This window comes from Coregonus lavaretus (genome assembly GCF_964263955.1).
Source record: "Coregonus lavaretus genome assembly, chromosome: 21".
NCBI classification, from domain to species: Eukaryota; Metazoa; Chordata; class Actinopteri; order Salmoniformes; family Salmonidae; genus Coregonus; species Coregonus lavaretus.
In genome coordinates this window covers 28,246,371-28,357,348 of record NC_140008.1, presented here as the reverse complement: position 1 = coordinate 28,357,348, position 110,978 = coordinate 28,246,371, and the positions used below count along the sequence as shown (strand labels likewise).

Here is a 110,978-nt window from a genome sequence, read left to right as displayed (position 1 = left end):
CGGCTTGCAAGCAACCCCCTTTTTCCTCCAAACATAACGATGGTCATTATGGCCAAACAGTTCTATTTTTGTTTCATCAGACCAGAGGACATTTCTCCAAAATGTATGATCTTTGTCCCCATGTGCAGTTGCAAACCGTAGTCTGGCTTTTTTATGGCGGTTTTGGAGCAGTGGCTTCTTCCTTGCTGAATGGCCTTTCAGGTTATCTCTAGGAGACAGAACACGTCTCCTTCCTGAGCGGTATGACGGCTGCGTGGTCCCATCGTGTTTATACTTGCGTACTATTGTTTGTACAGATGAACGTGGTACCTTCAGGCGTTTGGAAATTGCTCCCAAGGATGAACCAGACTTGTGGAGGTCTACTATTTTTTTCTGAGGTCTTGGCTGATTTCTTTTGATTTTCCCATGATGTCAAGCAAAGAGGCACTGAGTTTGAAGGTAGGCCTTGAAATACATCCACAGGTACACCTCCAATTGACTCAAATGATGTCAATTAACCTATCAGAAGCTTCGAAAGCCATGACATCATTATCTGGAATTTTCCAAGCTGTTTAAAGGCACAGTCAACTTAGTGTATGTAAACTTCTGACCCACTGGAATTGTGATACAGTGAATTATAAGTGAAATAATCTGTCTGTAAACAATTGTTGGAAAAATGACTTGTGTCATGCACAAAGTAGATGTCCTAACCGACTTGCCAAAACTATAGTTTGTTAACAAGAAATTTGTGGAGTGGTTGAAAAACGAGTTTTAATGACTCCAACCTAAGTGTATGTGAACTTCTGACTTCAACTGTATATATACACTAGATGACCATTGTAAAACATTGTTTGGAACCTATAGAAATGAATGTATTAATGTGTACATTTGTTTTTGCCACGTTTATTCTATTACAGACACCTTAATGCATACCTTTGTTTTTTTTAATCCTTAAAGTATACTTTTTTAGAACATTATAATGTTACTGTCCACACTACAACAACAAAAATACTTAAATACATGTAATTTTGTCCTTGAAACCTTTCATTCAAACACTGTAGAATTCCATTCATTCATACAGAGGACTGCTTCTTCTGGGAAGTGCCAATATGGCCGACCGGTGGCTTCAAAGCCTCTCATTAGCAAAAACATAGCATCAGTAATCCAGTGTTTATATACATTATTGAACCCTACCCTCAACTACAACCCTAACCCTAATCTTGGTCTAACCGTAACTTTGGCCTATAGTACTTTTATCCTACTTTTCTCTTTGGACCCATAAGATACTGGATGTTGGCTCCGCCTGCCTCTACCTTTGACCCAAGGTCCAGAAGCCCAGCTCAATGTAACCACTGGGGACCAGTGGAAAAACAATGGTCAAACACAGCTGGAGGGTTTTAATCATTTGAAAGTTCTTCAGGATTTATTTGCTGTCCTCAGTGACTTGGTTCCAGCAGAGGAGCGGGTAAATCACATGCTGACATTTGACCCCTGTCTTATGAGTTACGCCCTCAGATGGAAAAACACAGAAGATGTTGTAAGAAAATACAAAGCACATCTCCCCACTCACAAGAAAAACTGTTGAGCAACATTTGGTGTTGCTTGTAGTTTTTAGGTGTTGACTGAAGGAGACAGTTTGTGTGCTGTGGGTGTATGTGTCTGTGTGTGTGTGTGTGTGTGTGTGTGTGTGTGTGTGACACAAGGCTTAATTTGTATTCAGATCATCATCCTGAACATCAGGACCTCATTTTCCTCCTTCACACTCCTGTGGTCTAATGACGCCTGCCAACATAGACACATGTTCTGCTCTCTTCCTCACAACACACACACACACACACACACACACACACACACACACACACACACACACACACGCACACTTTCTCTTTCTATTCAACCAACTCAGATAAATGTACTCTATTTCTTGCTTGCATACACTCACATGAATATTATGCTCCAGAGTCTGAGACCAATCCATAAACAATTTATAACTCTTGGTCACACCTTACACATATTTACACTGCCTCCCTCACACATACACTACCGTTCAAAAGTTTGGGGTCACTTAGAAATTTCCTTGTTTTCCATGAAAACATACATGAAATTAGTTTGAATAGGAAATATAGCAAAATGCAAAGGAAATGTAGTCATTGACAAGGTTAGAAATAATGATTTTTAATAGAAATAATAATTGTGTCCTTCAAACTTTGCTTTCGTCAAAGAATCCTCCATTTGCAGCAATTACAGCCTTGCAGACCATTGGCATTCTAGTTGTCAATTTGTTGAAGTAATCTGAAGACATTTCACCCCATGCTTCCTGAAGCACCTCCCACAAGTTGGATTGGCTTGATGGGCACTTCTTACGTACCATACGGTCAAGCTGCTCCCACAACAACTCAATAGGGTTGAGATCCGGTGACTGTGCTGGCCACTTCATTATAAACAGAGTACCAGCTGACTGCTTCTTCCCTAAATAGTTATTGCATAGTTTGGAGCTGTGCTTTGGGTCATTGTCCTGTTGTAGGAGGAAATTGGCTCCAATCAAGTGCCGTCCACAGGGTATGGCATGGCGTTGCAAAATGGAGTGATAGCCTTCCTTCTTCAAGATCCCTTTTACCCTGTACAAATCTCCCACTTTACCACCACCAAAGCACCCCCAGACCATCACATTGCCTCCACCATGCTTGACAGATGGCATCAAGCACTCCTCCAGCATCTTTTCATTTGGTCTGCGTCTCACAAATGTTATTCTTTATGATCCGAACACCTCAAACACTTTTTTCCAATCTTCCTCTGTCCAGTGTCTGTGTTCTTTTGCCCATCTTTTCTTTTTATTGGCCAGTCTGAGATATGCCTCTTCACTGTTGCGGGTGTTTTGCGGGTACTATTTAATGAAGCTGCCAGTTGAGGACCTGTGAGGCGTCTGTTTCTCAAACTAGACACTCTAATGTATTTGTCCTCTTGCTCAGTTGTGCACCGGGGCCTCCCACTCCTCTTTCTATTCTGGTTAGAGCCAGTTTGCGCTGTTCTGTGAAGGGAGTAGTACACAGCGTTGTACGAGATCTTCAGTTTCTTGGCAATTTCTCGCATGGAATAGCCTTCATTTCTCAGAACAAGAATAGACTGACAAGTTTCAGAAGAAAGTTATTTGTTTCTGGCCATTTTGAGCCTGTAATCGAACCCACAATTGCTGATGCTCCAGATACTCAACTAGTCTCAATGTCACGCCCTGACTCTGAGGACTTGTATTTGTTGAGTCAGGCTGTGTATTTTCTGTGTTGTGTTTGCTATGTTGTTTTCTATGTTTCAGATCTAGTATGTGTAGGGTTTTAAAATGATAAACACAACGTGCCATTGGAACACAGGACTGATGGTTGCTGATAATGGGCCTCTGTACGCCTATGTAGATATTCCATTAAAAATCAGCCGTTTCCAGCTACAATAGCCATTTACAACATTAACGATGTCTACACTGTATTTCTGATCAATTGGATGTTATTTTAATGGACAAAAAAATTGCTATTCTTTCGAAAACAAGGTTATTTCTAAGTGACCCCAAACTTTTGAACGGTATACACATACATACATATACATATCCTTGAAAAAAAATGTTTTTCCCTTTATTACTTTCCAACCCCACCACCCCTTCCCTAATTGGAGTAAACTAGTGAACAACAATGCTTAGGCCTCTACTTCCAGCTTATACATAATATATAGAGTCAATTTTACAATAATTCTATTTAGTTTGTTTTTACTCCTGAACTTCCTCTACCCTCAACCTCTCTGGTCATTTTCATGATGTCCGTCCGGTTTGCTTCTATATGCCATGTCTTTCTAACTGTGCTCTTTCACAAAAGCTCTCAACCTATAACCTATAAACTTATTGTGGACACAGTATGCTTTATATTAGTTATCTTGTTGTTATTAGTCCCATCCTTCAGCTCCATTCAACACCTCCCATCTATCTCTTAACACCATCCATATTGGATTTCTATTTGCCATATATTTTTCAACTGTACTGTGATGTTTCACAAAAGTTCTGAACCCTTCTATTCTCATTGTTTCTACAGATTGTAAATTGAAAATAAACATTTTTGCTAAAAGTATTATTATATTATTGATCGATTGACTATGACTTTTCAGATCACACAGTAGTGCTATCTGCAGGGTTAGCTCCAGGTAGATATTGCAATCCTTCAGCCATTCCTGGACCTGTGACCAAAAACAAGCTACAAATGGACAGTACCAAAACAAATTATCTAATGATTCTGTCTCTTCACAGCAAAATCTGCAGAGCTGGGAAGATTGTATCCCCCATATAAATAACATTCTATTGGTAGCAAGAATTTTGTATAATAATTTTAATTGAAAAATTCTAAGTTTTGAATCCGGCGTCGTTTTGCGTATCAGTTCATAAACACTATGCCATGGAATCGGTACGTCAAAAATCTCTTCCCAACTATTTTGCAATCTATATGGGATGGCTGTCAATCCTTTGGTCCTTAAATGAAACTGAGATACCTTTTTATTTATCACAGTTTTCCTTAACCAATTATGTTCTTTAATGTAGGGCCGACAGACAAGTTTCCCCCTTCCACTTTCCTCTTCCATCTTTGCGGTAATGCTGCAATTATTTGGTTGTAATTTTGGGTAGAGCAGACATTTCCATATGTTTTTGTTAGCTGCATGTGCGACATAACTCCACCAGTCCTACCTATGATATAATTTACAAAGATTATACCTTTTTTAAACATTTTTTCAAAAAATAATAGTATATTTCAGTTTAACCACAATATTTGTTGCATTATTTGTTCTGTCATTTCTGGAGGATTAAATTGAAATCGCAACCAACTTTCTATGGCTTGTTTTAGAAATAGTGATATTTGGGAGAAGATTTCCTTTTCAAATAACTGAAAGTGAGAGGTTGTAATCTGAATAAAGGGAAAAAGGCCATTATTGAACATGGGGTGAGACAATCTTACTAATTTTCTAGAGAACCAGTTCGGATTGAAGTATAACTTTTGTATGACTGAAGCTTTTAGTGATATGTCTAATGCTTTAATATTTAGTAATTTCTGTCCTCCGAATTCATATTCATTATATAAATAGGCCCATTTAATTTTGTCTGGCTTGCCGTTCCAAATAAAGTGGAATATTTTTTTCTAATATAATTTAAAAAACTGTTCGCTAGGCGTAGGCAAGACCGTAAGCAAATAGGTAAACTGGGATAATACTAAAGAGTTAATCAGGGTGATTTTTCCACAACTAGACAGGTATTTACCTTTCCATGGTAGCAAGATCTTATCTATTCTTGCTAACTTTCTATTAAAATGTATTGGAGTGGGATCATTTATTTCATTTGGGATATGTATTCCGAGTATATCCACATCACCATCAGACCATTTTATTGGTAAAGCACATGGTAATGTAAATTTTTTATTTTTTAGTGATCCGATACGTAATATAGTACATTTATCATAATTTAGTTGTAATCCAGAGAGGTTAGAAAATGTATCTAGATCCTCTATGAGGCTGTGGAGGGATTAAAGTTGTAGTCCCCTGTAGCTCAGTTGGTAGAGCATGGCGCTTGCAACGCCAGGGTTGTGGGTTTGTTTCCCATGGGGGGCCAGTATGAAAATGTATGCACTCACTAACTGTAAGTCGCTCTGGATAAGAGCGTCTGTAAAAATGTGGATTTAAAATAAAACATGAATCATCAGCGTACAATGACACCTTTGTTTTTAAGCCCTGTATTTCTAATCCCTTGATATTATTGTTGGATCTGATTTTAATAGCTAACATTTCGATGGCCATAATAAATAGATATACCGATAGTGGACAACCTTGTTTTACTCCTCTTGACAGTTTAACACTTTCAGAGAAATAGCCATTTACTATTTTACACCTAGGGTTACTATACATGATTTTAACCCATTTTATAAGAGATTCTCCAAAATTGAAATGCTCCAGGCATTTATATATAAACTCCAGTCGTACTTTATCAAATGCCTTTTCAAAGTCTGCTATGAATAGCAGGCCTGGTTTCCCAGATTTTCCATAGTGTTCTATTGTTTCCAGTACTTGCCTTATATTATCTCCAATGTATCGTCCATGTAAAAAACCTGTCTGATTAGAATTAATAATGTCCGACAATACCATTTTAATTCTATGCGCTATACATTTTGCTAGAATTTTTGCATCACAACACTGAAGTGTAAGGGGCCTCCAATTTTTTGAATGGACTGGATAAGCAAGGCTTATTGATTAGGCAGACACCTCTGTAATCTGTTACAGTACCCGATACCATTAGGGACAGTTCGAAATGTAATGGGTTGACAGCTGGTCCAACATCAAGGTATCCTAAAAAAATAAAGCACCTCCCCTCCCCAATTTTACAAATATTTTCACATATTTCACTCCCCTTGTACTTAAAAAAAATGTGCAGACCCTCCCCCTCATAGAATTAACTGTAAATAATGTTTATGACCACAAATAACAATAGCTGTAGCGACCCTGTGTTTAGAAACATGGACACGACTTTGCCACTTCAGCATGCTTTTGTGGCACAGTCAATGACACGCAGGGCTACGGCCAGAAGGTTGAGGGTTCGCCGACCACCACGGACGAGCTCACTCTCCCTGCCTGTTTCATTAGGCCTACACTACAAGAGCCGGCTGCAAGACAATGATCAGCTAGGGGGAAATCAGATTTTCAACATTTTGATGCTGTATTTATAATTTCCACCAACAGGTTTCTGTGCCACAGCACCACACAACCAATTAACAATGCATACCAACTTCGGGTGCTTCAATATCATGGTTTGTGCTTTCAACACCACAATAAATACACTATGTCAATCTAGACAAAGATAAAATACATCCCTCCCTACCCTGTAGGCCTACCCAGTATTGAAGGCTTGGCTTGACAATCTCCGAATGTCATTAAACCCCCTAAGATCGATGTCCGCGCCAGCCTGGAAATCTAAATAGCATAATAATAAGAAATCCCATAAAAATCTGTCCGTTTAAGCTAGAGATGCGTCTCAATCCACTGCATCCGCCTATGTAACACTTCCGCATCTCAAGTGAAAGGTGACAGAGCTAGAGCGGGGTTTGTCAGACCATGAGACATCCCGAAAATAGGTCTTCTCACAAAATGATCTGTAGCGTCGGTTTGACCTATAAACTATTATGACCTCTCTATGGAAAGACTCACGAACACGGTGGTGTCTCCGTTTTGCTCTACGACCCCCACAAGCATCTTGGGATTCGTCTGATGTCTCTCACGAACAAGTACATGTCAGTTGTTTTGCTCTAGGACACCCGCAGGCCTCACAAGACTCAACTAAATGTCCCCCGGTACCAGTTGAAAACATTAATGGAAGTATATATGGAAAAAATATATAATTTAGTGAAAAAAATAAGGGGTTAAATACATGTACACATTTCTTTTTTTATGTTTCCTGGTCCTTCTTATATCTCGCAGATATAAGACAGACACCTCAGAACAAACTTCCTTTTGATTTTGTTCCATGTAGTGAATCTGTTATTCAATGTGTTTGTAAGGGCTAATACTTTTTTTATATATTTTTTCATACTTAAATAGATCTTAAAATTCAAAATCAAATAGCAAAATGATCCTTGGTATGACCTTCTTAAAACAATTCCATATAGCTCTATTTCCATTGATCAAATGGCCGCTGCACAGTTTGGATTGATTGATTTAATTCGTCAGTAAAATAAAATCATATATATACACAGTACAAATATTTTTTTTAATGACCGGGATTGCACAATAAAGTCGAGGACTTATTTCAATTTTGACATAAATACATATATCATTACATAGATACAAACATATTACAGACACATTACAGAGATACAGACAAAAAAAGGTTATACTGTTCACACATTAGCCAGCTTTTGGCATTATTTTTAACCTAATGAGTCCCATCATCACGCTGGTGTGATTTAGGACTTCTAACCTCTTTTAAACATTGTGTGTTTAAGCTACAGACGTCTAATTTCTTCTGCATCCGTTGGTACCAACCAGTAGCAGAGTTGTGGACTCGAGTCACATGACTTGGACTCGAGTCTGACTCGAGTCACAAATTTGATGACTTGAGACTGGACTTGATAGAAAATGCAATAACTTGAGACTTGACTTGGACTTGGAGCCTCAAGACTCGGGACTCGACTTTGACTTGAGACTGATGACTTGAAATTATCTGGCCAGGTTTTGTAATGTTTTGTCACTCATTTTGTGGCACAGAGTCTACGTGGATTACTCTACACGTGTGTCTGTGTCCTATGTCTCTGTCATTCTGAATTAATACTAGTATTTTTTCTACAGATAGCTAGCCTAGCTGCTTAAAATGCTCAACCTCCAGATGAGTATGAGGAGTTTAAGTACAATTCTTACAAGCTGGTCTGTAGCTTATTCTTTAGATGTTTGGGGCTGCTGGTGGACCATGATGTGTAGGCATAATCAAAGTGACACTGGACTAGCACACTTGCCAGAATCTTTAAGGTGTCTATAGCTAGGTTTCCATCCAATTGGCAACAGACTTTCATGCGAATATTCAAAAATCTGCATAAAAATAATATGTGCATTTTCCCATCAGAGTTGTGTTTCCATCAAATTCACTTGTTGCGGATAAAAGTCTGTGCATAAATACGTAGTGCATATAAAAATTACTTTTTGTGGTTAAATCCCCATGTACCGAATAAAAAATACAAGTTCAATGGGTTTCCATTGCATTTTCAACTCTAGACCTACTCATGGTTTTGTCACAAAAAAAATGGTGTCGCTATAGCGTATCTGCCCTCTCTCTTTGCTCTAGCCATCAGCTTGCATATACAGTGTGGGTATGACCCCTAAAATGCAGATACCGCAGTCTGCCTTTGTATGACCTTAATAAACAACTTTATGGGTAATGCAACGGCAAAGTGCAGTATCTACAATCAAATTGTGTTTATCCAACTTTCTTGTTCTTTTTCTGTTTGATGGAAACAGTTTTGAGAGTTCTAACTACATTCCAACTGTATTTAATGGTTTGATGTAGCTATGTTTTCATGTTTTGAAAGTTGTATTCTAGTAACTCTCAAGCATTTTTTCACCATAAGGTAATGACTATTTATCACGAAGAATGTTTATACTTGAAATATTTGACTTTGTGCAGTATCTACAATCTAAATGTGTTTATCCAACTTGATTTGACTTAGGGGTCGGGTCATAGGTCAAATCAGTGGTCATGGTTGATATGCATAAGAAATTACTTCATAATAAGACAATACATCAGTGCATTATAACCATCTTATCTACCTACAACATATTTGGCTGAACAGCAAATAAACTTTAAAGCCATTTTTCTCAGTTTCAGTGTTTGCATAGTTACTGCTCTTTGCCTTTGTATGGTAGAGCGGGTAACTGCAGTCAGAACACAGTGGGACAAAGTCAAAGTGCAGTAACTTCAGTTACTGCTGTTTGCCTTGGTTTTTATTGGATTTTGTAGTTACTGCAAATTTCACACTTCATTTTCTCTGAAACGGAACATCATTGAACCGGGACACATTGTCACAAGATAAAACAGATACTGCAAATCTGATTTCAGTCTTAACTCAATTTTTATTAAAAGTGTAGTTACTGCATTTTGCCTTTGTAGGGCAGTATATTGATATAGTAAAAGCTAGCATGCAAAAAGCGTAGTGTATAAGGGAAGTACCAAAACACCTTGATATAGGGGAGGCAGGAGAGTGGGAGGGAAAAGAGCAGCCAATTGAGCCAAGTCAGATTAAAGCAAGCAATGGAAAAACACACATTCTCTTTATCTCAATATCCAACTGTTTGTCTCTGTACCCCCCATCGAGCCACCTAACCATCTCTGTCCACCAGAGTCATGCTCACAAATTGGAATAACTAATCTCCATGGCAACCTATCATCTAGAGGAAGCGTCAGTGCACCAGAGACCTCACAGAGCCCCTTTCAGCTCCTTTCAACATTTTCCAGCTCAGCATCATCACACACAAAAAGACAGGAGCTGAGGCTACTGCATGACTCACCTACCTCACAGAGCAGCACTGTGGAGTTTATTGCACTCTGGGAACAGCACAGCCACAGCAAGGAGCTTTAAGCCATGCATTGTTATATAGACTCTATATGCAGTGTTTGGCTGTTGGGGCTTTGTGTTTGACCTCAATTAAAGTGAAAACTTGGCTTTATTTTGTGACAAGGACCTTGTTTCCCAGAGCCTTCGCAGCGTTAAGATCATCGTTAAAACCTTCAAGCGATGCATCTTTAGTAGCCAAGCTGTTTCCCAGAGCCTTCGTTAGTAACGTGGATCTTAAAAAAAAGATATTGGCTAAATATAGAATGAAGATGTTTAGGCTGTCTGACTGTGACTGCCGATAACTTCAGAACCAAGTTGACTAGAAATACAAAGTTGCTAAAGTATTTGCAATTGTTACAAACAAGTGAAGGATAAAATGATGCTTCAAATGAAAACCGAGATGACTGCATTAAAAGATACATCGGCATACATGGGCCTAGCTATATAGGCTAATTCAACCATATTGAAATCAATTTCATGTTATATTTTGTGACTAGGCTACTGTCTGTAATTTTGCCTCAATGTGTTTCATGATGTGTGACATGTTTGCAATGATGTGCCCAATCTTTGATTTAGTGCATTATTATTGGGTAAGAATAGGCCAATAAGCTGCCTCAATAGCCTATTAGCAGCCATAGGTGGTAATATCTCTCTAGGAGATGATCCGTCATCAGTATTGTGGAATAATTCTAATGTTAAGGTAAGATTTGAATGGGGAAAGCTGATCCGGGAGCAGCGTTGCTTTTCTTTCAATCCTATCAGAAAGTCTGAGTCGATATTCAAGTAATAATAAGGAATTCCCCTCGACCACGCCCACAAATTAGGGAAAATAAATATTATTTCCTATTGGGTGGACAGTTACAGCTACCTAGTTAGCGTTGCTGCTACAGAAGAACTGGGCTGTTTGCAAGTTCAGCTGAAGGCAACATTTAAGTTTTCAGAATACCAGTATGCATCCAGAGTGTTTGAGGAGAAAGGATTAGCCCAGGGAAAAATGGCATCCCTTGAGAGGGCAAGAACAAGATGTACAGTTGAAGTCGGACGTTTACATACACTTAGGTTGGAGTCATTAAAACTTGTTTTTCAACCACTCCACAAATGTCTTGTTAACAAACTATAGTTTTGGCAAGTCGATTAGGACATCTACTTTGTGCATGACACAAGTCATTTTTCCAACAATTATTTACAGACAGATTATTTCACTTATAATTCACTGTATCACAATTCCAGTGGGTCAGAAGTTTACATACACTAAGTTGACTGTGCCTTTAAACAGCTTGGAAAATTCCAGAAAATGATATCATGGCTTTAGAAGCTTCTGATAGGCTAATTGACATCATTTGAGTCCATTGGAGGTGTACCTGTGGATGTATTTCAAGGCCTACCTTCAAACTCAGTGCCTATTTGCTTGACATCATGGGAAAATCAAAAGAAATCAGTCAAGACCTCAGAAAAAAATGTGCAGACCTCCACAAGTCTGTTTCATCCTTGGGAACAATTTCCAAATGCCTGAAGGTACCACGTTCATCTGTACAAACAATAGTACGCAAGTATAAACACCATGGGACCACGCAGCCGTCATACCGCTCAGGAAGGAGACGCGTTCTGTCTCCTAGAGATGAACGTACTTTGGTGCAAATCAATCCCAGAACAACAGCAAGGGACCTTGTGAAGATGCTGGAGGAAACAGGTACAAAAGTATCTATATCCACAGTAAAACGAGTCCTATATCGACATAACCTGAAAGGCCGCTCAGCAAGGAAGAAGCCACTGCTCCAAAACCACCATAAAAAAGCCAGACTACGGTTTGCAACTCCACATGGGGACAAAGATCGTACTTTTTGGAGAAATGTCCTCTGGTCTGATGAAACAAAAATAGAACTGTCTGGCCATAATGACCATTGTTATGTTTGGAGGAAAAATGGGGTTGCTTGCAAGCCGAAGAACACCATCCCAACCGTGAAGCACGGGGGTGGAAGCATCATGCTGTGGGGGTGCTTTGCTGCAGGAGGGTATGGTGAACTTCACAAAATAGATGGCATCATGAGGAAGGAAAATGATGTGTATATATTGAAGCAACATCTCAAGACATCAGTCAGGAAGATAAAGCTTGGTCGCAAATGGGTCTTCCAAATGGACATTAACCCCAAGCATACTTCCAAAGTTGTGGCAAAATGGCTTAAGGACAACAAAGTCAAGGTATTGGAGTGGCCATCAGAAAGCCCTGACCTCAATCCTATTGAAAATTTGTGGGCAGAACTGAAAAAGCGTGTGCGAGCAAGGAGGCCTACAAACCTGACTCAGTTACACCAGCTCTGTCAGGAGGAATGGGCCAAAATTCACCCAACCTATTGTGGGAAGCTTGTGGAAGGCTACCCAAAACGTTTGACCCAAGTTAAACAATTTAAAGGCAATGCTACCAAATACTAATTGAGTGTATGTAAACTTCTGACCCACTGGGAATGTGATGAAAGAAATAAAAGCTGAAATAAATAATTCTCTCTACTATTATTCTGACATTTCACATTCTTAAAATAAAGTGGTGATCCTAACTGACCTAAGACAGTGCATTTTTACTAGGATTAAAAGTCAGGAATTGTGAAAAACTGAGTTTAAATGTATTTGGCTAAGGTGTACAGTGGGGGAAAAAAGTATTTAGTCAGCCACCAATTGTGCAAGTTCTCCCACTTAAAAAGATGAGAGAGGCCTGTAATTTTCATCATAGGTACACGTCAACTATGACAGACAAATTGAGATTTTTTTTCCCAGAAAATCACATTGTAGGATTTTTAATGAATTTATTTGCAAATTATGGTGGAAAATAAGTATTTGGTCACCTACAAACAAGCAAGATTTCTGGCTCTCACAGACCTGTAACTTCTTCTTTAAGAGGCTCCTCTGTCCTCCACTCGTTACCTGTATTAATGGCACCTGTTTGAACTTGTTATCAGTATAAAAGACAACTGTCCACAACCTGAAACAGTCACACTCCAAACTCCACTATGGCCAAGACCAAAGAGCTGTCAAAGGACACCAGAAACCAAATTGTAGACCTGCACCAGGCTGGGAAGACTGAATCTGCAATAGGTAAGCAGCTTGGTTTGAAGAAATCAACTGTGGGAGCAATTATTAGGAAATGGAAGACATACAAGACCACTGATAATCTCCCTCGATCTGGGGCTCCACGCAAAATCTCACCCCGTGGGGTCAAAATGATCACAAGAACGGTGAGCAAAAATCCCAGAACCACATGGGGGGACCAACTCGTCGTGTTTGGAGGACAAAGAATGCTGAGTTGCATCCAAAGAACACCATACCTACTGTGAAGCATGGGGGTGGAAACATCATGCTTTGGGGCTGTTTTTCTGCAAAGGGACCAGGACGACTGATCCGGGTAAAGGAAAGAATGAATGGGGCCATGTATCGTGAGATTTTGAGTGAAAACCTCCTTCCATCAGCAAGGGCATTGAAGATGAAACGTGGCTGGGTCTTTCAGCATGACAATGATCCCAAACACACCGCCCGGGCAACGAAGGAGTGGCTTCGTAAGAAGCATTTCAAGGTCCTGGAGTGGCCTAGCCAGTCTCCAGATCTCAACCCCATAGAAAATCTTTGGAGGGAGTTGAAAGTCCGTGTTGCCCAGCGACAGCCCCAAAACATCACTGCTCTAGAGGAGATCTGCATGGAGGAATGGGCCAAAATACCAGCAACAGTGTGTGAAAACCTTGTGAAGACTTACAGAAAATGTTTGACCTGTGTCATTGCCAACAAAGGGTATATAACAAAGTATTGAGAAACTTTTGTTATTGACCAAATACTTATTTTCCACCATAATTTGCAAATAAATTCATTAAAAATCCTACAATGTGATTTTCTGGAAAAAAATGTCAAATTTTGTCTGTCATAATTGATGTGTACCTATGATGAAAATTACAGGCCTCTCTCATCTTTTTAAGTGGGAGAACTTGCACAATTGGTGGCTGACTAAATACTTTTTTTCCCCACTGTATTTAAACTTCCGACCTCAACTGTATGTCAGGAGAAGTGCAGTATAATCATAAGGAGACGTATACTTGGAATACGGAGGAGGAATGGAGGGAAAAAGAGAGGCAGAGGAGGTCAAAGAGAGAGAGGGAGGAAGAGAGTGAGCTTGAATCGGTTAAAAATGGCGGAAAAAAGGGAGATGTTTGTTAAAGAAGAATGGCAGAAAGTGTAAGCAGAGTGAGCATTACGCCGGATTGAAGACAGGAGGAGAAATGGAAGTGAGTGAGGGCGAAGTTCTCAGAGTTCTCAAGTTCTCAGAGTCCGAGTGTCAGGATAAAACGAGTCTGTGATGGTAGGAGTGAAATTTTTTGAAAAAGTGGACCCTTGCCTTTCGGCTGATCCATATGTGGTTTCAGGGTGGGTGAAAACAGAGTTGGGTGCTGTGGAATCGGTGATAATTGTTTGTATTTCTGCTGGTGAGAGGGAACAGGCGCTCCACGTTAAACGAATGGGGACAAGAGATGTTAATTGTTTTGCTCTCAAGAAAAGGGCTCCATTGAAGGGAGTGACTACTGGGGTAGCGGTAAATGTGAAAGTTGACCAACTGAAGGGGAAGATTCCCGGTGTTTGTGATGCTTGTCGTTTGGTGTGACGCAGACAGGGTGGCGTGAGTAGTGAAACAGAAGAGTCATTTTTATGTTGAGTCTTTGCCCGACAAAGTGATGTTAGGGTGTACAGTGCATTCGGAAAGTATTCAGACCCCTTTACTTTTCCCACATTTTGTTATGTTACAGCCTTATTCAAAAATAGATTAAATTAATTCCTTTCCACACACAATACCCCATAATGACAAAGCGAAAACAGGTTTTTTGAAATGTTACATTTACATTAGTATTCTTTTACTCAGTACATTGTTGAAGCACCTTTGGCAGCGATTACAGCCTTGAGTCTTCTTGGGTATGATGCTACAAGCTTGGCACACCTGTATTTGGGGAGTTTCTCCCATTCTTCTCTCCAGATCCTCTCAAGCTCTGTCAGGTTGGATGGGGAGCGTCGCTGCACAGCTATTTTCAGGTCTCTCCAGAGATGTTAGATCGGAATCAAGTCTGGGCTTTGGCTGGGCCACTCAAGGACATTCAGAGACTTGTTCCGAAGTCACTCCTGCGTTGTCTTGGCTGTGTGCTTAGGGTCGTTGGCAGCTGCAGAGAGGTATTTGGGTGTACGAGACTTGACGTCAGAAGAGTTACAGGGTGTGTTGAGTGGTGGTGTCCCGTCCTTTCAGGCTGTTGGCCTGAGGTAGGACTAGATAGATTTAAATAGTGTAGGGTGGTGGGTTTTTAGTGAGTGTAGGGTTAGATGGTAGGGTATTTGTTGATTTCTTCGAAATTTTATTTTTTATTAAAGTATAAGGGAGGTATGCTCCAGTCTAGTAGGTTGTGGTAATGCAACATTTATTGGATTCCAACCGCCGTTAAACCTCATCGAAGAAGATTCTTTCCCATTGACCCCCAGTGTAAAAGAGCCAGCTTAGTTGATTTTAAGTTATACAGAAATAACAAAACATGCCGAAAAGCTGTGGTGTTGTTCAATGTACATTTAACCAGGTCAAAGATAACGACCTATGGTTTGCAATGCTCCCACAAAGGGAAATAGAGCCTGCGAGGAGAGCCCTGTGACTTCAGGCTATTCAGTGTGGGAAAGTGGGAAATGTGGGGACATTAAATCACAAGTAAGACATTTAACTTGTTTAGTACAGTCCGTTTGTAATGCCGCTCACTACTTGTAACTGTAAGAATAGTCTGTTTGTTTGTGTTATTCTTGGCTAGCTTAATGTTCCGGTTGGTAGCTAGCTAGCACTCACATGGCTGCTAGCACCGTCATGAAAAGGGGCATGAGGGAAACTCTACAATATTACGTTTTTCTAAGTAGTGAGAACACTCAGGAGCAAGCAATGTTGAAAAGTAATCATTAGACATGTTGTACTTTGCTTAAATGTAGTTTTGTAATTGGCAAAAACAAGCAGACAAAAATGTAATTGCGTTTGAAAAAGGCCAAGTATTTGCTGTGAGACAATGGGTTAACCTAGGTAACCACAGGTTGTTTTCCTCACAGGTGGCCGGTGCTGTGACGTTCTAATACCGACTGGGTCTATCGACACATGGTCTGATGCACTTAGCGAATGTTCTCTTTATGTGCTTGTTTGGGAAACACTTAAAAAGTTGGCTCGTAAATAACAATGCATCTGGTGCGATCATCGTAATGCTTAGGCCTAAGTTGTGAAACGAGGCCCTGATCTCTATGTTATGTACACACACAGTTAATATACAGTACCAGTCAAAAGTTTGGACACACCTACTCATTCAAGGGTTTTTATTTTATTTTTACATTGTAGAATAATAGTGAAGACATCAAAACTATGAAATAACACATATGGAGTAACCAAAAAAGTGTTAAACAAATCAAAATATATTTTATATTTGAGATTCTTCAAAGTAGCCACCCTTTGCCTTGATGACAGCTTTGCACTCTTGGCATTCTCTCAACCCACTTCATGAGACAGTCACCTGTAATGCATTTCAATTAACAGGCGTGCCTTGTTAAAAGTTAATTTGTGGAATTTATTTCCTTCCTAAAGCGTTTGAGCCAATCAGTTGTTTTGTGACATGGTAGGGGTGGTATACAGAAGATAGCCCTATTTGGCAAAAGACCAAGTCCATATTATGGCAAGAACAGCTCAAATAAGCAAAGAGAAACGACAGTCCATCACATGAAGGTCAGTCAATGCGGAACATTTCAAGAATTTTGAAAGGTTCTTTAAGTGCAGTCGCAAAAACCATCAAGCGCTATGATGAAACTGGCTCTCATGAGGACCGCCACAGGAAAGGAAGACCCAGAGTTACCTCTGCTGCAGAGGATAAGTTCATTAGAGTTACCAACCTCAGAAATTGCAGGCCAAATAAATGCTTCACAGAGTTAAAGTAACAGACACATCTCAACATCAACTGTTCAGAGGAGACTGTGTGAATCAGGCCTTCATGGTCGAATTGCTGCAAAGAAACCACTACTAAAGGACACCAATAAGAAGAGACTTGCTTGGGCCAAGAAACACGAGCAATGGACATTAGACCGGTGGAAATCTGTCCTTTGGTCTGATGAGTCCAAATTTGAGATTTTTGGTTCCAACCGCCGTGTCTTTGTGAGACGCAGAGTAGGTGAACGATGATCTCCACATGTGTGGTTCCCACCATGAAGCATGGAGGTGTGATGGTGCTTTGCTGGTGCCACTGTCTGTGATTTATTTAGAATTCAAGGCACACTTAACCAGCATGGCTGCTACAGCAATACGCCATCCCATCTGGTTTGCGCTTAGTGGGACTATCATTTGTTTTCAACAGGACAATGACCCAAAACACACCTCCAGGCTGTGTAAGGGCTATTTGAACAATGAGTGATGGAGTGCTGCATCAGATGACCTGGCCTCCACAATCACCCGACCTCAACCCAATGGAGATGGTTTAGGATGAGTTGGACTGCAGAGTGAAGGAAAAGCAGCCAACAAGTGCTCAGCATATGTGGGAACTCCTTCAAGACTGTCGGAAAAGCATTCCTCATGAAGCTGGTTGAGAGAATGCCAAGAGTGTGCAAAGCTGTAATCAAGGCAAAGGGTGGCTATTTGAAGAATCTCAAATATAAAATATATTTTGGTTTAACACGTTTTTGGTTACTACATGATTCCATATGTGTTATTTCATAGTTTAGATGTCTTCACTATTATTCTACAATGTAAATTTTTTTTACTAATAAAGAAAAACCCTTGAATGAGTAGGTGTGTCCAAACTTGAGACTGGTACTGTAGGGCTATACACAAAGACTCAGACAGACCAATTGGCGTTTTGCAAACATACTGTAGCCTGGGTTGCTGGGGAGAAAGGCAGAAGTGGGACCCTTCATATCGCGCCAATAGGGTTAACCCACTTGGTGGGAATTGTAACATGGCTCATATAGCGAGGACCGCTACACCACCCCCTCTGAACAGGAAGGCACGCCCCTGTGCTTTGACTAATCTCAGCCCCCCTCACAAGTCCCGGTCTGTGCGTTCCGATGGCCCAACGGCCGCCATCCTACTTCTGACATCAATGTAGTGAATGGAAGGAGAGGGAAGCGAACCCAGGTGTGAAAGGCAAACACCCTACGCATCACGCCAATAAGGTAAACCCACTTGGTGGGGATTGTAACATGTCTCATATAATGAGGATTGCTACAAAACATATACACAAAATCTTAAGCAGATCCTGCAGAGGGATGAGAATAGAGCCAGGAAGAGAGGTGACATGCTGTCATGTCTTCAGTCCCTCATGTCTGTGGTAATGTTTTCAGACAGCTCTACACTGGCAGGAAGAGAGCAGAAAACGCAAGGTCACACACACACAGAAATGAAGAGGACTAACAAAACCATGGAAACCATTAGCTTTTATTGTTAGTCATTTTTACAAAATGTGCTATTCCCTCTGATACTTAAGAATGTTTTGAGTGGATGCCAATTTCACCATGATCAGACTAACTATATAAAAATTACTATAACCCCCCCAAAATAATAGTCAGTCACCTTAGCATAACAATAATCTGTTTAGTTTAATAAAACAGACTTTAGTGCTACCTTGTGTTCCAACAAGGCATGAGATTACAGTAAAAACATGTTCACAGGAACACCGAAGCTAACTGCTTAGGTTGTTCTTGACAGTCAGAGAATGTAATGATTTGATCATTCAACTATAGATATGAAAATCAATATGACTAAAATGACTATGATACAGATGTAAGATCTTAATTTGATCACCTTGTTGCAGGAGAACTTTGCTGCAATGCAGGACATAAAAAATGTGCAGTGTATTTGAGGTTTGAAAAGTCCAATTACAAAAAATTTATCAGCCCCTACAAAAATGTCCACTAATTATAATCCACAAAACTGTCTCAAATGAAGATCCTACACCTGTATATACTGATGGTACAGTGGTTTTAAATGTATGAGGTGTGTGTATAATGTATTTTTTTTAAAGGCTCATCAGTAACAGAAAGCACTCCAAATGCAAAACCCAGTTCAGCATTAGAGGTGAGATGGAGATGGTGAACGCCAAGACAGTGGAACATTAGGTTAATTCTACATAGAAAAATTGAGAAGCAAACAGGTCTGAACAGTGTTTCGTACCACTTTATAGAGCCTCTACTCCCAACTCAAAAGTTATCATTTCAAAACCACATACACTACAACATATCCAGCAGTCACACACAGTGGTCCCCATTACGGTCTGACACAAACACCTACTTAAACATGCTTTGAATATATTCCCCTCAGGTCTGACACGAAATCTCCAAAATGCAGCACCATCTGGTATTTAAAATGTCCTCAGTCTTTAAATGTTTTAATTTGACCCTCCAACTCCCTTCACACTGGAGTCGATACCCAGTTGCTAAGCGCAAACTAAGAGAAAACCTCTTGTTGGGGTGGATTAGTGCCTACAGGTCCAAACGGTCATTTAGACACAGTGGCCTCAGCTGTTGATATTGCACAACAGCATCTGATAGAAGATGCTGTAGCAGGAGGAAAACCGAGGACACTAGCCTCTTGGTGTGCTATAGTGAAGGGAGCCCACAAACAATACAACAGCCACTTACTGTCTATCATTGACTAATATAATCCAATTTAGACTTTTCTCCACTGCCCAAAAATATGAGATTGGATCAAATCAAATGGTTCTTTGTGTGGTGCCTGATGTTTCTTAGTGCTGTCAATCTCATTACAATGACTGAAGGCCTATGGAGGAGGATGAGGGGGAGAAAGTGGGACTGGATTCTTTTGAAATCAAAAGTAGCTGAGAATAAGTAGGAGCCAGGGCTCTGTGAGGTTTCACATCCTTCAAACCCAATCAATCGCACCTCGCTCTCTCTTTTGTGCTTTGAAACAAACAGAAAACTGCTACCAAAACTAATCTAACCAGCCACACAAATCATATTCAAGTCTACAGAACACTTATCACACACATTGTATAGACACACTGTACAGCTAAACCCGACAAAACCCAATAATCAACGTTGTCCAAGTCATTGACTGGTATTAAAAAACCTCCACTCGCAACTTCAAGGAGAAATACACTAGCTTGTATTGGGGGAGTGATATCAATGATATGTTACATTAGGAAAACAGTCTGTGATTTATAAGTAAGCAGTGTTTTGTCTTGTAGCGACAAGACATGTTAGGAATTAATTAATCATTGAAATTAGAGTTGAGAGCCCGTGAAGGTCATACATAGATCAGGGCTGTCAGATGTCTTGCTGCATCTCCATGCTGTCGGAGGCACGGTCCAGAGCATCTGGTGTCAAATAGATCCATGTGAATAGAAATATCAATATATTATTCAAATGTAACTATCAAGAGTTGTATGATATGGTTACTGTATTGTATGTGATTGTGTCTTTTGTTCACTTGAGATCTTGAGCTCCAGTATATCCGATACGGTTAGTCTACTATTAGGGGAGTGGGGGAGCAGCTACGATGTTCAAAAAGTACACATAGAATAATATACAGTAAGTAACATTTGATTGCAACATCTATGGAGTGTTTCAGTTTTAACATATACAAAAAGGCAAGACCAAAACAAAATCCCTCTCCCAGTACCTAATAATGTAAATCAACAGCAGACGCTGGCTTTCCTAACGTTATGGGAACGTTTGGAAAACCTCACCAGGCATCAGATCATCAACGGTATAATAATTCCACCAAGATGTCTCTCTCGCTCGCCAATAAGGGGTCCTGGAGCCAGAGGAGAACCCATTTGGGACACAAAGGGGCCAAGGGATACAGAAGGAGGTTGTGCAAATTCCATTGTTGGAGAGAGGTCCAGGGCCAAATTGGATGTCAAATGAATAGATGGGTATTTGCAACCAGAGGGTATGGAGCTAATGCCATCCAGCTGATACCTTCCAGTCAATAGAAGAATAGGTTCAAGGGATGAGATTGGAATTGGGCCCACCTCTACCCCTTTTCTTGATACACTGCATGTGCTGATGATGATATCACTGATTCTCCTCCCATCTGCTGTATTCTTTACGTTTGCGCTCAACAGCCAATCAGTGGAGACACCATGCAGTATTAACATACAGCACGGCAGCCAATGAGAGACAAGCACAAAGTGATGTAGGAAACATGTCATAAGGCAGGTGCCAATTAAAACCCTAAACAACGAAAGGCCAAGCTAATATTTTCCAGAAAAAAACAACAAAATAAGTTACAATTTGTCATATTTCCATCTATTAACAGTTCATATTATTTGTTTTCTGACTCTCTGATCTTTGTTTCTTTATATACACTAAAGTGAGGAACAGTACAAGGCACACATTTAACGTTTTGAATTGTTACAGATATAAATAACTGACAAAAAGAAAATCAACATGAGTCGTGTGCGCTCCTCCAGCTCTGTCCACTGTGCTTTCAACTGAAAGTCATCTCCTCTTCCTCTGCAGCTCTGTTTCAACTATTTCATCATTCTTCTCCTTGGTGCTTTGAGGACCACTTTGAATGTTGTGTATGTATCCATCTCATCCTGTCCCTAGCAACTTGATCTGGTTGGCTCGCAGCTTGGCCCCAAAACAAGGCAACAACAAAGTTAGATGTGGTTCCATTGATGGTTAGTTCATGGTATGGTCAGGTCACGGTCGTTCTACTGTAGTCCAGTGTGAGTCAGACGGTCAGTCAGATGCTGTCTACGAAGCTGCCAGGGAACAGTCCGGTCCTGCCGTTCCTCTGGAGTGTTCCTTTGAACCAGCCGTCCTCCCTCTTCCTGTGGACAAACACTATGTCTCCCTCCTTGAGCTCCAGCTCTGCCTCACTCTGAGGGGGGTAGGACACCACCGCTCTGTACCTGGGGGGGATGATCAGAGAGGATACTATACTGACACACACTTAGCAGAAGCACAGGAGGTCAGAGACGCTACACACACCACACATCCAGCAGAATCACAACATCAGACAGACCTTTTTAATAATATGTCACTGTCCTACGATATAAGAAATACTGTACCTCTCGCATAGGATTGGCCGAGCGTCGTGCTGCTGTGAGATGAGGGAGGAGCATGCCTGGCGAGGGGGCGGGGCGATGGGGGCACAGCCATCCAGTGGGCTGCTCTTACGGTGTGTTAACTCTGGGGCTGAGGAAGAGGAGGATGAAGAGGAGGCAGTGGCTGCAGTAGACTCAGGCTCCACAGGGCAGGGGACTGCACGGCCATGGTTACCCACGACAACGCCAGCAGAGGAGAGGGAAGGGGTGGTGTCGGGGCCCATGGCCCCCTGGAAGACCTCCCCCGTAGCAGCCTGCTCTGCCTCCAGGGTGGGGGAGGAGGGGGGAGAGGGGCGAGACTTCTTCTTGTTAGACGACAACAGCTTCAGAAGACCTTTCTTTTCCCTCTGCAGAACGACAGAATGAAACAGAGGAAAAAAGTAAATCATGTTGCTACTACCATGCACTGATAACAGTGTAGGCTGGATATAGACTGTCTTACAGGAACTAATTGTGTGGACAGTAAAATCTGCATAAACATAATCCATTGTCTTGGTCATTAGGTTGTTGGCTGCCTTAGAGCTTAGGGCCTGATGAGATAATTTGCTCCAGACTAATCACTGTTGTGTAATGATGTCTTCAGGGCTGCAGCCAGCAGAGTTTCTCTCACTCTCTAACTCAATTCCCATGGCTCGCCCGTGAAACAGACGGAGCGCTGTGTGTGAATTTGTTGCTTAAGATAAACTGGAAGGTACCCTGTGTTCAACAAAAAACTGAGCGCCTGGTATTCAAAACAATCTGAGGTAAACAAGGGCGCCAGACACTCCGGGCAAATGTGAACTATTTCACCAATCCACTGTAGCCGTGTTGCACATCAGCCAAATATGCTAGGCATGATAGAAGAAGGTACAGTGAGGGAAAAAGTATTTGATCCCCTGCTGATTTTGTACGTTTGCCCACTGACAAAGACATGATCAGTCTATAATTTTAATGGTAGGTTTATTTGAACAGTGAGAGACAGAATAACAACAACAAAATCCAGAAAAACGCGTGTCAAAAATGTTATAAATTGATTAGCATTTTAATGAGGGAAATAAGTATTTGACCCCCTCTCAATCAGAAAGATTTCTGCTCCTAATCTCAGCTTGTTACCTGTATAAAAGACACCTGTCCACAGAAGCAATCAATCAATCAGATTCCAAACTCTCCACCATGGCCAAGACCAAAGAGCTCTCCAAGGATGTCAGGGACAAGATTGTAGACCTACACAAGGCTGGAATGTGCTACAAGACCATCGCCAAGCAGCTTGGTGAGAAGGTGACAACAGTTGGTGCGATTATTCGCAAATGGAAGAAACACAAAAGAACTGTCATCTCCCTCGGCCTGGGGCTCCATGCAAGATCTCACCTTGTGGAGTTGCAATGATCATGAGAACGGTGAGGAATCAGCCCAGAACTACACGGGAGGATCTTGTCAATGATCTCAAGGCAGCTGGGACCATAGAAAACAATTGGTTACACACTACGCCGTGAAGGACTGAAATCCTGCAGCGCCCGCAAGGTCCCCCTGCTCAAGAAAGCACATATACAGGCCCGTCTGAAGTTTGCCAATGAACATCTGAATGATTCAGAGGAGAACTGGGTGAAAGTGTTGTGGTCAGATGAGACCAAAATCGAGCTCTTTGGTATCAACTCAACTCGCTGTGTTTGGAGGAGGAATGTTGCCTATGACCCCAAGGACACCATCCCCACCGTCAAACATGGAGGTGGAAACATTATGCTTTGGGGTGTTTTTCTGCTAAGGGGACAGGACAACTTCACCGCATCAAAGGGACGATGGACGGGGCCATGTACCGTCAAATCTTGGGTGAGAACCTCCTTCCCTCAGCCAGGGCATTGAAAATGGGTCGTGGATGGGTATTCCAGCATGACAATGACCCAAAACACACGGCCAAGGCAACAAAGGAGTGGCTCAAGAAGAAGCACATTAAGGTCCTGGAGTGGCCTAGCCAGTCTCCAGACCTTAATCCCATAGAAAATCTGTGGAGGGAGCTGAAGGTTCGAGTTGCCAAACGTCAGCCTCGAAACCTTAATGACTTGGAGAAGATCTGCAAAGAGGAGTGGAACAAAATCCCTCCTGAGATGTGTGCAAACCTGGTGGCCAACTCAAGAAACGTCTGACCTCTGTGAGAGGTTTTGCCACCAAGTACTAAGTCATGTTTTGCAGAGGGGTCAAATACTTATTTCCCTCATTAAAATACAAATCAGTTTATAACATTTTTGACATGAGTTTTTCTGAATTTTTTTGTTGTTATTCTATCTCTCACTGTTCAAATAAACCTACCATTAAAATTATAGACTGATCATGTCTTTGTCAGTGGGCAAACGTACAAAATCAGCAGGGGATCAAATACTTTTTTCCCTCACTGTATATACAAATGTGAGAAATAGGTGAGAGATATGCTAACATTGCAGATAGCAATACTGATGGCTAAGGTGTGGGGATGTAACGATTCACCGATATGCATCGGTCCCCAGTTCAAATGTCTAAGATATGAAAAATGTATGCACTCACTAACTGTAAGTCGCTCTGGATAAGAGCGTCTGCTAAATGACTAAAATGTAAAAATGAGTGCATCGGTCCGCGGGAGCCCAAACCGTGAGTAGCTTCGCGCGCTGACCAAGAGGTAGGCCTATTCCTGATCTGGCACATCAGCAGTCAAATGTTTGTAAAATATTAGGGCGACCAACAGCCTATCGACCAAACAATCGACAAGTCGACTAAATGGGGTTGAAAGCGTTCAACAGGGAGGCTGGCTACAAAGCAGTTGGCTGGATGTCCTTTGGGTGGTGGACCATTCTTGATACACACAGGACACTGTTGAGCTTGACAAACCCAGCAGCGTTGCAGTTCTTGACACAAACCGGTGCTCCTGGCACTTACTACTATACCCCGGTCAAAGGCACTTCAATCTTTTGTCTTGACCATTCACCCTCTGAATGGCACACTTACATTTGGCACACATACATTTAAGAAATGGAACACTAGTCACTTTAATATATATCTTGCATTATTCATCTCATATGTATATACTGTATTCTATAATTTTCTACTGTATCTTAGTCCATGCCGCTCTGTCATTGCTCGTCCATATATGTATATATTCTTAATTCCATTCCTTACTTAGATTTGTGTGTATTGGGTATATGTTGTGAAATTGTTAGATTTTACTTGTTAGATATTACTGCACTGTCGGAGCTAGAAGCACAAGCATTTCGCTACACCCGCAATAACATCTGCTAAACACGTGTATGTGACAAATAACATTTGATTTGATACAAAATCCATGGATTTAACTAGTGACATCAATAAGAGATCATAGCTTTCACCTGGATTCCCCTGGTCAGTCTGTCATGGAAAGAGCAGGTGTTCTGAATGTTTTGTACACTCAGTGTATATAGTCATTTTTAGATATACACGGTAATGTTGATAATTTCATAACGAGTACAGCAATTACTTTTGTTACCCACATTGCATGGTCGAAGCGGGAGAAGAGAAGCTCACTCCATCAAAACTTCCATTCAACATATACATAATTGATGTATACACACAGAAGTCAGCGCAGACAGATCCAGCTCAGACAGATCCAGCTCAGACAGATCCAGCTCAGACAGATCCAGCTCAGACAGATCCAGCTCAGACAGATCCAGCTCAGACAGATCCAGCTCAGACAGATCCAGCTCATGAGCTCTATAAGCAGCAGATTGTAATTAAGAATGGACAATTAATGTGTTTAAGCAGCAAATGTTAGTGCATCGAATTGTATAACATCGAACCGAATCGCATCGTTTCAAACTTAAACCTATCGTTCCTGTATCGTATCGGAGCCCATACATCTAGATACATATCGAATCGTCCTGAAAGGGATAGATGCACATCCCTACTAGGGTGCTATCATGAACGCCCACCTTGCCATCCTTGTCCAGCCGACAGGCGAGGGAGGAGTTAGCTGATGTGGAGCTGCCGTTGCCGGGGGTGACAGGCATGGTGAGGACTGCCACTGGTCGCAGGGCATCGCCATCCAGGGACGTGGCACTGACGTTGGGCGGGGTGAGGGAGGTGGCGGCACATCCCAGTGCCACCCCAGCGCGAACACAGCCCTGGGCAGGGTTGGAGGAGGAGGAGGAGCAGGTCTGGGACTGACACACTGCCAGGTAGGCTACAGATGTCTGGGACTGGATGGGTGTCACAGCAGCCGTGGGCCGGTCCTGACTGTGGCATGCAGCTGGGGGCAGAGGAGGCACAGGGTTAGACCATACACACATACCATATACCCATTTCATCATTTCACAACCCATTTTTGATATTCACAAATCACATACATTATCCCACACTGGCTACATAGAATGTATCCTTGCACCCTTCCATTTCCCCCAGGGGATCCTACCTGTCCTGACAGCGTTGCGTGCCTGGTTAACAGTCATCTGGGACGTCATGTGCATGAGCACCTTGGCCTGTCCCGTTGCCACGTGAGCAGTAGTCACCATGGCAGCGGGGAAAGGGCTGGAGAGGGCGGGGCCCGGACAGATGGTGAGGGCCTTGTTGAAGTCAGGCCCTGGAACGACGGCCCCCAGAGGAGTGGAGGAGGGGCTGACGATGGTGACCCCTCGCCCAGCCTGGGTGCACAGAGCCAGGGGCAATTTGGGCTGGGTGCTGCCTGAAACCGTCCTAATGGGACAAACAGAGAGGAGAGGTTAGGGCTGGGAGCCTTATGGGAGCTGCATATGCAGAGATAATCAGTGTGTGAGTGTGTGTGTGCGCACGTATACTATAGTGACAGACCTGCTGACGGGGCTCATGTAATTGCCAGGGAACACTCCTATCTTGCCAGTGTGCATGGAGGTGCCTTTGAACCATCCATCCTGACAGCGCTCCAGCACCAGGAACATCTCTCCCTTCCTCAACTCCAACTCATCCTCCTTACGGGGGGTGTAGGGAAACAGGGCCACGTAACTAGAGGGGGAGGCGAGAGAGACGGGAAACATCAAACACATGCATGGTCACACACACGGGGACAGTCCAATTACCCTCAGGAGGAAATGACTCAATCAAAGATGTGTTGTGTATTTAGAACATCTTGTCTGTCACAAGCTAAATTGACCCCCCTTCCACAGTCTACAGAATGTTCATCAACATCTCCTCTCCCTCTCTGAAACCCTTACAGGATGACAGAGACGGACAGTCCCTTCTGGACTGGTCTTCCTACAGCACATTCAGAGAAAGCTGCACTATTCTCCTATAGAGGAATGCTATGGTTACGTTCTGGATGACACAGCTATGTGGGTCAGGGCTCCACTGAGGTGCTGTAAAGGGAGTGGGAAAGGCACGTCTCCAGGAACCTCACAGGGGAAGAGGCTTTAAAGAACCACTGCTGACAGACAGCATAGACACTTTCACTGGTGTCAGGGGAGGGGGAAATGAAGAAAAATGTCGAGACACACACAGACAGAAACACGCTTTGGGGAGGTGGGCCGTATCTAATTCCTATCAGGTGTCTGGAGTCTCAGAGGAGTAATGAAGTGAGGGGTCAGGGGTCAAAGGTGACAGGCAGGGTCTCTGATAGGACTCAAGAGACTCTGTCCCCCACAGGTGTTGCCCTTTCATCCGTCACTGGTGCTCTGGGTCAACCTCTGGTGCTCCACACTGACAGCTGAGGGGTTATTCAGAGGCTTGGAGAACTCCCAGAACCCACCCAGAAGGACCCATGCCCTAGCCATGTGTGGAACCTGCTGTTTCACTGCATGTTCTTTCTGGTTTAGTGTGCTTGTACTTAATACGTGGAAGAGTGTTACATGCATCTGTGTGTGTGTACTCACACTGTGGGTCTCTGTCGCCCACTCTGGTCGCTGGTGCCGTGGGAGGGTCTTTGACTGGCAGCCAATGAGGAGGCTGCTCCCACTGCTGAGGATTGTGGTGGAGGTGGTGGGGGAGGAGGAAGAGGATCCTGTCAATGAAAACAACAAACATCAACAACGACAGTCTGAAACAAAGATTAGACAGCATATTAGAACAGTTCACAGTAAGCTTGAATCGAATCTCACATACAAAATCATATTTATTTAGAACCGAAAGAAAGACCAGAACCACAAATAAACAATTCACTGCCTTAAGTGCAACATGACAGTGTTACGTTAATGCAATGACACATGAACCATACCCCTGGCCTTTTAACCAATGACTGACTAGGCGTTACATAATGAGAGAAACTGGTCAGTGAAAGAGGGATATCATTTACTCTCTGTTCAATGAGGGAGAGTATCGCTTGGCACAGAGGTTTGGTCTTGTCCCCAACTTCCCCCTAGAACTGGGAAGGAATCTCCAGCGTGCTTGTTTGTTTGTTGCTATAGAAACGACACTGGGGCCTGGTGAATCCATTGCTGTGTTTAATGAGGACCATATGAAAGTAAAAACATTTCTTTAAACGTTATATAGTTCAGCCCACAGGCCCGCTCTGAGCGGATTCCTCTGGGCTCTCTTGTCTTGTTCTGCCTCTTTAACGGGACAGAAACCAGACCAAAACAACTCCATTACACAATCATACACACAGACACGTTGGTGTACTGGGAAAGGGGTTTGTTTTCTACTAAACATGTACAGTGCCTTCAGAAAGTATTCATACCCATTGACTTATTCCACATTTTGTTGTGTTACAGCCTGAATTCAAAATATATTTTTTTCTCTCACCCACCTACACACAATATCCTACAATGACAAAGTGAAAACATGTTTTTAGAAATATTTGCCAATTTATTGAAAATGAAATACAGAACCATCTAATTGACATAATTATTCAGACCCCTTTCCTATGACACTCCAAATTGAGCTCATGTGCATCAAATTTCATTTGATCATCCTTGAGATGTTGTTACAACTTGATTGGAGTCCACCTGTGGCCAATTCAATTGTTTGGACATGATTTAGAAAGAAACACACCTGTCTATATAAGGTCCCACAGTTGACAGTGCATGTCAGAGCAGAAACCATACAATGAAGTCCAAGGAACTGTCTGTAGATCTCTGAGATATAATTGTGATGAGGCATATACCTGGGGAAGGGTATAACCATTTCTAGAGTGTTGAAAGTTTCCAAGAGCACAGTGCTCTCCATCACTGGGAAATTATGAAAATATGGAACTACCCAGACTCTGCCTAGAGCTGGCCGTCCGACCAAACTGAGCTACCGGGCAAGAAGGACCTTGTTCAGGGAGGTGACCAAGAACCCAATGACCACTGACAGAACTACAGAGTTCCTTGGCTGAGATGGGAGAACCTGCCAGAAGGACAACAGTCTCTACAGCACTTTACCAATCTGGGCTTTATGGGAGAGTTGCCAGATGGAAGCCACTCCTGAGAAAAAGGCACATGACAGCACACCTGGAATTTGCAAAAAAGGCACGTGAAAGATTCTGTGTTCTGATGAGACAAAAATTGAACTATTTGGCCTGAATGCAAAACGCTATGTCTGGAGAAAACCAGGCACAGCTCATCACCCGTCTAACACCATCCCTACCATGAATCATGGTGGTGGCAGCATCATGCTATGGGGATGTTTTTCAGCTGCAGTGACTGGTAAGAATAGAGGGAACAATGAACAGAGCCAAATACAGGCAAATCCTTGATGAGAACCTGCTTCAGAGTGCAAACGACCTTAGACTGGGGCGAAGATTTGTTCCAACAGGACAACGACCCCAAGCATACAGCCAAAGCAACGCTGGAATGGCTTCAGAACAAGAATGTGAAAGTCCTCGCCAAGCCAAAGCCCAGATTTGAATCCCATTGAAAATCTGTGGAAAGACTTGAAGAATGCGGTTCACCGCCACTTCCCATCTAACTTAACAGAGCTTGAGAAAATCTGCAAGGAAGAATGGGAGAAAATCCCCAAATCCAGATGTGCAAAGCTGATACAGACATACCCAAGACGACTCAATGCTGCAATCGCCGCCAAAGGTGATAAAGTATTGATTTGAGTGTGAATACTTATGTAAATTAGATAATTCTTTATTTCATTTTCAACAAATTTGCAAACATTTCTAAAAACATGTTTTCACTGTCATTATGGGGTATTGTGTGTAGATAGGTGAGATTTTTATTTATTTAATCCATTTTGAATTCAGGCTGTAACAAAATGTGGAATAAGTCAAGTGGTATGAATACTTTCTAAAGGCACTGTATCTGCAGAGCAAGATATGTGTCTCAGCTTGACATTAACAGGCCTGAGGAGCAGACAGACATAACTACCATGTAGCAATGGGGGAGGGAGGAGGGGGTGGCACAGCACTCAGAAGGGCCTACATGCTAGTGTATATGAGAGAGAGAGAGAGAGAGAGAGAGAGAGAGAGAGAGAGAGAGAGAGAGAGAGAGAGAGAGAGAGAGAGAGAGAGAGAGAGAGAGAGAGAGAGAGAGAGAGAGAGAGAGAGAGAGACAGAGAGAGACAGAGAGAGACAGAGAGAGACAGAGAGAGAGTGTGTGTTGGTGCGCTGCTGACGCTGGAGCGGAGATAATTAGATTGCCTGCAGGCCAGAGAAATCATCTGTACAGAAACATCATGTAGAGTTCCCCATTGAAGCAGAGAGCTCAACCTTTATGTACACATTCTCAGCAGTACCACATACCAACACAGCCACACACCCTTCCACACACTTAGCTGAACACGCCATGGCAGCAGATGCCCATATGCTACTGTATGCAGGTTCAGTTTTAAGAGGAACCTGATGTAAGTGAAGTGCCATGGGCTAATTTAAAATCTTTTAAAACCAGTATTAGAGGTCCAGTAGTGTAGTTGCAGTTGAAAAGAGAACTCCACCTACCACAGGGATGGATGCGTAGCTTGTCTCCGGGGGAAACGTGAAGACAGTTGCCGTAGTAACAGGACTGCTGGGGGGAGGGGTCACTATGAGTCCAGTTGTACAGATGTGTACCTGTTGAGGATGGACACAAAGTCAGACAACTTACTCAACCAATACCACCACTACTCCCCTACAATATAATAGCATTACACACACACACACACAACACAGAACTATGTGCTAGAACAACTATGGCATTTCAACGATAGTTGCAACCCTCCATCTGAGGAGACAGATGTCTTTGTCCATTTGTGCCAGTCTGTCTCCTCGCATCCAGTCTCACATGGGCAGAAGACTCATGTTTGAACTAACTAAGTTATTTCATCTCTAAACAGGGCTGGGGAGTAACAGATTACATGTAATCCGATTACAAAAAAACTGTACCCAGTTACGTTACCAGCACAAATATTGTAATCAGATTAGAGATACTTTTGAAAAACTAGATGATTACTTTTTCAATTCAGAAAGGATGTTTGCGAGAAAACAATACATTAATGACACCTTTCTGTTTTCTCAAGGACATTCAACTCATTCAACTCAGCATTGAAAAAAGGAGCAAGTTTTAAGTTTGTTCCACCTGAGCGAGTCCAACCACAAGTCAGAGACCACTATGATGACACACCAAATGCGTTTGATGGATCCTTTTTGTCTTCTTCTAATGCCTCTTAAGGGGAAAGTAATCCAAAATTAACAGAAAATAGTCAGATTATGTTACTGAGTTTGGGTAATCCAAAAGTTACATTACTGATTATAATTTTGGACAGGTAACTAGTAACTGGAATGCATTACATTCAGAAAGTAACCTACCCAACCCAGTTTCTAAAACATGTCACACATGGCCTTAAAATGTCACATTAAAATGGAAATGTCGCCTTCACAGCAGCGGTGGACCCAATTGGCTAAGTCAAGCTGTGCAGGTGTCCTGATGACACGCTTGGCTGGGTGAGGTCATATGACTGTCAAGAACAAGTTTTCATTGGCCGGGTGAAGACGGATGACTGCGGAGGCCCCTTGCTGAGAGAAAGTGAACCACAGTGATTCACGTGTTGTGTGACACCGACTCACAGGGCTGTTGGACACACAATGTCTTCTTGTAACCTTTCCTCCCCACCACGCCATGCATGACTGCCCCAGACAAAGCAGAGCAGCCTCAAGGTAAATCATTACAGAGGACCCATACCAAACTCAACCAACTGTACAATTCAGTAGCCACGAGTGTAGCAGGGGAAGGTGCAATCAGGCAAGATGGCCACGAAAAAATCTGAACTCATTGTGAGGGGCTGCAGTGGCTCGCGGGTCTGCGTACCCACATCCATACCCACACATGGAGTACTGTACTAGGCTATATCTGGGTTGTGCATTTAGCTATATGTGTATAAACCACATGGAACATATGTGAGTGTATGTGTACAGCACTGGCACATCAATTACAACGGAAATGACAGTGTTCCATTTTACAACATATTAAAGTGTAGCAGTTCTGTTTTTATACACTGCAGGCTCCTTTATATATCTAGTTAACAGTCTCTTCATTTCTCTTCCCTCTGACTGAAATAAAAGCAGTGGACAGAGGGCGTGTTCATTCCCATACACTCCCTCCCTCTGGCCCCCCAAGCTACTCCTGCTTCCCTTTGTTGTTCTTCTGTCTGCTTTGAAGGAGGAAGAGAAGAAGAGCGAGAGAAGCGAGGTGAGAGACTGAGCCACACAGATTCCACCTGGGGTCTCTCTCCATCTTCTTTGTATGGGTTTTTATTAAACATATTCATCTATAAATCAAACCCATCATGAGTTCTATCGCTCCTGTTTCAAAGAGCAGACTCACCTCCCAGGTGGGAATGGAGGTTTTATAATACTGAGCGTGCCTGGTTCATAATGAGGGCAGATAAAGCCAAGTCTGAAGAGTTGATGAGACATGATTCTCCCCTCCCCTCCCTGTGTGGCCAAGGCTTTAATGAGAGCTGGATCATCCCAAAATGAAAGGTATGTGGATGCACAAAAATACTCTGACAGTTCCTGTAGAATGCCAGCAGTTGGAGAAAGGATTTGTGAGGCTGCTGTTTCCCAGGAGAAGCTGTGGGTAAAGCATGTCAGTGTGTCTGAAATGTGTTGCAGCCCAGCGCCCAGGGGAGTGAGACAGCGAGAAGACACTCAATGGTACACTCTATTCTCCAACTCAAAATATAACCAAGAAGAGAATCACTCCTCCAAAATAAATGCCACATTTCTGACTGCTGCAACAGTCAGAAAGAGCCGGGGACTACGAGGGAGAGACCACTCTGAATGCTGTCAAACGACTGAGACGATAAAGCCATGTTGGTTTAATACGTAAACACATTTCAGAGAGAAAATACTCCTTTTGAAATACACTACATGACCAAAAGTATGTGGACACCTGCTCGTCGAACATCTAATTCAAAAATCATGGGCATTAATATGGAGTTGGTCCCCCCTTTGCAGCTATAACAGCCTCCACTCTTCTGGGAAGGCTTTCCACTAGATGTTAGAACATTGCTGAGGGGAATTGCTTCCATTCAGCCACAAGAGCATTAGTGAGGTTGGGCACTGATGTTGGGTGATTAGGCCTGGCTCGCAGTCGGCATTCCAATTCATCCCAAAGGTGTTTGATAGGGTTGAGGTCAGGGCTCTGTGCAGGCCAGTCAAGTTCTTCCACACCGATCTCGACAAACCATTTCTGGATGGACCTCGCTCTCTGCACGGGGCTGTTGCCACAAAGTTGGAAGCACAGAATCGTCTCGAATGTCATTGTATACTGTAGTGTTAAGATTTCCTTTCACCGGAACTAAGGGGCCTAGCCCAGACCATTATTCCTCCTCCACCAAACTTTACAGTTGGCACTATGCATTGGGGCAGGTAGCATTCTCCTGGCATCCGCCAAACCCAGATTTGTCCATCGACTGCCAGATGGTGAAGCGTGATTCATCACTCCAATGAACACTGCTCCAGAGTCCAATGGCGGCGAGCTTTAAACCACTCCAGCCGACGCTTGGTATTGCGCATGGTGATCTTAGGCTTGTGTGCGGCTGCTCGGCCATGGAAACCCATTTCATGAAGCTCCCGACGAACAGTTCTTGTGCTGACGTTGTTTCTAGAGGCAGTTTGGAACTCGGTAGTGAGTGTTGCAACCGAGGACAGACGATTTGTACACTCTACGCGCTTCAGCACTCGGCGGTCCCGTTCTGTGAACTTGTGTGGCCTATCATTTCTTGGCTGAACCGTTGTTGCTCCTAGACGTTTCCACTTACATTTGTACATTTTACATTTTAGTCATTTCACAACAACAGCACTTACAGTTGACCAGGGCAGCTCGAGCAGGGCAGACATTTGACAAACTGACTTGTTGGAAAGGTGGCATCCTATGACGGTGCCACATTGAAAGTCACTGAGCTCTTCAGTAAGGCCATTCTACTGCCAGTGTTTGTCTATGGAGATTGCATGGCTGTGTGCTCAATTTTATACACCTGTCAGCAATGGGTGTGGCTGAAATAGCCGAATCCACTAATATGAAGGGGTGTCCATATACTTTTGTATATATAGTGTACTTCAAACCAAAATAACACAAATGAAATTAAGTCAACATATGACCTTCATGTAAAGAAAGAGAGTGAATGCTCATTGGCAATGTTAGTATAAAAGTCCCTACTCTGTATACCAGGCTGGCTGTGGTGAGGCTGTTGTAGTCTCAATGCTCCTCTACGCTGTTCTCTTATCAACTGGAGAGAAAATGAAAAAAGCTAAGCAACCTACTGAAGGTTCTGTCAGCCCCCCGTCAGTCACAGAACGCTTCAGCCTGCCTGAGACGCTAACTAATCATCTGTCTGTCTCTGTCTGTCAATGTTATAGTCTATGTGTCTGTCTGCCTGCTAAACTGTCCATCTGTCTGCCTGCTAAACTGTCTGTCTGCCTGTCTGTCAAGCCCCCCCCCCTCCTCTCTCTAAAGAGCCTGACAACCACAGAGCAGCTGTGAGTGGTTGCCATTCCGAGGTTGCTGTGGAAACCTCGGGGGCTAAGCAGGAGTCTTTTTTGCGGGCGAGTGGAGACACGCAGCCGTAATTTCAAACACTTGGACGGAGCCTTGGCCTGTTCGGAATGACGGGGGAGAAGTGTGGATAATTGGACGGAGCCTTGGCCTGTTCGGAATGACGGGGGAGAAGTGTGGATAATTGGACGGAGCCTTGGCCTGTTCGGAATGACGGGGGAGAAGTGTGGATAATTGGACGGAGCCTTGGCCTGTTCGGAATGACGGGGGAGAAGTGTGGATAATTGGACGGAGCCTTGGCCTGTTCGGAATGACGGGGGAGAAGTGTGGATAATTGGACGGAGCCTTGGCTTGTTCGGAATGACGGGGGAGAAGTGTGGATAATTGGACGGAGCCTTGGCCTGTTCGGAATGACGGGGGAGAAGTGTGGATAATTGGACGGAGCCTTGGCCTGTTCGGAATGACGGGGGAGAAGTGTGGATAATTGGACGGAGCCTTGGCCTGTTCGGAATGACGGGGGAGAAGTGTGGATAATTGGACGGAGCCTTGGCCTGTTCGGAATGACGGGGGAGAAGTGTGGATAATTGGACGGAGCCTTGGCCTGTTCGGAATGACGGGGGAGAAGTGTGGATAATTGGACGGAGCCTTGGCCTGTTCGGAATGACGGGGGAGAAGTGTGGATAATTGGACGGAGCCTTGGCTTGTTCGGAATGACGGGGGAGAAGTGTGGATAATTGGACGGAGCCTTGGCCTGTTCGGAATGACGGGGGAGAAGTGTGGATAATTGGACGGAGCCTTGGCCTGTTCGGAATGACGGGGGAGAAGTGTGGATAATTGGACGGAGCCTTGGCCTGTTCGGAATGACGGGGGAGAAGTGTGGATAATTGGACGGAGCCTTGGCCTGTTCGGAATGACGGGGGAGAAGTGTGGATAATTGGACGGAGCCTTGGCCTGTTCGGAATGACGGGGGAGAAGTGTGGATAATTGGACGGAGCCTTGGCTTGTTCGGAATGACGGGGGAGAAGTGTGGATAATTGGACGGAGCCTTGGCCTGTTCGGAATGACGGGGGAGAAGTGTGGATAATTGGACGGAGCCTTGGCCTGTTCGGAATGACGGGGGAGAAGTGTGGATAATTGGACGGAGCCTTGGCCTGTTCGGAATGACGGGGGAGAAGTGTGGATAATTGGACGGAGCCTTGGCCTGTTCGGAATGACAGGGGAGAAGTGTGGATAATTGGACGGAGCCTTGGCCTGTTCGGAATGACAGGGGAGAAGTGTGGATAATTGGACAGAGCGCCCTGGCCTGTTCGGAATGACGGGGGAGAAGTGTGGATAATTGCTGACATAAGGAGAGTGGGAGCCTATCACAGAAAAAAACATCTGATGAAAACAAGAGCGTGGAATCTGCTTGTTGCTTTGTGCTTGTTGCATGAGCGTCTCCAGTGCACATTGTTTCCCTCTGTTCCTCACTCATTAACAAGCCCAGATGGACAGTGTGGAGCCGACATGGACAGGAGGAGGCAGGACACACACTGACAGAGAGGAGTACAGCCACATCCAAGTCCATCATCACCATGAAATCAATGGCAGTGATTATACACTTGTCCATAGTACAGACTCCCAGCCATAGACAGATGAGCTGCTATGCTGGCCAACATGCTGGTTTTTACAATTCGGGTTTAAGGGGGTTATGCTCAGAACAAATTTCTGCAGTAAATTGTGGAGGAATTAATTACTAGGGACAATAGACTTTGGGATCTGGGTCAATTAAGTCCATTCATCATATATACAAGAGTGCTTCAGACATACTGTTTTCTCCATTTAGTGGCTGCCTCATTGAATACAAGGCCCCTAACCAAACAGTACAAAGACACTGGAGAAGAGGGAACGCAGCAGCTCCCTCTTCTTACCCCCTCCCCTCCCTCTCTCTCGCTCTCTCCCCCCCTCCTATCTCACCTGTGAGGGTGCACTGCAGGACAGTCCTCCGCTGATCTCGCCGATGCGTGCGGCTGCCGTGGGGTTGGAGGAGCTGATGAGGACCGGCCCACTGATCTCCATGGAGTGTCTCTGGGGGGGCGGGGCCAGACAGGGCTTGTGGGACATGGTGAGGGAGGTGAACGAGTGGCGCTTCTTACTGTTCTTCTTCTCCCCGGCCCGGTGGGGGCCACCGTTACTCTGGGGGCCCGACGAGGCCCCCTCGCCAGAGTCCCCACTGGAGTCCCCAGGCTTGTCTAACTCAATCAGCAGACGGGCTGCAGAGTTAAACTACAGGAGGAGAGAGGGAACAGGGGGAGAGAATGGATATAGGGAAGGGAAGGCGGGAAAAGGAGAGGGGAGGGGAGGACATGGGAGGGGAGGAAAGAAGGATGTGGTGGGGTAGATAGGAGAGAGTTGGTAATATGATAATGAAAGCTGTCACTCTTCATAATGAAACTAGTTGTAGAAAAAACCACCCTGTGCCGTTATCTGATGGGAGAAAGCAGTGTGCTGAGAACGCTGCCAGTGCCAGGGGGTTGAGAGAGGACCTTGGGCTCAGGGGGAGTGTAGGGTTTTCAGGCAGCCAGCGAGCAGAGGAGACCGTAGGCTTTCACAGCCTCTTTCATGTGAGGCAGGAATCAAAGGGGGAACACTAAACAGGGTTTAGCTAATCACAGGGAGGACGAGGGAGCACTCCACGACACAGATAGCCCAGAGCTGCTCTTCCTCTCCTTAGGACATCAAAGCAGATAATTTTCACACCAATCCTGAGGAGAAGCAGTGCTAAGCTGGGTTCACCAAGTGGTCCCATGTACACACTTAGCACTAGATCAGATATACAGCCAAGTATATACCGGGTGGTTCGAGCCCTGAATGCTGATTGGCTGACAGCCGCGGTATATTTGTGTTATATGGCCAACATACCATGAGGGTTGTGTCCAGGCACTCCACGCTGCGTCGTGCTTAAGAACAGCCCTTAGCTGTGGCCATATACCACACCCCCTCGGGCCTTATTGCTTAAATATAGAACGGTTATCAGTATAGAATCACTGCACAGAACTCCCAATCCATAATCAAGTGTGGATACGCAAGACCTAGATTTGAGTTTGTCCTCCATGACAGTGCCAGAATTGTTCATATTTTCTTTTAAAAAGCTGTTTACTGTGTGATATATGCTGAATGTACAGTACTCATCATTTGCATATTTGTGTAACCTGTGCGAGATCCGGAGTGAAAAATGTCTTACTTGGAGGAAAATATAGTATTTCTCTGCTGTGTGAAAACAGCCCCCGTCGGGATATTAGACTAATCTAAAATCTGTCACATGAATAGAGCCATAAAAAATGTAAATAAATCTTGTTTTTCTCCTCTGCTTCTAAGAACGTCACTTTCGATGTCAGAGTCAAACATTACCTTCACAAAAGCATTCACACGGAAAATGTCTTTCCTTCTTTATTTTGCTCTTGCCACTCCTGAGCTTCTCTCTACCATGTGCCTCCATTAAGCGAGAGACGCTGTTCTAAAAGGCTTTCATAGTGCCCACTGGTTACTTCTACATGTTACTTCTATATTCTCCGGTTATGTTTCAGGTCTATTACACAGGTAAGGTTCATCATCCCAGCAGACAGTTATTTTATAGGACAGTGAATTACCTCAGGATGTCAAACTAAGGATTGCTAAGGCTTTTTAGAGGAAACGATAGATGCATTTAAGGGCCACAAAGGAATTGGAATAGCTTCTCCTGAGAAGGTGCTCAATCACCAGTAAATCTACTGGCATGTTTAGTGCTTTGGTGAAATATATTTTGACCGTTTTCAGGGGCGAAGCAACAGGGGAGAGCAGAGAGAGCACTAATGTGCACATTTTGCAAGATGTCTAACAAAGCAAAAAAACACAATCAGCATTTTCCAACCTCTTCCTGAGGTGAAATGCTTCACTGGACATATCAGGGACGCTCCAGTTTACACTCGGAGGAACATTTTCGCTTACCTCAACATATGATATGGGGAAGATTCCAATTTTATCCCCCAGCATTCCCTCTGCCCAGTTTTCATCTACTCTGCGAATCACAGTCAGAATATCATCCTAGAAGAGAAAAGATAGAGCTTGTTACTGGGCAGACTGTCATTAAAGCTAGCTAGAAACAATCACCCAGGATAGAAGAATTATGGGGCAGAGAGAGAGAGAGAGAGAGAGAGGCAGAGAGAGAGAGAGAGAGAGGCAGAGAGAGAGAGAGAGAGAGAGAGAGAGAGAGAGAGAGGCAGAGAGAGAGAGAGAGAGAGCAGAGAGAGAGAGAGAGAGAGAGAGAGAGGCAGAGAGAGAGAGAGAGAGAGAGAGGCAGAGAGAGAGAGAGAGAGAGAGGCAGAGAGAGAGAGAGGCAGAGAGAGAGAGAGAGGCAGAGAGAGAGAGAGGCAGAGAGAGAGAGAGAGAGGCAGAGAGAGAGGCAGAGGCAGAGAGAGAGAGAGGCAGAGAGAGAGAGAGGCAGAGAGAGAGAGAGGCAGAGAGAGAGAGAGGCAGAGAGAGAGAGAGAGAGAGAGAGAGAGAGAGAGAGAGAGAGAGAGAGAGAGAGAGAGAGAGAGAGAGAGGAGAGGCAGAGAGAGAGAGAGAGGCAGAGAGAGAGAGAGAGAGAGAGAGAGGCAGAGAGAGAGAGAGAGGCAGAGAGAGAGAGAGAGGCAGAGAGAGAGAGAGAGGCAGAGAGAGAGAGAGAGAGAGGCAGAGAGAGAGAGGCAGAGAGAGAGGCAGAGGCAGAGAGAGAGAGGCAGAGAGAGAGAGAGGCAGAGAGAGAGAGAGAGAGGCAGAGAGAGAGAGAGAGAGGCAGAGAGAGAGAGAGAGGCAGAGAGAGAGAGAGAGAGCAGAGAGAGAGAGAGAGAGGCAGAGAGAGAGAGGCAGAGAGCGAGAGAGGCAGAGAGAGAGAGAGGCAGAGAGAGAGAGAGGCGAGAGGCAGAGAGCGAGAGAGAGAGAGAGAGAGAGAGGCAGAGAGAGAGAGAGAGAGAGGCAGAGAGAGAGAGAGAGAGGGGCAGAGAGAGAGAGAGAGGCAGAGAGAGAGAGGCAGAGAGAGAGAGAGAGAGAGCGAGAGAGGCAGAGAGAGCGAGAGAGGCAGAGAGAGAGAGAGAGGCAGAGAGAGAGAGAGAGGCAGAGAGAGAGAGACCATGTTTTATTAAAAACTAAAGGAAGTCCCCACATCAAGGCTAGACTACATTATAAGAGCAATAAACTGGATTCTGTTTAGAAAGGAACAAGACAAGCACTTTCCTTTGTTTCAGATTTTGCTCATAAGACATAATGACGTAAATGTAAATGTAAAAAACAGCAGACGACAGAGATAGAAAGTAATGACCCATTGGGTAGATTTGAATAGATCCAGGAAGTAATTTAGCAACAGGGGTTGGAACTGGTTCAGGGAAATCTGAAAATAACGAAATTATTCGAGGGACAGAATCAGAACAGGGAACGAAAGTGATCTATACTGTTCCGGAACATAACTTTTATTTTAAATGCACAGAAATCGCAGCAAAGCTCTATTCATTTTAGCGTCTATGCATAGGTTACTGTAGTCTACTGACGATGTTACAACTTTGATTTAGAAATGTTTAATTAGAGAAGAATTGATTAACTTTTTCAATGCTAGTTAAGGATCCTATAATGTAGTCTAATTCAGATAATGTGTGTCATAACAAGATGCCCAGTGCTTCAAGTCAAGCTGCCTCCTCCACCCTCTCTCCCCACCCGCAAAATTTCAGTCGCATCTCACGACCTACATTTGTCTGTCCATAGTGACTGGCAGCACAGTGCGTGTGTTTGTCTTTCATTATGATTAAACCATGCAAAATACAATTTGCTCTTAACGACTTTCCTATAATAATGAAATAGCTTCCATAGTGAGTTGCTCTATCCGCACTGATTGGTGAAGTAATTTAATGTCGAGCTAAATGTAAAGAAATCAATTTCAGAGGTTTAAAAAGGAACAGAAAGGAACGATATAAACTAGTAGTTTTTTGGGGTTCGAACCGTTTTTTTTTTGCTGGTCGGAACAGTAGAACGGAACTAAAAAAAATGATGGTTCTGTTCAGAACGACACCATTGGATTTTTGGGGGGTTCCAACCCATTTAGCAATGGTACAGTAGGTACAGTGTGAGAGTGGATAACTGGTCCTCTACACTAAGAGGAAAAATGTATTGCATCAGCAGGACACGTCTGCAAAGACCAACAGGAACTCACTCAGAGGTGTGGTCAGGGTTAAGCCACAGAGATTTTACAATCAACAGTTGTTGGAGCTGTTAGACGCTCCAAACTCAGGAAAATGACAGCTTAGAAAAAAACAGTACAGGTTGTAATTAAAACTCTTGCTACTATGTCCTATGTGGTAAGTCTAGTGTTGTCGCGATACCAAAATGTTACTAACGATACCATACCAGGACAAGTATCGCGATACCGAGTAGTATCACGATACCAAGTAGTATCACGATACCAAGTAGTATCACGATACCACGGGGGGAATATTCTACGTTATGCACATGTGCTACACAACAAATCTGTCACTGATATTCACACTTCTACACAATACAACACATATTGAATTTAACTTCACACTGTTCATTGTATAACACAGAATGGCTAATTTGCCCATATTTGCAAAGGTCTACCTGTGATTTGGCTGGAGGAATGGAAGGAATAGACTTGCATAATGATCTGCATGTCATTGTGGCAGTAAGGGGAAAAAACACTGCATGAAACCTTCTACTCTTCAGTTAACACAGACACACACTCTCCCTTCCCTCACACTCTCCTTCCCTCTCTCTCATAAGCACACACACCACTCTCTCCCCCACAAACATACACACACTGCTCCCAACTTTTAAAAAAACTTTAGGCACCAAACAGAATGTAAGGAGCACCAGAAAAACAGATGTTTTATATAACAGATGTTTTATATAGTTATGCCTACCTTTGAATAAACATCTCATGAGTGGTTGTAGCCTCTGTAGCTCAATTGGTAGAGTATGGCGATTGTAACGCCAGGGTAGTGGGTTCGATCCCCGGGACCACCCATACGTAAACATTTATGCACACATGACTGTAAGTCGCTTTGGATAAAAGCGTCTGCTAAATGGCATATTATTATTATTATTATTATTATGAGTGGCAGAACCTTTTCCTTTCTTCCTGTGCCGATCACATTTGCCTGGACCTACTGTAAAGTTACCAGGTTGTTAGCTAGCTAGGTAACATGACTGAACATTTCAAACCAATAATTAGCGGGCCAGGATTAGTTTAAAACATCCCGCGACATGGTTTGTGAAATTATATCAAATGTGCGTGAAATCGCGCAGGAAGAAAAAAAGCTAGCTCCGGTTATATGAGTCAATTTTATTTCAAACCATTTGAGTTAGAGACTAGACATTTGCTATGCTGTTGCAAAGCGGTTTTTCTTCTCTGACACTGCTGCGTGACAGCGAACTTGCAAAGCCTATAATCAGACTGGCCTGTGCTCTTGGGTTTATCAGGCATGAAATTATATACAATATATCAACTTTGCTCCCTGTGTGCTGCTCCAATGTAGCAAATGTAACAACAGAAGACTGATCAGGGTCTCCATCCCCACTCACCATCAAGGCTATATTATATATTAAAAAGTGCTGGAGGAATAGATGTGCAGGAAGAGCAGACTGAGAAGCAGGTGAGTGAGGGCTGGTAGGGGATGCGGCTGGCTGATCACAGCTGCCATAAGTGATATGCGCATGAAAGTGAAGTGGACATTATTGGACCGGTGCATACAAGAGACTAATTGCTGTTGCTTCAAAAATTCAACTGACTTTATAAACATTTTATAACAGGCGCCAGTGGGTTCTTTAGATCGGTAGGGCCGAAAAAGTTGGTAGGATCATATGAAACGGTATTACGGTATTCTAAAATGTTGGTATCATGATGTTTTGGTACCATGATATTACAGTGGTATCGGTATACCGTGCAACACTAGTAAAGTTGTCTAGAACTCACCTTAGTGAAGGGCAGGCAGTCCTTGTCTGCCTCCTTGTCTTTCAGCTCAAAGTCGTAGAGGGCCTTGCACTGTGGCGGGGGCTGCGGCAACGGCTTGATGATCTGGACAAAGTTGGTGGGGAAGAAGCCGTGGACTCCGCCAATCTCCCCGTGGTACCAATTCTCATCCACTTGGCGTCGCAGGATGATGATGTCACCCTTACTGAACTTGAGGTCCCCAGGTTCCTTGCCATCATAGTTGTACAGGGCCTTGGCACAGGCCAGCTGGGGTACACCCTGGAGAGGGAGAGGGAGGGAGAGAAGGAGAGATGGAGAGAGTTCAGGCTAGATCCAAAATATCAGGACTGATGGAGCACCACTCCAGAAGCACATACATTTTTCAAAACCCAGAGAAGTGTAACTTTGAAGATCGGAGCCACTAGGGACAAGAGCACAGTGAGGGGTAGTAGTGATGTTCACTCACACTCACCACACATGAGGGAATCAGGAATAAACCACCCAATAAACCAACCTGACTTGGGCAGAGGAACACTTTCAGACAGACCCCAACACCCTCACTCACCGCTAGCATGTCATCACTCCCTCAGTGAATCATCGGCTTCCTCCAGTCACCACTCTCACTGACATTCACTCTGTTTCTCTCTAACCGAGAAAGAGACTCAAACCAAGTACCTAAAAGAAGCTCAGCCCAAAACAGACACCAGTTACTATGGAAACCAAAGGAAGATAAAAGTGTGTAGGCCTACTTGTTATGGGAGCAGGAAGAAAGAAGAAGCAATAAAGAGACACGAAAACTGCATTCCCAAAACAAGGAGTAAACAAAAGCTGCATCTGTCTGAGTGTGTGTGTGTGTGTGTGTGTGTGTGTGTGTGTGTGTGTGTGTGTGTGTGTGTGTATATGTGTGTGTGTGACACTGAATGTGTCTTGTTGGGGCCCCTTTAAGTGAGAAAGTCTGTAGTACAGGATCAGAGTGAGAGTGTGATGAGCTTGGGTGTCTCTGTGGCTGGCTGGCTGTGTATGTGTAATGCAGCAGTCTAAATGCCTTGGGCCTAGCCCAGTTCTCTTACACAGGAAGGCTTGGTGGTCTCGACCTGCTAGTCTGGAGCCCTGAAAGGACCATTCAGGGGTGACAACACAGAGAGGGGACCAGGGGGATCAATGAGCCCTATTCAGGATGGCTGTCCAAGAGGAGGGCACCCGTCCAAAAATCCTCTACCCCCCCCTCCTATCCCTCCCTGTACTCTGTTAGAGGCCTTTAGAAGTGCTCAGAATCACAATCATTACCAACAGTGTCTGGATCTGAACACTGACAGGAAAGAAACTAGGCATTAAGGAGAGAACGGGAGAAAGATACAGTCTAAGGTAAAGAGAAATAGGGAAAGAAAAATGGGCGACAGAAAAAGAGAGACCTGAGAGAGAGAGAGCTGAGAGAGAGAGAGCTGAGAGAGAGAGAGCTGAGAGAGAGAGAGATCTGAGAGAGAGAGGTGAAAGTGGAGTTTGGAGCAGGCAGGCGCTGTGGTCTTGTTAAAGGCTAATGAAGTGTTTAGCGGCTGAGACGAGAACGAGAGTACAGAACACAGAGCTGTGATACTGAGCCAGGGTGACATTACCCCGCTGCACACAATCACACAGCCCTGCTTGGACCTGGGCCCCGCCTTGCCAGGACCTCACAGCCAATCACACGCTGCACAGGATGGTCAGGGCTAAGGAGGGGGGAGGGGGAGCGAGAAGAGAGGGGGGAGGGGGAGCGAGAAGAGAGGGGGGCAGGCTGCACGCTGCTGCTCTAGAACTGGGCCTCCTTTGAGGGGAAAGCAAGCCTTTGAGTCAGGGAGGTTTGTGATCTAAATACACATTAATGCCATTTGTTTAAAAATAACAAAACAGGTTGTGCAGAAGAGGGTCGAGGAGATCCAAACAAAGGACAAACTGATATAAAAATGTGTACATTCCGACTATTCGCCTCATTTTCATGACATGGCTGTTCGTTAGCCAAATTTAAGGCCGCTACACACTTCATGCAAGCGCAGTGACTGAGCGTCGCTTTCTACGTAGTTCTATGTACCTTTGTTTGGCTAAAATTTTGGAATGGACCGTATAGGACGCTCGGTTTGCGTAGGGCCCTTTAAACTCAACAATGGTCAGTACTCTAGACACTACATAACAACTACAGTCAGTGTATTGAGTATTGCCTTTAATCTCCTCAAACCCAGTGCTCTGCAGTCCAGCAGTGCTTTCCACAAACACAGTCACAGACTCTCTCCCTCTGTCGACACCCCTCTTTTGGCCTCACACAAGAGGGGCTGTCAGCAGATTTCCATTTCCCTGTTTCACCCAGTTTGAGAGATCGAGAGATAGCGTAGAGTCGGGGTGGTGGGGGGGGGGGGGGGGGGGGGGGGGTTGAAGAGAGGGAGGGGGCTTCTGAATGGAAGAGTTGGTCTGCATGAATGAGATGGAAAAAGGAGGGGGGGTCGTTTCCGTTTTGTAACCATGGAAACAATGCTAATGTGTCTGAACTGGACCAACATGAAGGAGTCTAATCCAGGCTTCAGTCCAGTCCAAACAACTGGCCGTCAGCCCTCCCGCCATGAGTGTGTTAGTCACTGTATGACTGGGTTTCACAATGTACCAGTTTATGCCAATGCCTGCTTGTGTATAAAAGGGGGAGAGCATCCCCACCCCCACACAAATGGTACAATCCAGCTAGTCTCTTTTTAGAGAGAGAGAGACACTGTCCCTGTGTTTTTATGGCTTTTCACCCCCATCCGGAACAAGGCAGACAGACAGAACATCTTCCCTGCTCCTCAGCTCAGCCTCTCCGCTCCCACAGATAAAGCCTTGTTACGTGTGTGTTGAGGTGGCTGGGGCTCACTTCCCTTCCCTTCCCAGGGAGAGCAATGAGATGGAGATCGATAGATACTAAGGCTTTAATTACAGCCAAGGGAAGAAGGAGAGCTCTCTCTCTCTCTTTCCCTTCCTCCCCCCTCTCTTGCTCCAGCCCACATTAACAGCTGCTCTGAAAGAAATGTTTAATGGAAGTCATCATTCATCAGCATAACTTAGTATCAAACAGAGCAGAGCAGGGAGCTTTATCTCACTATTGCACCTCTAATGAGAATCTGACTTCAGGCTACAACTAATCACTTCTGCCCCGGTTATAGATTTAAGCACATGATTAGATAGTACACCATCACAGACCTACTGAGTGTGTGGTGGAGTGGGAGGACTATGGTTGAACAACAAGTACACACACTTCCACATCATGCATGAGTGGCTGACTACACCAACACACTATTCTGATCCACAATGCACACCTATACGCGCTCTAATTTGCAGAAAATGTGTTTGTGTGCGTGAATGTGCAATAACAGTAATAATGTTATTGCACATGTCTGTGCAAGGCAGGGATCATCAACTAGATTCAGCCGTGGGCCGATTTCTTTCTTGAGCGGATGGTCAGGGGGCCGGAACATAATTACAAATGATTTGTAGAATGCAAATCCAGTCCAAACAGATATAATATTTGACAAAAAAAAAAAGATAATTTCAAACCTTGCTTACATTTGTATACGATCACATATACACTATATATACAAAAGTATGTGGACAGCCCTTCATATTAGTGGATTTGGCCATTTCAGCCACACCTGTTGCTGACAGGTGTATAAAATCGAGCACACAGGCATGCAATATCCATGCAATCTCCATAGACAAACATTGGCAGTAGAATTGGCCTTACTGAAGAGCTCAGTGACTTTCAACGTGGCACCGTCCTAGGAAGCTACCTTTCCAACAAGTCAGCTCGTCAATTTTCTGCCCTGCTAGAACTGCCCTAGTCAACTGTAAATGCACTCTGAAGTGGAAACGTCTAGGAGCAACAACGACTCAGCCGTGAAGTGATAGGCCACACAAGCTCACAGAACGGGACCGCCGAGTGCTGAAGCGCGTAGAGTGTAAAAATCGTCTGTCCTCGGTTGCAACACTCACTACCGAGTTCCAAACTGCCTCTAGAAGCAACGTTAGCACAAGAACTGTTCGTCGGGAGCTTCATGAAATGCATTTCCATGGCAGAGCAGCCGCACACAAGCCTAAGATCACCATGCGCAATGCCAAGCGTCGGCTGGAGTGGTGTAAAGCTCGCTGCCATTGGACTCTGGAGCAGCGGAAACGCCAACTGTAAAGTTTGGTGGAGGAGGAATAATGGTCTGGGGCTAGGCCCCTTAGTTCTAGTGAAGGGAAATCTTAATGCTACAACATACAATGACATTCTAGACGATTCTGTGCTTCCAACTTTGTGGCAACAGTTTGGGGAAGGCCCTTTCCTGTTTCAGCATGACAATGCCCCTGTGCACAAAGCGAGGTCCATACAGAAATTGTTTTTATTGAGATCGGTGTGGAAGAACTTGACTGGCCTGCACAGAGCCCTGACCTCAACCCTATCGAACACCTTTGGGATGAATTCGCCCAACATCAGTGCCCGACCTCACTAATGCTCTTATGGTTGAATGGAAGCAAGTACCCACAGCAATGTTCCAACATCTAGTGGAAAGCCTTCCCAGAAGTGTGGAAGCTATTAGAGCAGCAAAGGGGGGACCAACTCCATATTAATGACCATGATTTTGGAATGAGATGTTCAACGAGCAGGTGTCCACATACACTAAATGACCAAAAGTATCTCTGATATTCGTGGAAATACTTTTGAAAGAGATTTCCAAAATTGAAATCAATTGGAGCTGATTTGCTGGTGTTTTTACAGTCTAATATGTCCCCCCCACCCCCCCAAAAAAAACAAAAGAAACTTGGGGGGCCAAATAAAATCACCCGCGAGCCAGAGTCGGCCCGCGGGCCGCCAGTTGGGGAACCCTGGTGTAAGGCAATATTGTCTGGCATCCTACCTTCAAAGATAATGCAATTAGACCTGAGTGGAGTGCTAAGTAGATTTGGCTGTAATAGTGTTCACTTCCACAGCATCAGATCATTACAGAATTACAGCACTATTCTGCTCCAAAGCACAGCCAGATGTCAACAACCAGACAACTAAACAAAACACTACATGCATACAAACACACGCAGAAAGACAGACAGGGGTAAGCTTAGGTCACTGCCTGTGGACTAGACTAACCCTAACCATATCCTAGCCACCAATGACGACTGCAGCACTATAGATTTTTTTTTGCCATTTTAACTGAGCAATCATAGGCTGTAAATCTGGCATTTACATTTTTACAATTTAGTCATTTAGCAGACGCTCCAGAGCGACTTACAGTTAAGTGAGTGCATACATTTTCATACTGGCCCCCCATGGGAAACGAACCCACAACCCTGGCGTTGCAAGCGCCATGCTCTACCAACTGAGCTACACGGGGCCCTGATTTATATTTACTGTAGTAGATTATGAAGAGAATGTCTGCTGCTCATCCACAAAGCTACTCTACCGAGTAAAGGTAAGCCTACTGTTTGGAACTGCCATAGACGGCCATCGGACACACAGTCCTTTGACAGGCTACAGGTGCCTTTTGGGAAGTGAGGTCTATGCAGATCATAGACATAAAACCCTTGGCCAAAGAAATCTCCAGTCTCCAGTTTGGGAGGCTTGAGGACTGTAGTGGCTCTTCTTCCAGACAACAAGTCTTCATTTCCAGCCAGACCTCCTGTCTCTCCCCCCTGGGCTCGGTCTTCGTCAGCCACCCTGACCCCCCTCCCCCCAAGCCAGAAAGATCCCAGACATTCCTGGAGGGAACAGTATCTTCCTCCAACCAGCACGTGGCATTCTGTCTTCATTTACACAGAGACACTGTGACAAGATCCGGAGGCCCATTGTCGTGCCATTCATCATCCGCCATCACCTCATGTTTCAGCTTGATAATGCATGGACCCATGTCGCAAGGATCTGCACACAATTCCTGGAAGCTGAAAATGTCCCAGTTCTTCCATGGTCTGCATACTCACCAGACATGTCACCCATTTTTGGGATGCTCTGGATCGACGTGTACGACAACGTGTTCCAGTTCCCGCCAATATCCAGCAACTTCGCACAGCCATTGAAGAGGAGTGGGATAACAGCCTGATCAACTCCATGCGAAGGAGATGTGTCACGCTGCATGAGGCAAATGGTTGTCACACCAGATACCGACTGGTTCTCTGATCCACGCTCCTACCGTTTTTTTTTTTTTTTAAAGGCATCTGTGACCAACAGCATTCGGAAAGTATTCAGACCCCTTGACTTTTTCCACATTTTGTTACGTTTCAACCTTATTCTTAAATGGATTAAATAAAAAAATTCTGAATCAATCTACACACAATACCCCATAATCACAAAGTGAAAACAGGTTATAAATGTTTGCAAATTTATCAAAAATATAAAAAAGAAATACCTTACATACATAAGTATTTTGACCCTTTGCTATGAGACTCCAAATTGAGGTCAGGTGAATCCTGTTTCCATTAATCATCCTTGAAATGTTTCTACAACTTGGAGACCACCTGTGGTAAATTCAATTGATTGGACATGATTTGGAAAGGCAGACACCTGTCTATATAAGGTCCCACAGTTGACAGTGCATGTCAGAGCAAAAACTAAGCCATGAGGTCGAAGGAATTGTCCGTAGAGCTCCGAGACAGGATTGTGTCGAGGCAGAGATCTGGGGAAGGGTACCAATGTCTGCAGCACTGCAGGTCCCCAAGAACACAGTGGCCTCCATCATTCTTAAATGGAATTAGATTGGAACCACCAAAACTCTTCCTAGAGCTGGCTGCCCGTAACAAAATGTTGAAAAAGTCAAGGAGTCTGAATACTTTCCCAGTCATGTGAAATCCATAGTTTAGGGCCTGATAAATTTATTTAAATCGACTGATTTCCTTATTAGAAATGTAACTCAAGAAAATCTTTGAAATTGGTGCATGTTGCATTAATATTTTTGTTCAGTGTAGTTTAAATAGAGGAGGAGGGAGTGTATGAAGTACAGGTTAATTTGAGCCAGTCAGAGTAGGCAGGACAAAACAGTTTTTGTGATTTCTGATAGGTTATATCAACCAAATAAATCAAATCAAATAAATAAATCACATCATGACGAAAAACGCTAACCTGCAAATATCGTAAAATATATTTTGATGTGGTAAAATACTATTTGAGATACAGTGCCTTCAGAAAGTATTTATACCCTTTGACTTATTACACATTTTGGAATTCAAAATGGATTACATTTATTTTTTGTCTCACCTGTCTACACACAATACCCCATAATAACCAAATGAAAACACAGTTTTAGAAATTTTAGCACATTTATTGAAAAGGAAATACAGACATATCTAATTTACATACGTATTCACACTCCTAAATCAATACTTTGTAGAAGCACCTCAGGCAGCGATTACAGCTGTGAGTCTTTCTGGGTATGTCTCTAATAGCTTTGCACACCTGGATTGTACAGTATTTTCACACCGTTCTTTAAAACAAAATCTTCAACCTCTGTCAAGTTGGTTGTGATCATTGCTAGACAGCACATTTTCAAGTCTTGCCATAGTTTTTCAAGCTTATTTAAGTAAAAAAAACTGTAACTAGGCCACTCAGGAACATTAAATGTCGTCTTGGTAAGCAACTCCAGTGTAGATTTGGCCTTGTGTTTTAGGTTACTGTCCTGCTGAAAGGTGAATGTCTACCAGTGTCTCAGAAAGCAGGCTGAACCAGGTTGTCCTCTAGGATTGTGTCTATTCTGTTTCTTTTATGTGTTGGGTACAGAGATAGTGGTCATTAAAAAAATCATGTTAAAACACTATTATTGCACAGTGAGTGCATGCAAGTTATTATGTGACTTAAGAAATGTTTTACTCCTGAACTTATTTAGGCTTGCCATAACAAAGGGGTTGAATACTTATTGAATCAAGACATTTCCAATTTTCATTTTTAATTAATTTAAACAAAATTCTAAACAACGAATTCCACTTTGACATTATGGGGTATTGTGTGTAAGCCAGTGTCACAAAATCTCTATTTAAACCATTATAAATTCAGGCTGTAACAACAAAATGTGGAAAAAGTCAAGGGGTGTGAATACTTTCTGAGAGCACTGTCAATCACCCATCGATTGGGGGGGATTTTTTCCCCTTCACATCACTGGTTAGAGGACAACTTGCAAAACACAGTCAGGTACATTTTGGAATGTTGCATTTTGATACGGGGGTCACCAAAACAGAAAGAGAAATGCAACACTGTTTTGTCAATCACTACTATCGATTATCACATTGAAATCAATTGCGTGAGGGGGGGAAATGAGGTTGCACATCCTGTTAATACTAACACAGCTCAAAAACCACATGCAATCTGGGAATAATGTGTACATCACTGGTTAGAGGACAATTTGTAGAAGACAGCCATCTACATTTAGAAGTGTTTCATTTCTATTCAAGTGGGTTGCCAACGCGGTAAGTGTAATGCTTCACCATCTGGCAGTCCGATGGACGAATCTGGCTTTGGGGGATGCCAGGAGAACACTACCATAGTGCCAACTGTAAAGTTTGGTGGAGGAGGAATAATGGTCTGGGGCTGTTTTCATGGTTCGGGCTGGGCCCCTTAGTTCCAGTGAAGGGAAATGTCAACAGTACAGCATACAATGACATTCTAGATTATTCTGTGCTTCCAACTTTGTGGCAACTGTTTAGGGAAGGCAGCCCTTTCCTGTTTCAGCATGACAATGCCCCCGTGCACAAAGCGAGGTCCATACAGAAAAAGTTTGTCGAGATCGGTGTGGAAGAACTTGACTGACCTGCACAGAGCCCTGACCTCAACCCCATTGAACACCTTTGGGATGAATTGTTACGCCGACTGCAAGCCAGGCCTAATTGGCCAACATCAGTGCCGACCTCACTAATGCTTGTGGCAGAATTGAAGCAAGTCCCCGGAGCAATGTTCTAACATCTAGTGGAAAGCCTTCCCAGAAGAGTGGAGGCTGTTATGGCAGTAAAGGGGGAACAACTCCATATTAATGCCCATGATTTTGGAACGAGATGTTCGACAAGCAGGTGTCCACATACTTTTGGTCATGTAGTGTATGACATAGCCAATGACTATGCACCGAGTATACCAAACATTAGGAACACCTTCCAAATATTGAGTTGCGTGCGTGCGTAAGCCCTGATCAGCAAGTAAGCTATAGCCAGATGAGAGTTGTGTCTCCGGCGCTAGCTTAGGCTACTTTTAAACCAGTAAAACACAATTTTCAACAGCGCATTAAAAAATAAAAGACCTAGCAAATTACATTGCTTGTCACTCAAGTAATAATGCCTAATATTGCGCAAGCCATTTTACAAACATTTAAATGCTGACAGTGACAAGCAGATGTGCCCGATCAGGAATAGGCCTTCCTCTCATTGGTCAGCGCGTGAAGCGGCGCACAACTCGCAGTTTGGCTACTGATATCGCCTGGGGTTGTTCGGCAAAATTACTTGTAGATCAATGACTGCCAACACAATGACATGCTTAGTTCGACACTGAAGGAGAGGACACAGGTAGAAAGAAAGTAATGAGCAAGACATTTTTGTGAACTGGTGATTTGGGACATTTGAATTGATTTTCTGACCGATGCATGCTACATTTGGAGCGGTTTGGGGTCCCGCGGACCGATGGACTCATATCTTAAACATTTGAACTCGGGACAGATGCGTATCGGTGAATCGTTACATCCCTAGTGACAACGGTTGGTTGTCACTGCTATTTAAGTGATAGTTTGACTGTCAAGTCTGTGTATTGGTGTGTGGCCAGCGACCTTTATAGAGAGATCCCCCCCAAATTATCGGTGCTATTTGAGAAAGAAAATGATGGCTGCGTTCTAAGTCATGCAACCCCCAGCGAGTATGACAAAATCAACAGTATCAAACCAAAGACATTGCTCTGTTTTAAGCAACTGATATTGTGTCATCTTGTTGACTAAACTTTTACACTAACATCACCCATCGGAGGTAAAGACAATGTTTAATTCCCCCCAATTCGATATGGTCAAAACGCCAGCTGTCCACATCATGGAAAGTAGCATAATATACAGTAATTAGATATGGCAAAATAATTCAATACCTTCATTTAGGATAGTAAATGAAGCAAACTCAGATTTGTTCAATAATCACATATTTCTCACTCATTTAACCATTTAGAAATTTAAAAAATGCTCCCAAGCACAATTTAACCAGGCACTCTAGAGTGGAGTGTCCATAGGGTCTGTGCAGCAGGTTGAACGTTTGACGTCCCTAATCAGAGGTAAGAATGAGCAGATCAGTCAGGACACATGGAGACAGAGAGCACAGATCAGGAGAAAAGATGAGTGAGTGATCTGTTAAACAGGACTCACATAACCTTTAGAGGACTCAGACAGAAGTAGTAAGATCTATTTACCCACAAGTCTGGAGGCCAGATGGAGGTCTGGTTCACACATGAACGTAAGCAGAACATGACGTCTCACTAGTCCTCCCAACTCTACTACTGGGTCGGTGTACTGGCACTAACGATCTTCCGGTTCCTCCTCTTGTCCCTAGTAGGCTTGGGCGGGATACGTTTTTCAATAAATGTGAATATTTCTAGTTACTTTAAGTTAATATATACAGTGGGGAGAACAAGTATTTGATGCACTGCCGATTTTGCAGGTTTTCCTACTTACAAAGCATGTAGAGGTCTGTAAATTGTATCATAGGTACACTTCAACTGTGAGAGACGGAATCTAAAACAAAAATCCAGAAAATCACATTGTATGATTTTTAAGTAATTAATTTGCATTTTATTGCATGACATAAGTATTTGATACATCAGAAAAGCAGAACTTGGTACAGAAACCTTTGTTTGCAATTACAGAGATCATATGTTTCCTGTAGTTCTTGACCAGGTTTGCACACACTGCAGCAGGGATTTTGGCCCACTCATCCATACAGACCTTCTCCAGATCCTTCAGGTTTCGGGGCTGTCGCTGGGCAATACGGACTTTCAGCTCCCTCCAAAGATTTTCTATTGGGTTCAGGTCTGGAGACTGGCTAGGCCACTCCAGGACCTTGAGATGCTTCTTACGGAGCCACTCCTTAGTTGCCCTGGCTGTGTGTTTCAGGTTGTTGTCATGCTGGAAGACCCAGCCACGACCCATCTTCAATGCTCTTACTGAAGGAAGGAGGTTGTTGGCCAAGATCTCGCGAAACATGGCTCCATCCATCCTCCCCTCAATACGGTGCAGTCGTCCTGTCCCCTTTGCAGAAAAGCATCCCCAAAGAATGATGTTTCCACCTCCATGCTTCACGGTTGGGATGGTGTTCTTGGGGTTGTACTCAAATCAAATCAAATTTTATTGGTCACATGTGCCGAATACAACAGGTGCAGACATTACAGTGAAATGCTTACTTACAGCCCTTAACCAACAGTGCATTTATTTTTTATAAAAATAAAACAACAACAAAAAAAGTGTTGAGAAAAAAAGAGCAGAAGTAAAATAAAATAACAGTAGGGAGGCTATACAGTGAGGGAAAAAAGTATTTGCTCCCCTGCTAATTTTGTAAGTTTGCCCACTGACAAAGACATGATCAGTCTATAATTTGAATGGTAGGTTTATGTGAACAGTGAGAGAAAGAAGAACAACAAAAAAATCCAGAAGAACTCATGTCAAAAATATTATAAATTGATTTGCATTTTAATGAGGGAATTAAGTATTTGACCCCTCTGCAAAACATGACTTAGTACTTGGTGGCAAAACCCTTGTTGGCAATCACAGAGGTCAGACGTTTCTTGTAGTTGGCCACCAGGTTTGCACACATCTCAGGAGGGATTTTGTCCCACTCCTCTTTGCAGATCTTCTCCAAGTCATTAAGGTTTCGAGGCTGACGTTTGGCAACTCGGACCTTCAGCTCCCGCCACAGATTTTCTATGGGATTAAGGTCTGGAAACTGGCTAGGCCACTCCAGGACCTTAATGTGCTTCTTCTTGAGCCACTCCTTTGTTGCCTTGGCCGTGTGTTTTGGGTCATTGTCATTTTGAAATACCATCCACGACCCATTTTCAATGCCCTGGCTGAGGGAAGGAGTTTCTCACCCAAGATTTGACGGTACATGGCCCCGCCCATCGTCCCTTTGATGCGGTGAAGTTGTCCTGTCCCCTTAGCAGAAAAACACCCCCAAAGCATAATGTTTCCACCTCCATGTTTGACGGTGGGGATGGTGTTCTTGGGGTCATAGGCAGCATTCCTCCTCCTACAAACACGGCGAGTTGAGTTGATGCCAAAGAGCTCGATTTTGGTCTCATCTGACCACAACACTTTCACCCAGTTCTCCTCTGAATCATTCAGATGTTCATTGGCAAACTTCAGACGGCCCTGTATATGTACTTTCTTGAGCTGGGGGACCTTGCGGGCGCTGCAGGATTTCAGTCCTTCACGGCGTAGTGTGTTACCAATTGTTTTCTTGGTGACTATGGTCCCAGCTGCCTTGAGATCATTGACAAGATCCTCCCATGTAGTTCTGGGCTGATTCCTCACCGTTCTCATGATCATTACAACTCCACGAGGTGAGATCTTGCATGGAGCCCCAGGCCGAGGGAGATTGACAGTTATTTTGTTTTTCTTCCATTTGCGAATAATCGCACCAACTGTTGTCACCTTCTCACCAAGCTGCTTGGCGATGGTCTTGTAGCCCATTCCAGCCTTGTGTAGGTCTACAATCTTGTCCCTGACATCCTTGGAGAGCTCTTTGGTCTTGGCCATGGTGGAGAGTTTGGAATCGGATTGATTGATTGCTTCTGTGGACAGGTGTCTTTTATAGAGTTGACAAACTGAGATTAGGAGCACTCCCTTTAAGAGTGTGCTCCTAATCTCAGCTCGTTACCTGTATAAAAGACACCTGGGAGCCAGACATCTTTCTGATTGAGAGGGGGTCAAATATTTATTTCCCTCATTAAAATGCAAATCAATTGATAACATTTTTGACATGCGTTTTTCTGGATTTTGTTGTTGTTATTCTGTCTCACTGTTCAAATAAACCTACCATTAAAATTATAGACTGATAATTTCTTTGTCAGTGGGAAAACGTACAAAATCAGCAGGGGATCAAATACTTTTTTCCCTCAATGTATATACAGGGGGGTACCGGTGCAGAGTCAATGTGCGGGGGCACCGGCTAGTTGAGATAGTTGAAGTAATATGTACATGTGGGTAGAGTTAAAGTGACTATGCATAAATACTTAACAGAGTAGCAGCAGCGTAAAAAGGATGGGGTGGGGGGGCAGTGCAAATAGTCCGGGTAGCCATGATTAGCTGTTCAGGAGTCTTATGGCTTGGGGGTAGAAGCTGTTGAGAAGTCTTTTGGACCTAGACTTGGCACTCCGGTACCGCTTGCCGTGCGGTAGCAGGGAGAACAGTCTATGACTAGGGTGGCTGGAGTCTTTGACAATTTTGAGGGCCTTCCTCTGACACCGCCTGGTATAGAGGTCCTGGATGGCAGGAAGCTTGGCCCCAGTGATGTACTGGGCCGTACGCACTACCCTCTGTAGTGCCTTGCGGTCGGAGGCCAAGCAGTTGCCATACCAGGCGGTGATGCAACCAGTCAGGATGCTCTCGATGGTGCAGCTGTAGAATTTTTTGAGGATCTGAGGACCCATGCCAAATCTTTTCAGTCTCCTGAGGGGGAATAGGCTTTGTCATGCCCTCTTCACGACTGTCTTGGTGTGTTTGGACCATGATAGTTCGTTGGTGATGTGGACACCAAGGAACTTGAAGCTCTCAACCTGTTCCACTACAGCCCCGTCGATGAGAATGGGGGCGTGCTCAGTCCTCTTTTCCTTCTTCTTCCTACAAACACGGCGAGTGGAGTTTAGACCAAAAAGCTCTATTTTTGTCTCATCAGACCACATGACCTTCTCCCATTCCTCCTCTGGATCATCCAGATGGTCATTGTCAAACTTCAGACGGGCCTGGACATGCGCTGGCTTGAGCAGGGGGACCTTGCGTGCGCTGCAGGATTTTAATCCATGACGGCGTAGTGTGTTACTAATGGTTTTCTTTGAGACTGTGGTCCCAGCTCTCTTCAGGTCATTGACCAGGTCCTGCCGTGTAGTTCTGGGCTGATCCCTCACCTTCCTCATGATCATTGATGCCCCACGAGGTGAGATCTTGCATGGAGCCCCAGACCGAGGGTGATTGACCGTCATCTTGAACTTCTTCCATTTTCTAATAATTGCGCCAACAGTTGTTGCCTTCTCACCAAGCTGCTTGCATATTGTCCTGTAGCCCATCCCAGCCTTGTGCAAGTCTACAATTGTATCCCTGATGTCCTTACACAGCTCTCTGGTCTTGGCCATTGTGGAGAGGTTGGAGTCTGTTTGATTGAGTGTGTGGACAGGTGTCTTTTATACAGGTAACGAGTTCAAACAGGTGCAGTTAATACAGGTAATTACATTTACATTTTAGTCATTTAGCAGATGCTCTTATCCAGAGCGACTTACAGTTAGTGAGTGCATACATAATTTTTTTATTTTTCATTCCCGTGGGAATCGATCCCACAACCCTGGCGTTGCAAACGCCATGCTCTACCAACTGGGCTACATCCCTGCCGGCCATTCCCTCCCCTACCATGGACGACGCTGGGCCAATTGTGCGCCGCCCCATGGGTCTCCCGGTTGCGGCCGGCTACTACAGAGCCTGGAGTGGAGAACAGAAGGGCTTCTTAAAGAAAAACTAACAGGTCTGTGAGAGCCGGAATTCTTACTGGTTGGTAGGTGATCAAATACTTATGTCATGCAATAAAATTCAAATTAATTACTTAAAAATCATACAATGTGATTTTCTGGATTTTTGTTTTAGATTCCGTCTCTCACAGTTGAAGTGTACCTATGATAAAAATTACAGACCTCTACATGCTTTGTAAGTAGGAAAACCTGCAAAATCGGCAGTGTATGAAATACTTGTTCTCCCCACTGTATATGTCAACTTGTGCAACATGTTAAGATATAAAGCAGATTATTTTACATTATGAAGCTTACCGTAGTTCCCCAGAAAAGTTGAGCCAGTCACGTGTTTGTTTGTATGTTTGTTTGTAAATAGCACAACTGGAGAAAGCGGGAGCTGGTGAGTCCATAGCGTTCTATATCTATCGGCGAGTCTCTGATGTGCACATGAGGTGATGACATTACACTTGTATGCAAATGTTTGCCTTCAGATATTTCTTATACCGGCTTTCTGCCGTGCCATTTGGTTTCCCACTAGCATTTTTTTTGTCCTCCGTTCTTCTCCCATCTGCTCCGTGTACACATGCTGCGCTTCCGTCAGAAAAGCATGAATCACAACTTTGTTCATTTGCACAATTTCTCTCACTTTCAAATGTACACACTCACCGAAAATTACATTCGGTAGCTATGCTTGTATAACTTTATAAGCTGGATTTGTCGGTCTTTGCAATTAGTTTATGTGACTCGTTTCAGGAAACTAGCCATATGTCCCACGTCACTACTTCACAGGAGAGCCATTTTAAAATAAACATTTTTTAAATCAAAATGCCTTCTGGAACATGTGAACTTTCATTTGCCTTAATAACAAAATTGTATGCCATCTGTTAATACGAATTAAGAGCCTAGTTTGTTTAGCCACGGAAAAAGACAGGAACCTTCCCGCTAGCCATGATTGGCTGAGATAATGGATGGGCTGAACATGTCAAGAGATGATTTCGGATTGGTCTGCCATGTAGCATGCTTCTGTCTATAACATGAGCTGGTCAGTATGTGTTGACAGTCCTTTCTAACGCAGCTTTTGAAAGATATCACGTAGTAGAACTGCAAAAGTGTTGCTCTCCACTTTCTGGAGGACCGAGTTTGGAAGTCAGTGGAATGCCCAGTGGTATTAGATTATGATAGCTAAGGAGATGGAGAAAATTCTGGCGTTTAATTGCAAATATGCAGAGATAGTCTGACAACTCTCTGAGTTAACGAACACCCAGAGAGCACTCTGGCATCCCAGATTGAATTTACGAACCCACCCATAGCATAAACCAGCCTTTAGTCTTGAAATCTTTGGTTGTTTAGTACATGGCCTCACATGTGAATCCTTAAAGAGATGGGTGGGGCTAAGGCTTAAAAGGGTGTGAATGATGCTGAATGGGTGTAGACAAAAAAGAGCTCTCCAGTAGGTTTACCAAAACATTCAAGGGCCATTTTCTCAAAAGTGAGGTTACAAGTTTATCAACTTTCAAAGCAGAATTACTTTCCCATTGTTCCTCAACTGTAGTGCATGATATACCATTTTCTAGCTCTGAGCCTCTACATTTATCCAATGTAAAAAAACACAATTTCAAATTTTGCTACATAACATAACGTCTATGTGAGTTCGCTATTACTTGTGCAAATTTTTTTGTTGCATTCTGGTAATAGAGGCCCAATGGGCTTTTCTAGTGTTTTTAGCGCCCCCTTGAGTGCTATGCAGGTAATACCGTAATTCCCGGGATGGCAGAAGAGCGGTATGACGGTATGAAAATCTGGATACCGCCCAAGCCTAATCCCTAGGTCAGGTCACTAAAGGTCTTTCTCATCCAGACTAATACACATACAACGAGCCATTGCTTCCCTTCCCCTGAGTGCCAGTTATAACACACACACACACCTCAGGAGTAACCACTCGTTGACCCCAACAAATTCTCCCTTTACGGCCTGTTCACTGGCTGCAGTGTGGGGGCTCCTGGGAATTGCAGTCCTTGGCTTCAAAGTGGCCTATCCTGGAGTCTGGACAAAGCGAGGGCCCATGAGGCAGCCATGTGTAGGCTTAAACCAGGGACTAGGCTACATTCAGAATTCACTTTAAGAGAGGAGAAAAATCTATAAAAACATTAAACACATGGAAGTACAACTAAGACATTGCTGACGCAGGAGCATTTAGTAGTAAGCTACAGATTAGTCATCAAAAAGAAACCAGTTTGCCAGGCAGGGGGTCTGGGTTTATGGAAGACCATACGGTTTTGATAAAGCTGTGAGCGGCTGTGTGTGTGTTGGTGCTATGTGTTGTAGTGAAGGTGCAATTTTACATGAGCATGCGTGTGGACCGTGTGTGTATGTGCGTGTCTAGCCTTTACCTGGCTAGTTGGCCCCAATTCCAGCGGTGGAGGCTGGTTCTGGGTGGCCAGGGATCACACGGTCTGTCTGGCTAAAGCAGCAGACCTGAGAACAGAACCCTCTATCTCTGTGCCAGTTCATACACTGACTGGGCTTAAAGAGACTCGCTCTCACAGGAAAGAGCCCACTCACATTACACTGAGCAGGAGGGAGGAAGCATGATCAAAAGACAGAAGAGCGGGAGTAGAGGAAGATGAGAGAGAGCAAGAGAGACCATGAGATAGGAGTGTCAGTGTGATGGTGATGCTTCTGACAGAACCTCCACTCCAACAGGAGCCAGAAACACACACAGACACGTCGAGACAGAGGGCTCCAGCAGGCCCCGTTGGCCAGGACTAATCTACTGAGGCAGAAACAGCTGGGAGAGCCAGAAGGACAAACAACCAGAAATCTGTTCTCTTTATATCCCTGCCTGCAGTGAGGCGTGAGAGAGAGAGAGAGCGCAGTATACTATAAATTCTTCCATTAATTCACCAGGTATATTTCACTTGGCCAGTTTAGCCACGCAAAGACCATGCAGTCACTAAAAGCAATGACTCAAAAACTCCTCCACTCTTATCTGTCCATTTCCCTCTCCTCCCCTTCTCTCAGTCCATCTTGCTCTGGCTGAGGGGGAGGGATGTTAAATGGGCTGAGTCGTGCTGCTCCAGACTGACGGAGAAGAGGCTGAGATGTTGGGTTAAGTGATGAGAAGAGCAGGCTTTAAGAGTGGCCCTGAGAGGCTCAACATCCACACATCCAACTCCTCTCTCTCAAGTTCACATCTCCCCTCTCTGAAGGGCTCTTTTCTGCTCAGCCTCCCTCTCACCATTTCTCCCACAGATGTCAGCCTTTGGGCCCACTCTGGAACCACAGAGTTCAGAGGGAAGTCAGTGAGTGTTTCATCTCATGTTTCCATCCATGAGTTTACTGCCTATTCTGGGGAAAATGCAAGAGAGAAAACAGGAATCTTCAATCTCCTAATCTAGAATGAGCTCTGACACAGAGGCTTTCCTGCACTGTCGGAGCTAGAAGCACAAGCATTTCGCTACACCCGTGTGACAAATTTGATTTGATTTGAATAAATAAAGTGAGACTAGGACTAATACAGGGAGATTACTTTACAAAATGTCACAGTTATCGGTGTATCAAGTGCTGCTCGGTAAGAGCTGAATACAAAGCGCCTCTTCAGAACTCTCCACTACCGCTCAGCTCCTAGAAGGAAGCGGGTGCAGCATGGTGTCGGCAGGCTTTTGTTCCAGTTAAGTCAATTAGTTAGTCAGACTGAGGCAGAGCCAGCTGTTCCTGTCCTGCTGAGTCAGACTGGAATGATTTAGCCCTGGCCGGGGCCGTGGCAGTGGCACGGAGAGGGTTAATTGTTTAAAAAGGACTGGCTCACCAGCCAGGCAGACAGCAGCACCCCAGGACCTGAATTAGCAGCATTTAGACTAGAGGAACACACCAACAGAGTTGAAACTCCACAGTCAATTTATTTTCCTTCTTCTGATTACAGGGCTGTGATTAGGCCCTGATGGGCCTTGACCAATGGCCAGTGTTTGGACTTTAGGTTGTGGGTTGGCCCTGGTGGTTTCAGACCACTGGCCTTTAGGCCTGAGTTTGGCCTTTTGTGTCTCAAACCTGTGGGCATCAGCCTTTGGGGACAGAAAGGAAACAGTGGGTAGCTAAATGGTTGTTTGCATTGGCTGGTACTTGGATGCCTCTGCAGTGGACAAACAAAGCAGTTGTTGCAAAGGGCCAGTGTATAAACGTTGCATCTGTTCCCCCTCTCAAAGACCATCACAGCTATGTCCATCATTTACCATTCTGTGAGAACGTGTGTGTGTGTGTGTGTGTGTGTGTGTGTGTGTGTGTGTGTAATCCAGTATGGCGTGTGTCTTGCTTGCAGTGTTCTCCCCCAAACACCCATAGCTCAGATGTCTAGCTTTTCTTCTTCTCTGATGAATGCTGGCAGAGCGCTAGAGCCACGGTGCTAGAGAGCCAGGGACAACTGACTGGCTGCTCTATGCTCATTTTCCCCCCATATTTTGGCAGACCTGTGCTAGACCATTACAGAGTCAGACCTTTCTGAACTCCACCAGCTTATGCAACCCACTTACTAGACCTGGCCCCTGCCTGTCCAGTCTACCAAGACCTTGACTGGGTCTCTGCACCTGAAGCAACACATTGAATCACAGCTACGTAGGCAAACAAAACAAAAACATGTGTTCATAGAGCCTGAGGGTGTCAGGTCAGACTAATAACAGGCAGGCAGGGGCTTATGTTCTGGTCTGGCTGGTGGTGAGAAGGGACTGGGAGGGAAGGGCTTATGTTCTGGTCTGGCTGGTGGTGAGAAGGGACTGGGAGGGAAGAGCTTATGGTCTGGTCTGGCTGGTGGTGAGAAGGGACTGGGAGGGAAGGGCTTATGGTCTGGTCTGGCTGGTGGTGAGAAGGGACTGGGAGGGAAGGGCTTATGGTCTGGTCTGGCTGGTGGTGAGAAGGGACTGGGAGGGAAGGGCTTATGGTCTGGTCTGGCTGGTGGTGAGAAGGGACTGGGAGGGAAGGGCTTATGGTCTGGTCTGGCTGGTGGTGAGAAGGGACTGGGAGGGAAGAGCTTATGGTCTGGTCTGGCTGGTGGTGAGAAGGGACTGGGAGGGAAGGGCTTATGGTCTGGTCTGGCTGGTGGTGAGAAGGGACTGGGAGGGAAGGGCTTATGGTCTGGTCTGGCTGGTGGTGAGAAGGAACTGGGAGGGAAGGGCTTATGGTCTGGTCTGGCTGGTGGTGAGAAGGAACTGGGAGGGAAGGGCTTATGGTCTGGTCTGGCTGGTGGTGAGAAGGAACTGGGAGGGAAGGGCTTATGGTCTGGTCTGGCTGGTGGTGAGAAGGGACTGGGTGGGAAGGGCTTATGTTCTGGTCTGGCTGGTGGTGAGAAGGGACTGGGAGGGAAGGGCTTATGTTCTGGTCTGGCTGGTGGTGAGAAGGGACTGGGAGGGAAGGGCTTATGTTCTGGTCTGGCTGGTGGTGAGAAGGGACTGGGAGGGAAGGGCTTATGTTCTGGTCTGGCTGGTGGTGAGAAGGGACTGGGAGGGAAGGGCTTATGTTCTGGTCTGGCTGGTGGTGAGAAGGGACTGGGAGGGAAGGGATTATGTTCTGGTCTGGCTGGTGGTGAGAAGGGACTGGGAGGGAAGGGCTTATGGTCTGGTCTGGCTGGTGGTGAGAAGGGACTGGGAGGGAAGGGCTTATGGTCTGGTCTGGCTGGTGGTGAGAAGGGACTGGGAGGGAAGGGCTTATGGTCTGGTCTGGCTGGTGGTGAGAAGGGACTGGGAGGGAAGGGCTTATGGTCTGGTCTGGCTGGTGGTGAGAAGGGACTGGGAGGGAAGGGCTTATGTTCTGGTCTGGCTGGTGGTGAGAAGGGACTGGGAGGGAAGGGCTTATGGTCTGGTCTGGCTGGTGGTGAGAAGGGACTGGGAGGGAAGGGCTTATGGTCTGGTCTGGCTGGTGGTGAGAAGGGACTGGGAGGGAAGGGCTTATGGTCTGGTCTGGCTGGTGGTGAGAAGGGACTGGGAGGGAAGGGCTTATGGTCTGGTCTGGCTGGTGGTGAGAAGGGACTGGGAGGGAAGGGCTTATGGTCTGGTCTGGCTGGTGGTGAGAAGGGACTGGGAGGGAAGGGCTTATGGTCTGGTCTGGCTGGTGGTGAGAAGGGACTGGGAGGGAAGGGCTTATGGTCTGGTCTGGCTGGTGGTGAGAAGGGACTGGGAGGGAAGGGCTTATGGTCTGGTCTGGCTGGTGGTGAGAAGGAACTGGGAGGGAAGGGCTTATGGTCTGGTCTGGCTGGTGGTGAGAAGGAACTGGGAGGGAAGGGCTTATGGTCTGGTCTGGCTGGTGGTGAGAAGGGACTGGGTGGGAAGGGCTTATGTTCTGGTCTGGCTGGTGGTGAGAAGGGACTGGGAGGGAAGGGCTTATGTTCTGGTCTGGCTGGTGGTGAGAAGGGACTGGGAGGGAAGGGCTTATGTTCTGGTCTGGCTGGTGGTGAGAAGGGACTGGGAGGGAAGGGCTTATGTTCTGGTCTGGCTGGTGGTGAGAAGGGACTGGGAGGGAAGGGCTTATGTTCTGGTCTGGCTGGTGGTGAGAAGGGACTGGGAGGGAAGGGATTATGTTCTGGTCTGGCTGGTGGTGAGAAGGGACTGGGAGGGAAGGGCTTATGGTCTGGTCTGGCTGGTGGTGAGAAGGGACTGGGAGGGAAGGGCTTATGGTCTGGTCTGGCTGGTGGTGAGAAGGGACTGGGAGGGAAGGGCTTATGGTCTGGTCTGGCTGGTGGTGAGAAGGGACTGGGAGGGAAGGGCTTATGGTCTGGTCTGGCTGGTGGTGAGAAGGGACTGGGAGGGAAGGGCTTATGTTCTGGTCTGGCTGGTGGTGAGAAGGGACTGGGAGGGAAGGGCTTATGGTCTGGTCTGGCTGGTGGTGAGAAGGGACTGGGAGGGAAGGGCTTATGGTCTGGTCTGGCTGGTGGTGAGAAGGGACTGGGAGGGAAGAGCTTATGGTCTGGTCTGGCTGGTGGTGAGAAGGGACTGGGAGGGAAGAGCGTATGGTCTGGTCTGGCTGGTGGTGAGAAGGGAAGGGCTTATGGTCTGGTCTGGCTGGTGGTGAGAAGGGACTGGGAGGGAAGGGCTTATGTTCTGGTCTGGCTGGTGGTGAGAAGGGAAGGGCTTATGTTCTGGTCTGGCTGGTGGTGAGAAGGGACTGGGAGGGAAGAGCTTATGGTCTGGTCTGGCTGGTGGTGAGAAGGGAAGGGCTTATGTTCTGGTCTGGCTGGTGGTGAGAAGGGACTGGGAGGGAAGGGCTTATGGTCTGGTCTGGCTGGTGGTGAGAAGGGAAGGGCTTATGTTCTGGTCTGGCTGGTGGTGAGAAGGGACTGGGAGGGAAGGGCTTATGGTCTGGTCTGGCTGGTGGTGAGAAGGGACTGGGAGGGAAGGGCTTATGTTCTGGTCTGGCTGGTGGTGAGAAGGGACTGGGAGGGAAGAGCTTATGTTCTGTCTGGCTGGTGGTGAGAAGGGACTGGGAGGGAAGAGCTTATGTTCTGGTCTGGCTGGTGGTGAGAAGGGACTGGGAGGGAAGGGCTTATGGTCTGGTCTGGCTGGTGGTGAGAAGGGACTGGGAGGGAAGGGCTTATGGTCTGGTCTGGCTGGTGGTGAGAAGGGACTGGGAGGGAAGAGCTTATGGTCTGGTCTGGCTGGTGGTGAGAAGGGACTGGGAGGGAAGGGCTTATGGTCTGGTCTGGCTGGTGGTGAGAAGGGACTGGGAGGGAAGGGCTTATGTTCTGGTCTGGCTGGTGGTGAGAAGGGACTGGGAGGGAAGGGCTTATGGTCTGGTCTGGCTGGTGGTGAGAAGGGACTGGGAGGGAAGGGCTTATGATCTGGTCTGGCTGGTGGTGAGAAGGAACTGGGAGGGAAGAGCTTATGGTCTGGTCTGGCTGGTGGTGAGAAGGGACTGGGAGGGAAGGGCTTATGGTCTGGTCTGGCTGGTGGTGAGAAGGGACTGGGAGGGAAGAGCTTATGTTCTGGTCTGGCTGGTGGTGAGAAGGGACTGGGAGGGAAGAGCGTATGGTCTGGTCTGGCTGGTGGTGAGAAGGGACTGGGAGGGAAGAGCTTATGGTCTGGTCTGGCTGGTGGTGAGAAGGGACTGGGAGGGAAGGGCTTATGATCTGGTCTGGCTGGTGGTGAGAAGGAACTGGGAGGGAAGAGCTTATGGTCTGGTCTGGCTGGTGGTGAGAAGGGACTGGGAGGGAAGGGCTTATGGTCTGGTCTGGCTGGTGGTGAGAAGGGACTGGGAGGGAAGAGCTTATGTTCTGGTCTGGCTGGTGGTGAGAAGGGACTGGGAGGGAAGAGCGTATGGTCTGGTCTGGCTGGTGGTGAGAAGGGACTGGGAGGGAAGAGCTTATGGTCTGGTCTGGCTGGTGGTGAGAAGGGAAGGGCTTATGGTCTGGTCTGGCTGGTGGTGAGAAGGGACTGGGAGGGAAGGGCTTATGTTCTGGTCTGGCTGGTGGTGAGAAGGGAAGGGCTTATGTTCTGGTCTGGCTGGTGGTGAGAAGGGACTGGGAGGGAAGAGCTTATGGTCTGGTCTGGCTGGTGGTGAGAAGGGAAGGGCTTATGTTCTGGTCTGGCTGGTGGTGAGAAGGGACTGGGAGGGAAGGGCTTATGGTCTGGTCTGGCTGGTGGTGAGAAGGGAAGGGCTTATGTTCTGGTCTGGCTGGTGGTGAGAAGGGACTGGGAGGGAAGGGCTTATGGTCTGGTCTGGCTGGTGGTGAGAAGGGACTGGGAGGGAAGGGCTTATGTTCTGGTCTGGCTGGTGGTGAGAAGGGACTGGGAGGGAAGAGCTTATGTTCTGTCTGGCTGGTGGTGAGAAGGGACTGGGAGGGAAGAGCTTATGTTCTGGTCTGGCTGGTGGTGAGAAGGGACTGGGAGGGAAGGGCTTATGGTCTGGTCTGGCTGGTGGTGAGAAGGGACTGGGAGGGAAGGGCTTATGGTCTGGTCTGGCTGGTGGTGAGAAGGGACTGGGAGGGAAGAGCTTATGGTCTGGTCTGGCTGGTGGTGAGAAGGGACTGGGAGGGAAGGGCTTATGGTCTGGTCTGGCTGGTGGTGAGAAGGGACTGGGAGGGAAGGGCTTATGTTCTGGTCTGGCTGGTGGTGAGAAGGGACTGGGAGGGAAGGGCTTATGGTCTGGTCTGGCTGGTGGTGAGAAGGGACTGGGAGGGAAGGGCTTATGATCTGGTCTGGCTGGTGGTGAGAAGGAACTGGGAGGGAAGAGCTTATGGTCTGGTCTGGCTGGTGGTGAGAAGGGACTGGGAGGGAAGGGCTTATGGTCTGGTCTGGCTGGTGGTGAGAAGGGACTGGGAGGGAAGAGCTTATGTTCTGGTCTGGCTGGTGGTGAGAAGGGACTGGGAGGGAAGAGCGTATGTTCTGGTCTGGCTGGTGGTGAGAAGGGACTGGGAGGGAAGGGCTTATGGTCTGGTCTGGCTGGTGGTGAGAAGGGACTGGGAGGGAAGGGCTTATGTTCTGGTCTGGCTGGTGGTGAGAAGGGACTGGGAGGGAAGGGCTTATGTTCTGGTCTGGCTGGTGGTGAGAAGGGACTGGGAGGGAGGGAAGAGCTTATGGGAGGGAGGGGGTGTCTGTTTCTGGCTCCAGAGGTCAGGCTGTGAGATACAGTAGGAGCTAATGAGGTTCCCACACTGCTATTATCAGCAGCTCAGAGCCCAGCTCACACAATACCAATACACCTGGGCTGTGGAATCTGAGATTTCAACACTGTTTGCCACTCTGCACTGACTGCATCTGCATGGTTACAAATTAGAAACCTGCGTCTCACTGCGCCTGTGTGGGTGTGATTGTATATTAGCCATGAGTCCACCACAATGACGATATACAAATCCACTGGATCAGTGTGTGAGTCACCAAAACAACCAAAACAGACAAACAGCACTAAACGGACATCCTTGTCTCCGGGGCTCCCGAAGCCCACCTGGGAGAAAGGTGTGTGTGACATTACTCAGGTGTGCCCAGGTAGATTGTTTCTGGTCAGGGTGGCAGGGGAGAGAGAGCGAGAGAGAGGAGAGAGAAGAGAGAGAGAGTGCGAGAAGGAGAGAGAAAGAGCGAGAGTGTGTGTGTGTGTGTGTGTGTGAAACAGAATAACCGTTCCAACAAGTAGAGCCTTCCCTCAGTAGCTCTCCTCTCTTCTATTCAAGCCAACTTCAATAATGAATCACACGCTGTCAGCAGGAGAGGCCCCACGCATGAAGAGTGAGAACACTCGATCTCTCTTTCACTGCCTCCCTCATACTGGATGTACACACACGTTTCATCTCCGTGGCTCTGTGGGAAACAGATTCAGTATCGAAGAATCATATGACTGTAGTGGTATGTGCTGAGAGCAGCAGAGATCACACAATGGGGATATTGGAGTAGAATTGGTGGGAGGTGATCAAATGAAGCAACAATATCTGATGAGGAGAGATCCACTGGTTTCCATTCACAGGGTTTCCAATGTTATCCCGTCTCTCCATACTCAGAACACTGGGACTGGATATTAATAAATAAGATCTATTCTAGGATACAAGGCATCGGTAACAAGTATCAGACAGGCCAAGGGTAAGCGCTCCACTGGGACGAGCAGAGGAACAGTCTGGTAAAGTTAAAACATACTGCAGTGTTTGTGTGTGTGACAAGGCGCCGAGAGAAGACGGGTCAGAGGTTAAGAGAATAGCCTTCTACATTACACATTCCCCTTCTCCAACATCAATGTGAAACCCAGAGCTCCCACCAGCAGCAGCTTCATACGGCCCTCTGTTTACCACTCAATCACCGCTTCACTAACAAACAATATACACTGACCATTATAGACCATTATACCCACTTCTAACAATCTCCCATACACACACACAGTTTCCCAGGCTCTTTAGCTCTGTGCTGCTCACTAAGGGCTTTGATTTCTGGCCCTCAGAAGAAGTGTTTCTATTGCCACCCACCCACTGACAGACAGAGGAGAGGAGGAAGGGAGAGAGGTGGCTGTACTGTAATCCCATTTATATAGTCCTTGTTACAGCCGACATACATAATCATCCATAAGCACCACAAATCACATCAAGCCCCATCACATCCCCTGGTCTCAGTGCCTGGCTGGGAGGCTGGCTCCCCCTGTGCCCCTCTCGGATGGGGAGAGGGATGTCACTCAGGGGACAAACGCAGATTAACTTTGCCCCTGTGCCCCACAGCACAAACTGGAAACTTTATCGGCACACTGCAGAAAAACAAACGCAGGGCTCTGATCTCCCTTGCAAGAAGGAAAGGGATCTGAAAGGAGAGTCAGAGAAAAGTGAGTGGAGGGGGTAGAGGAAGTGTGCATGTGTGGCTGCCTTCCTTCTAGAGCTGGGCAATATATCCAATGAATTAGAATGGATGTTTTTGCGCGATATTCCAAATGCCTATAATCGCAAGAGTCCGTTTTTGTTTTAACGAGCGTTTATGTCTGCTTGTCGTCATGTCTTTTTGGTCTCGTCTCTTTCACTCCTCTGTGCTGTGTGCACCTTCCCATCAACACCAGAGATGCGTAATGACAAGATGCACGTCTCCACCCTAACAATGGGAGTTGTTGTCCAAAAGGCAGGCGACAAGCTTAGGTCCAAAATAAGCCCATAGAAACGCATTGGGCTTATTTTGGAAGGATTTTAATCGTGGGTGAAACCTCTTGCTTCATCTCTTCCTCTATGGTTTACACACACACACACACACACACACACACACACACCAAGCCCCCCCCCCCCGCCACTCACACCAACAAAGTTGAGAGATCACATCTTCCTCTGACAAGCGGTTTCAACTCGCTATTTTACGGTTTGGTCCAACAGAGTCGGTCATATGGACACCAAAACACATTGAGACATTATTTTACTGTAATAGAGGACAAGTTAACCTTTCTAACGATGCCCTTTTTATGTCTCAACTCCTCAAATTGCACACAGAGCAGACAATACTAAAATGAGAGTATCAATGAACATTGATTCTGGAAACTGAACGCTCAGTTTGACAGGCGCAGCATTGGGGTAACGCTAGCAGCATTTTAGCCAAATAATGTTATACTAGCTGTCTAGTCTGTTTATAAAATGTGCAATAAGCATAAAACAATTATATAAGGAACTGGCAACTAGTTCTCATTCTGAGAAATAAGGTAAGCAACTTAATTTCAACATCTGAACAAAGTGGACAGGCTAACATGCTGTTTAAACAGTTGGAGACGGACAGAAGGGTGTGTTCATAACAATTCAATTGTTCTGCCTTGTTAGCTAGCAAATACATCTAAGTTGGCTAAACTTTAAATATAAAGATGAGCTGGCTAATCACTAGCAAATGGGCTTGAGAGATTGATGATGAGACCTATGTTAATTTTCTATTGGCCAATTCCTGCTACAAGAAGTTAGTCATTATTAGTGAATGTGCATTATGCATGGTTCTGGCATTTCTTTTACAAAAATTTGTATTTTCATTGACAGACTTGAGAGACAGATCAGTGATTGCAAAGAAAAGTAGGTTAAACTATTTTGATTAAATATTTAAATGATTAGTGGGTCTTATGGTTGTGGAAGGCTTATACTTAGCCAAGGTATAACTTCACAAGCCCTGCATTTATCAGATTACTGCTGACTGTTTGAAATGCAGTGTATTTGGACCTTTAAAATTGTACAAAAGCTTATTTAGAGCAAAAAAAACATTTATAAATCAAAATATTGTGAATCGCCCATAAGTTAGACAAAAATGTAGAAAAGATTTTTAGGCCATTTCGTCCAGCCCTACTTCCTTCCTATCTCTCCTTTTCAGAGGATGGACCACACATCTGTATGGAAAACCTCAGAGGTGAGGCACGCGCACACCTTCCACAGTGGGAGTAATAGGCAAGGTGTCAGAGGTCAATCAACTGAAAAATAAACTCCCACCAAATCATGACTCAGCCTTGGGGATGGGAACAGGACACAACATGCCGGCCAGCCGATGGGCCATGGACAACCGATCACTGACCAATCACAACACAAGGTCAGAGGTCAAGCTGCTCTGTAAAGCTGTGGAGATATAGGGCCAGAGGGACTGGGGGAATTGAGATGGAGCACCGCTATGTGATTGTTTTCAAACATCTGACACAGTCAAAGATTAATTTCACTGACTGACTGACCAAAGTTTTCAGGGTGAATATGGGAATTATGATCAACTAATTATAAGAAATTAAGATGTGCCAAATAAATGATATCCAGCTCAGGGCTCCAGCTTTGCAATTGGTTTGCTAACTTGCTATCTAAGTGGCTAGATGTCAAGATCAAGCTTCTTGGTTACAGCAGAGACATTCTAGCCTGAGTACCAGTCTCTTTATCCAACATTCCAGTCCTTGCCACTCCTTGCCATTGCCAAAGAGACTGGCCTATCTGCAATCTTCAAAAATCAACATTATATCATTAAATGAGAGAGGAGAACAGAGGAGTTTATCCTGATTTGATTTAACCCTCACTGCTATCCTCCAACAACAACGATTATCCAAATATTGGAACTCCACAGAACAGTTGGTATCCAGTTGCTAAGTTGGTATCCAGTTGCTAAGCAGCAATTTTGTGTTTGTCCAGACGAAACCAGTCTGTCAAAAGTTGCTAGCGCACGTCTAAATTCTAAAACTAAATACAGTGGCTTGCTAAAGTATTCACCCCCCATCGTGTTGCCTTACAACCTGGAATTAAAATGGATTTTTGGGGGGTTTGTATCATTTGATTTACACAACATGCCTACCACTTTGAAGATGCAAAATATTTTTATTTGTGAAACAAACAAGAAATAAGACAAAAAAACAGAAAACTTGAGCGTGCATAACTATTCACCCCCCCCCCCCCCCAAAGTCAATACTTTGTAGAGCCATCTTTTGCAGCAATTACAGCTGCAAGTCTCTTGGGGTATGTCTCTATAAGCTTGGCACATCTAGCCACTGGGATTTTTGCCCATTCTTCAAGGCAAAACTGCTCCAGCTCCTTCAAGTTGGATGGGTTCCGCTGGCGTACAGCAATCTTTAAGTCATACCACAGATTCTCAATTGGATTGAGGTCTGGGCTTTGACTAGGCAATTCCAAGACATTTAAATGTTTCCCCTTAAACCACTCGAGTGTTGCTTTAGCAGTATGCTTGGGGTCATTGTCCTGCTGGAAGGTGAACCTCCGTCCCAGTCTCAAATCTCTGGAAGACTGAAACAGGTTTCCCTCAAGAATTTCCCTGTATTTAGCGCCATCCATCATTCTTTCAATTCTGACCAGTTTCCCAGTCCCTGCCGATGAAAAACATCCCCACAGCATGATGCTGCCACCACCATGCTTCAATGTGGGTATGGTGTTCTCGGGGTGATGAGAGGTGTTGGGTTTGCGCCAGACATAGCATTTTCCTTGAAGGCCAAAAAGCTCAATTTTAGTCTCATCTGACCAGAGTACCTTCTTCCATACGTTTGGGGAGTCTCCCACATGCCTTTAGGCGAACACCAAACGTGTTTGCTTATTTTTTTATTTAAGCAATGGCTTTTTTCTGGCCACTCTTCCTTTGCAGCTCCTTCAGGGTTATCTTTGGTCTCTTGGTTGCCTCTGATTATTGCCCTCCTTGCCTGGTCTGTGAGTTTTGGTGGGCGGCACTCTATTGGCAGGTTTGTTGTGGTGCCATATTCTTTAAATTTTTTAATAATGGATTTAATTGTGCTCCGTGGGATGTTCAAAGTTTCTGATATTTTTTTATAACCCAACCCTGATCTGTACTTCTCCACAACTTTGTCCCTGACCTGTTTGGAGAGTTCCTTGGTCTTCATGGTGCCGCCCCTTGCTTAGTGGTGTTGCAGACTCTGGGGCCTTTCAGAACAGGTATATATATATATATATATATATATATATATATATATATATATATATATATATATATATATATATATATATATATATATATATATATATATATATACACACACACACACACACTGAGATCATGTGACACTTAAATAAAGTCCACCTGTGTGCAATCTAACTAATTATGTAACTTCTGAAGGTAATTGGTTGCACCAGATCTTATTTAGGGGCTTCATAGCAAAGGGGGTGAATACACATGCACGCACCACTTTTCCGTTATCAATTTTTTAGATTTTTTTTGAAACAAGTTATATTTTTTTATTTCACTTCACCAATTAGGAAAAAACGCCAAGGGGAATGAATACTTTTGCAAGGCACTGTACATAATGCAATTCCAACCACAAAACCTCCACTTTGATTTTAAGCCTCAAAATATAACAACTTGCCTAGTTAACAGCTAAATGTTTGTTTTTTACTTTGTTATCATTCTAATTATAGTTGAGGCTCCACGTTGTCATGGAAAATATTCATGTTATTTCCAACAACCAATGCAACTCCGCCGTAAATTCATTGAGATTGAACGTTGAGATTGCCAAAAGGCCAGTCTCTTTGGCAATGAAATTGAGTGGCAATGAGTGGAATTTTAGTGAAAAAGACTGGTACCCAGACTAGAAACATTAGAATTAATTTTTTTTATAGTTCCCCTTGTGTGCACTACCGGTAATACCGTATACCCTGGTATGGTACAGAAACAGTATGACGGATTGAACATCTGGATACCGCCCAACCCTAATTCCCGGAATCAAGAGGGAATATATCAGGAAAAACAGAATCCTCCAACCAGGATTTCTGGACAACCAGGGAATTGAATGAAAGTTCCCGGAACTTTGCAACCCTATGATCAACTCAAGGCTGCATTGCCAGGCGCCTGCTGTTGTGTGTTTGAGACACTTGCTCCATGAGTTTGTTAATATACAAATCAGGAAGTCTCTGAGGCTGGACCACACACACACAGTCACTCTAGAGACCAAGTGGATGGAAGAGACGACCCCCCCGCCCCCCCCAACCTCATGCTGACAGAGCTGTTGTGGGGACAGGGCCCAGGGTATCTGGAGGAAGGCCAGGGGGCTGAGGTTGGCAAATGCTGAGTTTAGGCCACCCAGAGTCTAGTGCTTACACAGGGACCAACATTCCTACCACACGGTTGGCAAATGCTGAGTTTAGGCCACCCAGAGTCTAGTGCTTACACAGGGACCAACATTCCTACCACACCTTCACAGACAACAGAACAAACACATACAGTTGAAGTCGGAAGTTTACATACACCTTAGCCAAATGCATTTAAACTCAGTTTTTCACAATTCCTGACATTTAATCCTAGTAAAAATGCACTGTCTTAGGTCAGTTAGGATCACCACTTTATTTTAAGAATGTGAAATGTCAGAATAATAGTAGAGAGAATGATTTCTTTCAGCTTTTATTTCTTTCATCACATTCCCAGTGGGTCAGAAGTTTACATACACTCAATTAGTATTTGGTAGCATTGCCTTTAAATCGTTTAACTTGGGTCAAATGTTTCGGGTAGCCTTCCACAAGCTTCCCACAATAGGTTGGGTGAATTTTGGCCCATTCCTCCTGACAGAGATGGTGTAACTGAGTCAGGTTTGTAGGCCTCCTTGCTCACACAAGCTTTTTCAGTTCTGCCAACACATTTTCTATAGAATTGAGGTCAGGGCTTTGTGATGGCCACTCCAATACCTTGACTTTGTTGTCCTTAAGCCATTTTGCCACAACTTTGGAAGTATGTTTCATCAGACCAGAGGACATTTCTCCAAAAAGTAAGATCTTTGTCCCCATGTGCAGTTGAAAACAGTAGCCTGGCTTTTTTATAGCGGTTTTGGAGCAGTGGCTTCTTCCTTGCGGAGCTGCCTTTTAGGTTACGTCAGTATAGGACTCATTTTATTGTGGATATAGATACTTTTGTACCCGTTTCCTCCAGCATCGTCACAAGGTCCTTTGCTGTTGTTCTGGGATTGATTTGCACTTTTCACACCAAAGTACGTTCATCTCTAGGAGACAGAATGCGTCTCCTTCCTGAGCGGTATGATGGCTGCGTGGTCCCATGGTGTTTATACTTGCGTACTATTGTTTGTACAGATGAACATGGTACCTTCAAGCGTTTGGAAATTGCTCCCAAGGATGAACCAGACTTGTGGAGGTCTACCATTTTTTTTCTGAGGTCTTGGCTAATTTCTTTTGATTTTCCCATGATGTCAAGCAAAGAGGCACTGAGTTTGAAGGTAGGCATTGAAATAAATCCACAGGTACACCTCCAATTGACTAAAATGATGTAAATTAGCCTATCAGAAGCTTCTAAAGCCATGACATCATTTTCTGGAATTTTCCAAGCTGTTTAAAGGCACAGTCAACATAGTGTATGTAAACTTCTGACCCACTGGAATTGTGATACAGTGAATTATAAGTGAAATAATCTGTCTGTAAACAATTGTTGGAAAAATTACTTGTGTCATGCACAAAGTAGATGTCCTAACCAACTTGCCAAAACTATAGTTAGTTAACAAGGAATTTGTGGAGTGGTTGAAAAACGTGTTTTAATGACTCCAACCTAAGTGTATGTGAACTAACGACTTCAACTGTACACACTGACTTGTGACTGATTACAGTCTATAAATTACACATTGTCGTTGTTGTAGTAATGCCAATGATTACAAGAAAAATGTCCCTTTGAGCCTTACATTACATTGGAATACGTGATGAAAGTAAAGATGGCCGACTCATCCCCTCATGAATATGAGAGAATCAGTCTGTCAGAACAGGAGGCAGATGCTACAGGTGACTCTGCCCTGGGGGCAACAGCTGCTCAGGCGCCTGCCTCCCCGTCTGACTCCCCGTCTGTCTGCCTGCCTGCCTGCCTGCCTCCCCCCCGTATGCCTGCCTGCCTCCCCTACCGTCTGCCTGCCTGCCTCCCCCCGTCTGCCTGCCTCCCCTACCGCCTGCCTGCCTCCCCTACCGCCTGCCTGCCTCCCCTACCGTCTGCCCGCCTCCCCTACCGCCCGCCTCCCCGTCTGCCCGCCTCCCCGTCTGCCCGCCTCCCCGCCTTCCTGTGTGCTTATCAACACACACTGCTAAAGCCTTATTAATGTACAGCCACCTCATATCATATCAGAGCATAACCCAAAGTTCAAACAGCTACCAAACTTCACTAGACAGACGCAGAAGACACACACACCCATACAGGAACACCACACGCACAAAAGCAGAAGCTGAGTGTGTGAGCTTGCCATTTGGACGAGACCAGACAGGCCCAGTGTTTACAAGGAAAACAGAGATGTGTGACTACCTGTGGCATTCCAAACACACACACACACAAACAAACTCTAAGCTCTGTCTGAACACACACAGACACAACGTTCTGTCTGGGGAGACAGACCCACATACGCTTTACATTTCTGACCTGAAAACATCATTTGAATTATGTTAACCCCAGAGAGGGACAGTCATTCCCATAGCATAGCCAGCATGGGCAACACGTACACCCAGACATAATGCCCTGACTACGAGCATACACACACAGCACAGCAAAAGTCTAGGGTAACAAGTGTTTGCTGGTGCCAGAATGTGAGCAGTGCCGTCTCACTGGCCAATCAATACCAGTCTAATCTCATTCACCCTTTAACATGGAGTCAGGCTACAGCCAGGAGGAGAGGGAGAGACACAGACTCCAGCTAGATGAGAGAGGGAGAAGGAGGGAGAGAGGGAGAGAGAGAGAGGCAGAGGGAGAGAGGCAGAGAGAAAGAGGCAGAAGATGCCACTTAGCAGAAAGGATGGGCACCCTAGAGACATGAAAGAAGAGATGGTGATGATTTCACAAAGAAGGACATTAGGTGGATGATCAAAACCTCACAGACAATAATACTCCCTGTTCCCTCTGGACTTCCATGGGAAATACAGAGGAGAAGAGAAGAGGAATAGGCAATGTGTGAAAGAATGAGAAGGAAAGAGAGAGAAAGAGACCGGGAGAAAAGCATAGGGCCTGTTCATCTGTTCCCAGTGGAGCTGTAAGTATGTGTTTGCCAGTGTGTGGGCAGAGAGAGGGTGTAATGAGGGGGTTCCATCACACAGGCCGAGGTCAACCAGACAACCAGCAGAAATCACCGCCAACAACATGATGTCATCAAAGAGGGCCAGCAGCAGCGGGACTCATTGGCCTCAGGTGCAGGGAAGAGCACTGGAATTTAATGAGACACTTTTATACCAGGACATAGCAGTAAACAACATTCCTCCTCAATATAAAAAAATTAATCAAACTCCAAAGACTTGAGGAAGAAAACAAGTACAAAACAAATATATATATATTTTTTAAAGCGACTTTACACAGAAATGCTAAATTACGCATTTCTAACAGGGGACAGGAAATTGGACTTGGAGCTATATCCAATGGCGAACGTGCATAAAGATGGAAGAATTCAGATATGACGTCATTGTTTTAGCACTACCCACAGAGTTTTTAAAACAACAGCGCACAACATGGTTCAATGTACCAATAAATCAGCATAATGAATTAAAAATATATAAATAATAATAATAATAATAATAATAATAATAATAATAATTATTATTATTATTATTATTATATACAGTGCATTCAGAAAGTATTCAGGCCCCTTGACATTTTCCACATTTTGTTACGTTAAAGCCTTATTCTAAAATGGATTAAATGAATACAAATCCTCAATCTACACACAATACCCCATAATGACAAAGCGAAAACAGGTTTAGACATTTTTACACATTTATTAAAGATAAAAAAAACAGAAATACCTTATTTACATAAGTATTCAGACCCTTTGCTATGAGCCTCGAAATTGAGCTCCGGTGCATCCTGTTTCCATTGATCATACTTGAGATGTTTCTACAACTTGGGAGTCCACCTGTGGTAAATTCAATTGATTGGACATGATTTGGAAAGGCACATCTGTGTATAAGTTCCCACAGTTGACAATTAATGTCAAAGCAAAAACCAAGCCATGAGGTCGAAGGAATTGTCCGTAGAGCTCTGAGACAGGATTGTGTAAACGCACAGATCTGGGAAAGGGTACCAAAAAATTCTGCAGCATTGAAGGTCCCCAAGAACACAGTGGCCTCCATCATTCTTAAATGGAATAAGTTTGGAACCACCAAAACTCTTCCTAGAGCTGGCCGCCCGGCCAAACTGAGCAATCGTGGAAGAAGGGCCTTGGTCAGGTAGGTGTCCAAGAACCCGATGGTCACTCTGAAAGAGCTCTAGAGTTCCTCTGCTGAGATGGGAGAACCTTCCAGAAGGACAACCATCTCTGCAGCACTCCACCAATCAGGCCTTTATGGTAGAGTGGCCAGACGGAAGCCACTCCTCAGTAAAAGGCTCATGACAGCCCGCTTGGAGTTTGCCAAAAGGCACCTAAAGACTCTGACCATGAGAAACAAGATTATCTGGTCCCATAAAACCAAGATTTAACTCTTTGCCCTGAATGCCAAGCGTCACGTCTGGAGGAAACCTGACACCATCCCTACGGTGAAGCATAGTGGTGGCAGCATCATGCTGTGGGAATGTTTTTCAGCGGCAGGGATTGGGAGACTAGTCAGGATCGAGGCAAAGCTGAACGGAGCAAAGTACAGAGATCCTTGATGAAAACCTGTTCCAGAGTGCTCAGGACCTCAGACTGGGGTGAAGGTTCACCTTCCAACACGACAACAACCCTAAGCACACAGCAAAGACAACGCAGGAGTGGCTTCGGGAAAAGTCTCTGAATGTCCTTGAGTGGCCCAGCCAGAGTCCGGACTTGAACCCGATCTAACAGCTCTGGAGAGACCTGAAAATATCTGTGCAGCAACGCTCCCCATCCAAACTGAAAGAGCTTGAAAGGATCTGCAGAGAAGAATGGGAGAAACTCTCCAAATACAGGTGTGCCAAGCTTGTAGCGTCATTCCCAAGAAGACTCGAGGCTGTAATCGCTGCCAAAGGTGCTTCAACAAAGTACTGATTAAAGGTCAGAATACTTACAGTTGAAGTCAGAAGATTACATACACTTAGGTTGGAGTCATTAAAACTCATTTTTCAACCACTCCACAAATGTATTGTTAACAAACTACAGTTTTGGCAAGTCGGTTAGGACATCTTTTTTTTATTTTTTTTATTTTTAACCTTTATTTAACTAGGCAAGTCAGTTAAGAACAAATTCTTATTTACAATGACGGCCTACACCGGCCAAACCCGGACGACACTGGGCCAATTGTGCGCCGCCCTATGGGACTCCCAATCACGGCCGGTTGTGATACAGCCTGGAATCGAACCAGGGCGTCTGTAGTGACGCCTCAAGCACTGAGATGCAGTGCCTTAGACCGCTGCGCCACTCGGGAGCCAAAACCTACTTTGTGCATGACACAAGTAATTTTTCCAACAATTGTTTACAGACAGATTATTTCACTTATAATTCACTGTATCACAATTCCAGTGGGTCAGAAGTTTACATACACTATGTTGACTGTGCCTTTAAACAGCATGGACAATTCCAGAAAATGATGTAATGGCTTTAGAAGCTTCTGATAAATGATGTCAATTAGCCTGAGTCAATTGGAGGTGTACCTGTGGATGTATTTCAAGACCTACCTTCAAACTCAGTGCCTCTTTGCTTGATATGATGGGAAAATAAAAATAAAAATCAGCCAAGACCTCAGGAAAAAAAAATTGTAGACCTCCACAAGTCTGGTTCATCCTTGGGATCAATTTCCAAACGCCTGAAGGTACCATGTTCATCTGTACAAACAATAGTACGCAACTATAAACACCATGGGACCACGCAGCCGTCATACCGCTCAGGAAGGAGACGCTTTCTGTCTCTTAGAGATTAACATACTTTGGTGCAAATCAATCCCAGAAGAACAGCAAAGGACCTTGTGAAGATGCTGGAGGAAACAGGTACAAAAGTATCGATATCCACAGTAAAACGAGTCCTATATCGACATAACCTGAAAGGCCGCTCAGCAAGGAAGAAGCCACTGCTCCAAAACCGCCATAAAAAAGCCAGACTATGGTTTGCAACTGCACATGGGGACAAAGATCGTACTTTTTGGAGAAATGTCCTCTGGTCTGATGAAACAAAAATAAAACTTTTTGCCCATAATGACCATCGTTATGTTTGGACGAAAAAGGGGGTGGCTTGCAAGCTGAAGAACACCATCCCAACCGTGAAGCACGGGGGTGGCAGCATCATGCTGTGGGGGTGCTTAGCTGCAGGAGGGATTGGTGCACTTCACAAAATAGATGGCATCATGAGGAAGGAAAATTGTGTGGATATATTAAAGCAACATCTCAAGACATCAGTCAGGAAGTTAATGATTGGTTGCAAATGGATCTTCCAAATGGACAATGGCCCCAAGCATACTTCCAAAGTTGTGGCAAAATGGCTTAAGGACAACAAAGTCAAGGTATTGGAGAGGCCATCACAAAGCCCTGACCTCAATCCTATAGAAAATGTGTGGGCAGAACTGAAAAAGCGTGTGCGAGCAAGGAGGCCTACAAACCTGACTCAGTTACACCAATTCTGTCAGGAGGAATGGGCCAAAATTCACCCAACCTATTGTGGGAAGCTTGTGGAAGGCTACCCGAAACGTTTGACCCAAGTTAAACAATTTAAAGGCAATGCTACCAAATACTAATTGAGTGTATGTATGTAAACTTCTGACCCACTGGGAATGTGATGAAAGAAATAAAAGCTGTAATAAATCATTCTCTCTACTATTATTCTGACATTTCACATTCTTAAAATAAAGTGGTGATCCTAACTGACCTAAGACAGGGTATTTTGACTAGGATTAAATGTCAGGAATTGTGAAAAACTGAGTTTAAATGTATTTGGCTAAGGTGTACGTAAACTTCCGACTTCAACTTTATGTAAATGTTATATTTCCGTTTCTAAAAACCTGTTTTTGCTTTGTCATTATGGGGTATTGTGTGTAGATTGATGAGGGGAAAAAACAATTTAATCAATTTTAGAATGAGGCTGTAACCTAAAGTCAAGGGGTCTGAATACTTTTAGCCTTCTTCTAAAATTGATTAAATTGTGTTTTTTTCACCCCCTCATCTACACACAATGCCCCATAATGACAAAGCAAAAACACAATCCTGTCTCAGAGCTCTACGGACAATTTTGCTCTGACATGCACTGTCAACTGTGGGACGTTATATAGACAGGTGTGTGCCTTTCCAAATCATGTCCAATCAATTGAATTTACCACAGGTGGACTCTAATCAAGTTGTAGAAACATCTCAAGGATGATCAATGGAAACAGGATGATAATAATAATAATAATAATAATAATAATAAGCCATTTAGCAGACGCTTTTATCCAAAGCGACTTACAGTCATGTGTGCATACATTTTTACATATGGGTGGTCCCGGGGATCGAACCCACTACCCTGGCGTTACAAGCGCCATGCTCTACCAGTTGAGCTACAGAGGACCACCTGAGCTCAATTTCGAGTCTCACAGCAAAGGGTCTGAATACTTATGTAATTAAGGTGTCTTATATTTTATTTTCGCTTTGTCATTATGGGGTATTGTGTGTAGATTGCTGAGGACATAAAAAAAAAAATCCATTTCAGAATAAGGCTGTAACGTAACAAAATGTGGATAAAGTCAAGGGGTCTGTATACTTTCCGAAGGCACTGTATATATAGCCGCTGTCTTGGAACTAGAATTGGGATCAAGTTTACTGTTCTAATGCAGATACAAAAAGAGTAATGGAGAGAACTGTACAATACAGCAATGGGTGCCACCATCTTTATGCATGTCCGATACTGGCGGCAGCTAAAGTAATGGGTTATCGTTTTGCTCCCTGTTTGTTTTGAAGTTATTTCATGGAGATGGAGATATGCGGATCAGATACAGAGAAAATAAACACAAATAGACAGAAAGAGATAGTGATGGGGGGGGGGGGGGGGGGCGGGAAATCAATACATTTACAAATATTCTTTTGGGACGATATATACTCCAAGTATCGATTTGTAAAAATATATATATATATATTTTTTGCTACTGTAGGTAGTGTTAGCCGGCTGTACCTGCTCCAAATCGCCAGTATTTTTCATCCTATAGCTTGATCTCAATCTTCTTTTTAAAATAGGGAGCCAATTTGTTTTCAGCACTTTTATTTCCCTGACTGATCAAAACTAGTTATCATGGCTCTCTCGTCTCTCGGCAGAAGATATATGGTGAGCAATATGTTTGGATCATCAAATCGCAATATAGAATGGCAATACATATACAGTAGAATCGTGAGAATCGTAATACATATTGTATCAGCACCTAACTATGGTGATAATAGGTCTCAGGCAATTACCAGCCCTAGAAAGAGATGGAAGTAGCCATGAGTTCTACTAAGCCATCATTAATACAGAGGAAACAATTGCCTAATTCTACCCCCGAGCTTCAGCTAGACATGATAGAATGTCTAGCATCTTTCCCCCTCAACACACACGCAAGCGCCCGCACAACAGGAGGTCCAGCTCATGATGTCATCGTTAATCAACATTTGCCGTTGAGGAGGATGTCAGATAACCTCCTCTACAAATGTACGCGTTGGGTTTCACACAAAGCTAATGTCCCATCAAAAGTGTCAATGTGATAATGACACCAGCTGTGGAACAATTTCAGATCCATTATTGAGAGAGCAATGTTCCATTTACACTGATTAATTATACTAGTCTGTTTTCAGTTTGAAGACACTTGGCCAATCGTCCACACATCTATAGCAGTCCATTGCTGACAAAATAACTAATCATCACATAAGCTTTTCTGTTTTAAAACAAGCCTGAGCTTTTTGTAGAATAACCATTTTTCTAAGACAAAAATGCAAATAAAAGACATCCAGGGGGACCCCTCTCCCTCAGTCTTAATGAGCAGGTTCTTTTAATCTGTCTCTGCTGGCGCCGACCCCACACAGCCACGACCCCTGAACCTGACCCCTGACTTCCACTTACAATGGCTTTTACCCACATCACATGATAAAAAGATAATCTCATCCAAACCTGTGAGAGGATGGAAAACTACTGTGTTGTTCTAGTATGACTCAACAACAAAGCCAGGAAGACAAAACATCCCAGTAATCTGAGAGCCATAGAGCTAACCTGACTCATCAGTGATGAGGTCCCCTCCACAGTCACACAGCCTTTCCCTGAGGCCGCCTGCCCTGCTCCTTTATTCCCCCTTTATCAAAGACATGCAAGGCCACGGTGTCACACGGTGTCACACAACTGGTGACTTCAGTTACATTGTGACAGGCCAGGGTCAAAGAAAGGGAGGGACCATTGACCCTTTTACAATTGACACCTTTCCCATAGCATTCCTTCCTTACCTTTTGTCTGCCACTAGCAGCATCCTTATCCCCCAAACACACACACAGCCCCCTCTCCCCAAGTCCCTCCTGACGCCCATGTCAGTCAGTCATATCAGAGGAGAGCTGAAACAAAACCCTGTTATGCATCTGTCGGTCAGGCTCCACCCCCTCTCCCCTCAGAGATAGATAAGAATTGGAGCGGCAAGCAGGGCTGGACAGGAGCACCAAGATGAAGGGGCCAGTTCAAAGAATGAGGGACGCACAACACCAACTGAAGGAGAGACTGAGGACAACAGGAGAGAGGGAGCGAGGGAGTCAGTGTGGTGTGGTGGAGGACTGAGTCCAATATGAGGAGAACCAAGCAGGGGCAGCGAGGCGAAGGGTCCCTGAGGAGTCGACCAACACTCCTGGACTCACTGGGCAGGCAGGCAGGCAGGGATTAGACCATGCTAGCACCCAGCCAGCGCTTTGATAGCTGCCTTTCATGTTTTGACATATTCCACCTGCATTACCCTCCCCTCTCCCATTCAGCTCTCTCTCTCTACAGTAAGATGCCCTGGGAGGGAGCAGAACAGACTTCACAAAGACAACATGCTATAGCAGAGAAATGCAGGGAAATTATGCTGAAAGTGCTTTGAAGACACTTGGCAATAGTACATTCACAAAAAACACACTTGATTTTGAATGTCACCCAGCATGGTGTGGTGTTGTGTGTGGGTGTGTGTGCGTGCATGTGTTATGCGGGTGTTTAGGCTAAATGTGATAGCTCAGGGCATTGCGAGTTCCATCCCCTTACTGAGGGGATCATATAACAGACTGAGAATAAAAACCTCAAAAAGGACCATATAATGGAGGAGTCACAAGTATGACAAGCTCTTTTCTCCAATAAACAGGCTTTTCAGGATAGAGGGAAGTTCCAATGGGCCCAACTTGAAATGAGCTGACTTTTGAAGAGGTACTACAGTAAATGAGGCAGCTCAACCAGCATTAGGTAGTTTCACCCAAAGGAGATGGGATCTCTGTACCTGAATGGTTAAAACAGACACAGTAACACAACATTCCACTGACTACATACAACCTGGACATCTGTCCAATGACCCAGCTTCTTCCTTGAGTATTATTGAATGAGGGACAATACACCAAACACAACTTGTCAATACCTAAATACTGAGTAAAGCCAGCTCATATAATACCTAGGCTAAACATTACATATTGTCTGTTAAAGTGCATGCAGTAATCTTGTGTTGTATAACTGGTAGGCCATTTCATATGACTTAAGTGACAGAATGCCGTGCCAGTAAGCATTGTACTTAACCTTTTCCCAGATTATTCAATTTAAAAAGAAAAGGCGGCTAGTTTTTGTTTTGCGAAAGAGCAGACGACCTGCTGTTGAGGAAAAACCAAAACATAAACAAAGCAAGCACTGCCATGACAACTACAGTGCCTTCAGAAAGTAGTCATACCCCTTGACTTACTCCACATTTTGTTGCGTTACAGCCTGAACTCAAATTTAATTCAAATAGATGTATTTTCTCACCCATCTACACACAATACCCCATAATGACAAAGTGAAAACATGTTTTTAGAAATGTTAGCAAATGTATCTCATTTATATAAGTATTCACACCCGAGTCAATACTTTGTAGAAGCACATTTGGCAGCGATTACAGCTGTGAGTCTTTCTGGGTAGGTCTCTAAGACCTTTCCACACCTGGATTGTACAACATTTGCCTATTATTAAATGTTTCATTCGCACAATAAAGCTTATCTCTCGCAAATGTTTTGCTCAAATTTGTTTACATCCCTGTAATGAGCATTTGTCCTTTGCCTAGATAATCCATCCACCTGACAGATATGGCATATCAAGAAGCTGATTAAACAGCATGATCATTACACAGGTGCACCTTGTGCTGGGGACAATAAAAGGCCACTAAAATGTGCAGTTTTGTCATACAATGCCACAGTTGTCTCAAGTTGAGGGAGCGTGCAATTGGCATGCTGACTGCAGAAATGTCCACCAGAGCAGTTGCCAGAAAATGGAATGTTCATTTATCTACCATAAGCCACCTCCAACATTGTATTAGATAATTTGGCAGTACATCCAACCGGCCTCAAAACCGCAGACCACGTGTATGGCGTTGTGTGGGCGAGCGGGTTTGCTGATGTCAACGTTGTGAAAAGAGTGCCCCATGGTGGCGGTGGGGTTATGGTATGGGCAGGCTTAAGCTACGGACAACGAACACAATTGGTTTTATCAATGGCAATTTGAATGCACAGAGATACCGTGACGAGATCCTGAGGCCCATTGTCTTGCCATTCATCCGCCGCCATCACCTCATGTTTCAGCATGATAACGCACAGCCCCATGTTGCAAGGATCTGTACACAATTCCTGGACGCTGAAAATGTCCCAGTTATTCCATGGCCTGCATACTCACCAGATATGTCACCTATTGAGCATGTTTGGGATGCTCTGGATCGACATGTACGACAGCGTGTTCCAGTTCCCCCCAATATCCAGCAACTATGCACAGCCATTGAAGAGGAGTGGGACAACATTCCACAGGCCACAATCAACAGCCAACTATGCGAAGGAGATGTGTCGCACTGCATGAGGCAAATGGTGGTCACACTAGATACTGGCTGGTTTTCTGATCCATGCCCCTACCTTTTTTTTTTTTAAGGTATCTGTGACCAACGAATGCATATCTGTATTCCCAGTCATGTGAAATCCATAGATTAGGGCCTAATTCATTTATTTCAATTGACCGATTTCCTTATATGAACTGTAACTCAGTAAAATCTTTGAAATTGTTGCATGTTGCATTTATATTTTTGTTCAGTATAGATTTAAGTCAAAACTGTAACTCGGCCACTCAGGAACATTAACTGTATACTTGGTAAGCAACTCCAGCGTAGATCTGGCCTTGTGTTTTAGGTTATTTTTCTACTGAAAGGTGAATTCCTCTCCCCATGTCTGGTGGAATGCAGACTGAACCAGGTTTTCCTCCAGGATTTTGCCTGTGCTTAGCTCCATTACGTTCCTTTTTTATCCTGAAAAACTCCCCAGTCTTTAATGATTACGAGCATACCCATAACATGATGCAGCCACCACTATGCTTGAAAATATAAAGAGTGGTACTCAGTAATGTGTTGTGTATTCAGAACAAAAAGTGAATTGCTTTGCTACATTTTTTGCAGTATTACTTTAGTACCTTATTGAAATATTTGTATTCTGTACAGGCTTCCTTCTTTTTCCTCTGTCAATTAGGTTAGTATTCTGGAGTAACTACAATGTTGTTGATCCATCCTCAGTTTTCTCCTATCACAGCCATTAAATTATGTTACTGTTTTAAAGTCACCATTGGCCTCTGAGGTGAAATCCCTGGGCAGTTTCCTTCCTCTCAGGCAACTGAGTTAGGAAGGATGCCTGTATCTTTGTAGTGACTGGGTTTATTGATACACCATCCAAAGTGTAATTAATAACTTCACCATGCTCAAAGGGATATTCAATGTTAGCCTTTTATTTCTGAATTGTTTTACACATCTACGAATAGGTGCCCTTCTATTCAAGGCATTGGAAAACCTCCCTGGTCTATGTGTTTGAATCTGTGTTTGAAATTCACTACTTGACTGAAGGACCTTACAGATAATTGTATGTGTGGGGTACAGAGATGAGGTAGTCATAAAAAATATTTTTTTGAAATCACACAGTTAGTCCATGCAACTTATTATGTGACTTGTTAAGCAAATGTTTACTCCTGAACTTATTTATGCTTGCCATAACAAAGGGGTTGAATACTTATTGACTCAAGACATCTCAGCTTTTCATTTTTAATTAATTTGTACAAATTTCAAAAAACATAATTCCACTTTGATATTATGGGGTCTTGTGTGTAGGCAAGTGACACAATCAAATATATCAATTTTAAATTCAGGCTGTAATACAACAAAATGTGGAAAAAAGTCAAGGGGTGTGACTACCTTCTGAAGGCACTATCTGAGAAGAACATCATGGACTGGTTTCATGTGACATATGATCCCAAATATCCACCTAACACACCAACCAGTCTTCTCCCTGTGGCTCCTAAGGATAAGAGGGAGGAACATAATTCTGCTTACTCTCGTCAGTGGAGACAGTTTCTCTCAGCTGCATAACTTGGCCTTCAGAGCACCAAGCTGGTTGTCCGAGACATTTTTACATTTACATTTTAGTCATTTAGCAGACGCTCTTATCCAGAGCGACTTACAGGAGCAATTAGGGTTAAGTGCCTTGCTTAAGGGCACATCGACAGATTTTTCACCTAGTCGGCTCGGGGATTAGAACCAGCGACCTTTCGGTTACTGGCACAACGCTCTTACCCACTAAGCTACCTGCCGCCCTAATAGGATTTTAGCACTCACCTCTGGCTCTGCATCATCCCTGATGACTATCTCTCTGTGCTGCACAGTAACTGTCAGTCCTAACAAACACCTGCCTCACCTTTCTCACCTTCACTCCAAAACCATTACTACAACATGGACCTGGCACACATTTGTGCCATTCTAACTAATGGTCCAACAACATCAGTTCAAAATCTATTTGTCAATATGAACCTCATGACACTATTGTCCTCAGCAGCCAGGAGGATGGAATCATTTGTTGGCTCAACTGTCATCTGCTCAGTAGTCCCTGTTGTATTCAGCACTGGGCTGTTAGTCAGCTGGCCAGCTGTAGGATCACTATGATAACTGTTCATCTGGGCCAAAGAGTAGAGCCAGTAATGCAACATGCTGCTATTTAATCCCTGCAGATTTGCTCTGATTTGTTTCAGCCCTGGCTCGAACCATGAGAAACCACATACATGCTCACTCATCCATATTTAACAACCCCCTGAAAGCAGACTACTTACCCTCACTGGGGTGCTCTTTGCCTGGGCTCTCTGGGGCTGTGCTCCTGGAGCTCCTTGGTCTCTGGGCCCGTTGCCCTGCACCCTGACCCCAGCTGTGCCGTTGGTGCAGACTCCAGCTAAGGGGCCCGCCCTGCGGGGCCTCTGTTTGATGCCATCCAGCAGCCGAACCAGGAGGATATTGCTGGGCAGCTCGTCCACAGCACACGCCACCAGCGTGCGGCACTCTGGGCAGCGCAGCTCTGCCCGGGAGCTCAGGATGCCCTGAAGGCAGCGCCTGCAGAAGGTGTGTTGGCAAGGGAGGACCTTGGCTGTGGCATCCAGCCGCTCCAAACACACTGGGCATTCCAGCAAGTCCAACAGCACCGATTCATCCATGCTTTTTGTCTCCACCTCTGAACTTTGCTTCTACTTCAGTGGGACAAGCATGATGGTAGTGTTGGTGGGGGTTGGGTTTAGGAAGCCATATCGGTGCTGAATGTCATGTCACTCCCATGCCGCAACTATGGCCATGGCGCCTGCATCAGCTGTAGTATGGGGGTAAATCCTTTGTTATTCCACATATAAAAGATTACATGGCAACACTTTGATTCCTGCATATAACGGGAAGCTATTCTGCTAGGTATTGCTACTATAATGTATGCAATGAAGCAAAGTTCAAGACCGTTACATTCCAAAGTTCTCTGCCATCATGCCAGTCAAATCCAAAGGTAAAAGGAACACAGAATGCCTTCACCTCGTCTTCTACAATGGTACAGATACGGTCGATCGCATTTATACCAGTCAATCATACCTGATCAAATCTTTTTGCAAACACAACATTAGCCGTTTGTTGACTGGAGAACGCAACATAATGCCAAATGAACATTTTATGTAAATTAATTCACGACGGGTTTAAATCACAGACGTGTATTACTAGATTAAAGAGCATTAGAAACCCTGGCGACAGATGTTGACACGTCCGAGCAGTGGGATTACATACACTACAAACGCGCAAAACTCAAAACTTGTATGTATTTCTGTGTCCAGAACGAACGGGGAGGAGAGCGTCACTGTGCCAATTAATTTCATAAGAAAGGGCTTTGATGCCCATAATCCCCGACTGTAAAAACTACCTAGGTACATTTGGATGAAATATAACTATCTTGTGCGACCACTTCGTAGAACGCCAGATTTAGGAGCAGAATGGTCTAGTTACGTTACGAAAAGAACGTCGTTCGCAACAAATTATTCAAAAAAAATCAGAAAAACATCCAGTTCTTGCGTAACTTTGCTACAATGTCACACAGTATGATGAAGAAATAGACACATTAGCTAAAGCCACAACTAGCTAAATGTAGGTCATAAGAAAAAAGTTTATGTATGATAACCGAGGTTAGCTTGTGGCTACGTGTCTGGCTAGTTAGGTTAGTTTGTTGAGAAACAACAGTGTCAAAACGAGGGAGGGATTTTAAAGTTAGCTGTAGCTGTGTGATTACTAGTTATTAGTGTGTAAACCAATACAAATGATTAAATCATGTCATTGAATCACCTACCATTCTGTGTATTATATGTTTGAAGTTAGAAAAACCATCGTCCTTGAAAACAAAAATCTTACCTCAAAGTCGGGCCTCTTCCACCTCTACTCTCCTATCCTTGCCGAACAATTTCTCTCTTCGACTTGGATAGCGAACAAGCAAGAAATGAGCGACTTGGGAAATAGTCTATTTGGCGGGTAATATAGTTTTCACCGTCTATTCTGCTCCACAGAGAGAAGATCTTTACACGACATTTTATTCTGCACTGTCCTAGTCCAAGAGAGCATGTATCTAAACTGGGAAATTCACGTTTTGGGAAAGACCGACGTGAGAAACAAACTCCAGCTGCCGTATCCAATTCCGAACGCCATGATGAATTAGATTGATTCTATGGAAGACGCCTAAGCTACTTCAACGAGGCGGGAGGGCATGATGGTATGTCAGTCAATATGTAACAGACAGTCTATTTCACACACACACACACTCGAAATATGTTTGACTATACTCCCTGTGATATTATTTATTCAATTCATGAAACAATTTACATTTAGTCGATAATTCATCCTGATTTGGCTACTGTATTTGAAACCCCTAGCGGACAACCCTTTTTTGTAATACTGTTAGATTGTTAGGGACGCCCACAGCAAGAATAAGCCCCATGTTAGACGGCAGTATTAGTGAAACCTTACCATGGAAGAGAAATCATGTATTTGAGGAGATAAAAAATAACTAACATTTCACAAAAACGGTCTATTTTTGCTTCCCTCTCAAAACAACCACTATAACGTCTGTATTTTGTGTTTATGTCCCTTCACTACTTTTTTCCACATGACTGCTCAAGGGTTAGATTTGTGTCAGCTTGCAGAATGTATGTGCACATCGTGCAAGTATGGTGAAAGAAATACACCATGGCATTGTGGTTCTTTATCTCAGTACCATCACTCACCCCCTTATCTTCCTCCATTTCGTCACCATGGCACTGCCCTCCATTCCAAGTTCAGCCCTAAGCTTCCCTACAATATTGATTAAAGTAGCTTATTTCATGTCATAAAGGGATCATTGATTGGTGTACTCCATTCTTCACTGGAATGTTAATATAAATGTATCATATGTGGATATTGTTATGACATAGAGAGGATATGCTAGGCATTCAGAGCAGCCAGACACTGAGATAGACCTCTTTCCCATCACTGACTCCACTCCTCTTCCACTGAGAATCAGAGCAACCCTTCATTTACACCTCTATTTGTCTGCAGTAAACAACATTTCTCCATGTGTGTTTGTCTCTAGTAAACAGTGTGAGTGTGAGTGTGAGTGAGTGAGAGAGAGAGAGAGAGAGAGATTGCACCTTTCAGAGGGTGCTGCTCTTTTTAATAGAATCCATCAGGGACTGCCATTTCCCTCAGTAGTCCCATAACCTGAGCAGCATATGGGTCTTTCTATAAATAAAGGGGCCAATGTGTGACAATGGGTCAACATTTAAAAATGGTTTGAGATACATTTAAATATGATTTTCTTGCAGCTTCACATGTGTAGTTACAGGAATAAAAGTATAGGTAGTAGGCACAATGAGACCATAACGCCACCTAGCAACAACAAAACATCTACATGTCATTCAAAATGTCACAAGAAACATGGACATCGCATGTTTCTTTGTCATGCCTAGTTGCCAGGTCATTTTGTGCTTTAGTCAACTTCTCTATCATTTATAGCCATGCTAAACATTCCTGAAGAATGAAAAAGACAAACAACAGCATTTCTTTATGTTTTAATCGTTTATAATAATAATATATAAAAAAGGCAATAATATAATACAATGGGTTCTGTCAACAAAATCATTGACAACATTAATAACCAATAATGCAATCATTATAATCACTCTTTAAGCATTTTGTGTGTATGTGTGTGTGTCTGTATCTAAAAACTAGACGTCAAATTCTTGCTTCCTCTGTCCTTGTTTCCTTCACTCCTTGCCTCTAATTGAAAGTGTATTGTAGCCTGAGGGGAGGAACCTTCCCTCCTCTCCCCCAGTGTGCTTTGAGAGAGAGGTGAGGAATGGGGAGAATCTCAATTGTATTTCGTTGATTCCTCACGTCCTCTCTCCTTGCCTCCTTCTCAAAACCTATTGGATAAGAAGGTGAGAGGGTAAGGTCCTCTGACCTTCTCATTGAATGGGTTTTGAGAAGGAGACGAGGAGAGAGGATGCGACAAATCAGGGAAATGCAATTGAGATACTCCCAAGGACAGAGGAAGCAAGTATTTGACAGCTATTGCATTTCTGCCCTGCTAGAGCTGCCCCTGTCAACTGTAAGTGCTGTTATTGTGAAGTAGAAACGTCTAGGAGCAACAATGGCTCAGCCGCAAAGTGGTAGCCCACACAAGCTCACAGAACAGGACCGCTGAAGTGCTTAGTGCATAAAAATCATCTGTCCTCGGTTGCATCACTCAATACCGAGTTCCAAACTGCCTCTGGAAGCAACGTCAGCACAAGAACTGTTCGTTGGGAGCTTCATGAAATGGGTTTCCATGGCAGAGCAGCTGCACACAAGCCTAAGATCACCATGCGCAATGCCAAGCATCAGCTGGAGTGGTGTAAAGCTCGCCGCCATTGGACTCTGGAGCAGCGGAAACACGTTTCATGGAGTGATGACTCACGCTTCACCATCTGGCAGTCCGACGGACGAATCTGGGTTTGGCGGATGCCAGGGGAACGTTACCATAGTGCCAACTGTAAAGTTTGGTGGAGGAGGAATAATGTTCTGGGGCTGTTTTTCATGGTTCGGGCTAGGCCCCTTAGTTCCAGTGAAGGGAAATCTTAACGCTACAGCATACAATTACATTCTAGACGATTCTGTGCTTCCAACTTTGTGGCAACAGTTTGGGGAAGGACCTTTCCTGCTTCAGCATGACAATGCACCATGCACAAAGCGAGGTCCATACAGAAATGGTTTGTCGATATCGCTGTGGAAGAACTTGACTGGCCTGCACAAAGCCCTGACCTCAACCCCATCGAACACCTTTGGGATGAATTGGAACACCAACTGTGAGCCAGGCCTAATCGCCAAACATCAGTGACCAACCTCACTAATGCTCTTATGGTTGAATGGAAGCAAGTCCCCGCAGCAATGTTCCAACATCTAGTAGAAAGCCTTCCCAGAAGAGTGGAGGCTGTTATAGTAGCAAAGGGGGGGACCAACTCCATATTAATGCCCATGATTTTGGAATGAGATGTTTGACAAGCAGGTGTCCACATACTTTTGGTCATGTAGTGTATCATAAAAAAACTGAAAAATCATGTTTAACGGCACTGCTCCTTTAACATTTTTAGACATTGCCAGACAGATTGACTGTGCTACCATAATACCCATAGCCTGTCCAGAAACAACCCCTAGCCCCTACTGCCCAGAGTCTAGAAACTTGTGAAGATCTGAGAGGGATTCATGGGTGGTGACATGGTGAGAGCTACACCTTACCCTCTAAAAGGCTTGGTGGAATTTTGGCAGTATTGTTTACACTTGTCCAGTCCTCTCAGATCAGTGTCTAGGGGTAGGGGCTAGGGGTTGCTTCTGGACAGGACCCCACAACCTTCTGGGTGTGTGGTGGACCTACAGCACGACTCGAGGCATTGGTTGGATGTTTAATTCCATTGCTATACACACATGGATTTGCACAGGTGTAAGCTGGACACAGCCACGGCACCCCACCAGGCTGATCAGACAGTTCTGGGTAGCTGAAGACCTGGCATAAACAGTGAAAGGATATATTTACATGCCTACTATTCAGACCCTTGCTTCATTCCAGCTAGTTAGATGTGCAACCACTGACTAACTATAGCTAGGTGCATATGTCTAGTCTAGCAGTATATACTGTTGTTTTGGCTGTATAGCATCATTTAATAACATTACCAATGGTTAGCTAGGTAGCTAGGATATATCAGTCAGCTAAACATTTACAGTAACAGCAGTTCATTAACAAGTCAATACACACTAAATCTTATGCAGAATTTGAGAAATCTTACTTTATCGTGGCACTGTATGTGCAGCTATTAATCGATTAATTAATAGATAATATATTCATAGAATGGAGTTAGAAGGGTGAACTCCTACTTTGAAAGGACAGAAAGTGTTAGCTATGCACTTAACCGATGACAGGCGTTCCACATTTAACCCCACACACATGTGAAAATCCAAATATCATGTTTGGTTTTATTTGCAAAAACGAAATTCAAGCCATAGAAAAAATATCGAAGCTGTTTTCACGTTCCCGATTGCTCCCTTTTAACTCGAAAACAAACGATCAAAACGTACATGGACCGTAATCTTACCTCAGGAATCTTGACATAATGTTGTCCATGACATAAGCTAATTATCTTGAAAGCAGTAACAACATACAGTAGACACCAAAATGTTCTGTCAATTCTCCAGATCAACATTAATTCCCTTCACGTTGGCTGTTGTTCAATCGCGTGCAGTATCCAGCTCTTTATCACTTGACCGTCATTCAGAAAATCCTTTCCTGAATCAGCTGATGTTGCACGATAATTTACCCACATATCTAAACACCTAGACATCAAATACATATCAAACTATGATGCATAATTATTGAAGAGCCCCGTTAATGACATTATCGATTTTTGTTTGATTCATCTTGTTAAAGTCACTCATTCTATTTTGCAATCCATACAATATGGATATGTGTGCCCATGAAAACAGTTTTCACACCTTAACATAGGGAGATACGAAATGTTATGAGGTTACAGTGCACGTCCGAGATCTCCATACAAAAAAGTGTCCAACAGCAATATCCAGGAATTTTACACGATCAAGTTCAATGTGTAATTCAATTGTTAAATGCTTAGTATATGATATAATGACAAACACCAGTATCATGTAAGGAAAGAAAGGTATGTCGCACGATTTTTGCCAAATCTGTGAAGACTCCAAGCATGAGAAAGGATTTAAACACAGGTTTTGATTCAACTCATGAATTATATTGAATGTATCTGTGTTCCCCCTTATATCTTAATGTATTCACGTAAAACAGAAAATGAAAATTATATTAATGACTTTGTAACAGCTCCAAACAGTTGTCCACTACAAGAAATGCTCATGGTACCCTAGTTTATAGAAAGACCCAAATGCACAGCAACACAGCTGCCCTAGGGGCAGAGAGAGGAGCGCAGACGCAGCAGCGAGAGGGAGAGAGGCACAGGAAAACAATAAAGAGTGTGATTTATAATGATCTCACTTTGTTTGAGGACACTGCATACTGAAAGAGGTACGGAGAGAGGGAATAAGACGGGGAGAAGGAGAGAAAGAGCAATAAAAGCGAGATTTATATGGAGTTGGCCCTCTTCTGTCACTAGTGATCCCATAGGAGCTGGCAGGCTCTCAGGTCATATTTCATCGTCGTGGAGACGGAGACAGTGCTCCACTCTCCCAGGATGGGTGTAGGGCTGGGACTATAACCCCTGCCCTCCTGTCCTGCACGAACCCATCCGGCCCCCACTCATATTTTACCCTCTCTGCCTGTGTGACGTCTGACTGAGCCTCAGGTATGGATTATTTGTAGCAGTAGAAAGAAGAATGAGTGATTCACAGACCTTGAGAGGTAATGGCCACTCAGAAAGACCCAATCTGAAGAACAGAAAGAAACAAGTCCACAGCAATGTTATTGGTAATAAACAAGACTGATACACACCACACCACACATACACACACACACACACACACACACACACACACACACACACACACACACGCACACAGATGATGGAGGTGACAGCTGTGCTATTGCCTAGAGGCAGGGGAGAGGAAGGATGAGAGAGACAGGACAAGACATATGCAACATTTTCCCCTGGAGGGAGAAAACCTGACAGCCATGATAATGCGTTCAACAATCAGCCTCATGTACAGTAAACAATAATATATATATATATATATATATATATACAGTGGGGAGAACAAGTATTTGATACACTGCCGATTTTGCAGGTTTTCCTACTTACAAAGCATGTAGAGGTCTGTAATATTTATCATAGGTACACTTCAACTGTGAGAGACGGAATTTAAAACAAAAATCCAGAAAATCACATTGTATGATTTTTAAGTAATTAATTTGCATTTTATTGCATGACATAAGTATTTGATCACCTACCAACCAGTAAGAATTCCGCCTCTCACAGACCTGTTAGTTTTTCTTTAAGAAGCCCTCCTGTTCTCCACTCATTACCTGTATTAACTGCACCTGTTTGAACAAGTTACCTGTATAAAAGACACCTGTCCAAACACTCAATCAAACAGACTCCAACCTCTCCACAATGGCCAAGACCAGAGAGCTGTGTAAGGACATCAGGGATAAAATTGTAGACCTGCACAAGGCTGGGATGGGCTACAGGACAATAGGCAAGCAGCTTGATGAGAAGACAACATCTGTTGGCCCAATTATTAGAAAATAGAAGAAGTTCAAGATGATGGTCAATCAACCTCGGTCTGGGGCTCCATGCAAGATCTCACCTCGTGGGGCATCAATGATCATGAGGAAGGTGAAGGATCAGCCCAGAACTACATGGCAGGACCTGGTCAATGACCTGAAGAGAGCTGGGACCACAGTCTCAAAGAAAACCATTAGTAACACGCTACGCCGTCATGGATTAAAATCCTGCAGTGCACGTAAGGCCCCCTGCTCAAGCCAGCGCATGTCCAGGCCCGTCTGAAGTTTGCCAATGACCATCTGGATGATCCAGAGGAGGAATGGGAGAAGGTCATGTGGTCTAATGAGACAAAAATAGAGCTTTTTGGTCTAAACTCCACTCGCCGTGTTTGGAGGAAGAAGAAGGATGAGTACAACCCCAAGAACACCATCCCAACCGTGAAGCATGGAGGTGGAAACATCATTCTTTGGGGATGCTTTTCTGCAAAGGGGACAGGACGACTGCACCGTATTGAGGGGAGGATGGATGGGGCCATGTATCGCGAGATCTTGGCCAACAACCTCCTTCCCTCAGTAAGAGCATTGAAGATTGGTCGTGGCTGGGTCTTCCAGCATGACAACAACCTGAAACACACAGCCAGGGTAACTAAGGAGTGGCTTCGTAAGAAGCATCTCAAGGTCCTGGAGTGGCCTAGCCAGTCTCCAGACCTGAACCCAATAGAAAATCTTTGGAGGGAGCTGATAGTCCGTATTGATGGCAGCATGTCAAGTCGTTTGTCAAGTCGTTTGTTTGTGACTAGTACATTTTAACCTACTAATAATCTATTTATTTATGGTTGCGTAACTTCGTTGTTGCGTAGTGCAAACTATTTTATTTTTGCTGGTGTAAAGATCACGGGTCCTCCTCAACTCGGAACTTCATTACTCGAAGTTTACCAAAGTAACCCTATCTCTGGCTGGCCTGAGTTCCTCGTTAGTCCGCGGAGTGTCTTGTCCGAGCTGCTCCTTACTCTTCGCCTGGCTGTCAGTGGCAGCTCAACCCGTTCTCTCTATCGCCCTCAACACTCAATCTACTCACACGCGCAAACACTCACATACACGCTGTCCCTCTCTCCGCTTACCTTCGTAGGCCTCTTGTTTTTTGGTCAGAGAAAATGACAATTTACGTGGTATTGCTTTGTGCACTGACTTTATTGAACTCTGGAGAAAACGAACATTGTCGCAGGGTGAGTACATCTGACAATGTACTCTCGCGTCCATTAGACATTTTGTCTGCAGGAACTCGCTCTTTTTCACTCGGTCCACTCGTCCAAGTGCCGATGCATTTGTGGCATGATGTGAACAGTACGAATTTGTGTCACTACCAAAGTCTAATGGTTTTAAATGACTGTTTTGTATTGTCTGGAAACTCACTTGTAGAATTCGCTTGCAGTAGGTCTCTTAAAAAAGAGAAGCCGTGCAAGGTTATTAAACAGAGGTGCCTAGTTATTCTTCTGTTGTTGATATCAGGTAATGTGCAACCTAACCCTGGCCCTGATATGCAATGTCTCCAAACCCCCTCTGATTTTAAATCAAGATCTGGTTTTGGTATTTTTCATTTAAATGTACGCAGCCTGTTGTCAAAAATTGATGGGGTTAGGATTTGGGCTAAATCAACTGATGCTGATGTAATTGTGTTTTCGGAAACCTGGCTCAGCAAGTCTATTTTTGATAAGGATATTTGTATAAGTGGTTACAATGTTTATCGTGCAGATCGGGTTAAGAAAGGTGGGGGTGTGGCTATATATGTAAAATCTAAATTCCATGTAAGTGTGGCAAAGTCTGAAACTATTTGTAAACAGTTGGAATTTCTTGCTTTGAATATTGAGGTTTCAAAGGGCCTCTCTATAACTGTGATTGGCTGTTATAGACCCCCCTCTGCTCTTGGTGATGCATTTTCTTCTTTGACGCACCTTATGTCTAAACTTCTTTACAGTGAAATGATCTTGATTGGTGATCTCAACTGGTGTTGGTTAAAGCCGGTGTCTGATGATTTAAAAATGTTTTGTAATTCTATGAATCTTACCCAGTTGATTAATTCACCCACTCGCCCAAATCTTAAATGCCCTGATAAATCTACCCTGATTGATTTGATATTGACAAATGTTCCACATAAATATTCTGCGGTTGGTGTTTTTTGTAATGATTTAAGTGACCATTGTGCTGTTGTTGCTGTTAGAAATACTAAGGTTCCAAAGACAAATCCACGTTTTATTCGTAAGAGAAATTTGAAGTGTTTTAATGAGCAGGCTTTCTTTCATGATTTGTTTTATTTTGACTGGAGCAAGATTGAGCTTATCCCTGATGTGGAAACTGCCTGGATATTCTTTCATGATGGTTTTTTCCAAATAGTAAACAAACATGCACCATTCCGCAGGTTCAGGGTTAAAGGGCGGGATAATCCATGGTTTTCTTCTGAGCTGTCTTGTATTATTCACGACCGTAATCTAGCCTGGGCTAAAGCAAGGAAATCTTGTTCTGATGCTGATTGGCTTATTTTTAGGCAGTTAAGAAACAAGTGTTCTTTTCTTCTCAGGAAGGCCAAGTCTGAATATTTTATGTCTGTTACCACTGATAACCTGAATGACCCTAGAAAGTTTTGGAATGCTATTAAGTCTATGTCTGGTAACAGTAATGTTAATGAATTACCGTCATGTGTTTTGAAGGACTCTGTTGCTATATATGACAAAACTGAAATGCTGAATTGTTTCAATGAGCACTTTGTATCATCTGGTAGGCTGTTTGATTCAGTGTCCTCTGTCTCTGTACAACCCTGTGTGGATGAACCAGTGTCCTCTGTCTCTGTACAACCCTGTGTGGATGAACCAGTGAGAGCTGGTCAAACTTTTAGTTTTCTGCCATTCTCAGTGCAGGTGGTACATAAAGCCCTGAAATCCTTAGATCAAAGAAAGCCTGCAGGTCCTGATCTTTTGGATCCCTGCTTTTTAAATCTGGCAGCTGATTTCATAGCTGAACCACTTACATATCTGTTCAATCTAACCCTGGAATGTAATGAAATTCCAAAGATCTGGAAATCAGCATTTGTCCTACCACTTTTAAAAGGGGGAGATCCAACTCTTTTAAATAATTATAGGCCAATCTCAAAGCTGTCACCCCTGGTGAAAATACTTGAAACCCTTGTAAGTGAACAGCTAAAAGAGTTTTTATTTACTAACTCTATTTTATCAATGTATCAATCGGGCTTCAGGAAGAAGCATAGCACAATTACAGCAGCCATGAAGGTTTTAAATGATATCACTGAAGCCCTTGACAAAAAACAGCACTGTGTCTCACTTTTTATTGATCTCTCTAAGGCTTTTGATACAGTTGATCATGCTATACTAAGGCAGAGATTGTTGAGTATAGGTCTTTCGGAGCATGCAGTTGCATGGTTTGCTAACTATCTGTCTGATAGAACTCAGTGCACTCAATTTGATGGGCTTATGTCTGTTAAATTGTCTGTCCTGAATGGTGTGCCCCAGGGCTCTGTACTTGGTCCTCTCTTATTCACTATTTATATTAATGATTTAGACAAAAATGTCCAAAATGCACAACTTCATTTTTATGCTGATGATACTGTTATTTACTGTTGTGCCTCATCTCTTACAAAAGCTTTCCAGAACTTGCAAACTGCTTTTTATACTGTTCAACATACCTTGTGTCAATTGAAGCTTATCCTCAATACTGACAAAACTAAACTAATGGTGTTTTCTAATGCAAGAAATAGACCTCTGAACCTTTCACCTGTTACTACCTGTCAGGGCAAGGAGATTGAGGTTGTAACCTCATATAAATATCTTGGAATTCTAATTGATGACGGCCTCTCTTTTAAATTGCATATTCAACAACTTACAAAAAAATTGAAGCTGAAATTGGGATTTTATTTTAGGAATAAGGCCTGTTTTTCTTTTGAAGCCAGAAGGAGGCTAGTATCAGCTACATTTATGCCTTTACTAGACTATGGGGATATTTTATATATGAATGCTTCCGCTCAGTGTTTGAGATCAATTGACACTCTTTATCATGGTACTTTGAGATTTATTTTAAACTGCAAAACCCTTACGCACCACTGTACTTTGTATACCAGGGTTGGCTGGCCTTCTCTAGTCACTCGTAGGCTCAGTCACTGGTATACTTTTATTTACAAAGCCATTTTGGGTTTACTACCTTTTTATTTGGGCATTTTTATTGTTCAGAAATGTGGTGGGTACTCTCTTCGTTCACTGGACTTTATCCTGCTAACTGTTCCAAATGTCCGAACTGAATTTGGTAAAAGGTATTTTATGTACTCTGCGCCATCGTCTTGGAACACCTTACAAAATAATTTTAAACTGGAAGAACTTGTCCCGATTGGTGTTTTTAAATCTCTGATGAAGGATTTTGAGGCTGATTCCCTGACCTGTCAATGTCTTTAATTTGCTGTTTTTTATATTGTTATACTCTTGTGAATTCATGAATGGTTTTTACTAGATTACTTGTAGTTTTTCATGTTGTCTGTCTGTAATTTTTTGTAATGACTTGGTGCTGCCTATCTTGGCCAGGACGCTCTTGAAAAAGAGATTTTAAATCTCAATGAGCCCTTCCTGGTTAAATAAAGGTTAAATAAATAAATAAAAATAAATTGCCCAGCGACAGCCCCGAAACCTGAAGGATCTAGAGAAGGTCTGTATGGAGGAGTGGGCCAAAATCCCTGCTGCAGTGTGTGCAAACCTGGTCAAGACCTACAGGAAACGTATGATCTCTGTAATTGCAAACAAAGGTTTCTGTACCAAATATTAAGTTCTGTTTTTCTGACGTATCAAATACTTAAGTCATGCAATAAAATGCAAATTAATTACTTAAAAAACATACAATGTGATTTTCTGGATTTTTGTTTTAGATTCCGTCTCTCACAGTTGAAGTGTACCTATGATAAAAATTACAGACCTCTACATGCTTTGTAAGTAGGAAAACCTGCAAAATCGGCAGTGTATCAAATACTTGTTCTCCCCACTGTATATATATATAAACTATATATATAAACTACAAACTCGTCAAACATTTCATTCCAAAACCATGGGCATTAATATGGAGTTGGTCCCCCCCTTTGCTGCTCTAATAGCTTCCACACTTCTGGGAAGGCTTTCCACTAGATGTTGGAACATTGCTGTGGGGACTTGCTTTCATTCAACCATAAGAGCATTAGTGAGGTCGGGCACTGATGTTGGGCGAGTAGGCCTGACTTGCAGTCGGCGTTCCAGTGCCTTCAGAAACTATTCACACCCCTTGACTTTTTTCACATTTTGTTGTGAATTTGAAATCGATTAAATTGAGTATTTTTTTCACTGGCCTACACACAATAATGCATAATATCAAAGTGGAATTATTGAAGATATTTTTTTTTTTTTTTTTACAGATTAATTAAAAATGAAAAGCTGAAATGTCTTGAGTCAATAAGTATTCCATCCCTTTGTTATGGCAAGCCTAAATACTGTAAGTTCAGGAGTAAACATTTGTCACATAAGTTGCATGGACTCACTCTGTGTGCAATAATAGTGTTTAACATGGTTTTTGAATGACTACCTCATCTTCGTAACCCACACATACAATTATCTGTAAGGTGCCTCAGTCGAGCAGTGAATTTCAAACACAGACACAACCACAAAGACCAGGGAGGTTTTCCAATGCCTCGCAAAGAAGGGCACCTATTGGTAGATGGGTAAAAAAAAAAAAAGAAGACATTGAATATCCCTTTGAGCATGGTTAAGTTATTAATTACACTTTGGATGGTGTATTAATACACCCAGTCACTACAAAGATACAGGCGCTCAGGGATTTCACCATGAGGCCAATGGTGACTTTAAAACAACTACAGAGTTTAATGGCTATGATAGGAGAACTGAGGATGGATCAACAATTTTGTAGTTACTCCACAATACTAACCTAATTGACAGAGGGCAAAGACGCCTGTACAGAATAAAAAATATTCCAAAACATGCATCCTGTTTGCAACAAGGCACCAGTGGCGACCCGTCATTCAGGGCAGGGGGGGCAGATAATGACCAAGAAGGTTAAAGGTCATTGGCCACAGATAAAATTACGTCAAATCATGTTATATCTACTGTAGCTTTGATTGGACTGATCATGTCAACATCATACTTTCAAAATCTTTGCTAGCAAGCTAGCAGTCATCATCATAAATCAAGTCGACAATCTACTGGCAAATCCTTTTCAATACTTGTCATATGAAGAGAAATTATGAAGAGAAATTATAGATAAAATGTATTGGTGCTCATCGGCCATTGGACATAAACATTACACAACAAGTTGGAAATCGCAAATTCAACAATAGTGGTTTGGAAGGAGTCAGTGGCTGACTGCAAGCATTGCAAAGCAATCACTAGCCTGCTATTCAGTGGAGTGGATGTGTGGTCCAAGTCTGGGTTTAAGGGTCTATTTTCCAAGCTTAATAGGATAAGCATTCAACATTGGCCATGCTGTCAATCCAGCATGACTTCTGCCGCTTTCAAAACAACTGGAAACTCGGAACTGGGAAATCTCAGACTTCCGTGAGTTCAAGACAACTGGGAACTCAGAAAAAGATGAGCTCCGACTGGGAAAATACGTTGTGAATGGTCATCCAACTCGGAATTCCAAGTCGGGAACTCGGGCCTCTTTCTAGAGCGCCAACCTGAAGATCACTAACGTCATGATTCGACCTTGCTTTTCTCCGAGTTCCCAGTTGTCTTGAAAGCACCATAAATCCAGAGAATGCCAGACTTTGATGACAAAATTTGATGACAGAACATATTAAGTGTATGTTGTGTAGTAAGCTGTTAATAGCCCATGTGCCTCACCCTAATAATTTGGTCCTTTCCCCCCTCATAACTTAGCCTACTGTTCTGACTTGGTGGTGCACATGTAGCCTATAGCCTGTTTTAGAGAAATGTCATCATCGAATATTGGAAGAGCTTTCATTGTCTGCTTATACGCCCCCTTTATTTATCCTACGGTTCTGACTTGGTGTTAAGGGAGAATACTGTAAGAACGGCCCATGTTCTGAATTCTGTCGCTGTACATTTAAAAAGTGCTGAACAAATAGTTATATTGACTATGTCCTAACTCGCTCATTAATGTCTTATGCCATAGTTTGTCCATCTCAATTGTCAGTAGAAACCACATTTGTTGAAGCAAAAATTTTTAAAGGCAGTAAATTAGGCTAAATGAACTGTTTCGCTGCCAGACAAGGCTCCGCTGATAGCCAGGTGTAGCAGTGGTAAGGTGTTGGGACTGCTGTTGGGACTCTGCTGTTGGGACAGCTTTATGAAGGCTCTTACAGTTTGTGGGCACCGTGTGTCACCGTTATAGTCCAATTAATGTATTGTTTAGTGTTGTGTTGTGTAGTGACTTTGCTGGCATGCATCTAAAACAATGTTTATTTTTTTGCCCCACCAAGATTTAGATGCTAAAATCGCTAATCAATAAGGACTTGGGAGTTTTTTAGGATAAAAAAGAAACGGAATGAAGCTAAGCACAGGCAATATCCTAGAGGAAAACCTGGTTCAGACTGCTTTCCACCAGACACTGGGAGATAAATTCACCTTTCAAGAGGACAGTAACCTTAAACACAAGGCCAAATCTACACTGGAGCTGCTTACCAAGAAGACAGTGAATGTGCCTGAGTGGCCGAGTTATAGTTTTGACTTAAATCTACTTGAAAATCTATGGCAAGACCTGAAAATGGTTGTCTAGCAATGATCAACAACCAATTTGACAGAGCTTGAATAATTTTGAAAAGAATAATGGGCAAATGTTGCACAACGCAGGTGTGGAAAGCTCTTAGAGACTTACCCAGAAAGACTCACAGCTGTAATCGCTGCCAAAGGTGCTTCTACAAAGTATTGACTCAGGAGTGTGAATACTTATGTATATAGGTGCAGTGAAATGTGTTGTTTTGCAGGGTTAGCCATATGGCACCCCTGGAGCAAATTAGAGTTAAGTGCCTTGCTCAAGGGCACAGAATTATTTTTCACCTAATCAACTGGGGTATTCAAACCAGCTACCCTTTGGATACTGGCCCAACGCTCGAACTGCTAGGCTACCTGCCGCCGACTACTTCTCATGACAAATATACAATTTGAAAAATAATATCACAACATTTCACATAGTTTAAGTAAGGAATATATTATTCGTCATTAGTGGTGGAAAATGTAATAATTTCAAGAAATAGCGGTGGAGTAGCAAACATTACACATTGCACTGTCATAATTGATCGATTTTTGCAAGAGAACTACATACACAATTACTGTACATGAATGAGTAGCTAACTCATTCATTTGGGGAAATGCTCTTTGAATTCTAAGAACATTTATCAAATTATATCCTTAATTCAATAGTGTACTTATTTATTCATATAACACAGAGGTAATATCCAATAGAAATTGCAATTGCAGAATGCTAGTAGTACTGCGCCCAGCAAGACAAGACTATAAAACCAGATTTGACAAAAAGGTCTGTGTATATTAATTTAAACTAGAGCAGAGGTTCATTGAAATGTAGTACTAACATTCATTCAACATCTGTTGGGTTTAACAAAAAAATATCCAACATTAATCTATTGAGAAAAGATAACTTTTAAGAGATCTCCATTTGTATTACCTTGATAAAACGTTCTAACTCAACACGACATCCTGGGGCAAAAGCTTTCAAATTAGATTTGGGATCAGAGCTGAATGTCAATGAATGCTGGATGTGTGTGTGATCATGTGTGTCAGTGTATTAGCTTGTATTAGCTTCTCCTCTGAGAGCCGAGATCCAGCTAACCAACCAATAAATAAATTAACTTCAACCTGGTGATACTGTCAATTATGGGATAGGAGAATATGGGACAGCAACCAACTAACGATAATTTGTTTAATCTGTCTTTTTGATATTCTCATGAATCAACCCTAATCTTAGAAATTAGGTCTGTGGTAGTACAATTAAAAGGACTGACTACTCTACTAGTAGAACTTTTGGACATTATAATTCCCTCTAGTATGGAGATAGCGTTTGCCCTAATAGTAGACATTGCAGGATAGAGTTAGTGGAGCTGTTGAGTGGCCTGGGACAGGAGTACAGTCTATGGCTCTCATCAGGGGCACCTCTTTCACGCCTCTGACTTCTATATTTCTGTGAAATCAGACATGAATAATTCATAGATATATTGCCATAAGGAGAAAAATTACTGCAGGTGTTGGCTGGATTTACACAGAATAAATATGAGTTAAATTCTAGACATAAAACGACTAGATTACCACCTGCAGTTATATAGCAAAGAGTATAAACATGTACAGTTTGTAATCTGAATATTAATTTAATTTGTAGAGATAAAAAGGAGATATCAAGGTGGGTGTGAATGTGGATGGAATTATTTTCAGAAAATCAGACACATTTATCAAATAGACATTGCAGAATGATGAGGTGATATTCTCATCATGTATGCGCCACAATAAACCCTTAAAGGGCACTTTTCAACCTAATTTTCATTATCTCCAGCACAATACCAACGTCTACATGTGTGAAAACGGTGCATTTCTTTGTTTTGTGGAAAAATAAATAGTAAAAAAGTTCTACCTAATGATATCATCAAAAGTTTAAACATTAGAAAAACAATGATTTTCAAACACTGAGATTCGCAGTGACGAGGAGAGCAAGATAATACCCTCCCTCTAGCTAGTAACTTGTTGCAGGTTTTGAACATCGTTTTTCTAACTTTTAATCCTACCCTGTGATGTCACAGAGAAGCATTTTTTTAGGATCTTTCTTCTCAACTTTTTACATAGATCATAGAAATGCACCGTTTTCACATACACTACATGACCAAAGGTATGTGGACACCTGCTTGTCGAACACCTAATTCCAAAATCATGGGCATTAATATGGAGTTGTTCCCCCCCCCTTTGCTGCTATAACAGCCTCCTCTCTTCTGGGAAGGCTTTCCACTAGATGTTGGAACATTGCTGCGGGGACTTCCGTCCATTCAGCCACGAGCATTAGTGAGGTCGGGCACTGATGTTGGGCGATTAGGCCTGGCTCGCAGTCGGCGTTCCAATTCATCCCAAAGATGTTCGATTAGGTTGAGGTCAGGGCTCTGTGCAGGCCAGTCAAGTTCTTCCACACCAATCTCGACAAACCATTTCTGTATGGAACTCGCTTTGTGCACGGGAGCATTGTCATGCTGAAACAGGAAAGGGCCTTCCCCAAACTGTTGCCACAAAGTTGGAAGTACAGAATCGTCTAGAATGTAATTGTATGCTGTAGCATTAAGATTTCCCTTCACTGGAGCTAAACCATGAAGCCCGAACCATGAAAAACAGCCCCAGACCATTATTCCTCCTCCACCAAACTTTACAGCTGGCACTGGAGCATTGGGGCAGGTAGCATCCGCCAAACCCCGATTTGTCCGTTGGACTGCCAGATGGTGAAGCGTGATTCATCACTCCAGAGAATGCGTTTCCACTGCTCCAGAGTCCAATGGCGGCGAGCTTTACACCACTCCAACACTTGGCATTGCGCATGGTGATCTTAGGCTTGTGTGCGGCTGCTCGGCCATGGAAACCCGTTTCATGAAGCTCCCGACGAACAGTTATTGTGCTGATGTTGCTACCAGAGGCAGTTTGGAACTTGGTAATGAGTGTTGCAACTGAGGACAGATTATTTTTACGCGCTACGTGCTTCAGCACTCGGCGGTCCCGTTCTGTGAGCTTGTGTGGCCTACCACTTCCCGGCTGAGCCGTTGTTGCTCATAGACGTTTCCCCTTCACAATAATAATACTTGCAGTTGACCGGGGCAGCTCTAGCAGGGCAGAAATTTGACAAACTGACTTGTTGGAAAGGTGGCATCTTATGACGGTGCCACATTGAAAGTCACTGAGCTCTTCAGTAAGGCCACTCTACTGCCAATGTTTGTCTATGGAGATTGCAGGGCTGTGTGCTCGGTTTTATACACCTGTCAGCAACGGGTGTGGCTGAAATAACTGAATCCACTCATTTCAAGGGGTGTCCACATACCTTTGTATATATAGTGTATATAGACACTGGTATGGTGCTGGAGATAATGAATAAGAGGTTGAAAAGTGGCGGAATTGCCCTTTAAATTATCTTCTTCAGCAATCCACCCTTCTGCAATAAATTCTCCAATAGTTTGCTGCTACATTTGGCAAATGAACAGGTACAGAGGTAGAATCTTAATTTGATCACTATTATGTTCCTGAGAACATTCCTGCACCGCAGGAAATGCAGATGAGCTTCGTGATTTACATACACTCATTGAAAATCCACACCAACACACAGTTATATTAACAGTATTGCATTTTTTATGTAGCCTACTTTCAAATCCTGTTGCTGCAGGATTATTTAGCTGTGACAATATAGGTCAAATTAAGATCCAACATCTGTACCTCCATTTATTATAATAATAATAATAATTTATTACATTTCTAAAGCGCTTTTCATAGAATCTGAAAGCGCTTCAAGAGCAAAAAACAAACAAGCAATATATCATGACAGGTCCAACTCTTTGAAAGCTGCATCCTCCGAAGATGGAGAGGTTCATGGCTTGAGCGGAGAGAGCTGGTCAGAGGATGGTAGATGAATGTGATGTTGTCTGTTGATGATCTTGTTTGCCACTTCAGCTTGTGGAACGTAATTAACTTGTGAAGATAAAACAACCACCTAATGCAATTCAGATTGCAGCAGACTTGAAATGGAATTCGTAAATTAGAAATGGGATGACAAACAAATAAACATGATAACGGTATAAATATTGAATGTGCTGCTTGCTGGTGGCCAGCACACTAATCTATAGCAATTTCCATCACACTCCTGGCACTGGAATAAAGCTCTGTTAGAGGAGGGGTGAGAGGAGTGGGGGAGTGAGGACAATGTACATTCTAGCTCTGTGATACACAGATAAATCACATCATTATAGGGTGTAGAGCATGAGCTAGGAACAGGGCTTAATTTTTTACAATATTTTTATTAGGATCCCCATTAGCCGACGCCAATGGCGACAGCTAGTCTTACTGGGGTCTGACACATAACGAAAAGACATTACAGACAAAATACTTGACAATTTACATACATTTAAAAACATAATGTAGTGTGCCTCTATCAGTTATACATACATGTCAGTACATGCACACAAAAAGTAGGTCACATGGGGGAGAGGCATTGTGCCATGAGGTGTTGCTTTATTCGTTTTTTTAAAGCAGGTTTGCTGTTTACTTGCGCTATATGAGATGGAAGGGAGTTCCGTGCAATCATGGAGCTGTATAGTACTGTACGTTTCCTTGAATTTGTTCTGGACCTGGGGACTATAAAAAGACCCCTGGTGGCATGTCTGGTGTGTCACGTCTCCTCCAGTTGCTCCCCTCCAGCGCTCTGATTCGCCGGTCTACTAAGCCACCGGTCTGAGCGCACCACCTCGGCAACACCGGAATGGAAACCCAAAGCACCCTAATCACCTCCAGCGCACCTGCACCTCATCATCTCATCACCACCCCTATATAGCCCTGGACTGTTCAGTGTTGTGTTGTGTGTGATTCTTAGTGTCATGTTGTGTACTCGCTCTTTGTTGTTCTCTTGCTCAGTGTTTATTAAGTAAACCTTTACATTGTTGATTCCTGCATCTGCGTCCTACCTCTTCGTATCCTCAGTACTCGTTACAGAATCACACACCACACAAAGATGGATGCAGCAGGTAATCCTCCTGGAGTTTCCCTGCGCCTTCGACCAGCACCAGCAGCAGATTGCCCAGCTGAACGCCTCCATGCAGGAAGTGCTCCAAATGCTGCATAAACTGACCATCGCTCCGGTTCCACCTCAGGGAGTGGCGAGTGCACCCAGTCCACCTCCTCCCATGCTGTCATCAACATCTGAGGGACCCCACGCCCTGCCGGAGTGCTATGAAGGGAAAACAACGAAATGTAGAGGCTTCCTGCTCCAGGTTTCACTGTATCTGGCGCGTCAGCATGGGGCATCTCCATCGGACCAAGCCAGGATAGCGCTGGTGATTTTGCTACTGAAGGGAAAGGCGCTGGATTGGGCCACGGCAGTCTGGGAAGGAGGTGAGGCCGTGGCGCTTCCCTACTCCATCTTCCTCGATTGGTTGCGGTGTTCGATCATCCCATGGAGGGAAAGGATGGGGGTGAGCGTCTCCTCCGGCTACAACAGGGAGAGAAGGCCGTGTTCGAGTACGCCCTGAGCATGGTGGCGGCGTCTTCTGGCTAGAATGAGCGTGCTCTGCGCACGGCCTTCAGGAGAGGCTTACGGGAGGACATCATGACAGAACTCTTATGTCGGGATGACAAGATGGATCTTGATACCCTCATCGCCACGTCCATTCGTCTTGACGACATGTTGAGAGCGACTCGCTCTGGAGGAATGGAGACATTGGCTGGAGGGCGCAGTCCAACCATTCCGGATACTCACTGACCACTGGAATTTGGAGCACATACAGGCAGCGAAACGGATGAACTCTTGTCAAGCCAGGTGGGCCCAATTTCTTACACTCTTTCAGTTTATTCTCTCCAGGATGCACCATACTGGAGAAAGGAATGATTTGGGGGGTCCTACCCTGCCTCCGTCTCTCATCGTGGCACCTGTCGTTTGGGATGTGGACGAAGACATCCGCCTGGCGGCTCAGGAGGACTCAGCGCCTGCCAACGGCCCTCTGGGGCACGTGTATGTACCCACCAGGGTCCGTGACCGCCTGCTGATCTGGGCACACACCACCCTTACGGCAGGGCACTCCGATATAACGCACACCCTACATTCTCTCTCAAAGAAATACTGGTGGCCCACCTTGGCTACTGATGTCTCCCGCTATATCAACTCCTGTTCCGTATGTGCCCAAACGAAGACACCTCGGAACGCCACGGCAGGCAAACTAGTTCCTCTCACAGTGCCTCAGCGACCTTGGTCACACCTGTCCATAGACTTTGTCCACGACCTCCTATATTCTGACGGCTTCACCACAGTCCTGGTGGTCGTAGATCGGTTCTCCAAATCATGCCATTTTTTGCCACTAACTGGTCTTCCTTCTGCTCTCCAGGTCGCTGAGGTCCTGTTCCAACAGGTCTTCCGGAATTATGGACTTCCGGAGGACATCGTCTCAGACCGTGGCCCCCAATTCACCTCCAGAGTGTGGAAGGCTTTCCTGGAAGATCGGGGCCACGGCCAGCCTCACTTCCGGGTATAGGCCTCAGTCGAATGGGCAGGTCGAGCGCATGAACCAGGAGCTGGGGAGGTTCCTTCGTTGCCACTGTCAGGACCGGCAGGGTGAGTGGGCGAGGTTTCTTCCCTGGGCAGAATATGCCCAGAACTCCCTCGTTCACTCCTCCACGGGGCTCACTCCCTTCCAGTGCGTCCTGGGGTACCAGCCGGCCCTGGCCCCTTGGACACCCAGCCAGACCGATGCGCCCGTTGTCGACGAGTGGTTCCACAGGGCCGGACAGGTCTGGGACGCCATTCGTCGGCAGAGGGCCATTCGTCGGCAGAAGGACCAAGCCGACCGCCACCGCAATGAGGCCCCCGTATTCGAGCCTGGTGATTGTGTCTGGCAGTCCACTAAAAAACCTCCCTCTCCGCCTGCCCTGCAAGAAACTGAGCCCCCGGTTTGTGGGGCCGTTTGAGGTCCTCCGGCGGATAAATGAGGTATCGTACCGGCTGCTCCTTCCCCCTCACTACCGTGTCTCACCAACTTTTCATGTGTCTCTCCTCAGGCCGGTGGTTCCTGGTCCTCTGGCGGATGCCGTCCCCCGGGGTACACCCCCGCCCCCGCCCCTGGACATTGACGGGAGTCTGGCGTATGCGGTGAGGGACCTGCTGGACTCCAGGTTCCGGAGGGGATGGCTCCATTACCTGGTGGACTGGGAGAGGTATGGTCCTGAGGAGAGGAGCTGGGTTCCGGCTGGGGACGTGCTGGACCCCAACCTAATTCGGGACTTCCACCATCGCCGCCCTGACCGGCCCACTTCTCGTCCTCGTCCTCCTGGCTGGTGACGTGCCTCTATCAGTTACACATACATGTCAGAACATACACACAAAAAGTAGGTCACATGGGGGAGAGGCGTTGTGCCGTGAGGTGTTGTTTTGGTTTACTTGCACTATATGAGATGGAAGGGAGTTCCATGCAATCGTGGGGCTGTATAGTACTGTATGTTTCTTTGAATTTGTTCTGGACTTGGGGACTGTGAAAAGACCC

General features: G+C 44.3%; 1 protein-coding gene across 1 annotated transcript; it reads right to left on the bottom strand.

Moving 5' to 3' along the window:
* Positions 1-18,530: 18,530 nt before the first annotated feature.
* On the bottom strand, positions 18,531-88,142 carry LOC311148521 (E3 ubiquitin-protein ligase SH3RF1-like; the record flags this gene model as incomplete). The annotated part of the gene is given in 13 exon segments (XM_084185502.1): positions 18,531-21,988; positions 22,148-22,530; positions 26,092-26,408; positions 26,571-26,851; positions 26,966-27,136; positions 28,000-28,127; positions 30,990-31,100; positions 36,982-37,290; positions 38,992-39,087; positions 43,001-43,276; positions 60,065-60,082; positions 60,084-60,149; positions 87,768-88,142. Coding segments are annotated over 13 exon segments (2,700 nt in total). The 3' UTR covers positions 18,531-21,819.
* Between the last annotated feature and the right edge of the window lie 22,836 nt (positions 88,143-110,978).